The sequence below is a fragment of the Nelumbo lutea genome, chromosome 1 (genome assembly GCF_056320005.1).
Source record: "Nelumbo lutea isolate HS-2025 chromosome 1, American lotus-T2T, whole genome shotgun sequence".
Classification (NCBI taxonomy): Eukaryota; Viridiplantae; Streptophyta; class Magnoliopsida; order Proteales; family Nelumbonaceae; genus Nelumbo; species Nelumbo lutea.
Genome location: NC_142684.1, coordinates 116,252,653 through 116,366,893, shown reverse-complemented (window position 1 = coordinate 116,366,893; position 114,241 = coordinate 116,252,653). Strand labels below are relative to the sequence as shown.

Genomic DNA, 114,241 nt, shown 5'->3' with positions numbered 1-114,241 from the left:
ATAGATTCCAACTTAGTAATACATCTTGATTCCATTTTCCCTTTTCTATATCTCTCTTGAATTTGGGACATCATCTTTTTTGAATACAGAATATCGTTGTTTTCTCCAGTTTGAAAGTTAAAATCATATTATTCCCTGAAACAATTTCATGTCACCCACATTTCCAAAGTCAAACTCCTGCAATAATTCAAGTTACATAGAACAACAAAATAAAAGAAACATATTATTTCAGCAAAGAATAAACACTATTGGTACATACTGAATAACTATGTATAAGATGCTGAAACAAAGGCCCTAAATAGATAACCAGCTGAAAGGATAGATTAATTAGAATATCATGGACCCATTTACTAATTGGAATTTCAATATCAACCTTAATGTTTCATTGTTCAAATACTATTGTTCCACGTCGTCCCCAAAACAAGTCTTGTGATGTGGAATTGAGGAATACATGAATTTGTCAAACTGGAATGGATCCAACAATCCTGTAATATTTTTTCAGCAATCAAACACTAGGAAACAGATTTGGCAGGATAACTGGTCTCAATAACCAAACATAGGTGACAGGATTGAGAAAAAAAATTTCCCTTCTCATCGCATCCTTTCTCATCCCATCCCATCATTTCTCGGCAACCAAACAGACCATTAGGAAAACAAGAATGTACACTAAATTAAATGAAAGGGTAGGATGAATCAAAATAATGCACTCTATTTTATTTTTATTTTTAATATTTTAAACAAATAACCCTCAATTTAACTTGTATGGCTGACCTGCATCAAAAAACCAAGAACAAGGGCAAGCATCAACTTTATATTTGTGAGGCAGTTTTACACTTCTAATACATATGGTATTCAACTAAAATGAATGTAACCATATATGAATTATTGCAGGCATGGAGAGATTGGAATGAAGGAACACATTCAGATAAGATCCATCCATATTGGGTTTTTATTTGTTCAAGAAAACCCAAATAATAAACCCATTATGGCATCAATTGTGCTCATGCTTAATAGCTGGCTTGGGTTGAGAGGTTATGGGATTTAAAGAGGAGAACTAGATTTACTGGCAAGTGATGGGAGCAAAAATAGGAGTAAGTTAGCACTGATGAGAGTATAATTTATCATATTTTTTATCCCCAATTATTATGTCTTTTATACCAAATTATCATCTAATTGGACTCATATTTCTGTTCAGGGCATGAAAGAAGGCATCAGGAGTGAAGAAAGATAAATCGGATGATTTTTCACAGTTTCGACATCGTTCAGTGGTCTGGGCCTAACTCGCGTCTCCGAACTCTGAATGGGCTGATTCAAGATCCACTAGAAAGATAAGAGAAAAAGCCACAACTTTCGTATTTTGGGATTTTGTTGATTCGGCCTGCATCGAAGTCAAATCTGGGCCCAAAGTCGGGGCAATTTTGTAGGAAGGCCCAATCCGCAGCTGAAGCCCAACTCGCAGAAAAGCCTGGCTGAAGCCCAATTCGTAGAGGAGGTCTATTACGAATCCAAGAATAAGAAACTAAGAAGAGTCATTCCAAATCTAAATTCTTGATGTAATCTTAGAGAGATAAGAGGATTGAGTTCATTAGATAAAAAGATAAGATTAGAATTATGATAGGACTTTCTATTCTTGTAAAGATCAATTTCAAGAGGAAGTAGGAGACCACCCCCTCCCCTTTTAAGCTATATAAAGGAGGGGGCAGACCAGCTTTAGGCATCACATAATCACTCAATCTTGGGGATTGAATCAAGCACCTTGGTCCACAGCTGGTCTATATCCTCAGCAGTATTGATGGATTCATGATTTTCATGTAATCAAACATGTATTAATTAGCTAGGTTCCAGTTGGATCATTCATAAACTAAATTGTGACAAACTGGTTTTGGTTTGTGCTTTTCAGCTTTTCCTTTTTTTTTCTATTTTTGGGTAATTTCCTTTCTATCATACACTTATGGATGAGATGTATTATGGGCTTCTTTTTTCTTTTTTTGGGTAATTTCCTTTCTATCATACACTTATGGATGAAATGTATTATGGGCTTATTTTTTCTTTTTTTGGGTCCTAATTTAAGTAGTAATAAAGCTATTTCCCTACAGCAGTAATACACCATGTGGTCTAAAGAAACACTAAATTCAATGTTTTCTTAGAAAACGACCTGTTGCTGCTAGCGGTGCAATGACGTGGTATCAATGTGGTATCATCTTGGGCATTGAATAATGTAGACCAATGCTGAAAACGATTATACAACATCGGTACCCAACAAAACTAGTGCTATTTTCCCAGAAAACAACCTATGTGGTAGCATCAATGTCAAACAAAAAAAAAAAAAGGAGCCATTTTATGAGAAAAAGGTGCAATGAACCCTCATGCATACAACACCATTTTCTTAGAAAACATCTCTAAAGCAACAACATGATGCCAAACACCTACCAAGATGTTAATTTGTAGATAAGGGTGTCAATGGACTGGTTTTTCAGGGTCCAATCCAAAATCAATTTAGATGGATTAGACGGACCAACAAGGCATATTGGATTGGACCAATCCGGTCCAAAATATTTATTAGATTGGATTGGACTTGGTCCATCCATAATAAATTTATATTGGATTGGGTTGGATTAAGCCAATATCTGGTCCATTGATATAAGATAAGAATATAGGTGTTAATAGATTAGTTTTGGGTTGAAACCAATCTAAATCAAAACAAATTTGAACAGATTGCACGATTCAGACATTAAATTGGACAATCTAAAATATTCATTGGATTGGATATTGACTCCCCTATTTGTACATAGATCCAATAAGGTAATAATTAGTTCCTGATCTTGGGGCAAGTGGAATCTTATATATTTATCCAACCAATAAAAGAATAGAAAAACCTTTTATTAAGGTACCATTTGGCAAGGTGTTTACTATCTATAGTAGAGAACAACAGAGAAAATGATATAAATATGATCCAAATAGAGGGCATTTTCGTAAACATATCAGCTGGGAAGAGGCATGAAGTCATTTATTATTTTAAAATCTAGTGAAACAAAGTTATTAGGTTATCACCACAAGAATCCGGATCTCCTACATATGCCGTTCTACACAACTTCATGCACATCCAAACTTACCACGACATATCAGCATCACACATTATGAGTGTTGCACATGTGTGAACAATTTAACGGATGTTTCAAGATGCCCATTTCATTTATTTAATTATTTTAGAAATTTAGTCATAAAAAAGAAGTTTTGACCATCTAGCCTAGCCATGAGAAACGAATTTGGTGGAGGATAACATGGGTCATCTTCTTCATGTTTTCATCGACAAACCCTTTGTCCTCACCAACACCACCCTTTTTGTTTCCTATCGGACAAGTGACATAGAAATTCTTTCCAATGAGACATAACATGATTTCAATTTTGAATTCAACCACTCCATGTAATCTACTGAAACATGAAAGTTGAAATTGATCCCTTTTAAAAGATTTATTAAGTAGGTTTCTCTATTCTGCCATACTGCCACCACTGCTGCTTCTCCCTGCTTCTCCCACTATTCTCCATTAATTTCCACAACCCCACAACACATGTGTTGCTGTTTGATCCAAGGTGTTCCAAACTGATGACACAATCAGATGATCCTACCAACTGGATGAGGCCAAGGTGGAAGAACAAAACTGCATACTAAGATCTGCAACTAGGAGAAGAACTTTGCTCCATGAAGCTCGTCCAGAAGCTCGCCCACCATTGGAATTGGAAACCTATCCTTAATTGTAATTGTGTTGAGCGCTCGATAGCCCATGCAAAAATGCTAGGAGCCATCCTTTTTTACAAGGAGCATTGGAGCAGAAAAGGCATTATTGCTAAGACAGATAATGTTCGATCATAGCATCTCTTATATCTGTCTCTCAATCTCATCCTTCTAGAAATGGGGATAGCGGTAAGGTTTGACATTCACTAGAGCCGCCGTAGGATGAAGGGTTATTTGATGGTCAATGGGACGACAAGGCGGAAGGTCTATTGGTGCTATGAAGACAAAAGAGAAACACTAAAGGAGATTGACGAGATCAAGTGGGGTGAATGGGTCGAGTTGTAGAGAGGGAAATGAGGAATTGGGAGGCTGAGCTTCAATCAAAAGAGAGCTATAACAACCTGTGTTTGAATTGACCAATGGAGATTTGGGTTGGCTCATTGGATGAGTAGAGACCAAACAACTTAATGGGCTTTGCATGGAGAGTGAAAGCCATGGTTAGGTCATTGTGATATGTAGTATCAGGCCCCAGGGTTTTTAACCATTGAACTCCTAAGACCATATTTGCCCCAACCATGGGAAAGAAGGTCGACAGTGAAGGCAAAGTTCTATATGACCAAGGGCATTGTGGTGCATTGGCCGAAACATTTGAGCTGGTCACTATTACCCACTATCACGGGGAAGCTAGGAAATTGTTAGTCGGAGACGATTGTTGTTTGGTAGAGTTTGAATAAGGAGGCTTGGTGGTTGACATAAGGTTAAAGGACCAAACCTGGCTTCAATGGCGGAGGTGAGATGTGCCCAGGTGGTTGACGAAGGTTAAATTTGAATTTCAAACTAAGTGTCTCTATTACCATCAAAACTCTACCCATTTGTAGTAGTATAAATTATAAAAATGGCTAACCATAACTTCAATGGGAACTCAGTCATTGATTCGATGTTGATGATAAAGATTGATATAGTGGACCAGAAGGAGTCGTAAGCATGGGAGGTGTCAACAAGGTGATGCCACTTTCTATGGTCTTAATTTTCTTTCCCTTATATAAGCATAACTCCCACATTCTTATGTTGTTCCGATATAATAAACCATATGGTATAGACCTGATTCCACTACAAGTACAAGGTAACACTCCGCCACTTTCCCTATTCTTTTTTTTTTTGTTATTTATTTCTTCTATATTTTGGATACACATCTATAACCATTGGGAAAGTTCGTGCAATTTAACTCAACCCCTCCCCATTTAAATTATCATTAAATTATTTTGTCAATAGATTATGATTAAAAATTGAAAAAAATTAATTTTAATGAAGTGTTATATAATTTTTGTTAAGACAAAATAAATAGAATTAATTGTTAATTATTGATTAATTATATTTTTTTCTATTCATTAATAGTAATTGCATGTTAACTCAATCTAATTAACTTTAAATGTAGGAAAAATATAATTAAGGGGTGTTCTTTTTTTGGATTTTGAGAGGGGGAAAGTTGGTCAATGGGAAAGTTGCTTAGTTGGGAAATAAAAGAACATAGGTAAATACACTTAGGTAAGTGTTTGTAACTTACCGAAAAGTGAATGGGGCCTTAATGTTACTTAGCAAGAACATTAGCAATTAATAGAGGTTATTGATAAATTACCAGTAAGTTAATGTCAATAAATTAATTGTAAATTCTATAATTAATTTAATATTGATAAATATGGAATTTACAGAATTCTAGAAATTACCGATTAATATGGAATTTATTGATAATTAATTAATTCATTAATTGATAAGTTATTTATGAACAATAATTGTGGGTTGGATCAATTTAGTTACCTTTAAATTTAATGATAAATTAATTCTTCTTATTTAATAGGAATATCAGCAATTAACATTAATTTTACTAATTTGTGCATTTATTGTTATTATTTATGCATTTACCAATAAACAATGTATTTTAGAAACCAACCCAAAGGCTGAACCATTTTTGCCTCTGGGTTGATGGCCAATAGTTCAATAGTCGGGGTCAAACGGGTTACACCATGACACATCAGCAATATATATATATATATATATATAAATTATTATGAGGTTCATTTTCCCTCAATTTCCCTTAAAAAATGGTGACTAGTTTAGAATATTATAAGAACATTATAAGAATCATATAATGAAATGCTAATGAAGATGTTTACCTCTTTAGTAATAAGATTATACTCATTAATTGATACCTGACAGCAGAAGTTGACTAACCCATGTTTGAAAATGTATAAGGCAATCAAAATGAGCATTCATAGTCTCGGTGTCTTTGCGTGTAGGAAGTGGTGATGGAGGAAAGGAGGATATTCAAAAGAAAGCACCACTTGTGGATATGACTCTCAACATCATGCAAGTGGTAAAATATTTTTTTGTAAATGACGGGTTGTCTAAGTCCTTAAAATTAATGCTAGTTCCACAATAAAATTTTTGTAGTAATAGTGGTACTAGGTCGAATCCCACAGGGAGTTAAACAATAATCTCTCAGCCGAATGAATAATATAACTGAGTGAGAGAATTAAATAACTAAAATTTAAAAGAATAAGAAAGCAATAGCAAATTCAACTAACAAGATGTAATCAGTCTTACCGAATTCTGATTCAAGGGTTCAGGTTAGTCAATTGGTCATCGATCATAGGTAGACTTCGACAGTCTTGCAATTCAAGCATTTAACCTTAGATTTATTAGGATAGCCATAATAAACCTTGCATTTTCCTAATTCAGCTGACCAAACTCAACATTCGATCAACACTTATCACTAATCAACTGGGTACGATAACGTTCCATATCAATTAGTGATAGCATTAAGCTTTGTGAAAAGAGTTAAACCAAAATAACAATAATTGAGATAACTGCAATTATCGAATTCTGTTCCATCGATTCCCTTTAGGTTAAAACATGTCAATATATTGGTCAAAGACTGTCACGAACAATTGACCCAGAAAGATATTAACCTAATTGCTACTTGTACCATTATTCGTGACAATTACGGATCACCAAACTATGGATAGCAGTAGAAAAATCAACATTAATTAATTTGTCAAACTAATTAACATTAACATTCAATGAGAATATGCACAAGAACCAATGAATACTTGAATTAAAAAGCAAGAGCTTGAATTAAATACAGAACCTCACGATGACACAATCAAACCTCCCCCCTTGAACCAGAAAAGAAAAGCTTAGCTGCTCATGAATTTCGATTCCTCCATGCTCTGCTTCTCAATAGGCCGAACTGCTCTTCTTGGTAGTTTGAGTTGCTTGATGATTTCTTGGATGCTTGATTGATGCCTAGAGCTGGTCCACCCCCCTCTTTATATAGCTAAGGGAGAGGGCTCTCTCTAACTCCTTCTAGGAGATTAACTTCAAGTCTTGATCTGTTTTGAACTCATCCTATCATATCTCTTATCTAGTGATCTAATCCAATATTCTTACCTTTATAGGATTACATTCAAAGTTTAAATCTAATAAGACTCTCTTTTTGGAGGTTACATTCGAAATTGGAACTCTAGGCTCTTGAATTCGAGTTGGGCTGCCTTAATATCTTGGGCAGCTACAAGGCTCTTCTGCGAATTGGACTTCAACTGTGAAATGGGCTTTGCTGTGAACTTGCTCCGACTTAGGACCCGGTTTCATCTTCAATGCGGACCGAATCTGTCAAAACCCAAAACATAAAAATTTTGGGCCTTTCTTTAATCTTTCTGATGCCTCTTGAATTATCCAAATCAGACTCCAGAATTGAGAGTTATGCCCAGATTACTGAATGATGTCGAAACTGTGCAAAATCATCCGATTTGCCTTGTTTTCTTCCAATTGCCTTCTTGCTTGCCCTGAATCGAAATACCAGAGTAATGAGACCAATTAAGTGATAAATTAATGAAAAAGAGTGAATATTTGAGGATAAAAATAGGGTACTTTTTAGTCTCATAAGAAACAAAAATGCAAATCAATTAAAATAAAAAAGCAGGATATGATGTAAGAGTGTTGACAAAGCACAAAAGCATAGCACATTCAGATGAAACTAAAAAACCAATTTTTCATTGAGTAAAATAAAGTCAAACTTATTAAAAAGAAAAACATAATTCTAACGTTAGTTCAAGTCTTTTTTTTTTGAGTCAAGTTGAAATTCTACTTGTTGAAGTTTGAGTAGTCCAGAAGATCTCTCATTCCTTATAAAAAGGACCATTACTCAAATGTTGGTACTAACAATCCACGGTTAGCACATTCTAAGGTTCAAACCTACCTTTGGCATTTTCTCTACAAAGTGACCATTCTAAGATTCAAAATCACATCACACACTAATCAGCCTTAGATTTTACCATTACACCAAGCAATGACTGACAATTGCCCCCCAAGCCATTAGTTCCTTTCTACTTATCCTCATTACTACAAGTGGGAAAGGCATGCTTATTGCACATGGTATTCATATCAGATAGAAAAAGAAGAAACCCACTCTATGCATTTCTTTTCTTTTTTTCATATATCGAAGCCTTTCATGAAAGTGCGCATCTGTTTTCTTTTATATAGTAATAGATTTCAAAATCATAGTTAGAAGGATGAATCTGCTCTTACAAATTACAATATCCCATACATAAAGCATGATTATTCTGATGTTTTCTAGAAATTCCTTGGAATGCAAGCATTAAATAAATATATGTGGTGTAAATGGAATATCCATAATTTACCCTCTCAAACGAATTCTTCCCCTTCATTTGCAAAGGAAAGTTACTGTCTTGCCTTGCATGGTGAACCAATCCTTTAAATATGTACCAACAGATACAATCCTCATCTCACAAGAACAATACTCTCTTCCAGCCTTACAAATAATTAATACAACCTACAATTGCAGCTTTTTCAAAACTCAAGTAGGTTCTTCGTAACCATTAGAGCTATCAACTAGTCGGGTATAGCTAAGTATCCAACAGAACTAAACCAACAAAACCAGTTATGCCAGTTCTCATTCTGTGGCTTGGGTCTCGATTAATAATTAGCTCAGGAGCGCTTCTTTCTGTTTCAAACTGATTATATATAGTTAATAATATATGTCTAATGGGGTAAATTTATGTCCAAATGAGTAAATTCCTTCTGTTAAATTTCTGTCTAAAGGGGTAAATTTCATAGACACTATATAGATATTTTTAGTTAAAAACACTTGTTTTATAAACACTATATAGATATTTTTTTTTGTCTAAAGGGGTCTATTGACAATTCTTTCTGTTAATTGGAGAAACTTTGCTATGGGTTCTAGAGATAGTTTAAAGTTGGCACTTGGTGACGCAGCGTGGAAGCAATGGACATCGGAGCTGGCTATGCAAGCACTAGGCGTTCGCTAACTCCTAGCGAATAACACCGATTTCTCTAGGAGAGAGAAAAGGTGGTGAAAACTCAAAGAAGAGAACTTGAAGAAATTCTGGGAAAATAGCAGTATTTATAATACATTTGGAAATTATAAAAGAACTAGGAAATAACAACTAGGATAGATCCAAATATCTAATCTGATAGGATCGAACTCTTCTTGGTTTGATCTCCACCGTCCGATCTCCTTGGATGCATGAATCATGGATTATCTTGCTAATTTTGGAGTTTTGTTGGAATTCTGATCTTTATTTCTTGATAATCTTGGAAGAGTCTTGCTTATCTTGATAATCTTGGAAGAGTCTTGCTTTATCTTGACCTTATCCTAGGATCTGCCGCCCCTAGGGGTGAGATGGGCCTTGTGATGGGCCTCCATCATTCTCCCTCCTTGGAGAGAACTCGACCTCGAGTCGTGACTAGTGTTAGACAGTTTTGTATGCCCTTAGCTTCAATCAAAATGATGTACTTTATGAGTTTATTGTAAATGAATAAAAGTACATATTTGATTCATGTTCCCTTTGTATGTTTCTGTGTAATACCCTTAAATTGGACACTTAATGAGACTCGTGTTAGTTTAGAATGTTCATAGCTAGTGGGTTAGTTTGGGGAGACCTATCCTGATAAGGCTGACACTGTTGTGCCACCAAGTCGGTTGGGGTGGCCTGTCTCAGCTGCCAAGGTGAGACCCTAGGTGCATACAGTGTAGGATTAATTGAATCTTTGAATATGACCAGATTTCTAGTATTGCCCTGGACCTTAGAGATTGATGGGCAAAACTGGAAAGTTACACCCGACCCCTAGACTCGATTATGATACTGCACTAGGTGTCGGATTGGACTGTATTTGATGTACCAATCAGTGAGATCCTTAGTGGGGGTCAAAACTTGGGTATGTTGGGACAGTTTGAGAAATCATATGAGTGGGTGATCATAGTGATAGGATCAACCCCTTTGTCGGACAAAGGTAATGATCGGGGATGCACTCTCACTGATGGAAACCAAGACTACTGGCAGCTGATTTCAGTCGTTGAGATTTGTTTTGCAAAATATATTTTATATGAGATATAAAAGTATATATATTATGGTTTCTAAAAGGTTTGCAAAAGTGTTTTAATTCCCGGGATCCATTTAAGTAGAAAGTGCAACATTGTTCCTTGCAGCCGAGGGAGAGGTCCTCTCTTGTCGGGCAGTGTATGATCCTTAAGGGCTGAGAGGTTAAGTGTAAGACCATTGAGGATAATACCTGATGGGCTAATCTTGCATCTACCCACAGTCCCTGGGTGTTACAAGGTGGCTTGGCCCAGGGACCACTTAGGGTAAGTGTTGGGCCCATGGAGCCCATTTGATGGGTTTCAGGGGGTGCACTGTCTTTAACAGTGTATTCGACCAGGCCTTGTAACAAAGGCTGGGCTGAACCCATGTGGCTGATGTGTAGATCAATGCTTGGGTCCCACGCCATACAAGGAAGCCCAACTGGGCAGTAGTTAGGAAGGTTAAGTGAGCACATAAGCTTTATGGGCCTAAAGCCCATTTCGAACTGGGCTATTAATTTAGTTAATTAAAGGGGCGAATTCTGATATGGATTAGCAGTTAGGATAGGGTCTTGATCCTATCCACTCAGAGAGTCCAGATCTGAATGTGATTCAGATCTAGAAATCTCCTAATAAGATTAGGATAAAGCTAATCTAATCTGCAGATAAGATAGGGGTTAATCCTTATCACCTAAAGAGATGTTTTGATCCAAATAAGATTTGGATCAGCAACTCCTAATTGGATTAGGAGCTGATCCTTTGGGGTTAGAACAAATAAGGAATGGGGCGGCAGCTTAGAAGAGAGAGATACTTACATTCTCTTGAGTGCTAAAAAACACAGAAGAAAGAATTAAGCAACCCTGCAAACTTATTTCTTGTCGCCTCCTTATTCTTGCCGCCCTGTTTACCAGTTCGATCTCCAGTTGTGGGAGAAGTCAAGATTCGATCTTGACATCAATTCTTTGAGAAAGAATAGATAGGAAATTGTGCTCACGTGCCATCCTGCTGTTTCTTGCAAAGGACAGAATTCTTGGAGAAGAATACTACTGATTCTGCTCCATCATGCACTACGCCATCTTCAGTGGGAGTAGTCTTTGGATCCTTCCTTGGGCGTGAACACCTTCGTTGGGAGATATTACTTCTCCGTATCAAGTATAATCTTCTCCTACTACTTTTGGTTTAGATTTGGTTCAGTTTATGGTTTAAGATTGATCATTGAAAATATGATTTTCTAAATAGGGATTGTGATTCCTAGTTGAAAGGGAGAGAAAAATTTTTGAAATTCGCCCCTTTATTCTGCAAGATTTGGGCGTCCATACGATGGATCTCTCATCCCTTCAACTAGGATTGGCAAGTGTTATCTCTGGCAGGTACCGGTGAAGGTCAGCAACGTTGAAGGTCTTGGATATACCCATATGATCTGGTAGGTCCACTACATAGGCATTATCATTAAGCTTCTTTATGATCTTGTATGAACCATACTTCCGAGGCTTCAACTTGTTGTAAGTACCTAAGGGAATTCTTTCCTTCCGTAAAAAGACCATAACCTCATCACCTACATCAAACACTTGAGGTCGGCGGTGCTTATCTACGGCCATATTGTACCTGGCATTGGATTGCTCTAGCTTTTGCTTCACGGCCTCTTGGACGGAGTGGATTTGTTCTGCCATCTGTTCTGCTAAGATACTGGTGCCAGGTACTCTGGGTAGGTTCACCAAATCCAGTGCATGGTTAGGGACCTTCATGCATACGATGGAGAATGGGGATCTGCCTGTAGAAATGTGTACTGCATTGTTATAGGCGAACTCGGCCTGGGCTATGACAAAGTCCCACTGTTTTGGCCTCTCCCGACATATGCTGCGAATTAAGTTCCCTAAGGTCCGGTTTACCACTTTTGTCTGTCCATTTGTCTGCGGATGGCCTGTACTGCTAAAATTAAGTGATGAATCAAACAACCTCCACAGGGTCATCCAAAAGTGACTGAGGAACCGTGTGTCATGATCTGATGTGATGGTCTTGGGTACCCCATGCAAGCGGACAATCTCCCTGAAAAACAATTTGGCTGTAGCGGATGCATCTGCTATTTTCTTGCATGGGAGGAAGTGAGCCATTTTTGAGAATCTATCAACCACCATGAAGACGGAGTCTATGTTCCTCTGGGTCTTTGGCAAGCCTAACACAAAATCCATGGACAGGTCTTCCCATATAGTAGTAGGAACGGGTAAGGGCATGTAGAGACATGTGTTTTGGGCTTGTCCTTTAGCTGTCTGACAAACATTGCACCTGCTTACTATGGTAGAACGTCCCTTCTTAATTTCGGCCAGTAATATCGCCCTTTAACTGCTTCTACTGTCTTATCCCTTCCCAAGTGTCCTGTTAATCCACCCCCATGCAAATCCCTGGTGATCTTTTCGCGAAGGGAGGTGCAAGGGATACATAGTTGCTCCCCTTTCATAAGGAACCCATCATAAATAAAGAAGTCCTCTGCTGGCTGCTTATTCACACATTTCTCCCATACCTGTTGGAAGTCTTCATCCTGGGCATATATGTCTTTTAGGCACTCAAAACCCACAATCTCAACACTGAGGGTCTTGATGAGAGCTACATGCCTGCTAAGTGCATCAGCCACTTTATTTTGCTATCTTGTCTTATATACAATTTTATATCGGAACTTGTCTAGGAAGGCAGACCATCTAGCATGCAATTCACTTCTTAATTGCTTTTGCCCACTAAGATATTTTAGGGCCTGGTGGTCAGTGTAGAGAACAAATTCTTTTGCAATTAAATAGTGTTCCCATGTCTTCAGGGCTCTTATCACAGCATAAAACTCTTTATCATAAGTAGACCACTTTCTCCTGGCTTCACATAATTTTTCACTGAAGAAAGCAATGGGTCTCTTCTCTTGGGACAATACAGCCCCTATGCCAACTCCACTGGCATCACATTCAACTTCAAATAATTTATTAAAATCTGGCAAGGCAAGAATAGGAGCAATACATAATTTTTCTTTTATGAGAGCAAAACTTTGCTCTTATTCTTCTCCCCATTGAAATTTACCCTTTTTCAAACATTCAGTAATGGGAGCCATGATACTACTAAAATTCTTAATAAAGCGCCTATAGAAGGTTGCCAACCCATGAAAACGCCTGACATCTATGATAGTAGATGGGGTCGGCCACTCCCTAATGGCTTTTATTTTTTTTTCATCTACTTTTACACTATCCTTGCTTATAATAAATCATAGGAATAATAAATTATCATTCATAAAGATGCATTTCTTCAAATTAGCATATAATTTATTTTCCCTCAATGCTTTCAGGACCTCCCTAATATGTCCCACATGCTCAGTGATAGATTTGCTGTATATCAAAATATCATCAAAATAGACTACCACAAAAATTTACCAATGAAGGGGTGCAATACTTGGTTCATCAACCTCATGAATGTGCTGGGTGCATTGGTTAGTCCAAAGGGCATGACTAATCACTCGAACAAACCATCTCTAGTCTTAAAGGCTGTCTTCCATTCATCTCCGGGACGGATCCTGATCTGATGATGTCCACTCCTAAGATTAATCTTTGAGAAAACTACAGTTCCATTAAGCTGGTCCAGCATGTCGTCCAGCCTAGGAATAGGAAATTTGTACCCAATGGTGATCTTGTTAATGGCCCTGCTGCCAACACACATTCTCCAACTGCCATCCTTCTTAGGTGTTAATAAGGCAGGTATTGCGCAAGGACTCATGCTGATTTGAATGTGTCCCTTTCTCAATAATTCTTCTACCTTTTCCCGTAAGATTTCATTCTCTTTAAGACTCATCCTGTAATGTGAGAGGTTAGGTAGACTGGCACCTGGAACAAAATCAATATGGTGCTGTATATCCCTCAAGGGAGGGAGTTCATTTGGTAACTCCTATGGAACTACATCATTGAATTCATCCAGTAGTCCCTGCACTTCTGCTGGGATTTTATTTTCATCATTAACATCTTCTCCTTTTACTACTAACAAATGGATTTCATGAGTATCCTTACATTCTTTAACCAGCATGATGATGGCTGATGGTAAGGAAATTCTTCTCATGTGCCTTTGGAGCACTTGTAATATTTTTTTCAGCCATGGGTAACAAAGTATAACATTGTACCCTCTTTTTCAAGTTGGTAAGTATTCTTCTTACCCATGCGCCTTGCCTCTGTATCAAACTGCCAAGGCCTCCCTAACAAAATATGGCAAGCATCCATATCAACAATATCACAATATACTTCATCATGGTACTTACCAATTGAAAGAAGTACCTTGTAGTGTTCTTCCACCCGTACGTCGCCTCCTTTCTTGATCCACCCAATTGTGTATGGGTTGGGATGTTTTTTGGGAATCAGCTGTAATTGTTTGATGACACCCCTGCAAATAATGTTTTCTTGATTGCCACTATCAATAATTAAATTAAATAATTTTCCCTTGACAGTACATCTGGTACGAAATAATCTGTGCCTTTGAGAAGTATCTTTATTTTTCTGGGACAACATTAATTTTCTTACCACATAAGTATACTCCTCATGTTCATATGGACCCTCTTCATCCTCCCCATCAGGTCCACAGTATACCTCCTCCTCAATATCTTTCTCTTCCACAGTCACTGGATCTATGTCCAACCTCATTACATTTAAAACATTTAATAGGAGCAAGCCTTGCATAAGGGTTACTGGGTTTAGGAGGGTTGGAAGGATTACCTCGAGTATGTCCTCCTGTAGTAGCCTTACCGGCGTTACTTGTGCTTGCCGGGTGAGAGGGTTGTACTATTGGGATTGATTTGTTCCTGTCGGCAGTTGCCGGTCTGTTGTCTCTCCTGCTGTACCGGCGGTAATACACTACGCGCCTTATCTTAGAACATTAATTCTACTTTCAGAGCTAAGTTCCTTGCTTCCTGCACACTAAGAACCATTTGTACACCAATTTTGTCCCTGATGGACGTTCTTAACCCGCTTAGATAATGGGCTGCCTACTGGTTATCACTTTCAGACAACTGGTTTTTTGCTGCTAATCTTAAAAATTCTGATGTGTACTCATTAACACTACGTGAACCCTATGCACACCGCTAGTAAGATTCAAACATATATTATTCATAGTCCGAAGGTAAAAATCTACCCCTGATTAATTGTTTCATGTGCCTCCAGGTTCGAACAGGACCCCTTCCTTCTCTGATTCGGGTCTCTCTCATTCATTCCCACCAAACAGATGTGCCTCCCTTTAATCGGAAAGCTACCAGTTTAACCCTTCGTTCCTCTGGTATCTCCATGTAATCAAAGAATTAGTTGACTTCTGTGATCCAATCTAGAAGTCCTTCTATGCCAAGATCTCCACTAAAAGTAGGAATATCTACCTTGAGTTTAAATTCATCATTATTCCTACGGGGATTGAAATTACCTTGATTGTGCCAATTTCTACCATTTCTGTCGTTGACGGGAAGAACTGGAGCACCACCAAATTCAAAATCATCATCACTATTGTCTTCAAGAACTAGACGTCGGGACGCAGTAACGACGGGTGGTCTGTCGTGGTCGTCTCCTTCGATCTGCTGTGGATTTTCCCTGTTCTGTGGAATAACCTCCCGTAACAAGGTTCGCAGTTGCTCAGTCACCTCTGCCAACCACTGTTCGGTGTTACATGTGGCCGTGCGCTGTTCTTCAATCGCTCTCCAAATAGCTTGTAACCCCTGATCACCATCACGGGGTGGGTTGCGACTGCTACCGTCTTGGTTGGCCATCTGATTGGGTGAACTCCCTGCTCTGATACCACCTGACACAGTGTGGAAGCAATGGACACCGGAGCTGGCTATGCAAGCATCGGGCGTTCGCTAACTCCTAGCGAATAACATCGATTTCTCTAGAAGAGAGAAAAGGTGGCGAAAACTCAAAGAAGAGAACTTGAAGAAATTCTGAAAATGTGAAGTATGAATTGATGAATAATTCTGGGAAAATAACAATATTTATAATACATTTGGAAATTGTAAAAGAATTAGGAAATAACAACTAGGATAGATCCAAATATCTAATATGATAGGATCGAACTCTTCTTGGTTTGATCTCCACCGTTTGATCTCCCTGGATGCATGAATCGTGGATTATCTTGCTAATCTTGGAGTCTTGTTGGAATTCTAATCTTGATTTCTTGATAATCTTGGAAGAGTTTTGCTTTATCTTGATAATCTTGGAAGAGTCTTGCTTTATCTTGACCTTATCCTAGGAGCTGCCGCCCCTAGGGGTGAGGTGGGCCTTGTGATGGGCCTCCATCACTTGGAGATCAAAGGGAAGCTTTTTGATTTCCTTTAAAATTGATTTATGTTGGACAGTGTTTTGGAAACTCTAGTAGGAGCGGTTGCACTTTCTCTTGTTCTCTCATCCTGTTGGGTCTTGTGAAACCCTAGTGTTTTTTTTTTGGGGGGGGGGTGAAGAGTAGCTTCTTGCTTGGGTTAGCAATTCTAGTTTAGTAAAACCCTAATTTAATTTCTGTTTGCATTCGTTTACTTAATGGAGCAAATTGAAGGAGAAATCAAATATACCATAGATTTCGGGTTTGGACATGGAGGGCTTGTGGAGACTCTATTAGGGGCAGTGACCACTATAGAATTGGATGGAACTAATTAATTATTTTGTGTGGTCTTAGTCTATGAAAATACATGTGTGTAGTAGAGGGAAATCGGGTTACATCATTGGGAGCAACAAAAAACCTACAGTAGATGATACTACCTATGAGAGGTGGATGTAGGAGAATTACACATTAGTAGGCTGGTTGGTAAATTCCATGCAACTACATATTAGTCAGCACTACCTGTGGATGGATACTACAAATATCGTTATACCCAATTCAAATTGGAGTGGAAAATGTAATAAAAAAGAAATGAGAGGTTTCTTGAAGGGAGGTTGGAAGGGTGAGAATAAATATAATTTGGTTAAAAGGTATGCAAGCCTAAACATTTGTTGCAACAAATGTTTCATGTCATAAAAGAGTGAATGACAAACTACTCTATATGCAGGTACATACCTGTGTGCTGACAACGCTACAAGAAAGAGGCAAGGCCTTCAGAAGATAGCTCAAGTGTCTCAACCAGTGTAATGGAGGCAAGGAGGATATTCAAAAGAAAGCACCACTTCTGGATATAACATTATGGGAGTGGTAAAATATTGACTTTTAGACTGCATTCCACCTCAGAAATCTGATTTGAACTGCAAGCCTCCAACAATTCAAAATTATAAATAGCTCCACCTATAACACTCATACCAGTCCGTGAATTGGCATCAATTCCGAGCTGATACCTACCTTCAATTGTATGGTGGAGCTAGGATTTCTGAGGTGGAGTGCAGCCTAAAAACCCCAATATTTTTTTGTAACAAAAGGCAAATCAATTAAAATAAAAAGTAGGATATGATGTAAGAGTGTTGACAAAGCACAAAAGCATAGCACATTCAGCATTCCCTTAAACCAGATGCACCAATAACCGATCAAACCAGATTAAAAACCAATCTTTCACTGAGTAAAATAAAGTAAAACTCAATAAAAAGAAAAACATAATTCTAATGTTAGTTCAAGTCTTTTTTTTTTGTCAAGTTGAAATTCTACTTGTTGAAGTTTGAGTAGTGATAGAAGGATGTGAAATGGGAGAAATTTGGAACTTTTACTGTCAAATCTTTAATTACATTTCCAGATTAGAGTAGACTATTCCACTAAACATCATTTAGTGTAAAAATGTTCCTTCAAAGGTAGCCTTCTTTGTGTGGACCACTTACCATAACAGAATTCTAACTAGGGATAACTTGACCAGGAGGGACATGCCTCTAGAGTCCAATAATTGTGTGTTATGTGACAAGCATGTCGAATTAGTTAACCACTTGATGTTGCATAATCATTTTGCCCATGAGATATGGTCAATGATTTGGAAATTTTTCGACATGCAAACCTATAACACAGAATCGATGGTGGACTTCATAAAAAAGTGGAAAGATGATAAGAGGGGAAAGGTAGCATGGAACATTATTCTTGCAGTAGTTTTTTGGTGTGTATGGCAGGAGATAAACTCAAGGATTTTTAAAAACAAAAGCAGCTTGGTAGACTCGGTTTTTCAAAAAATCTTGGGGAAATTGTTTTCCTAGATGGCTATGAACAAACTATGTAGGGAAAGAAATTTTTGTTCGTTTTTCATATTTGATAATCTTTTTGTAAAGTAGGTTGTGGGGGTGTAGGAATGTATGGGCATCGACTGTGTATTCCCCTTTGTACAATAGCTTGTTATTCTTGTTTTGGTTTTATCAATGAAATTATACCTTACTTTCTCTAAAAAAAAGGAAGTATGGGATAGTGTCACGAAGACCTATTCCCAATAGCTGAATGTTGCCCATGTTAAGAGTCCCAATGATGTATCATACTCTGTACTCCCTGTTGTACTGTATTTTCCTTCTTGTTAATTTCTTGCAAGGGCTTTTATGTAAATATTTATTTTCTTCTTTAGTTCTATAAGGACTTCTGTGTAAATATCTAATATTTCATATATATAATTGCTGGCTCTTGGGGTGGAGTTGATGGATTCGGTTTTATACCCCAGAACAGTGTTCTCTTCTCTTGTACGAACTGGTTATATGACATGGTATCAAAGAAAAGTTTCATTCTTGGTTGTTAAGACTGTTATTTGAGTGTTCAAATTGGCCTATTGGATCTGTTAAAGGCATCTCTTTGGGACTATTTTGATCAGTACAAGGTGAACAACGTTTTCTGGGAAAAATGCCATTTAAGTCTTATCATAAGAAGCCCTAAATTCTCACACTTCATCATGCATCATTTAAACCATAAAACACCAGGACAAGAGACATAATTATAAACTCTTTTAAACTAACCACTGCTATGTACTTAGTGGAATTCCATTGCTCTTTGGAAAAGCCTGCTTTTTCTTTCAATCTAGATAGTGTTACTCACTACAGCTGGTACAAAGACCCAAACACTACTGTTAGTGGAAATTTTTTTAGTATAATTTCTCACATAACATAATTCACCCAATTAGACTAATAACTGAGTTTTTTTTTTTGTTATTTGGGTAAGCCCATTCAGGAAATGACGTAAATAGTCCCTTAATTACATCTCTGCTAGGGGCAGAGAAAACGTTTTGATTCTGATTCAAAAGTAAAAATGGATAGAGTAAACTAAGTATCATTTCTCTACAGAATTTTCCTTTGAAAATTCTAGTATATATTCTTTCTTTGTTTGAGAAAAACACCAGCAAATAAATAAACAAACTTTTTAAACATAACAAGTAAATCGATATCATAAATAATCATATTTCATCAATAAGGCTGCAAATGGCCTTTAAATTGTGATTATGTGCATTTATCATGGTATGAAAAACCATAATCAACCAAGTTTCATGGACAAGGTTGTAGATGGTTTTCCCCCTCACACATAGGTTAATAGCTTGTGAGGAACCATAATCAGCCAAGTTTAATAAACAAGGATGTAGATGGTTGTCTCCCTCACATATGATTATAATGAGACAAGGAGAAGAAAAAGGAAATAATAAGAACAAAGAAGGAAAGTGTGTGAAAGGAGTATAAGGAAAGACATAAGTCTAATAGATGAAGTTGTAGGAGTATCATAATGAAGAGGTGGAGGAGGAATACTGCAATCCCTACCTTCTTCTTTCTCCTCTTCTCCCTTTTCTTCCACACCACAATCTTCTCTTCTTTCTCCTTTGGTTTGTATCTTTTTGCTGTAAATTCTACCAATTAAATAGAATTAGCCATCAAAAAGGCATTAGCCTCTTCTCCTTGTAGGAGAGGGGTTTATATAAATCCTTCTTCCTAGGGTGACATGTGTCCCCCCCACCACTGAAAGTGGTTAGAGGAGGGAAAATAACTCTCTCCTCTAGGGTGACATGTGTCCCCCCCCCCCCCCCCCCACTTCAAGTGGTTGAAGGAGGGAAAATTGTCCTCTCATTAGAATAGGACATTGACATCCCCTTAAAAATAATTGGGACACGTCACAAGAAATTAATTAATACTGATTTATTCTTTTAGGGCCTGCTGTTCCATTAAATGGGCTCTACTGCAGGCCCATTAAATGCTTATTGCATTACAAACAAGCCCAATTAACTTGGGGCCTATTGTTCATCAAACTAGACTGCGTGCCCCTTTCTATACTAAAATGTTTCAGCCCATCAATAAGACTGACTGGGCTTATAAGAAAGCCCTTTTTTTTCATTATTATTATTATTTTAAGCTATGTCTGGGAGTATCTTAATAACCTACTCCTAGTCCAGCAAACTTAAGGACTTAACAATGCCCTCTTGAGCATTGTGAGCTAAAAAAAATAGCTTGAGGTTGTAGTGCTCAAGCCATTTTTAATTGATCGGGCCAGATTTTTTGAATGACTTAATTAGGACTTAAAGTGGAAAATAAAAGTCCCTTCAATGGGCTAGAAATTGTAAAAGAAAAGGGCCTACACATATATTGTTAGGCTTTCTTTTATTATTATTATTATTATTATTATTATTATTGGCCTGTATGACTTAAGTGTGGCCCATTATCTAATGGGCCCAAGAAGCTTTTACATAAAGTTTAAAGAGTATAACTAAATGGGCTTAAGAAAATTATGAATGTGGGCCCATACATAAAGTGTGGTCCCTTGTTTTAAATTGAAGTTGGCCCAAGTTATGTGTTAATGGGCCTACAAGCTTTTAATGTAAATGGGCCTTAGTAATATGTTAACAAGACTTAAAAGCTTTTAAATAATTAAGTGTGGACCATTATTTAAAGTGTGGTCCCATACTCCACACTTGTCTTTATGGGCTTAAAAGAAAGGCCCAACAAGTTAAAAGGCAGCTAGCTGTCCATTAGTTAGGTAAACAAAAGTCCTAGTATGATTAGGACTTCTATTTAGATAAATATAGGAGCTAAAGAGGCCTAGCACATTTCTAACGTCCATAGCTCATTACTCCAACCAAAAGAGAAAAAAAGAGAGATTCAGCCTTATTGAGTCAATCCCTTTCATGTATAGGCTCCAAAAAGAAAGGTTGAATATGATTTCCCCCCCCCCCCACCCCCCCTTTTTTCGACTACTATTAACAACAAGAGGCTGAATATGATTCTGCTTCTTTTTTTTTTTTTTTAACTACTGTTAACAACAAAATTGTGATTTTTATCACTGATGAAAGAGACTTAATTTATTTATCTAATGTTTAGACTTAATTTATTCAGTTCTTATATTCCCCTAATCCTGGAGTTGTATTTATTTATCTAATGTTTAGAGTTGTGATTTTTTATCACTGATGAAAGAGACTTAATTTGATCTTAACATTGTACTTTGGGGTTGTTTTACAAACATTCCCATTCTCCCTAAGAATGTTCAAGGTCGCCCTAAAATATTAGGGTAAAATTATTTTAGCTCAAGACATTTAGTGATCTCTAGGTGTAGATCACAAACAAAAGAAAAAATCAGATTAAAAGTTCTTTAAGATCAGGAAGACTTTAATGGTTTTGATGATCTCAATGAGAATTAAAAACCCACATAATTATCATGGTATAGATGATTAGGATTAGTGGTTCTGATGGTCTCCAGGTGTAGATCATCATATAGAACCAGCGACAATTAGCATCAAAGATTAATAAAAGAATATCAAGGTGAATGATTCTCAAAGATTAATTGAAATCCAGGTTCTGATGATCTTTAAGTGCAGATCATCATATAGAACTTATCAAGATTTAAAGCATTATTGTAACAAATGATAAAAATCACTTATAGGTTCTGAAGATCTCTAATTGTAGATCATTATATAGAACTGATAAAGATCAAAATCAGTCAAAGATTGAAAGTATTGATAATATAGACATAGAACCTATCAAGGATTAAATTAATCTCAAAGATTTAAAACATTTCTGAAATAAATGATTAAAACCAAGTACAGGTTCTGATGATCTCCAAGTGTAGATCATCACATAGAACCAATGAACATTAGCATCAAAACTAAAAATTATCAAGATGAATGAATTTCAAAGATTAATTGAGGTTCAGGTTTTGATGATCTCTAATGTAGATCATCATATAGAACCTATCAAGACTTTTAAGAGTTATTGTAACAAATGATTAAAATCACTTATAGGTTCTGATGATCTCTAATTGTAGATCATTATATAGAACCAATAAAGATCAAAATCAATCAAGGATTGAAAGTTTTGATAATATAGACATAGAACCTATCAAGGGTTAGAAAGATTTAAAACATTTTTGAAACAAATTATTAAAATAAAGTACAAGTTTTGATGAACTCCAAGCGTAGATCATCACATATAGCCCATCAAGAATCAAATTGTTATTAACAAAGATTTGAAGATGATCAAAATTAAAGGTTTTGATGATCTCCAAGTGAAGATCATCATTAAGACTCACAAAATCAAGGAATTTTATTTTCTTTAATTAAGAAAAAAAATCCATTGAAATAATGGTTAATGATTAAGAATATGGATGACTAAATGCATAGATTATTATGTTGAACTGATCAAAGGTTGTAGTGATCTCAAAGTGTAGATCATCATAGAGAACCTACAATGAATTAAAGAGAAAAAAAGGTATGTTTAATAAGGATGTGGCTGGACCTAAATATTAGGCTGCCTACGTACCCATTTGGGATCAAGCCAACATAGTTCGTGTGCCGCTCCAACAATTTAACCACATGAGAGTGGTTAGTGGAGCATTTTAGCAATTTTACCACGTACTGATACCATTGGTGGTTTGTCCAAGCAGTTTCGACACATGCGGACATGGTGGTTTGTCTAAGCAGTTTAACCACATGCAAACATGGTGGTTCATCCAAGTAGTTTAGTCACGTGTAGACATGGTGGTTTGTCCAATTTGTTTAGCAACATACAAACATGGTGGTTTGTCTAAGTAGTTTAGCCACATGCAGATATGGTGGTTTGTCCAAGCAATTTAGACATGTGCAGACATGGTGGTAGAAAATTAAGCATAAAAATGCTTAAGGAAGTTTCCATTCACACAAGGATATCTAATTCGGCCTTCAGAGTTGGATAACTCATATGCCCTCTTTTGGAAAACTTTAGTGATGATGTATGGACCCTCCCATTCGGGTTCATATTTTCCTGAGTTCCTCCTTGTGATTATGATAGTCCTTTTGACGGTTAGCACTAAATCTACCACCGCAAATGACCGATATCTCACCCTTTTATTAAAGGTGCTTGCAACTTGGGCTTGGTAAACTTCAAGTCTTTGTTGAGCTATGTGTCTCTTCTCACCAAGAGCCTCAAGTTCAGTAAGACTTATCTTTACATTTTCTTCCAGACGTATGAGTTGTGTTGCAATCCTTAAAGAGGGCAATTGAATTTCTAGAGGAAGAACAACTTCTGCCCCAAGTACCAAATTATAGGGTGTGAATCTAACGGCTGTCTACATTGTTGTTCGATATGCCCAAAGTGCTTTAGGGAGGCGTTCATGCCAATCTCTTTTATTCTTTGATACCATCTTAAGTATTTTGCAAAGAAATTTGTTGAAAGATTCTACTTGTCCATTTGATGAGGGGTTATAAGTTGCAGATTTAGCATGCTAGAATTTATATTTCTCAGTGAACTTTATCATGGCCTTCTACTTAAAATACGAGGCATTATCTAATATAATTTTGGAGGGAATTCTAGATCTGTATATGATATGGATTTGAATGAAGTTGGCAACATCTATTGCCCAATTTCTTTTAATGGAATTGCCTCTACCCACTTGGAAAAATAATTCGTTACAGCCAAAATATATGAATGTAACTTAGAAGATGATGGTTTAAAAGGATCAATCACATCTAATCATCAAGTTTCAAATGGCCATGATAGAATGGTAGGATGAAGAGGGTTGATGTATGAAATCTCCGTGTAATTGGCATACTTTACAGGAGGATGCAAATTTTATTGCATCTCGAACCATGGTAGGCCAATAATAACCCAACCTCTTTAATTGCCCTGCTAATTTTGGCCCAGCTTGATGGGCTCCGCATGTGCAAGAATGGACTTCATATAATGTGTTTTTTGCCTCTCATCGGATAAGCACCTTTATAGGATTCTTTCAAAGGATCTTCTATATAGGGTATCACCAAAATATGTAAAATGAGGGGCTCGCCATCGTATGTCAACCCTTTTCTTTGGGTCAGTAGGCAACCTTCCATGTTGTAAATATTCAATGTTAGGTTGCCTCCAATTTGTATATTCCTCAATTTGATAAACTATGACCATGCTCACATTTGCAATTTCCTGTAATGAGTTCCTTTGCCTTTGACAAGTGACACAATTCCTTAGGATGCAGATAACATCCAATATAATAGTGGGCTAGTAATAGCCTAACTCTTCCAAGTGTCCTACCATTTTAGGGACATCTTGATGTACATTATAATCTTCTGCATGTACTGAGAGCTTGCAATGTTTCAACTTCAAACAAGCACTTAAGGAGAATTCCGTTTATGGATTTTCTATATAGAGTGCCATTTATATAACTGAAGTGAACAGCTTGGCGTCGTAGATTAGCACTCTTTTTGGGATCTATTGGAAAACCCCATGAAAGAATGGTAGGATCCATCTAATGGACGCCAAGAAGGGTGCGGAATGGTGGGCGAATTTCAAAAAATTTTTCTATCTTCTTCGAATCTGGGAATCATATTCCCTAAATTTAGAATACATTATTCAAGGATTCTTCTTGAACCATAATTAAACCAAATCTGAACCAAAGGAAATAGGAAAGATTATACCTGATCCGGAGAAACAATATCTCCCAAAGTTGGTGTTCACGCCCAAAGAAGAAACCAAGATCCGCTCCTGCTGAAGATGACACAGCTGTGGATGGAACGGAACCAGCAGGGTGCGTCCTACACACTGGATTCTTCACAAGAACCCTCTGGAAAACTTGAACCTTGAATCCTTTTGTCTTTCTTGCAAGATTGTTGTCAAGAACTAATTTATTGACTTCCTATTGCTGCAAAGATCCAATCTTCCAACAGGGAGTGGCGGCGGCTGAAGGAGGAGAAGTCCAGGGACGAAGAGGGCAGAACTGTCTCTTCTCTTTGGAGTCTGGGAGTTATCCCAATCCAAATTAGTATTTGGATAGGGGTTAATCTTAATCCTATCTGCAAATTAAATTAGTTAACTCTTGATCTTATCAGGAGGTTACCAGATTCAAATCTAATTTGAATTTGGTCTCTTAGAGTGGATAAGGTTAAAGACCCAATCCTTTTACTAACATTAATCTCAGATTCGCCCCATGAACAGGTGATCATATCAGCCCAGTTCGAAATGGGCTTTTGGCCCATTAAGTGTTCAGTGTTTAACCAATTTCCAATCTGCTGCCCAGTTGGGCTTCTTTGTATGGCGTGGGACCCAAGCATTGATCTACACACCAGCCACATGGGTTCGGCCCAGCCGAATTCACTGAAAGACTCAGTGACCCCCTTGAGCCTATCACATGGACCCTATGGGCCCAACATTTACATTAAGTGGTCCCTAGGCCAAGCCATCTTATAAAAACCCAGGGACTGTGGGCAGGTGCAAGGTTAGCCCATCAGGTATTATCCTAAATGGTCTTACACTTAACCTCTCAGCCCTTAATGATCAAGCACTACCCGACAAGAGAAGACCTCTCTCTCAACTGCAAGGAACAACACCGCACTCTCTACTCACATGGATCCCGGGAATTAAAACCTTTTGCAAATCTTTTGAAACCGTACATATACATACATACACACACATATATATATATAAATTTTGCAAAACAAAATTCCAACTATTGAAATCAACTGCCGGCAATTTGGTTTCCATCAGAGAGAGTGCATTCTCGATCATTACCATTGTCCGACAAAGGGGCTGATTCTATCACTATGACCACTCACTCAGATGAATTCTCAGACTATCCCAACATTACCAGGTTTTGACCCCCACTAAGGATCTCACTGATTGACACATCAAAGACAGTCTGATCTGACACCTAGTGATGTGTCATAATCGAGTCTAGGGGTCAGGTGTAACTTTCCAGTTTTGCCCATCTGTCTCCAAGGTCTAGGGCAATACTGGAAATCTAGTTCAGTTCAAGGGTTCAAGCAATCCCATACTGCATGTGCCTTGGGTCTTACCCTGATGGCCGAAACAAGCCATCCCAACACTTGGTGGCACATTAGTATTAGCCTTGGTAGGATAAATCTCCCCAGACTTATCCAATGGCTGCGAACATTTAAAACTAACACAAATTTCTATAAGTGTCCAGTTTTAGAGTCTTACACAGAATTATACCAAACAACATGAATCAAACATGCACTTTAATTTATTTCCACTAAATAACAAAAGTACATCAAATCCGATTGAAGCTAAGGGCATACAAGACTGTCTAACAACTCCCACTTGCAATTAGGTCCAATCTAGTACAAGCCGGAGTCCCATACTTTCCACGTGTTTCTCAAACACCTTCTGTGTCAGTGGCTTAGTCAATGGGTCTACCACATTATCCGCTGATGCTACCTTCTGAATCAGGACGTCCCCTCTACCAACGATCTCCCGCAGTACATGGTACTTCCTCTCGATGTGCTTTGACTTCGAGTGGGCCCGAGGCTCTTTAGCCTGGGTGATTGCTCCATTGTTGTCACACAACAACGGGATGGGTGATGTGCTGGATGGAATCACTCCCAATTCGTGTATGAATTTCTTCATCCACACGGCTTCCTTGGCAGCTTCACTTGCGGCAATGTACTCAGCCTCGGTTGTGGAGTCTGCAGTGGACCCCTATTTGCTGCTTTTCCAGCAAACAACACACGATCCTATCGTGAAAACATACCCAGCTGTATACTTTCTATCATCTGGATCCGACTGGAAATCAGTATCGGTATAGCCCAAAACTTGTAGTGAACTACCATCGAATACCAGCAAAATGCTTTTGTCCTTCGAAGGTATTTAAGTATGTTCTTCATAGCAGTCCAATGCTCCAGCCCTGGGTTGGACTAGAATCTGCTTACCACACTCACCGCCTGAGCTATGTCTGGGCGAGTGCACAGCATTGCATACATGATGCTCCCTACGGCTGAGGCATAGGGAACGTCTCTCATGCCCTCAATCTCCTCAGAAGTCTTGGGAGACATCTTCTTGGAGAGAGTTACTCCATGTCTGAAAGGAACATTTCATTTCTTGGAGTTTTCCATGCTGTACCTTTTGACAATTTTGTTAATGTAAGCAGCCTGGGATAATCCAATTATCCGCTTCGATCTATCTCTATAGAGTCGAAGACCCAGTATATATGAAGCTTCTCCAAGATCTTTCATGGAGAACTACTGTGACAGCCATACCTTGACCGAAGTCAACATTCCTACATCATTCCCAATGAGTAGGATATCGTCCATGTATAATACCAAAAAGGTAATCTTATCCCCACTGGACTTCCTGTAAACACAGGGCTCATCCGGATTCTACTCAAAGTCAAACGTTTTGACGGTAGAATCAAAACGGATGTTCCAACTCCTAGAAGCCTGCTTAAGTCCATATATGGATCTATTGAGTTTACATACCATGTGTTCTTGACCAGTAGCAATGAAGCCTTGCGACTGCTGCATGTAGATATCTTCACTAAGATCTCCATTCAGGAACGCGGTTTTGACATCCATTTGCCAAATCTCGTAGTTATGGTATGCTGCTACAGCTAGTAGGATCCTAATGGATTTAAGCATGGCCACGGGCAAAAAGGTTTCCTCATAATTGATGCCTTCTTTCTGAGTATACCCTTTCGCCACCAAGCGAGATTTGTAGGTCTCAATCCTACCATTAAGGCCCTTCTTCCTCTTGTAGATCCATTTGCAACCAATTGCTTTTACCCCGGAGGGAGGATCTACTAGAGTCCAGACTCCATTGGTCTCCATCGAGTCCATCTCAGCTCTCATGGCCTCCACCCACTTCTGGGAATCTATGTCTAACATAGCTTCCGTGTAAGTCACGGGATCCTCTTCACTAGTCAAGGATTCCACCAGGTAGGTATCTTGGTCATAACCATATCGGACTGGTGGTTTGGATACCCGGGTGAACCTTCTAGGTTGGTCACTACCTGGAACTTGTGGGACATCTCCCACTGCTCCTGAGCTCTCCTCATCAAGAACTATTTCCTGACGGTGAGTGTCCATGATGTATTCGGATTCTAAGAATTGGGCGTTTCGACTGCAGAACACTTTTTGCTCACTTGGGTCATAGAATAGATAACCCACTGAATCCTTTGGGTAGCCTATAAATAGGCAACGACTGGTTTTGGATTCCAACTTGTCCACACTTGTTCTTTTAACGTGTGCAGGACAACCCCAAATCTTCAAGTGTCTTACACTTGGCTTCCTTCCGGTCCATAGTTCATATGGAGTTTTCGGAACTGATTTGGTTGGAACCCGATTCAGCACGTAGATAGCAGTCTCTAATGCATATCCCCAAAAGGATGTGGGTAATTCTGAGCGTATGAGAAGTGACCGGACCATGTCCAACAAGGTCCTATTCCTCCTCTCTAAAACACCATTGAGTTGAGGTGTAGCAGGAGGAGCTAGTTGTGACACTATCCCATTGTCCTTTAAGTAGTCCCTGAATTCGTCAGAGAGATACTCGCCACCTCGATCCGATCGAAGGGCCTTAACTTCTCTCCCTAACTATTTCTCGACCTCCTGTCCGAACTCTTTGAACTTTTCAAAAGATTCAGACTTGTGTCTCATTAGGTACACGTAACCATATCGTGAAAAATCATCTGTAAAGATTATGAAGTACACGTGTTGATTCCGTGTCCTAACACTCAGGAGACCACATACATCAGTATGTATTAGGTCAAGTGTGCCGTTAGATCTTTCAGGCTTATCGTCAAATGGCCGTTTAGTCATCTTACCTTGAAGGCAAGGCTCACAAGTGGGAAGATTTTCTACAGTTAGAAAATCCAAAGGACCATCCTTTACCAGTCTTGAGATTCGGTCAACACCGATATGGCCAAGTCGGTAATGCCAGAGGTATGTGGGATTAACTGTATCACGATTCCTTTTCTTGGGATTTTTGACCGACGTAGTTTCAGTTAGGTTAGTTTCTAGAGAAGGATGTAGAACATAGAGACCATTCTCCAGTTCCCCGCATGCGATGAATTTGTTATTCCGTTTAACAATAATCATATTACTAAAATAAACAGTATATCCATCAGCACAGTTTAGAAACAGAAACTAAATTTCTTCTCAAGTTCTGTACATAAAGACAATCTTTAAGTACAAGGACTTATTCTCTAAAAACAAATTCTATGGTTCCTATCGCCGCAGTTGCAACACTTGCAGTCGTTCCCAAGAATAGTGTCACTTCGCCATCACTCAATCTTCTGCTAATTTTGAACCCCTACAGTGAGTTACATGCATGAGTTGAAGCCCTAGAGTCAACACACCAGGACACAGAAGTAATTAACATATTAGTTTCTATGACACAAGTTTCGATGTTACTTTTCTTAGATCCAGCCCGGATCCAAGAGCTTCGAATTTGTTAATGTAACCCATCATCCGAAGACAATGGTCATGAACTTTCTGCCCCTTGGACATCTACGCGGTCATGAACAATTTCAGGACCTTCTGTCGAATAGAACGGTTTTGCTCTTCATACATTGTTCTTAGATTGTCCAATATGTCCTTGGCTAGTTCGATCTGATCGAACTGCCTCAGTATTGAGTTGTCTAATGAGGCAATGACAAAGCAACGGGATAGGGAGTTCTTATCCTTCCAATCTTGGTAGTCCCTCCTGCGGGCCTCAGAAGCCCTATCACCTGGACGTTCCGGGGCAGGATTTTTCACCACCTTATCTAGCTTTTCAGAAGTTAGGACCAGCATAAGATTTTTGTACCAGTCGGCATAGTTTGGGCCCTTAAGCTTGTTATCGTCTAGAAGCTTTGCAAATTGACCGTTTGCCATTTTCTGATAAAATAGCGAAGACGTTAGTCCACAACCTTAATTTGATTCATGTTACCTACATAGATATGGCTTTTAATCTATGTTCCATTCCCATTTATTCATTTCTGAGATTTTCCCTCCTTTCTCAGTGACGGAGACGACGGAATGCCTTTGAGATTTTATGGTGCGTTTCCTCATTACTGATGGACCCATCATTGTGCTAATGATGGAAGGTCTTTAGAGAGTCCATCAGATGGATCTCCCTATCACACGCACTCATATTTGCTGGAGGGAACAAAATTACGCCCTAGTTCTAATTTAGGTCAAACCAAAGTGGCTCCCACTGACTTTCATAAAGTCAGATTTCTAGTAAGCCTCAATCGGCTAGGGGTTCCATATGCACCCCTTTTCAGGGTTGTGGGGCCCACCAAGTAGAGAGGGGGTCATCCAATGACCTTAAGGGACACCATGGCAATGATGTGCATTCAGCCATGGTGTGCGCAAGAGCCACTAACGAGTCAACATGGGCCAAGTGCTTATGGCCCATGGTCGCAGCACATCAAACATCCAAACATCACATGTAAAGGAGGAATTGATCCAATCAATTAACTATTGTAAAGCCCATCGAATAGCCCATTTAAAACTTAAAGCATTAACAATTAATGTCTACTAGGTGTATGGGCTGAATTGCAGTTAGCAGTTCAGCCCATACAGCTTTTCTCACAGTAATGGGCTTTTGCAGTTTTAACCTTTTAAACTGGGCTTTACAGGTGGGCCGAATTAATCCCTGTAATTGAACATCAGATTTAGAATAACAAGTGTGAGAAAAATGGACTGAAAAACAGCCCCTTTCGAATCTCAGATTCGGTCCAAACAGTTTTGGTCCAATCTAGTTTGAAATGGTCCAAAACAGATTTTCAATTCAAGAATTAATTCATGAGAGATCTGAAATTAATAATTTTGATTTTAGACAATCACAAATCAAATATGGACTATTCGTACCACCTACAAAACAGAGGTTAATCACAAATGTTATAGTTTCATAAACTGTAAATCGCAGGTGGTGATTTCTCCATCTGCAAATCTCCAGCGCTGCCATCTTCTTCCTTTTTCTTTAATCAAGAAAATAAATAAAAAACAGAAATCCTATTTCTATTAATTAATTACATTCTTGATCAAATCCTATACATCCAGTCTAGAAAAATAAAATAAAAAAAATTATTTATAGACCAAATTGAATAAAATAAATAAAAAAGGGTGCGCAGACCATCTGCGCCAAAACTGCACTGAGATCTCTAGGTTTGAACAATCCATTAAATAAAAAATAAATAAAGAACAATTCTAAATAAATTTTTGGATTTAACAAAATTAATTTCAGATCAAACGCCCTTAACAATAAAACATTTCTTGAAAAAAAAAGGAAAGCAATCTGCGTAGATCTTGGCAGAACATCTTCTGTCCATCTACGCAGGGTCAGATCCGATTTTCTTTTGGTTCAAGATTCGAACCTGTGGTTCTGATACCACTGAAAGAATGGTAGGATCCATCTAATGGACACCAAGAAGGGTGCGGAATGGTGGGCGAATTTAAAAAAAAATTCCTACCTTCTTCCAATCTGGGAATCATATTCGCTAAATTTAGAATACATTATTCAAGGATTCTTCTTGAACCATAATTAAACCAGATTTGAACCAAAGGAAATAGGAAAGATTATACCTGATCCAGAGAAACAATATCTCCCAAAGTTGGTGTTCATGCCCAAAGAAGAAACCAAGATCCGCTCTTGCTGAAGATGACACAGTTGTGGATGGAACGGAACCAGCAGGGTGCGTCCTACACACTGGATTCTTCACAAGAACCCTCTGGAAACCTTGAACACCGAATCCTTTTGTCTTTCTTGCAAGACTATTGTCAAGAACTAATTTCTTGACTTCCTGTTGTTGCAAAGATCCAATCTTCCAACAGGGAGTGGCGGCGGCTGAAGGAGGAGAAGTCCAGGGACGAAGAGGGCAGAGTTGTCTCTTCTCTCTGGAGTCTGTGAGAGATCTAATCTCAATTCGCAGGTTGTGATTCTTGCTTATTCAAACCCCTAGTTCAAAATTTGAGATTTCTTCTAAGGTTTCCTCCTCTTTCTTCTTGATTAAGAAAACTCCCAATATTTTGGGAGTTATCCCAATCCAAATCAGTATTTTGATAGGGGTTAATCTTAATCCTATCTGCAGATTAAGTTAGTTAACTCCTGATCTTATCAGAAGGTTACCAGATTCAAATCTAATTTGAATTTGGTCTCTTAGAGTGAATAAGGTTAAAGACCCAATCCTTTTACTAACATTAATCTCAGATCCGCCCCATGAACAGGTGATCATATCAGCCCAGTTCGAAATGGGCTTTTGGCCCATTAAATGTTCAGTGTTTAACCAGTTTCCAATCTGCTGCCCAGTTGGGCTTCTTTGTATGGCGTGGGACCCAAGCATTGATCTACACACTAGCCACATGTGTTCGGTCCAACCTTTATTACAAGGCCTAGCTGAATTCACTGAAAGACTTAGTGACCCCCTTGAGCCCATCACATGGACCCTATGGGCCCAACACTTACATTAAGTGGTCCCTGGGCCAAGCCATCTTATAAAAACCCAGGGACTGTGGGCAGGTGCAAGATTATCCCATCAGGTATTATCCTAAATGGTCTTACACTTAACCTCTCTACCCTTAATGATCAAGCACTGCCCGACAAGAGAAGACCTCTCTCTCGGCTGCAAGGAACAGCGCCACACTCTCTACTCACATGGATCCCGGGAATTAAAACCTTTTGAAACCGTATACACATATATTCCCTGGGCCAAGCCATCTTATAAAAACCCAGGGACTGTGGGCAGGTGCAAGATTATCCCATCAGGTATTATCCTAAATGGTCTTACACTTAACCTCTCTGCCCTTAATGATCAAGCACTGCCCGACAAGAGAAGACCTCTCTCTCAGCTACAAGGAACAACGCCACACTCTCTACTCACATGGATCCCGGGAATTAAAACCTTTTGAAACCGTATACACACACATATATATATATATATATATATATATATATATATATATATATTAATTTTGCAAAACAAAATTCCAACAATTGAAATCAACTGCCGGCAGTTTGGTTTCCATCAGTGAGAGTGCATTCCCGATCATTACCATTGTCCGACAAAGGGGTTGATCTTGTCACTGTGACCACTCACTCAGATGAATTCCCAGACTGCCCCAACATGTCCAAGTTTTGACCCCCACTAAGGATCTCACTGATTGACACATCAAAGATAGCCCAATCCGACACCTAGTGATGTGTCATAATCGAGTATAGGGGTCAGGTGTAACTTTCCAGTTTTGCCCATCTGTCTCCAAGGTCTAGGGCAATATTAGAAATCTGGTCCGGTTCACGGGTTCAAGCAATCCTATACTGCATGTGCCTTGGGTCTTACCCTGATGGCCGAAACAAGCCATCCCAACACTTGGTGGCACATCAGTATCAGCCTTGGCAGGATAAATCTCCCAGACTTATCCAATGGCTGTGAACATTTAAAACTAACACAAGTTTCTATAAGTGTCCAGTTTTAGGGTCTTACACAGAATTATACCAAACAACATGAATCAAACATGCACTTTAATTTATTTCCGCTAAATAACAAAAGTACATCAAATCCGATTGAAGCTAAGGGCATACAAGACTGTCTAGCACCCCATACTGCAAATAATTGATTATGGGTGCCTTCTAGAATGTAGTTTCTCCTTCTAAGTTCTAACTGTATTGTGACGAAATTCACAAATTCCACTTCTTTATCTCTTTCATTTATAGATGGAAGGATATGTATTTCACCAATAGTGATTTGCAATTCTTTTTGTTTTGGCAAAATTAGTGATGCAACCAACTTGGCCAATGCATCTACTTTGTCATTCTTTGATCTTGGTATATAACCAATGGAGATGTTGGTGAATTGAATCACAAGTTCTTTGGCTTTTTTGAAATAAGGGATTAAATTCAAGTGCTTAACCCCACACAACTCATTTAACTGGTTAACAACCAATTAAGAATCTCCACACACTTGTATGTGTTCAATGTTCATCTCCCATTCAATTTCCAACCCAACAATAATTGCCTCATACTCAACAATATTATTTGAGCATAATGATGTAACGGAGAATTAATAAAGAATCAACTCCCCTAAAGGTGTGACAAATATAGTTCCTACCCCTGCCCCTTATTTTGAGGAAGCTCCATCAAAGTAAAGTTGCCAAGGTTTTGCCACCTCAACATACAAAACCTTTTCATCTAGGAGATCTTTTGATAACTCCATGTCATCAGGCACGGGATGAGCTACTAGAAAGACAACTATTGCTTGCCCTTTGATTGCTTTTGAAGGAGTATATTTGATATCAAATTCTGAAAGGACGAGAGACCATTTCACTAGTCTTCCTATTAAGACTAGTCGAAAAAGTAGATATTTTAAGGGACAATCCTTTGAAATTAATGAAATCGGGTGTGCAAGCAAATAATGTCTTAATTTTTGAACAAAAAACACTAATGCTAAGCATACCTTTTCAATTGGGTGAGTAATTGAGTTTTGCTCCTACTAAGGTTCTGCTCATATAGTATAGGGCATTTTCCTTCCCCTCATCATTAGGAAAGCATTTTTGCATGTTTCAACCCATTCAAAGGGTGTATTTTTCCTCATTAGCCTTGAAAATGGCTGACATTTCCTAGATAAATTGGCGATGAACCTCCTTATATATGCTAATCTTCCTTGTAAACTCCATAATTCTCGTAGATTTCAAGAAGGCATTTCTATGATTGCCTTAATTCTTGTAGGATTAATTTCAATTCCTCGATGTCACACAATGAATCTGAGGAATTTTCCTGAAGTTACCCCAAATGCACATTTTAAGGGGTTCATTTTAAGTTGTTGTTTCCAGAGTCTATCAAAAACACTTCTTAGATCATCTAGATGATGTTCTCTTTTTCTAGTCTTTACCACTAGATAGATCATCAACATAACATTCCACAATGTTGTGAAACATATCATTGAATATGACTGTCATGGCTTGCTGGTATGTAGCTCCATCGTTTTTCAAGCCAAAGGGCATAACTGTGTAGCAAAATATCCCTTTTAGAGTTCAAAAAATAGTTAGTTCTTCATCTTCTGGAGCCATCTTAATTTGGTTATAACCTAAAATGCCATCCATGAAGGACAACACTTCAAATCTTGTAGTAGCATCCACTAGAAATTTTGTAATAAGTAGTGGAAGTTCATCTTTTGGACATGCATCATTAAGATCTCTAAAATCCACGCAAATGCGGACTTGTCCATTTTTCCTTTTAACAGGCACGATATTAGCAAGTCATGTACGGTATTTAACTTCTCTGATAAAACCATCTCTAATTAACTTATCAACCACTAATTCAACCTGCACAATAAGCTCCGGTCTAAAGTGGCATTAAGCTTGTTTTATAGGACGCTACAGTTATCCTTAGAAATAGTTAATCTATGAACAACTACCTTTAGATCTAGTCCTGGCATGTCTTGATATCCCCAAGCAAAGATATCCTTCTATTCTTTAAGTAAAGATTCATATGATGCCAACTCTTTTTTGGTGAGTAAAGCACTGAAAAAAATGGGCTTGGGGTCTTCAATAGTTCTAATGTTGATTTCTTGAAGTTGATCTATAGTTGTTTGGCCTCCATCTTCAAGATTTCGTGGCACCGGTTGAGCTTTCTTGATTTCTTCATGACTTTCACATTCAGGAAAGACTTCAATAGATTGAGTTTCCTCTTCCTTTGAAGATTCCATCTTGTCCTCCTAGATCTGTAGATTGAGGTTCTTTGGTGGAAATGTAGTTGACTTCCACTTTGAATTCTTCACCCTCCTCCAACTTCTTAATGGTATTGTTAGGTTGCAACTTCTTTTCTGCAATATTCCTGCTATTTTTGCCAATCCCTTGGGATGGTAATACGAGTTTGTTGAAGACAGAAACTCATTTCTTTTCATGTTCAACATCTTTTAAGTCTCCAAGTCATTTGAACACAGAGACTTGAGGCTTTATTTCCTCTTGGATAAAAATAGCATTTTCCCGATATGTGAGTATTGAAACCTCTGAAGTTGATGCAACATCACTCCAAATAGGATTCTTGTTGTCGCTATTCATATCTATAAATGATAAGGGCTTGAACTTGCAAAGGACAATCCTCTTATTTTTCCCATTCTTATTTTGAAGGGAAGTCGATACTATTAATTGAGTTTGTGGGATTGATTGATCACTCTTCCTCAATGGACATGTGTAGCTTGTCATTAATATTGTCATAGAATCCTGTAGTGATGTGAGGGCTTTCTGCTCCTGGCTTCTTTGACTCTTAGGAGTGTACCTAAAAACAATTTTAGGTTTAGAGTCAAGCGGCAATTTTGGCTCTTTAGATGTGATCCTGGCAATCTTGATTTTTAGGGTCTTTGATGGACCCTTATGCATTGGAAGTTTATGCTCCCTATTCAACTCCTTTCTTTGGAGAAGTCAACGATTGATCAATAGTCTTGTAAAATTTGGCATCTACATAATGCACTTCTTCCCCTTGGAATGAGTTTGGGTAAGAAATAACCTTATTTATTTTTCCATCTTTGTTGAATTTAAAACTTTGATGGAGTGTTGATGGGTTTACTCCATTTGTAAGTAACCAAGGGCGTCCTAGGACATTGTAGGAGGTGTCTGCATCAACAACATGAAATAGGGCATCTGAATATAATTCCCCAGTTTCTACTTTTAAGGTAATAGTGCCAATTGCCTTTTGTCCTTCTTGATTAAATCCTTGAATAGTTAGATATGAAGGGAATATTTGGCAAGGTGCCATACCCATAACCAATGGTGTCTTCAAGGGCAAAAGATTTAATGCAGATCCACAATCGAGGAGTATTCGATTAATTGGTGTATTACACACTATGCCTGACACATATAAGGGATGGCTATGATATACTCCGTTCCAAGCTGCAAATCATCATCATTAAAGGAAATACATGCCATACATGAGGCACACATTTTAGGGAAAATTGGTTGTGCTTCCACCTGATTCACTTCATCTTTAAGCTGTTTAGGATCTAATAATGCTTGAACTAAGGCCCTTCTTAAATCTGGAAAAAACTGCAATGCATCATAAACACTTAACTGAGTCAGAATTCACTTCAAATGAACAAGAACATCATACTTGGCACGCAATCTAGCTTCTCGTATAGGACAAACTCGAATTGGTATTTCTAATTATGAGTTATTTGTCTTATTTTCTATAACAAACTCCCTATCCTATTTTTCTTCAATCTCTACTTGTGTAGTAGAGTTATCAGCCTTTTCAATTGCCTTCTTACTTGAAGAAAGTTCTTGTGTAGAAGGAAGACGATATCGGCTATATTGTAAGGTGATTTGGTCCACCTCATTTTGCGTTGTAGGTACATCTTATTCTTGACAAGATGCTGTCTGACATGACATTGTTGAGACTATCTTCACTTCATCCAGGCCTTCATCAAGTATTTCTTTTAGAATATATTCCTTTAGAGTAACAGGTAACCTTGGGGGTTGTTCGTATTCATCCTAAAAAATCATTTGAGGCTTCTTTTTGGACCTTCTTTTTTTATTCTTCTTGGGGACCTTACATCTCCTGAAAGTGATACCTGGAGAGGTAGACTTTTCTATTCTTAAGGGTTTAACCACCCCTTTTGTTTTTTGTTAATAATTGTCTGCCAACTTTCTTCATTCTCTGAATTATAGGAGTCATCAAAATATAACATACTTGGTTGCGCCATTAATTCCTATAAAGAAGGGATAATTGGAGCCTTTTATTCTACAAGAGATATATTGTTAGTAGTTACAATAGTCTCTTTTGCAGGAGGTTCAACTAATTCAATTTCCCCTTTGTCTACCATTGATTGGATAATGTCCTTATAGACAAAACAATCTTTTATTGGATGATTGACCATCCTATGATAAGGACAATAGTTTGGGTCCTTTGTCTTATTGACATCACTTGGTCGCTTTGAATCTGGCAATTTAATATCATTTGCTACCATAAGGTCATCAAAAATCCCTTGTACATCTTCATTTTCAAAGGAATACTTCTTTTCTCTTCTTTTTTGTTGAGTCATAGGCTTAGGAACATCCTTTCCTTTAGCCTTATATTTTTTAACATTAACAAAGGTGGCCATGGCCTCTCCTTTTTTGCCTTCCTTTTTTGTTTCTAAAGGAGGATTGTGCTTGCGTGCCACAATCTTTTGCCTAGAAATTTGTCTTTCCACATTGCTAACTTTAGAAACCAATGCATCAAATGATTATGGTTCTGTTGTGCCTACTGGTAGACAGTGATGCCCTTAGCTCCAATCAGCATGATGTACATTATGACATTTATTGTAAATAAATAAAGTACATATTTGATTCATGTTCTTGTGGTGCATTTTTATGTAATACTCTTAAACTAGACACATACGAGACTCGTGTTAGTTTAGAATCTTCATAGCCGTTGGATAGATCTGGGGAGATTTATCCTGCCAAGGTTAACGCTGATGTGCCGCCAAGTTGGTTGGGGTGTCTTGTCTCAACTGTCACGATGAGATCTGAGGTACATGCAGTGTGAGTTTTTTTGAAACCCTGAACCAGACCAAAATTTCAATATTACCCTAGACCTTGAAGACAGATGGGCAAAACTGGAATGTTACACCTGACCCCTAAACTCGATTATGATACTACACTGAGTGTCGGATTGGACTATCTTTGATGTGCTAATCAGTGAGATCCTTAGAGGGGGTCAAAACCTAGGTATGTTGGGACAGTCCAAGAATTCATCTGTGTGGGTGATCATAGTGATAGTATCAACCCCTTTGTCGGACAAAGTGAATGATCGGGAAAATGCACTCTCTTTGATGGAAACCTAAACTGCCGGTAGTGGATTTCAAATGTGTTTGAAACTTGGTTTTGCAAAATATATTTATATAGAGATATACATGTATATATTATGGTTTCAAAATGTTTGCAAAAGGTTTTAATTCCCGGATCTATGTGAGTAGAGAGTGTAGCACTATACCTTGCAGCCGAGGGAGAGGTCCTCTCTTGTCGGACAGTGTTTGATCATTAAGGGATGAGAGGTTAAGTGTAAGACCATTGACGGTTATACCTGATTGGCTAATCTTGCATATGCCCACAATCCTTGGGCCTTCATAAGATGGATGGACCCAATGACCATTTAGTGTAAATGTTGGGCCCATTAAGAGCCCATAGTGATGGACTCAGGGGTTCACTTTATTCAACAGTGAATTCGGTCAGGCCTTGTAATAGAGGTTAGGCTGAACCCATGTGGCTGATGTGTAGATCAATGTTAGGGTCCCATGCCATACAAAGAGAGCCAAGTTAGCCAACATTAAAAAGGAAGTGAGCCTGAAAGCTTAATGGGCCTAAAAGCCCATTTCGAACTGGATTAATTGGATTAATTAAATAGGGGTAGATCTGAGTTTGGATCAGCAGATAAGGATAAGAGGATAACTCTTATCGACTTAAAGAGTCCAGTTACAAATAAAGATTTGGATAAGGAAACTCCTAATTTGATTAGAAATAAGCTGATTTTGAACTACAAATAAGATAAGGGATTATCCTTATCATTTAAAAAATTCAGATCCAAATAAAGATTTGGATCAGGAAACTCCTAATCAGATTAGGAGGTTGTCTCTTTAAGGTTGTAAATAGAGAGCAGGGCGGAACTGAAAAAGACACAAAACACAACACAGAGAGAAGACAACTTAGTTAGACTGATTTTGCCTTTAGTTCTTTTTCTTCTTGCTCTTGCCACCCTACCCTGTTCGATCTCCAGTTCTTGGATCTGATCAAGATTTGATCTTGATATTGTTTATTGGTAGAAGAAACAATTTTGAAGCTGTGCTCACTACCCCATTTGATTCTTGCTGAAGAACCACAAGTTCTTGGTGAAGAACTACCTGTTGATCCTGCCTCATCCTAAGCTGTATCATTTTCAGTGGAAGGAGGATTTGGTACACTCTTTGGGGTGAACACCTACGTTGGGAGGAGCTTTTTGCGTGGATCCCATATCAGGTATATCCCTCCTTAATTTTGGTTTTAGATTTGGTCTAGTTTGGTTACAAGAACGAACCTTGAAAATGTAGTTTTCTAAATTGGGAATAGGAATCCCAGATGGGAGTAAAGAAATTTTTGAAATTTCGCCCAACCTTCCTACAGGGTTTGACCATCCATTTGATGGATCTCTCATCCCTTCACCTACAAAGGTAACAATCTCTGGCAAGAGATTCTTAAAACACAGTTGTACTACTGAAGTTTCCATTAATTTCTCAACACATTGAAAATGTTTCTCTAATGTGTAATGAATTCATTTACCCTTTCATTTGGCCTTTGTTTCATTTCAGCTAAGTCTGTAATAGATAATTTCCTCTTGGAGCTCACAAACTATGCTAAGAAAGCACGTTGCATATCTCATCCCATGTGATAATTGATCCTAGTGCTAATTGCGTGTACGAGGTAAAAGATGCTCCTTTGAAAGACTATAGAAATTGCCTTATTAATAAGGTATTAGGAATTGCTAATTCACCATAGGCAGAATAAAAATGGGCCAAATGTTCATGGGGAGACCCATTTATTCCATCAAATTTCTCAAAGTTGGGCTTTTGATATCCTAAAGAAAATAGGATTGTATGATAGTGGACAAGATATTGTTTCCTGTATTCGAGGACTGGTGGAGTCAATGATGCCTGAAACTCCTTAATTCCTTCTGTAATCAATGCCTTATAAATCCAATTGAGAAGTAGGGATAGGAATAAAAAATGACTGCTGTGAAGTTTCCCTAGTGGAATTGCTAGCTTGAGATTCCAATTGTGCAACTAGGGATGCAAATTCAACATCCTTTTCAGCCAACCTTCGTTGCATATCTTGGATTTATTCTTCTAGGTTTGAGGTGCTTGTTACAAGAACTGGCATAGAAATTGGTTCTTGGTCACCTGCAATGATTACACTTTCTTGAAACTGAGAAGACACTTCTTCCATTGACTCTATGTCTTGAATAATGATTCAGGTTCTTCATACATCAGGTTGATTTTTTGAACTATAGACATCTCATCAATTGATTCAGACTGATTGTTTGAACTTACACTTGAGGTATCCTCCCAAATTTGTAATAATTGAGCCTTCGCTCTTGTGATGGGTCCTCTATAGTGTTTAAGTTCTTTGGTGAGCATGGTGTATGCCCCTTGCTTGAAAAAGATCTCCGCTTGCTTAGCATACATATATCCTGATATGAATGCCCATTTCTATGCTTCCATATCTGATTTTGATTTTTGTGATTGTTTTGCTGCAAAACCAGCAAGTGACATAGAGACTTCAGCTTGAGATTTCTTAGTCTTCAAAGATCATTTAGACCTGCGAATAATATTAGAAGATTCTCTTGATGCCTCTTTTGTAAGGGAAGAAATTTGATTGAAAACAACTTTCTTTATATGAAGGGTAGAGTCGTTTCCACTTGATGACCCGAGTTTAATAACTTGAGGTTTCAACTGCAACGAAGTAGAAGCATTTTCATTATTTTCCTTTGAAACCTCGGTAGAGGTTGGAAATAAAGTTTTCTTCAGAGATGGTCACCATCATGACCGGTGCTTCAGTAGGAATTGGGAAATTCATTGGAATGGTTCCAATCATGATTTGAGTTGGGGCAATCACTCCAGCCCTTGGTTTGGTAGCCTTCATTGGAGACACCAACTTTGATTTTGTGATCTTCAAGGTTGATGAGGCAACATTCTTGGTTACCTTTGCCTTTGGAGGCTTAAAACCTGCCCTTTTGGCAGAGTTGAGCATAACCTGTACACATAGGTTATTTCTTGCAGAAGAGGTCATGGTGACCTTTCTCTTTCTTTCCTTTTTAATCTTCTTCTCGATTTTAGGAACCGAGGACATGGTGTTAGCAGAAAGGGGATTAACATCCACATTGAATGTTGCATTGTAGGAAGGCTTCTTTAAGCCACCCATTTTCTCCTTTTCTGTAGTCGTTAGTTCAAGGTAGTGAATAATTACTTTTGGTGCCATGATTTCTTCCTATATAGGCACAACACAAATATAAGGATACTGTATGAACCATCACCATTTTTTTTTAGTTTTAGCCTATTCTTTCATTTCAACTTCTATCACTAGAGATGAAAAGGAGAATGGGTCCCACTGGACATGCCAATTAGACTAATAACTAGTTTTTTTTTTGTTATTTGGGTAAGCCCTTTTAGGAAATCACGTAGATAGTCCCTTAATTAGGTCTCTGTTAGGGGTAGAGAAAACCTTTTGATTCTGATTCAGAAGTACAAATGAATAGACTAAACTAAGTATCATTTTTCTACAGAATTTTCCTTTGAAAATTCTAGTATATATTCCCTCTTTGTTTGAGAAAAACACCAGCAAATACAAAAACAAACTTTTTATACATAACAAGTAAATAGGTATCATAAATAATCATATTTCATCAATAAGACTGAAAATGACCTTTAAATTGTGATTATGTGCATTATAATGGTGTGAGAAACCATAATCAACCAAGTTTCATGAACAAGGTTGTAGATGGTTGTTTCCCTCACATATGATTAAAATGAGACAAAGAGAAGAAAAAAGGAAATTATAACAATAAAGAAGGAATGTGTGTGAAAGGAATATAAGGAAAGACATAAGTCTAATAGAGGAAGTTGTAGGAGTATGATAATGAAGAGGTGGAGGAGGAATATTGCAATCCCTACCTTCTTCATTCTCCTCTTCTCCCTTTTCTTCCACACTACAATCTTCTCTTCTTTCTCCTTTGGTTTGTCTCTTATTGCTATAAATTCTATCAATTGAATAAAATTAGCCAACAAAATGACATTAGCCCCTTCTCCTTGTAAGAGAGGTGGTTAAGTAACTCTCCACTCCTCTCTTCTTAGTGTGCCAAGTGTCACCCCACTTAAAATGGGTTAAGTGAAGAGATGAGAGATCCATCATATGGAAGGCCGAACTCTGCAGGTACAAGAGGGATATACCTGATATGGAGTAACAGTAGCTCCCAATGAAGGTGTTCACGCCCAAGGAAAACTCCAAAACTGATTCCACTGAATATGACACAGTGTAGGGTGGAGTAGAATTAGTAGCATTTTTCCCAAAAACCGAATCCTTCAGCAAGAATTCAATGGAGGCTATGTGAGAACAACTTCAGATCAGTCTTTCTCCAAAGACTGATATCAAGAACCTTTCTTGATCCCTCAAATAGTGGAGATCGAACTGGCAATGGCGGTAGCAAGAGGAGGGTGCAAGAGCAGAAGATGGCGCAGTCTTACTGTAGTTGTCTTTTCTCTTTCGGTGATCTGAGATCTGTTGTGTTGATGTTGTTTGGAGGTTCGCCCTCCTCCTCCTTTTATAGGATTAAAGAGAGCTCCTAATCTCATTAGGAGTTTCCTAATCCAAATCCTTATTTGGATCTAGACTCTCTTTAAGAGATAAGGATAAGCCCTTATCTGCAGGTTACCTATTTCCTAATCCAAGACCAGCCATTGCCTATTTGTAGGCTACCCAAAAGGCTCTGTAGGTTACCTATTCTATGACCCAAGTGAGCAGAAAGTGTTCTCCAGTCGAAATGCACAATTCTTGGAAACCGACTATATCCTGGACACCCATCGTCAGAAAGTTGTTCTTGATGAGGAGTGCTCAGGAGTAGTGGGAGATGTCCCACAAGTTCCAGGTAGTGACCAACCTAGAAGATCCACTCGGGTATCCAGGCCACCGGTTCATTATGGTTATGACCGGGATAGTTACCTGGTGAAAACCTTGACTAGTGAAGAGGATCCCGTGACTTACGCGGAAGTTATGTTGGACATAGATTTCCAGAAGTGGGTGGAGGCCATGAGAGCAGAGATGGACTCAATGGAGACTAATGGAGTCTGGACTCTGGTAGATCCGCCCTCCGGGGTAAAAGCAATTAGTTGCAAATGGATTTACAAGAGGAAGAAGGGCCCTGATGGTAGGGTTGAGACCTTCAAAGCTCGTCTTGTGGCAAAAGGGTACACTCAGAAAGAGGGCATTGATTATGAGAAAACCTTTTCGCCTGTGGCCATGCTTAAATCCATTAGGATCCTGGTAGCTGTAGCAGCATACCATTATGAAATTTGGAAGATGGATGTCAAAACTGCATTCCTGAATGGAGATCTTACTGAAGATATCTATATGCAGCAGCCGCAAGGCTTCATTGCTACAGGTCAGGAAAACATGGTATGTAAACTTAATAGATCCATTTATGGACTTAAGCAAGCTTCTAGAAGTTGGAACATCCGTTTTGACTCTGCTGTCAAATTGTTTGACTTCAGGCAGAATCCAGATGAACCATGTGTATAAATCTGATTGTTGTTTAGAATTGTTCTTTATGATTTTATTGATTTATGGGTTGTTCGTACAAAAGGAGATCGAAATCTTGATTTGCGTAGGGAACCTGCGATTTTGCAGTTTCTGGATTATTTTATTACATTTGGTATGTAAAATAATTTTTTTATTTTTAGACTGAATGTATAGGTATTCGATCTGATGTAATTTTTAATAGAAATTAGGTTTTCTATTTATTTTATTTTGGATCGAAGATGGCGGCACAAGGAAGGAGATTTCGTAGATGGGAGAAATGCAATCTGCGATTTGTAGTTTATGAAACTGCAAACTGTGATCTAACCTCTATTATGCAGGATGGATTGTGCGAACAACCCTATTTGACTGATTCTTGATTTTCTTTTATCAGTATTTAATTTCAGATTATTTTCTTGAATTAAAGATTTAATTAAAGATCAAACCCTAGACCCATTCGAACCAAGATTGTTTCAAATTGGACCGAATCTAGGGCTCGATCTAGGTTGAATGTTAGCCCTAATTTTTCCCAAAATGGGCCTGAGGATTGATAATTAATTAAATGCTTAATTCGGCCCAACCTGTAAAGGCCCAATTTTAAATTGTTAAAACTGCAAAAACCCATTTCGCAGATCAAGCTATATGGGTTGAACTAATCAACCCTGATTCAGCCCATACACCTAGATTATATTAATGTTTAATATTATGGATTAAAAATGGGCTTCAAGGCCCAATTTTGACTCTGTTGTCAAATCGTTTGACTTCAAGCAGAATCTGGATGAGCCCTGTGTTTACAAGAAATCCAGTGGGGATAAGGTTACCTTCTTGGTTTTGTATGTAGATGACATTCTACTCATTGGGAATGATGTAGGAATGTTAACTACAGTGAAAGTATGGCTTTCACAGAATTCCTCCATGAAAAATCTTGGAGAAACCTCCTATATACTGGGTCTTCGACTCTCTAGATATAGATCGAAACGGATAATAGGACTATCCCAATCTACTTACATTGACAAAATAGTCAAAAGATACAGCATGGAGAACTCCAAGAAAGGAAATGTTCCTTTCAGGCATGGAGTTACTCTCTCCAAGAAGATGTCTCCCAAGACCTCTGAGGAGATTGAGGGCATGAAGGACGTTCCCTATGCCTCTGCCGTAGGGAGCATCATGTATGCCATGCTGTGTACTCAGCCTGACATTGCTTAGGCAATGAGTGTGGTAAGCAGATTCCAAGTGAACCCAGGGCAGGAGCACTGGACTTCTGTGAAAAACATACTTAAGTACCTACAAAGGACAAAAGAGTTTTGTCTGGTATTCGATGGTAGTTCACTATAGATCCAAGGGTATACTGATGCCGATTTCCAGTCGGATTCAGATGATAGAAAGTCTACATCTGAATATGTTTTCATGATAGGATTGTGTGTTGTTTGTTGGAAAAGCAGAAAATAGGGGTCCACTACAGATTCCACAACCGAAGCCGAGTACATTGCCGCAAGTGAGGCGGCCAAAGAAGCTGTGTGGATGAAGAAGTTCGTTCACGAATTGGGAGCAGTTCCATCCAACACATCACCCATCACGTTGTTGCGTGACAAAAATGGAGCCATTGCTCAAGCTAAAGAGCCATGAGCCCACTGGAAGTCAAAGCACATCGAGAGGAAGTACCATGTACTACGGGAGATTGTTGGTAGAGGGGACATCCTGATTCAAAAGGTAGCGTCAGCGGAAAATGTAACAGACCCATTGACGAAGCCACTATAACAGAAAGTGTTTGAGAAACACATGGAAAGCATGGGACTCCGGCTTGTACCAGATTGGACCTAAATGCAAGTGGGAGCTGTTAGACAGTTTTTGTATGCCCTTAGCTTCAATCAGAATGATGTACATTATGAGTTTGTTGTAAATGAATAAAGTACATATTTGATTCATATTCCTTTGGTATATTTCTGTGTAATACCCTTAAACTGGACACTTAATGAGACTCGTGTTAGTTTAGAATGTTCACAGATAGTGGGTCGGTCTGGGGAGACCTATCATGATAAGGCTGACACTGATGTGCCACCAAGTCAGTTGGGGTGGCGTGTCTCAACCACCAGGGTGAGACCCAAGGCACATGCAGTGTAGGATTAATTGAATCTTTGAACCGGACCAGATTTCCAGTATTGCCATGGACCTTGGAGATTAATGGGCAAAACTGGAAAGTTACACCCGACCCCTAGACTCAATTATGATACTGCATTAGGTGTCGGATTGGGTTGTCTTTGATATACCAATCAGTGAGATCAATAGCGGGGGTCAAAACCTGGGTATGTTGGGGCAGTCTGAGAATTCATCTGAGTGGGTGATTATAGTGACAGGATCAACCCCTTTGTCGGACGAAGGTAATGATCGGGGATGCACTCTCACTGATGGAAACCAAGACCACCGGCAACTGATTTCAATCATTGAGATTTGTTTTGCAAAATATATTTTATATGAGATATCAAAGTATATATATATTACGGTTTCCAAAATGTTTGCAAGAATGTTTTAATTCCCGGGATCCATATAAGCAGAGAGTGCAACTCTGTTCCTTGCAGCCGAGGGAGAGGTCCTCTATTGTCAGGTAGTGTTTGATCATTATGGGCTGAGAGGTTAAGTGTATGACCATTGAGGATAATACCTGATGGGCTAATCTTGCATTTGCCCATAGTCCCTGGGTGTTACAAGGTGGCTTGGCCCAGGGACCACTTAGGGTAGTGTTGGGCCCATAGAGCCCATGTCATAGGTTTCAAGGGGTGCACTATCCATAACAGTGTATTCGGCCAGGCCTTGTAACAAAGGCTGGGCTGAACCCATGTGGCTGATGTGTAGATCAATGCTTGGGTCCCACGCCATACAAGGAAGCCCAACTGGGCAGCAGTTAGGAAGGCTAAGTGAGCACATAACCTTAATGGGCCTAAAACCCATTCAAACTGGGCTAATTTAAGTGGTTAAATACGGGGCAAATTCTGGAATGGATTAGCAGATAGGATAGGGTCTTAGCCTTATCCACTCAGAGAGTCCAGATCTGAATGTGATTCAGATCTGGAAAGCTCTTAATGAGATTAGGAGAAGGTTGATCTAATCTGCAGATAAGATTAGGAGAAGGTTGTAAGATATTCCTACAATTCCTAATGGGATTAGGAGCTGATCTTTTAAGGTTACAAAAGAAGGAAGGGGCGGCAGCCTTTAGACAACGCAAGAACATCAGATTACTGCAAGTGTTTAGAGCTGAAATCATAGAAGAGAGAATTCAGCATACTTGCGAAAATTCTCTCTTGCCGCCTCCTTCCTTCTGCCGCCTCACCTACTAGTTCGACCTCCTTTTCAGTGGGAGAAATCAAGATTCGATCTTGATATCAGTTCCTTGTGAAGGGACTGATAGGAAGCTATGCTCACGTGCCATCCTGCTACTTTTGCAAAGGATTAGGTTCTTGGAGAAAACACTGTTGATTCTGCTCCATCCTACACTATGCCATCTTCAGTGGGAGCAGTGTTTGAATCCTTCATTGGGTGTGAACACCTTCGTTGGGAGATATTATTTCTCTGTATCAGGTATAATCCTCTCCTACTGCTTTTGTTCAGATCTAGTTCAGTTCATGGTTCAAGATTGATCATTGAAAATATGATTTTCTAAATAGGGAATGCGATTCCCAGTTGAAGGGAGAGAATTTTTTTTAAATTCGCCCACCTTATTCCATAAGATTTGGGCATCCATACGATGGATCTCTCATCCCTTCATGTATGGGCATCGACTGTGTAATCCCCATTGTACAACAACTTGTTATTCTTGTTTTGGTTTTATCAATCAAATTATACCTTACTTTCTCTCTAAAAAAAAAGCAAGTGTGGGATAGTGTCACGAAGACCTATTCCCAATAGCTGAATGTTACCCATGTTAAGAGTCCCAATGATGTATCATACTCTGTACTCCCTGTTGTATTGTATTTTCCTTCTTGTTTATTTCCTGTGGGGGCTTTTTTGTAAATATTTATTTTCTTCTTTAGTCTTATAAGGACATCTGTGTAAATATCTAATATTTCATATATATAATTGCTGGCTCTTGGGGTGGAGTTGATGGTTTTGGTTTTATACTCCAGAACAGTGTTCTCTTTTCTTGTACGAACTGGTTGTATGACATGGTATCAAAGCAAAGTTTCATTCTTGGTTGTTAAGATTGTTATTTGAGTGTTCAAATCGGCCTATTAGAGCTGCTAAAGGCATCTCTTTGGGACTGTTTTGATCAGTACAAGGTGAAAAGCGTTTTCTAGGAAAAATGCCATTCAAGTCTTATCATAAGAAGCCTTGAATTCGAACACTTCATCATGCATCATTTAAACCATAAAACACCAGGACAAGAGACTGAATTATAAACTCTTTTAAACTAACCACTGCTATGTACTTAGTGGAATCCCATTGCTCTTTGGAAAAGCCTGCTTTTTCTTTCAGTCTAGATAGTGTTACTCACTGCAGCCGGTACAAAGACCCAAACACTGCTGTTAGTGGAAATTTTTTTAGTATAATTTATCACATAACATAATTCACCCAATTAGACTAATAACTGTGTTTGTTTTTTTTTTGTTATTTGGGTAAGCCCATTCAAGAAATGACGTAAATAGTCCCTTAATTACATCTCTGCTAGGGGCAGAGAAAACCTTTTGATTCTAATTCAGAAGTAAAAATGAATAGACTAAACTAAGTATAATTTCTCTATAGAATTTTCCTTTGAAAATTCTAGTATATATTCCTTCTTTGTTTGAGAAAAATACCAGCAAATAAATAAACAAACTTTTTAAACATAACAAGTAAATATGTATCATAAATAATCATATTTCATCAATAAGGCTGCAAATGGCCTTTAAATTGTGATTATGTGCATTTATCATGGTGTGAGAAACCATAATCAACCAAGTTTCATGAACATGGTTGTAGATGGTTTTCCCCCTCACACATAGGTTAATAGCTTGTGAGGAACCATAATCAGCCAAGTTTAATGAACAAGGGTGTAGATGATTGTCTCCCTCACATATGATTATAATGAGACAAGGAGAAAAAAAGGGAAATAATAAGAACAAAGAAGGAAAGTGTGTGAAAGGAGTACAAGGAAAGACATAAGTCTAATAGAGGAAGTTGTAGGAGTATCATAATGAAGAGGTGGAGGAGGAATATTGCAATCCCTACCTTCTTCTTTCTCCTCTTCTCTCTATTCTTCCACACCACAATCTTCTCTTCTTTCTCCTTTGGTTTGTCTCTTGTTGCTGTAAATTCTATCAATTAAATAGAAATAGCCAGCAAAAAGGCAGTAGCCTCTTCTCCTTGTAGGAGAGGGTTTTATATAAATCCTTCTTCCTAAGGTGACACATGTCCCCCCCACCACTTAAAGTGGTTACAGGAGGGAAAGTAACTCTCTCCCCTAGGGTGACATCTGTCGTCCCCCCCCCCCCCCCCCCACTTCAAGTGGTTAAAGGAGGGAAAATTGTCCTCTCGTTAGAATAGGACATTGGCATCCCCTTATAAATAATTGGGACACATCACAAGAAATTAATTAATATAGATTTATTCTTTTAGGACCTGCTGTTCCATTAAATGGGCTCTACAGCAGGCCCACTAAATGCTTATTGCATTACAAACAAACCCAATTAACTTGGGGCCTATTGCTCACCAAACTAGACTGCGTGCCCCTTTTTATACTAAAATGTTTCAGCCCATCAATAAGACTGACTGGGCTTATAAGGAATCCCTTTTTCTTCATTATTATTATTATTTTAAGCTATGTATTGGAGTATCTTAATAACCTACTCCCATTCCAGAAAATTTAAGGACTTAACAATGCCCCCTTAAGCACTGTGAGTTAAAAAAATAGCTTGAGGTTGTAGTGTTCAAGTCATTTTTAATTGATCAGGCCAGATTTTTGTGAATTAGACTTAATTAGGACTTAAAGTGGAAAATAAAAGCCCCTTCAATGGGCTAGAAATTGTAAAAGAAAAGGGCCTACACATATATTGTTAGGCTTTCTTTTATTATTATTATTATTGGCCCGTATGACTTAAGTGTGGCCTATTTTCTAATGGGCCCAAGAAGCTTTTACATAAAGCTTAAAGAGTATAATTAAATGGGCTTAAGAAAATTATGAATGTGGGCCCATACATAAAGTATGGTCCCTTGTTTTAAATTGAAGTTGGCCCAAGTTATGTGTTATGGGCCTACAAGCTTTTAAGGTAAATGGGCCTTAGTAATATGTTAGCGGGACTTAAAAGCTTTTAAATAATTAAGTGTTGACCATTATTTAAAGTGTGATCCCATACTCCACACTTGTCTTTATGGGCTTAAAAGAAAGGCCCAACAAGTTAAAAGGCAACCAACTGTCCATTAGTTAGGTAAACAAAAGTCCTACTATGATTAGGACTTCTATTTAGATAAATATAGGAGGTAAAGAGGCCTAGCAGATTTCTAACTTCCCTAGCTCATTACTCCAACCAAAAGAGAAAAAAAAAAAAAGAGACTCAGCCTTGTTGAGTCAATCCCTTTCATGTGTAGGCTCCAAAAAGAAAGGCCGAATATGATTTTGCCCTCCCTTTTTTTTTACCGCTATTAACAACATGAGGCTGAATATGATTCTACTTCTTTTTTTTTTTAACTACTGTCAACAACAAAATTGTGATTTTTATCACTGATGAAAGAGACTTAATTTATTTATCTAATGTTTAGACTTAATTTATTCAGTTCTTATATTCCCCTAATCCTGGAGTTGTATTTATTTATCTAATGTTTAGAATCGTGATTTTTTATCACTAATGAAATAGAATTAATTTGATATTTAACAATGTACTTTGGGGTTGTTTTATAAACATTCCCATTCTCCTTGAGAATGTTCAAGGTCGCCCTAAAATATTAGGGTAAAATTATTTTAGCTCAAGACATTTAGTGATCTCTAGGTGTAGATCACAAATAAAAGTGAAAATTAGATTAGAAATTCTTTAAGATCAGAAAGACTTTAATGGTTTTGATGATCTCATTGAGAATTAAAAACCCATATAATTATCATGGTATAGATGATTAGGATTAGTGGTTCTGATGGTCTCCAGGTGTAGATAATCATATAGAACCGGTGACAATTAGCATCAAAGATTAATAAAAAAAATATCAAGGTGAATGATTCTCAAAGATTAATTGAAATCTAGGTTTTGATAATCTCTAAGTGTAGATCATCATATAGAACCTATCAAGATTTAAAGCATTCTTGTAACAAATGATAAAAATCACTTATAGGTTCTGGTGATCTCTAATTGTAGATCATATAGAACTATAAAGATCAAAATCAATCAAAGATTGAAAGTATTGATAATATAGACATAGAACCTATCAAGGATTAAATTAATCTCAAAGATTTTAAAACATTTCTGAAATAAATGATTAAAACCAAGTACAGGTTCTGATGATCTCTAAGCGTAGATCATCACATAGAACCAATGAACATTAGCATCAAAGCTAAAAATTATCAAGATGAATGAATTTCAAAGATTAATTGAGGTTCAGGTTTTGATGATCTGTAAGTGCAGATCATCATATAGAACCTATCAAGACTTTAAGAATTATTGTAACAAATGATTAAAATCACTTATAGGTTCCGATGATCTCTAATTGTAGATCATTATATAGAACCAATAAAGATCAAAATCAATCAAAGATTGAAAATTTTGATAATATAGACATAGAACCTATCAAGGGTTAGAAAGATTTAAAACATTTTTTAAACAAATTATTAAAATCAAGTACAAGTTTTGATGAACTCCAAGTGTAGATCGTCACATATAACCCATCGAGAATCAAATTGTGATTAACAAATATTTGAAGATGATCAAAATTAAAGGTTTTGATGATCTCCAAGTGAAGATCATCATTAAGACTCACAAAATCAAGGAATTTTATTTTCTTTAATTAAGAAAAAAATCCATTGAAATAATGGTTAATGATTAAGAATATGGATGATTAAATGCATAGATTATTATATAGAACTGATCAAAGGTTGTAGTGATCTCAAAGTGTATATTATCATATAGAACCTACAATGAATTAAAGAGAAAAAAAGGTATGTTTAATAAGGATGTGGCCGGACCTAAATATTAGGCTGCCTACATACCCATTTGGGATCAAGCCAACGTAGTTCGTGTTCCACTCCAACAATTTAACCACATGAGAGAGATTAGTGGAGCATTTTAGCAGTTTTACCATGTACTGATACCATTGGTGGTTTGCCCAAGCAGTTTAGCCACATTCGGACATGGTGGTTTGTCTAAGCAGTTTAACCACATGCAAACATGGTGGTTCATCCAAGTAGTTTAGCCACGTGCAAACATGGTGGTTTGTCCAATCTGTTTCGCCACATGCAGACATGGTGGTTTGTCCAAGTAGTTTATCCATGTGCAAGCATGGTGGTTTGTCCAAGCAATTTAGCCATGTGCAGACATGGTGGTAGAAAATTAAGCATAAAAATGCTTAAGGACGTTTCCATTCATCCAAGAATATCTAATTCGGCCTTCAGAGTTGGATAACTCATATGCCCTCTTTTGGAAAACTTTAGTGATGGTGTATGGACCCTCCCATTCGGGTTCATATTTTCCTAAATTCTTCCTTGTGATTATGATAGTCCTTTTGATGGTTAGCACTAAATCTACCACTGCAAATGACCGATATCTCACCCTTTTATTAAAGGCACTTGCAACTTGGGCTTGGTAAACTTCAAGTCTTTGTTGAGATATGAGTCTCTTCTCACCAAGAGCCTCAAGTTCAGTAAGCCTTATCTTTACATTTTCTTCCAGATGTATGAGTTGTGTTGCAATCCTTAAAAAGGGAAATTGAATTTCTAGAGGAAGAACAACTTCTGCCCCAAGTACCAAACTATAGGGTGTGCATCTAATGGCTGTCTACATTGTTGTTCAATATGCCCAAAGTGCTTTAGGGAGGCGTTCATGCCAATCTCATTTATTCTTTGATACCATCTTCTTAAGTATTTTGCAAGGAACTTTGTTGAAAGATTCTGCTTGTCCATTTTATGAGGGGTTATAAGTTGCAAATTTAGCATGCTAGAATTGCCCCAACTTCTTTTAATGGAATTGCCTATGCCCACTTGGAAAAATAATCCATGGTAGCCAAAATATATGAATGTAACTTAGAAGATGGTGGTTTAAAATGACCAATAACATATAATCCCCAAGTTTCAAATGACCATGATAGAGTGGTAGGATGAAGAGGGTTGATGTATGAAATCTCCGTGTAATTGGCATACTTTATAGGAGGATGCAAATTTTATTGCATCTCGAACCATGGTAGGCCAATAATAACCCAACCTCTTTAATTGCCCCGCCAATTTGGGCCCAGCTTGATGGGCTCCACGTGTGCAAGAATGGACTTCATTTAATGTGCTTTTTGCCTTTTCATCGGATAAGCACCTTTATAGGATTCCTTCAAAGGATCTTCTATACAGGGTATCACCAAAATATGTAAAACGAGGGGCTCGCCATCGTATGTCAACCCTTTTCTTTGGGTTAGTAGGCAACCTTCCATGTTGTAAATATTCAATGATAGGTTGCCTCCAATTTATATCTTCCTCAATTTGATAAACTATGACCATGCTCACATTTGCAATTTCTTGTAATGAGTTCCTTTGCCTTTGACAAGTGACACAATTCCTTAGGATGCATATAACATCCAATATAATAGTGGGCTAGTAATAGCCTAACTCTTCCAAGTGTCCTACCATTTTAGGGACATCTTGATGTACATTGTAATTTTCTATATGTACTGAGAGCTTGCAAAGTTTCAACTTCAGACAAGCACTTAAGGAGAATTCCATTTATGGATTTTCTATATTGAGTGCCATTTATATACCTGAAGTGAACAACTTGGCGTCATACATTAGCACTCCTTTTGGGGTCTATTGGAACAATCCTATACTGCAAATAATTGATTATGGGTGCCTTCTAGTTTGTAGTTTCTCCTTCTAAGTTCTAATTGTATTGTGACGAAATTCACAAATTCCACTTCTTTCTCACTTTCATTTATAGATGGAAGGATACATATTTCACCAATAGTGATTTGCAATTCTTTTTGTTTTGGCAAAATTAGTGATGCAACCAACTTGGCCAATGCATCTACTTTGTCATTCTTTGATCATGGTATATAACCAATGGAGAGGTTGGTGAATTGAGTCACAAGTTCTTTGGCTTTTCTGAAATAAGGGATTAAATTCAAGTGCTTAATCCCATACAACTCATTTAACTAGTTAACAACCAGTTAGGAATCTCCATACACTTATAAGTGTTCAATGTTCATCTCCCGTGCAATTTCCAACCCAACAATAATTGCCTCATACTCAGCAATATTATTTGAGCATAATGATGTTATGGAGAATTAACAAAGAACCAACTCCCCTAAAGGTGTGACAAATATAGTTCCTACCCCTACCCCTTGTTTTGAGGAAGCTCCATCAAAGTAAAGTTGCCAAGGTTTTGCCACCTCAACATACAAAACCTTCTTGTCTGGGAGATCTTTTGATAACTCCAAATCATCAGGCACGGGATGAGCTGCTAGAAAGCCAACTATTACTTGCCCTTTGATTGCTTTTGAAGGAGTATATTTGATATCAAATTTTGAAAGGATGAGAGACCATTTCACTAGTCTTCCTATTAAGATCGGTCGAAAAAGTAGATATTTTAAGGGACAATCCTTTGAAATTAATGAAATTGGGTGTACAAGCAAATAATGTCTTAATTTTTGAACAGAAAACACTAATGCTAAGCACACCTTTTCAATTGGGGGAGTAATTGAGTTCTGCTCCTAATAAGGTTCCGCTCATATAGTATAGGGCATTTTCCTTCCCCTCATCATTAGGAAAGCATTTTTGCATGTTTCAACCCATTCAAAGGGTGTATTTTTCCTCATTAGCCTTGAAAATGGCTGACATCTCCCAGATAAATTGGAGATGAACCTCCTTATATATGCTAATCTTCCTTGTAAACCCCACAATTCTCGTAGATTTCAAGGAGGAGGCATTTCTATGATTGCCTTAATTCTTGCAGGATTAATTTCAATTCCTCGATGTCACACAATGAATCTGAGAAATTTTCCTAAAGTTACCCCAAATGCACATTTTAAGGGGTTCACTTTAAGTTGTTTCTAGAGTCTATTGAAAACACTTCTTAGATCACCTAGATGATGTTCTCTTTTTATAGTCTTTACCACTAGATAGATCATCAACATAACATTCCACAATGTTGTGAAACATATCATTGAATATGACTGTCATGGTTTACTGGTATATAGCTTCATCATTTTTCAAGCCAAAGGGCATAACTGTGTAGCAAAATATCCCTTTTAGAGTTCAAAAAGTAGTTAGCTCTTCATCTTCTGGAGCCATCTTAATTTGGTTATAATCTAAAATGTCGTCCATGAAAATTCTGTAATAGGTAGTGGAAATTCATCTTTTGGACATGCATCATTAAGATCTCTAAAATCTACGCAAATGTGGACTTGTCCATTTTTCCTTTTAACAGGCACGATATTAGCAAGTCATGTACGGTATTTAAATTCTCTGATAAAACCATCTCTAATTAACTTATCAACCTCTAATTCAACTTACACAATAAGCTCCGGTCTAAAGTGGCATTAAGCTTGTTTTATAGGATGCCACACTTATCATTCGAAATAGTTAATCTATGTACAAACTACCCTTAGATCTAGTCCTGGCATGTCTTGATGTCCCCAAGCAAAGCCATCCTTGTATTCTTTAAGTAAAGATTCATATGATGCCAACTCTTTCTTAGTGAGTAGAGAACTGAAAAAATGGGCCTGAGGTCTTCTATAATTCCAAGGTTGATTTCTTGAAGTTGATCTATAGTTGCTTGGCCTCCATCTTCAAGATTCTGTGGCACCGGTTGAGCTTCCTTGATTTTTTCAAGACTTTTACATTCAGGAAGAACTTTAATAGATTGAGTTTCCTCTTCCTTTGAAGATTCCATCTTGTCCTCCTGGATCTGTAGATTGAGGTTCTTTGGTGAAGATGTAGTTTACTTCCACTTTGAATTCTTCACCCTCCTCCAACTTCTTAATGGTAATGTTAGGTTGCAACTTCTTTTTTGCAATTTTCGTGCTATTTTTTCCAATCCCTTGGGATAGTAATACGAGTCTGTTGAAGATAGAAACTCGTTTCTTTTCATGTTCAACATCTTTTAAGTCTCCAAGTCGTTTCAACACAGAGACTCGAGGCTTTATTTCCTCTTGGATAAAAATAGCCTTTTCATGATATGTGAGTATTGAAACCTCTGAAGTTGATGCAACACCACTCCAAATAGGATTATTGTTGTCGCTATTCATATCTATAGATGATAAGGGCTTGAACTTGCGAAGGGCAATCCTCTTATTTTTCCCTTTCCTATTTTGAAGGGAACTCAATACTATTAATTGAGTTTGTGGGATTGATTGATCACTCCTCCTCAATGGACATGTGTAGCTTGTCATTAATGTTGTCATAGAAACCTGCAATGATGTGAGGGCTTTCTGCCCCTGGCTTCTTTGACTCTTAGGAGTGTACCTAAAAACAATTTTAGGTTTAGAGTCAATTGGCAATTTTGGCTCTTCAGATTTTGATAGCTATGAAAATATAACCCTAGCAAGTGCACTAGTTATAAAGTAGTATAAAATATCGTTCCCACGGGGATTTAACAAAATAAGTATTAGAACCACAGTCTTCCCTAATTATCTGGACAATTGAAATTCAGATTTGAGCGAGAACTACTGAAATTAAAAACTAGAAAAAGAAAATAGAAACAAAGGTGATAACTAATCGAATCTGCAATGGATGGGATCGCTAGGGCTTTAGGTCCACCTAACCAATGTAATGAATATTGATGGGTCTGATTATCCAAGACTAATTGCCATTCCCATAAGCTGAGATTTTCCCAAATTTATTTAATATTCTCTCTCGAGATATACTAAACCTATGCCCATTAGGTAACGTTTCAATCTCTCGAGTAGAGCTCTCAAGATAAAAGTGCATTAAGTCCAAGAAAACCATTAAATTCAGATGAATCATGTATATATATCTCTATATACCATTCAATTCACACTATGAATTATTCTATCAATTATGTGAATTCCTCTCTCAATTCATTCACATAACTCACATCAATTAAGAGGTGGCCAAACTCTTAATTGCATTAAGCACAATAATTCATAGACTATATGGAAATCACAATCTTGGATAAATCAAGAAGATAAAAATATATTCATTAACATAGTTAGGCTTTTCATAGCCTTAGCAAGGAACAAATCAGTTCATAATAGAAGAATTAAAGCAAACAAAGGGAAAGAAAGAACTCTTGAATTCGCCCATAGTGCTGAGATCTCCTCCTCTTGCCGCCACCTTCTTGAGATTTCTTGAATTTTTGAACCTTTCTTGAGCCCTTCTTGACTGATTGCTCCTTGCTTCTTGATTCAAATCCGAAATTAATTGATCCACTAGCTGGTCCGCCCCCTCCTTTATATAGATTGAAGGGGAGGGGGTGGTCTCCTACTTCCTCTTGAAGTTAATCTTACAAGAATGGAAAGTTCTATCCTAATTCTAATCTTATCTCTTTATCTAATGAACTCAATCCCTTTATCTCTCTAAGATTACATAAAAAATTTAGATCTGGAAGGATTCTTCTTACTTTCTTGTTATTGGATTCGTAATAGACCTCCTCTACGAATTGGGCTTCAGCCAGGCTTTTCTGCGAGTTGGGTTTCAGCTGCGGATTGGGCCTTCCTATGAAATTTCCCCAACTTTGGGCCCGGATTTGACTTTGATGCAGGCCGAATCAGCGAAAGTCCAAAATACAAAAGTTGTGGCTTTTTCTCCTACCTTTCCAGTGGTTCTTGAATCAGCCCATTCGGAGTTCGGAAACGCGAGTTAGGCCCAGATCATTGAATGATGTCGAAACTGTGAAAAATCATCCGATTTTTCTTTCTTTGCTCTTGATACCTTCTTTCATGCCCTGAACAAAAATATGAGTCCAATTAGGTGCTAACTCAGTATAAAAGACAGAGTAGGATAAAAATATGATAAATTCTCCTCTCATCAGATGTGATATTAGCAATCTTGATTTTTAGGGTCTTTGATGGATCCTTATGCATTGGAAGTTTATGCTCCCTATTCACTATACCTCTTGTAATTCCTTTCTTTGGAGAAGTCAATGATAGTATCAATAATCTTGTAAAATTTGGCATCTACATAATGCACATCTTTCCCTTGAAATGGGTTTGGGTCAGAAATAAACTTATTTATTTCTCCATCTTTGTTGAATTTAAAACTTTGATGGAGTGTTGATGGGATTACTCCAGATGTAAGTAACCAAGGGTGTCCTAGGACATTGTAGGAGGTGTCTACATCAATAACATGAAGTAGGGCATCTGAATATAATTCCCCAGTTTCCACTTTTAAGGCAATAGTGCCAATTGCCTTTTGTCCTTCTTGATTAAATCCTTGAATAGTTAGATATGAAGGGAATATTTGGCGAGGTGCCATACCCATAACCAATGGTGTCTTCAAGGGCAAAAGATTTAATGTATATCCACAATCGAGGAGTATTCGATTAATTGGCGTATTACACACTATGCCTGACACATATAAGGGATGGCTATGATATACTCTGTTCAAAGCTGCAAATCATCATCATCAAAGGAAATGCATGCCATACATGAGGCACACATTTTAGGGAAAATTGGTTGTGCTTCCACCTAATTCACTTCATCTTTAAGCTGTTTAGGATCTAATAATGCTTGAACTATGGCCCTTCTTAAATCTGGAAAAAGCTACAATGCATCATAAACACTTAACTGAGTTGGAATTCACTTCAAGTGAGCAAGAAACATACTTGACACGCAATCTAGCTTCTCGTATAGGATGAACTCGAATTGGTATTTCTAATTATGAGTTATTTGTCCTATTTTCTGTAACATACTCAATATCCTCCTTTTCTTCAATCTCTACTTGTGTAGTAGAGTTATCAGCCTTTTCAATTGCCTTCTTACTTGAAGAAAATTATTGTGTAGAAGGAAGACGACATCGGCTATATTGTAAGGTGATTTGGTCCACCTCATTTTGCGTTGTAGGTACATCTTGTTCTTGACAAGATCCTATCTGACATGACATTGTTGAGGCCATATTCACATCATCTAGGCCTTCATCAAGTATTTCTTTTGGAATATATTCCTTTAGAGTAACAAGTAACCTTGGGGGTTGTTCGTATTCATCCTAAAAAATTATTTGAGGCTTCTTTTTGGACCTTCTTTCTTATTCTTCTTGGGGACCTTACGTCTCCTAAAAGTGATACCTAGAGAGGTAGACTTTTCTATTCTTAAGGGTTTAACCACCCCTTTTGTTTTTTGTTAACAATTGTCTACCAACTTTCTTCATTCTCTGAATTATAGGAGTCATCAAAACATAACATACTTCGTTGCACCATTAATTCCTATAAAGAAGAGATAATTGGAGCATTTTCTTCTACAAGAGATATATTGTTAGTAGTTACAGTAGTTTCTTTTGCAGGAGGTTCAACTAATTCAATTTCCCCTTTGTCTACCATTGATTGGATAATGTCCTTATAGACAAAACAATCTTTTATGGGATGACTAACCATCCAATGATAAGGACATTAGTTTGGGTCCTTTGTCTTGTTGACATCACTTGGTCGCTTTGAATCTAGCAATTTAATAGCATTTTCTGCTATAAGTTCATCAAAAATCCCTTGTACATCTTCATTTTCAAAGGAACACTTCTTTTCTCTTATTTCTTGTTGAGTCATAGGCTTAGGAGCATCCTTTCCTTTAGCCTTATCTTTTTTAACATTAACAAAGGTGGCCACAGTCTCTCCTTTTTTGCCTTCCTTTTTTGTTTCTGAAGGAGGATTGGGCTTGCGTGCCACAATCTTTAGCCTAAAAAATTGTCTTTCCACATAGTTGACTTTAAAAACCAATGCATCAAATGATTGTGGTTCTGTTGTGCCTACTGTTAGACAGTGTATGCCCTTAGCTCCAATTAGCATGATGTACATTATGACATTTATTATAAATAAATAAAGTACATATTTGATTCATGCTATTGTGGTGTGTTTCTGTGTAATACCCTTAAACTGGACACATATGAGACTCGTGTTAGTTTAGAATCTTCACTGCTATTGGATAGATTTGGGGAGATTTATCTTGCCAAGGCTGACACTGATGTGCTGCCAAATTGGTTGGGGTGTCTTGTCTTAGCCACCAGGGTGAGACCTGAGGTACATGCAGTGTGGGTTTTCTTGAAACCCTGAACCGGACCAAAATTCCAATATTACACTGGACCTTGGAGATAGATGGGCAAAACTGGAATGTTACACCTGACCCCTAAACTCGATTATGATACTGCACTAGGTGTTGGATTGGACTATCTTTGATGTGTGAATTAGTGAGATCCTTAGAGGGGGTTAAAACCTAGGTATGTTGGGACAGTCCGAGAATTCATCTGAGTGGGTGATCATAGTGACAGAATCAACCCCTTTGTCGAACAAAGTGAATGATCGGGAAAATACACTCTCTCTTATTGAAACCTAAACTGTCGGCAGTGGATTTCAAATGTGTTTGAAATTTGGTTTTGCAAAATATATTTATATAGAAATATACATGTATATATTATGGTTTCAAAATGTTTGCAAAAGGTTTTAATTACCGGGATCCATGTGAGTAGAGAGTGCAGCACTGTATCTTGCAGCCGAGGGAGAGGTTTTCTCTTGTCGGGCAGTGTTTGATCATTAAGGGCTGAGAGGTTAAGTGTGAGACCATTGAGGGTTATACCTAATGGGCTAATCTTGCATCTGCCCACAATCCTTGGGCCTTAATAAGATGGATGGACCCAAGGAACATTTAGTGTAAATGTTGGGCCCATTAAGAGCCCATAGTGATGGACTCGGGGGTTCATTGTATTCAACAGTAAATTCGGTCAGGCCTTATAACAGAGGCTAGGCTGAACCCATGTAGTTGATGTGTAGATCAATGTTAGGGTCTCACACCATATAAAGAGAGCCAAGTTAGCCAGCATTAAAAAGGAAGTGAGCCTCAAAGCTTAATGGGCCTAAAAGCCCATTAAGTCTGCCAACCTCTTCTCTCTTCTGCCTTCTTCTCTTCCTCTTCTTTCTCTTACTCAACAACCTTGTATCCCCAAACTACACAGAACTACTCTTGACTTTCCTTCGATAGACATCCATTGTATCCTCCCACTATTCCTCAATCACTACAAGTATGACCTTGTCTTTGGTAATAAAACCAAATTATGGGAAGGCCCTTGATTGAGGACTCTCCATTGAAAGATCACTTCCAACCTATCTTCATTGTTCCTTCTCTTAAAAATAAAACTATTTCTGAGTTTTTATCCCTTAGTCTCCTTTGGCTTTATATGAAATTTTAGGCTAGTGAAGTAAACCTTTACAACTCTGAAATTGCTCTTTTTTCTAGCCTTTTGCATGTGTTAGATGGCGTTACTCTAGATCCTCTTGAATGGGAACAAATTCAAACGCTCTCGGATTTGTTCTAAAATCTACCTTCCAATTAATCCAAGGGATGAAGAGCTAAAACAAACTTAGAGACTGTTTTCTACTCACGATTAGATATGGAGTAAACATAAGGAAATACACCTTTTAACAAGTATTCCCCAAGCTAGAGGTCTTCCAAGAATTTCACCTTGTTTTCGATATCCCACAAAGCCGCCAAAACTTTATGCCACCGGGTTGTGGTAAGTATGAATGAGCGAATAAATAAAGGTTAGAATGATGGACTATCACACAGAATAACTTTTCACTTTCCTTCGATAGACATCCATTGTATCCTCCCACTATTCCTCGACACTACAAGTATGACCTTGTCTTTGGTAATAAAATCAAGTCATGGGAAGCCACTTGGTAGAGGAGTCTCCATTATAAGATCACTTCCAACCAATCTTCATTGTTCATTTTCATAAATGCAAAATTATTTTGAAGCTTTTTATCCCCTTGTCTCCATCAACTTTAGATGGAACTTTGGGATAGCTTCTAGCCTTTTGCATGTGTTAGATGGGGTTACTCTAGATCCTCTTAAATAGAACAAATTTAGACGCTCTCGGATTTCTTCTAAAACCTAACTTCTAATCAAATACAAGGGATTTAGAGCTAGAACAACCTTATAGATTGTTTTCTAGTTATGATAAGTTATGGAGTAAAGACGAGGAAATACACCTTTCAACAAGGATTCCCTAAACTAAAGATCTTCATATAATTTGACCTTAGTTCCATACGAAAGACCATACATGATGCAATAAGGAGAAAGGGCAAGAGTTGTATGAATTGCTCTCCAAGGAGAAGTAAATGTATCTACGCACATAATTCCAGCAACCCAATTCTCTGAGAGCCCATGAGTGCTCACCACAAATTTATGCCTATGATTTTCGAGATCCCCCAAAGCCGCCAAAATATTATGCCACCGGGTTGTGGTTAGTATGCATGAGCTAACAAATAAAGGTTGGAATGATGGACTATGACACAGAATTACTGTTGACTTTCCTTCGATAGACATCCATTGTATCCTCCCACTATTCCTCAATCACTACAAGTATGACCTTGTCTTTGGAAATAAAATCAAATCATGAGAAGGCCCTTGGTTGAGGACTATCCATTGAAAGATCACTTCCACCCCATCTTCATCGTTCCTTCTCTTAAATATAAAAATATTTCTGAGCTTTTTATCTCCTTGTTTCCTTTGGCTTTAGATGGAACTTTGGGCTAGTGAAGAAAACCTTTTCAACTCTGAAATTGCTCTTGTTTCTATCCTTTTGCATGTGTTAGATGGTGTTACTCTAGATCCTCTTAAATGGGAACAAATTCAAGCACTCTCGGATTTCTTCTAAAATCCAATTTCTAATCAAATCCAAGGGATAAAGAGTTAGAATAATGTTATAAATTGTTTTTTAGTTAAGATTCGATATGGAGAAAAGACGAGGAAATACACCTTTCAAGAAGGATTCCCCAAACTAGAGATCTTCCAAGAACTTGACATTGTTTCCTTACGAGAGACCATACATGATGCGATAAGGAAATAGGGGAAGAGTACTATGAATAGCAGCACTCTAAGGAGAAGTTAATGTATCTATGCACATAACTCTAGCATCCCAACCATTCTCTGAGAGCTCACGAGTGCTCACCACAAATTTATGCCTATGATTTTTGATATCCCACAAACCCGCCAAAACATTATGCCACTAGGTTGTGGTAAGTATGCATGAGCTAACAAATAAAGGTTGGAATGATGGACTATGACACGACACTACTCTTAACCTTCCTTCGATAGAACTCCATTGTAACCTACCACTATTCTTCAATCTCTACAAGTATGACCTTGTCTTTAGTAATTAAATCAAATCATGGGAAGGCCCTTGGTAGAGGAGTCTCCATTGAACGATCACTTCCACCCATTCTTCATCGTTCCTTTTCTTAAAAATAAAACAACTTTTGAGATTTTTATCCCCTTGACTTCTTTGGCTCTAGATGGAACTTTGGGCTAGTGAATAAAACATTTTCAACTCTAAAATTGCTCTTCTTTCTAGCTTTTTGCATGTGTTAGATGGGGTTACTCTTGATCCTCTTAAGTTAGAACAAATTCGACCACTCTCGGATTTATTCTAAAATCCACCTTCCATTCAAATCCAAGGGATGAAGAGCTAGAACAAACTTAGAGATTGTTTTCTACTTAAGATTAGATATAGAGTAAAGATAAGGAAATACACCTTTCAACAAGTATTCCCCAAGCTAGAGGTCTTCCAAGAAATTGACCTTGTTTCCATACGAGAGACCATACATGATGCGATAAGGAAATAGGGCAAGAGTACTATGAATTGCCTTCCAAGGAGAAGTAAATGTATCTATGCACATAACTCCAGCGTCCCAAGCATTTTTTGAGAGACCATGAGTGCTCACCACAACTTTACGCCAATGATTTTCGATATCACACAAAGCCGCAAAAACTTTATGCCACCGGGTTGTGGTAAGTATGCATGAACTAACAAATAAAGATTGGAATGATGGACTATCACACGTAACTACTCTTGACTTTCCTTCGATAGACATCCATTGTATCCTCCCACTATTCCTCGTTCACAACAAGTATGACCTTGTCTTTGGTAACAAAATCAAATCATGGGAAGGCCCTTGGTTGAGGAGTGTCCATTGAAAGATCACTTCCACCCAAACTTCATCGTTCATTCTCTTAAATGCAAAACTATTTCTAAGCTTTTTATCCCCTTGTCTCAATTTACTTTGGATGGAACTTTGGGTTAGTGAAGGAAACCTTTTCAACTCTAAAATTGTTCTTGTTTTTAGCCATTCGGATGTGCTAGATGGGGTTACTCTAGATTCTGTTAAATAGAACAAATTTAAATGCTCTCGGATTTCTTCTAAAATCTAACTTCCAATCAAATAGAAGGGTGAAGAGCTAGAACAACCATAGAGATTGTTTTCTACTTAAGATTTGATGTGGAGTAAAGACGAGGAAATACACCTTTCAACATGGATTCCCCAAACTAAAGATCTTCCAAGAATTTGACCTTGTTTCCATGCAAGAAAATATACATGATGCGATAAGGAAATAGGGGAAGAGTACTATGAATTGCCCTCCTAGGAGAAGTAAATGTATCTATGCACATAACTCCAGCATCCCAACCATTCTCTGAGAGCCCATGAGTGCCCATCCCAAATTTACGCCTATGATTTTCGATACCCCATAAAACCACCAAAACACTATGCCAACGGGTTATGGTAAGTATGCATGAGCTAACAAATAATAGTTGGAATGGTGGACTATGACACAGAACCACTCTTGACTTTCCTTCGATAGACATCCAACGTATCCTTCCACTATTCCTTATCACTACAAGTATGACCTTGACATTGGTAATAAAATCAAATCATGGGAAGGCCCTTGGTTGAGGACTCTCCATTGAAAGATCACTTCCACCCTATCTTCATCCTTCATTCTCTTAAAAATAAAACTATTTTTGAGCATTTTATCCCCTTGTCTCCTTTGGCTTTAGATGGAACTTTGGGCTAGTGAAGAAAATGTTTTCAACTCTAAAATTGCTCTTGTTTCTAGCCATTTGCATGTGTTAGATGGTGTTACTCTAGATCCTCTTAAATGGGAACAAATTCAAATGCTCTCAGATTTCTTCTAAAATCCAACTTCCAATCAAAACCAAGGGATGATGAGTTAGAACAAACTTAGGAGATTGTTTTCTAATTAGGATTCAATATGGAGTAGACATGAGGAAATACAACTTTCAACAAGGATTCCCCAAACAAGAGATCGTCCAAGATATTGACCTTGTTTCCATATGAGAGACCATACATGTTGCGATAAGGAAATAGGGGAAGAGTACTATGAATAGCCCTCCAAGGAGAAGTTAATGTATCTATACACATAACTCCAGCATTCCAACCATTCTCTGAGAGCCCATGAGTGCTCACCACAACTTTATGCCTATGATTTTCGATATCCCATAGAGCCGCCAAAACTTTACGCCACCGGGTTGTGGTAAGTATGCATGAGCTAAGAAATAAAGGTTGGAATGATGGACAATTACACAGAACTACTCTTGACTTTCCTTCGATAGACATCTAGTGTATCCTCCCACTTCAAGTATCACCTTGTCTTTGGTAATAAAATCAAATCATGGGAAGGCCCTTGTTTGAGGACTCTCCATTGAAAGATCACTTCGACCCTATCTCCATTGTTCATTCTCTTAAAAACAAAACTATTTCTGAGCTTTTTATCCCCATAGCTAGTAGGATCCTAATGGATTTAAGCAAGACCACAGGCGAGAAGGTTTCCTCATAACCGATGCCCCCTTTTTGAGTGTACTATTTCGCCACCAGACGAGCTTTGAAGGTCTTAATTCTACCATTGGGGCCCTTCTTCCTCTTGTAAATCCATTTGCAACTGATTGCTTTTACCCCAGAGGGCAGATCTACTAGAATCCAGACTTCATTGGTCTCCATTGAGTCCATCTCAACTCTCATGGCCTCTACCCACTTCTGAGAATCTATGTCCAACATAGCTTCCGCATAAGTCATGGGATCCTCCTAACTAGTCAAGGTTTCCACCAAATAACTATCCTGGTCATAACCATAACGAATGGTGGCTTGGATGCTCGAGTGGATCTTCTAGGTTGGCCACTACCTAGAACTTGTAGGACATCTCCCACTACTCCTGAGCTCTCCTCATCAAGAACTACTTCCTGACATGGTTGTACAGGATGTAATTTGTTCCCAAGAATTGTGCATTTTCGGCTGTAAAACACCTTATGCTCACTTGGGTCATAGAATAAGTAACCCACAGAGCCTTTTGGGTAGCCTACAAATAGGCAATAACTGGTCTTGGATTCCAACTTGTCTGCACTCGTTCTTTTAACGTGTGTTGAAGAACCCCAAATCTTCAAGTGTCTGACACTTGGTTTTTTTCCGGTCCAAAGTTCATAAGGAGTATTCAGAACCGATTTGGTTGGAACCCGATTCAACACGTAAATCGTAGTCTCTAATGCGTAACCCCAAAAAAATGTGGGTAACTCTAAGTTTATGAGAAGTGACCGCACCATATCTAATAAGGTCCTATTCCTCCTTTCTGAAACACCGTTAAGTTGTGGTGTAGCAGGAGGAGCCAATTGTGATATAACGCCATTGTCCTTTAAGTAGTCTCTGAATTCGTCAAAGAGATACTAGCCACATCGATCTGATCGAATGACTTTAATTTCTCTCCCTAACTGTTTCTCGACCTCTTGTCTAAACTCTTTGAACTTTTCAAAGGATTCAGACTTGTGTCTCATTAGGTACACGTAACCATATCGTGAAAAGTCATCTGTAAAGGTAATGAAATACACATGTTGATTTCGTGTCCTAACACTTAGGGGACCACATATATCAGTATGTATAAGGTCAAGTGTGCTTGTACATCTTTTAGGTTTACCGTTAAATGGCCGTTTCATCATCTTACCTTGTAGGCAAGGCTCACAAGTGGGAAGATCATCTACAGTTAAAAAATCTAAATGACCATCCTTTACTAACCTTGTGATTCAGTCAACACCGATGTGGCCAAGTCGGTAATGCCACAGGCACGTGGCATTAACTATATCACGGACTCTTTTCTTGGGGATTTCAGCCGAAGTAGTTTCGATTATGTTAGTTTCTAGAGAATGATGTAGAACATAGAGACCGTTCTCCAGTTCCCTGTATGCGATAAATCTATTATTTCTTTTAATAGTAATTGTATTACTAAAGAAGACAATCTTTAGTACATTAAGACAATCAAATTTCTCCTTAAATTTTGTACATAAAGACAATTTTTCAGTACAATAACTCCTCTAAAAATTAATTCCACGATTCATATGGTCGCAGCTGCAATAGTTGCAGTAGTCCCCAAGTATAGCGTAACTTCTCCTTCACTCAGCCTTTTACTTACCTTGACCCCTGTAGTGAGTTACATGCATGAGTTGGAGCCTCAGAGTAAATACACTAGGATGCAGAAACTACCAATAGATTGGTTTCTACAACACAAGATTCGAAATTACCTTTCTTGGATTCCAGGTAGGCAGGACAGTTCCTTTTCTAGTGGCCGGTCTTCTTGCAGAAGTGATAGGCATCTGATGCCTTGTTCTTCCTCTGCTTCTTGGGTTTGGCAGTCTTCTTCTGGGGCTTTCTCTTTGCCTTCATTTTCTTGCCCAATTTTCCAGTTTCAACAAGCATGGCAATGGTCTCATCATTTTTAATCAATTCTTTGGCCTTTTGCAACATATTGTTGAGTTCCTACAACCCGACGTTCAGCTTGTTCATGTTGTAATTCATGATGAATGGATTAAAGGATGGAGGCAAGGAGTTAAGAATAGCATCGATCTGTGTTAGCAGATCTAGCCCGGATTCATGAGCCTCCAGTTCGTTGATATATCCCATCATCCGAAGACAATGGTCGTGAACTTGTTGGCCCTTGGACATCTGCGCGGTCATGAACTGTTTCAAGACCTTTTGCCGAGTAGAACGATTCTGCTCTTCATACATTGTCTTGAGACTGTCCAATACGTCCTTAGCAAATTCGATTTGATTGAACTGCCTCTGAATTGGGTTGTCCAAAGAGGCAATGACATAGCAGCGGGCAAGGGAGTTTTTCTCCTCCCATTCTTGGTATTCTCTTCTCCGGGCCTCAGAAGCCCTATCTCCCAGACGATTTGGGGCAGGATTCTTGGCTACCTTATCCAATTTCTCAGAGGTTAAGACCAACATAAGGTTTCTATACCAGTCGGCATAGATTGGGCCCTTTAGCTTGTTGTCATCAAGCAGCTTTGCAAATTGTTCGTTTGCCATTTTCTGATAAAAGAGCAAACATCAGTCCACAACCTAATTTGATTCATGTTCATTACATAGATATGGATTTTAATCTATGCTCCATTCTCATTTATTCATCTCTGAGATTTTCTTCTCTTTTCAGTGACGGAGACTGCGAGTTGTCTCTGGAAATGTGGGAAATCACATAGGGTGCATGGAGCCAACTGTTTCAGCTGCATAACCCCACCACCTTTCTGTGAAGGATCATATCCACTCATCATATGAGTTTTCCCTTTGGCCTCTATCAGACAAGGTTCAGAGCCATTTTCAGGTAAACCTTTCTGTCTAGTGAGTGCTTACCCATCATATTCATGAACGCCAAGGTACCGTGAGAGAGTTCCCATTTTTTGGTGAAGCCCCTCCCACATCGATCTATGACGCCCCTATCATCTTATGAAACACTCAGACAAGCCCAACAGCAAACGGATAGCCCATTTTCTAGTGTGTTTCCTCATTACTAAAGGACCCATCCTCACACTAATGATGGAAGGCCTTTAGAGAGTTCATCATATGAATCTCCCTATCACATGCACTCATATTAGCTGGAGGGAACAGTGAATTATGCCCTAATTTGATCTAGGTCAAACCAAAGTGGCTCCCACTGACTTTCATAAAGCCAGATTTCGGTGGGCCCAAATCGGCTAGGGTCTCATACGTAACATCTCCATGAGGTGTGGGGCCCACCACTGAGGGATGTCATCCAATGACCAAAAGGGACACCATGGCAATGATGTGCATTCAGCCATGGTGTGCGCAAGAGCCACTGTCGATTGAGCATGGGCCAGACACTTATGGCCCATGTACGTAGCACATCACACATCCATACATCACATGAAAGGATAAATTGATCCAATCAATGAATTATCTATAAAGCCCATTTAAAGCCCATCTTGAATCCATAATATTAACCATTAATATTATCTAGGTATATGGGCTGAATTAGGGTTTATGGGTTCGGCCCATATAGCTTTATCCATAGAGTGAGCTTTTAGCAGTTTTAACAATTTAAAACTGGGCCTTTATAGGTTGGGCCGAATTAAGAATTTAATTAATTATCAATCCTCAGGCCCATTAGTGGGAAAAATTAGGGCTGACATTCAACCATGATCAAACCCTAGATTCGATCCAAACTATTTGAACCAATCTTGGTTCGAATGGGTCTAGGGTTTGATCTTTAATTAAATTTTTAATTCAAGAAAATAATCTGAAATTAAATACTGATAAAAGAAAAATAATAATCAGTCAACCAGGGCTGTTCGCACAAACCATCCTGCAAAATAGAGGTTAGATCATAGTTTGCAGTTTCATAAACTATAAATCGCAGATTGCAATTCTCCCATCTGCTAAATCTCCTTCTCTATGAAATATGCTTCTTCGCGCCGCCATCTTCGATCCAAAATAAAATAAATAGAAATCCTAATTTCTATTAATAATTACATCAGATCGAATACCTATACATTTAATCTAAAAAATAAAAAAAAAATTATTTTATAGACCAAATGTAATAAAATAATCCATAAAGTGCAAAATCGCAAGTTCCTTGCGCAAATCAAGAATTCGATCTCCTCTTGTACGAACAGCCCATAAATCAAGAAAATCATAAAGAATAATTCTAAACAATTATCAGATTTATATAAAATTAAATTCAGATTATTTGCCCATAAATTTTTGGGACAATTTCCCAAAACCCTTTATCTGCGCAAATCGGGTAGAACACCTTCTGCCCATTTGCGTAGGTTCAGATATGAAACAAATTGGTTCAAAAATTGAATCATGGCTCTGATACCACTGAAGGGATTGGAGATCCATCGTATGGATGCTCAAATCTTGCGGAATAAGGTGGGTGAATTTCAAAAATTTTTCTCTCCCTTTCAACTAGAAATCGCATTCCCTATTTAGAAAATCATATTTTCAATAATCAATCTTGAACCATAAATTGAACAAGATCTTAACAAAAGCAGTATGAGAGAATTATACCTGATACGGAGAAGTAATATCTCCCAATGAAGGTGTTCACGCCCAAGAAAGGATCCAAAGACTGCTCCCACTAAAAATGGCATAGTGTAGGATGGAGCAAAATCAGTAGAGTTTTTCTCTAAGAGCCTAGTCCTTTGCAAGAAATAGCAGGATGGCACGTGAGCACAGCTTCCTGTCAGTCCTTTCACAAAGAACTGATATCAAGATCAAATCTTGACTTCTCCCACTAAACTGGAGATCAAACTGGCAAGCTAGGCGGCAGGAAAAAGGAGACGGCAAGAAAGAATTTTGTAGGGTTGCTTAATTCTTTCTTCTATGATTTTAGCACTGAAGAGGATGTGAATGTCTCTACTAAAGGTTGTCACCCCTTCCTTCTTTTGTAACCCTAAAGGATCAGCTCATAATCTAATTAGGAGTTGCTGATCCAAATCTTATTTGGATCAGACATCCCTTTAGGTGATAAGGATAAACTATTATCTTATCTACAGATTAGATCAGCCTTCTCCTCATCTTATTAGAAGGTTTCTAGATCTGAATCACATTCAGATCTAGACTCTCTGAGTGGATAGGGTTAAGACCCTGTTAAGACCCTATCATATCTGCCAATCCATCCTAGAATTTGCCCCATATTTAACTAATTAAATAGCCCAGTTTGAAGTGGGCTTTAAGCCCATTAAGGTTCAGTGCTCACTTAGCCTTCCTATCTACTGCCCAGTTGGGCTTCTTTGTATGGCATGGGACCCAAGCATTGATCTACACATCAGCTACATGGATTCAACCCAGCCTTTGTTACGAGGCCTGGCCGAATACATTGTTATGGACAGTGCACCCCTGAAACCCATCAAATGGGCTCTATAGATGCAAGATTAGCCCATCAGGTATTATCCTCAATGGTCTTACACTCAACCTCTTAGCCCATAATGATCAAACACTGCCCGACAAGAGAGGACATCTCCCTTGGCTGTAAGGAACAGTGTCGTACTCTCTACTCATATGGATTCCGGGAATTAAAACCTTTTGCAAACATTTTAGAAACCATAATGTATATATATATATACTTTTATATCTCATATAAAATATAATTTGCAAAACAAATCTCAACGATTGAAATCGGTTGCCGACAGTCTTGGTTTCTATCAGTGAGAGTGCATCCCCGATCATTACCTTTGTTCGACAAAGGGGTTGATCCTGTCACAATGATCACCCACTCAGATGAACTTTCAGACTGTCCCAACATACCCAGGTTTTGACCCCCGCTAAGGATCTCACTGATTGATACATCAAAGACAGCCCAATCCGACGCCTAATGTAGTATCACAATCGAGTCTAGGGGTCGGGTGTAACTTCCCAGTTTTGCCCATTAATCTCCAAGGTCCAGGGCAATACTGAAAATCTGGTCCGGTTCAAAGATTTAATTGATCCTACACTGCATGTGCCTGAGGTCTCACCCTGGCGACTGAGACAGACCACCCCAACCGACTTGGTGGCACATCGGTGTCAGTCTTATTCGGATAGGTCTCCCAAACCGACCCACTGGTTGTGAACATTCTAAACTAACACGAGTCTCATTAAGTGTCCAGTTTAAGGGTATTACACAGAAACACACCACATGAACATGAATCCAATATGTGTTTTATTCATTTACAATAAAATCATAACGTACATCATTCTGATTGGAGCTAAGGGCATACAACTGTCTAACACTAACAACAATCTATAGATGGTATAAAGTATAATTATATATAGGAATAAGCTAGAAGCTCAATAACTTAAAAGGAAAAAATTATTTTTCCTCCTATTTTATATGTAAAGAACCAAAAATATATAAAACCTTTGGTGAATCACCGTAACTTCATTTTTTTCCCTTAAAAATACATTTTTAGAAAGCATCCAATGCATCACATGAGTTGCCACTAGTAAAGAAGAATGAAATAAAAGACGTAAGCAAAAGCAAGTATAACTTAACCTTTTCAATATAGAAGCATATTTTTCATTTTCACAAATTGGCTTGAAAATGTTTCAGAGAAGTAGTCTTAAGAAGGATAATGCTTGATATCAGCACCTGTCTCCTTCTAACATTATCAACACCATAGGCCACATTGAAAATTTTGTTAGCCTTGAAACAATAGTCACAGAAGACCCTATCTTGAATGGCATCATGGACCAGTTCATCACCTCTATAAATATTAGAAGCATGCAGCCTCCAGAATACAGCCACTTAAAACTTCTCTCTATAACACTATCTTTGCTATTTTCAAGAAATTCTGCTTACCAGTTTCTTTATAGTGTAAGCAACTTAAATATTATTATAGCAAAGTTCTATTTGTGGAGTCAGGTTGTTTCATGTTATATCTTCAAAAAACATTTGATGAAAACAAATATACATGTATTTTATGAGAAAATGTGAAGGAATTTGTACAGAAACTTCAATGAGAAATTCAAATTGTTAATTACATTTATTTTCCAATAAGATTTTATGAAAAATAGGAATTGCGATTTTTTCTAGGCTTTTGCATGTGTTAGATGGGGTTACTCTAGATCCTCTTTGATTGGATGGTTGTTTGTGGGACACCAGTCCTATGGGAGGAAATAAAGGCCCACTAGGTCTCTTTTTATTTTTTGCAAAACGTCATGAGGGTTGATACTTCCATTAAAAACTACCCAACAAAAGCCACTACATTTGAGGGTGCACACTAGAACTCTCAACATGTCACAAGAATGGACATGGGGAGGGGAATGACCCTAACAAATATTTTAAAATAGGAACCACCATAAAACCTACTTGAAGAGTTAGGAACCCAAATTTGTTTATCCCCAACAAATCTATCAAGAATCACCCCATCCAACAAATTCAAAAGACTAGAAATAGGAAAAAATTCAAACGCTCCCGGATTTCTCCTAGTATCCAACTTCCAATCAAGTCCAATGGAATAAGAGGTAGAACAAACTTTGAGATTGTTTTCTTATTAAGATTTGAGATGGTATAACGACAAGGAAACAAGCCTTTCAACAAGGATTCCCCAAACTAAAGATCTTTCAAGAATTTGATCTTATTTCCAAGCGAGAGACCATACATGATGTGATAAAGAAATAGGGGAAGAGTACTATGAATTGCCCTCCAAGGAGAAGTAAATGTATCTATGCACATAACTCCAGCCTCCCAACCATTCTCTGAGAGACCATGAGTGCTCAGCACAACTTTATGCCTATGATTTTCAATACCCCACTAAGCCGCCAAAACTTTATGGCACCGGGTTGTGGCAAGTATGCATGAGCTATCAAATGAAGGTTGGGATGATGGAATATCACACAGAACTACTCTTGACTCTCCTCATGGTATCCCCCCATTATTCCTCAATCACTACAAGTATGACTTTATCTTTAGTAATAAAATCAAATCATGGGAAGGCCCTTGGTTGAGGAGTCTTCATTGAAAGATCACGTCCACTCTATATACATCGTTTCCTCTCTTAAATGCAAAACTATTTATGAGCTTGTTATCCCCTTGCCTCCTTCAGTTTTAGTTGAAACTTTGGGCTAAAGAAGAAAAACTTATTAACTCTAAAATTTCTCTTCTTTCTAGCCTTTTGCATGTGATAGATGGGGTTACTCTTGATCGTCTTAGATAGAAGGGTCGTTGTGGGACACTAGTCCTACGGGAGAAGAAAAAGGCCAACTAGGTCTCTTTTTTTTTTTTTTTGCAAAATATTACGAGAGTCGATACTTGCATTAAAATCTACCCAACAAAAGCCACAACATTTGAGGGATAAGTGGACAACAAAACTCTCAACATGTCACAAGAATGGACATGGAGAGGGGAAGAATGACCCTAAAAAACATTTTAAAATAAGAACCACCATAAAACCAAATTGAAGAGTAGGAAACCAAATTTTGTATCCCAAACTAATCTATCAAGAACCACCCCATCCAACAAATTCAAAAGACTAGAAATAGGAACAAATTCAAATGCTCTTAGATTTCTCCTAAAATCCAAATTGCAATCACTTCCAAGGGATGAAGAGGTAGAACAAACTTATAGATTGTTTTCTTCTAAAGATTAGAGATGGCGTAAAGACAAGGAAACACACTTGTCAACAAGAATTCCCCAAACAAAAGATCTTTCAAGAATTTAGGAATTCAGAATTTGTGGAATCGGTTGGGCTGGCTCCGCAAAGGCTGAAGTGACGGCTGCTCTCATCAGAATCAGGATATTAAAGAATTTGGGAATTCAGAATTTGATCATTGCAGGTGATTCAGCAAATATGATAAAATGGTTAAGAGACAAAAAAGGGGGCCCTTGGAGACTGTATCACTATCTGACTGAAGCTTGCGATTCTTTGGATGGTTTGAATGTTAACTTAGTTTGGATTCCTAGGGAACACAATCATACTACAAATCGCCTAGCTAAATTTGGTGTATATTTGGAGCATCTGTATAGCGATAAGCTTCCTCCTTTATAACTTGTACTGCAGATGGCCTAGCTAAATTTGGTGTGTATTTGGAGCATCTGTATAGCGATAAGCTTACTCCTTTGTAACTTATAGGGGTTCCCCCCTACCTTGTATATCTCCTCTTGTCCCCCCCCCTTTCTCTCAACAAATTCTAGTTAAATTTTCTCAAAAAAATATCTTTCAAGAATTTTACCTTGTTTCAAGCTGAAAGACCATACATGATGCAATAAAGAAATAGGGTAAGAGTACTATGAATTGCCCTCCAAGGAGAGGCACATGTATCTCTGCACAAAAATCCAGCATCCCAACCATTCTCTGAAAGTCCATTAATGCTCACCACAACATTACGCCCATAATTTTTGATATCCCACACAAAGCTACCAAAACTTTATGCCATCGGGTTGTGGTACATATGAATGAGCTAACAAATAAAGGTTGGGATGTTGGACTATCACGTAGAACTACTCTTGACTCTTCTACAATGCACATCCATGGTATACCCCCACTGTTCCTCAATCACTACAAGTATGACCATGCCTTTGGTAATAAAATCAAATCTTGGGAAGGTCCTTGGTTGAGGAGTCTCTATTGAAAGATCACTTCCACTCTATCTTCATTGTTTCTTCTCTTAAATGCAAAACTATTTCTAAGCTTTTTATCCCCTTGTGTCCTTTGGCTTTAGCTGAAACTTTGGGCTAATGAAGATAACCTTTCCAACTCTGAAATTACTCTTGTTTCTAGCCTTTTGCATGTGTTAGATGGGGTTACTCTAGATCCTCTTAGATTACTTGATCGTTTGTGGGACACCAGTCTTACGGGCGGGGGTAAAGGCCAACTAGGTCTCTTTTTTTTTTTTTTTGCAAAACGTCATGAGGGTTGATACTTCCATTAAAAACTACCCAACAAAAGCCACTACATTTGAAGGATAGGTGCACACCAGAACTCTCAACATGTCACAAGAATGGACATGGAGGGGGGGGGGGAACGACCCTAAGAAACATTTTAAAATAGGAACCACCATAAAACCTACTTGAAGAGTTAGGAACCCAAATTTTTTATCCCTAACTAATCTATCAAGAACCACCCCATCTAGCAAATTCAAAATATTAGAAATAGAAACAAATTCAAACGCTCTCAAATTTCTTCTAAAATCCAACTTCCAATCAAATCCAAGGGATGAAGATGTAGAACAAACATAGAGATTGTTTTCTAATTAAGATTAGATACGGAGTAAAGACAAGGAAATACACCTTTCAACAAGGACTCCCCAAGCTAGAGATCATCCAAGAATTTGACCTTGCTTCCATACGAGAGACCATATATGATGCGATAAAGAAATAGGGAGGAGTACTAAGAATTGCCCTCCAAGGAGAAGTAAATGTATCTATGCACATAACTCCAGCATCCAACCATTCTTTGAGAGTCCATGAGTGCTCACCACAACTTCATGCCCATGATTTTCGATATCCCACAAAGCCGCCAAAACCTTATGCCACCGGGTTGTGGTAAGTATGCAAGAGCTAACAAATAAAGGTTGGAATGATGGACTATCACACAGAACTACTATTGACTTTCCTTCAATAGATATCTATTGTATCCTCCCACTATTCCTCAATCACTACAAGTATAACCTTGTCTTTGGTGATAAAATCAAATCATGGGAAGGCCCTTAGTTGAAGAGTCTCCATTGAAAGATCACTTCCACTCTATATTCATCGTTCATTCTCTTAAATGCAAAACTATTTTTGAGCTTTTTATCCTCTTGTCTCTTTCAACTAAAGCTTTAGCTGAAACTTTGGGCTAATGAAGAAAACCTTTCCAACTCTGAAATTGCTCTTGTTTCTAGGCTTTTGCATGTGTTAGATGGGGTTACTCTAGATCCTCTTAGATTGGATGGTTGTTTGTGGGACACCAGTCCTATGGGAGGAGATAAAGGCCCACTAGGTCTCTTTTTATTTTTTGCAAAACGTCATGAGGGTTGATACTTCCATTAAAAACTACCCAACAAAAGCCACTACATTTGAGTGATAGGTGCACACCAGAACTCTCAACATGACACAAGAATGGACATGGGGAGGGGAATGACCCTAACAAACATTTTAAAATAGGAACCACCAAAAAACCTACTTGAAGAGTTAGGAACCCAAATTTGTTTATCCCCAACAAATCTATCAAGAACCACCCCATCCAACAAATTCAAAAGACTAGAAATAGGAACAAATTCAAACGCTCCCAGATTTCTCCTAATATCCAACTTCCAATCAAGTCCAAGGGATGAAGAGGTGGAACAAACTTAGAGATTGTTTTCTTCTTAAGATTAGAGATGGTGTAAAGACAAAGAAATACACCTTTCAACAAGGATTCCCCAAGCTAGAGATCTTTCAAGAATTTGGCCTTCTCTCCAAATGAGAGACCATACATGATGCGATAAAGAAATAGGGGAAGAGTACTATGAATTGCCCCCCAAGGGGAAATAAAATGTATCTTTGCACAGAACTCCAACATCCCAATCACAACTTTATGCCCTTGATTTTTGATATCCCACGAAGCCGCCAAAACTTTATGCCATCGGGTTGTGGTAAGTATGCATGAGCTGGCAAATAAAGGTTGGGATGATGGACTATCACACAGAACTAATCTTGACTCTCCTTCAACACATCCATGGTATCCTCCCAATGTTCCTCAATCACTACATGTATGACCTTGTCTTTGGTAATAAAATCAAATCTTGGACAAGCCCTTGGTTGGGGAGTCTCCATTGAAAGATCACTTCCACTCTATCTTCATCGCTTCCTCTCTTAAATGCAAAACTATTTCTGAGCTTGTTATCCCCTTGTCTCCTTCGACTTTAGCTAAAACTTTGGGCTAGAGAAGAAAATCTTATCAACTCTGAAATTGCTCTTGTTTCTAGCCTTTTGTATGTCTTAGATGGGGTTACTCTTGATCCTCATAGATTGGATGGTTGTTTGTGGGACACTAGTCCTACAGGTTGGTATAAGGGCCTACTAGGTCTTCAATTTGTTGCAAAATGTCACGGGTGTTGATGCTTCCGTTGAAAACGCCCCTACAAAAAGTACTAACTTTCAGGGGAATAGGGGGACACCAAAACTCTCAATATGTCACAACTGACAAGGATAGACTTAGAGTGGGGAGTGACCCTAACCAACATATTAAAAGAGTGAACTACAAGAAAACCTATCTGATTAGTTAGGAACCCATATTCGTTTATCCCCAACTGAGCTATCAAGAACCACCCCCATCCAACAAATACAAAAACCTAGAAATGGGAATAAATTCAAACTCTCGCATTTCTCCTAAAATCCAACTTTCAACCAAAAGTTGTTCTCTTTTTAAGATTGCTGATGGCATGGAGAAAAGGAAATGCACATTTCAACAAGGATTCCCCAAGCTAGAGATCTTCCAAGAATTTAACCTTGTTGCCAATCGAGATATCATTGATGATGCGATTAAGAAATAGTGAAAGAGTGCTATGAATTGCTTTCAACGGAGAAGTAAGGGTAGCTCTACACAGAATTCTAGCATCCCAACCATTCTCTGAGAGCCCATGAATACTCACAACAACTTTATGTAAAAGATTTTCGATATCCCACAAAACCACCCATTCTTTATGCCATCGGGTTGTGGTAAGTATGCATAGGCTCACAAATAAAAGTTGGGACGATGGTCTATCACATAGAACTACTGTTGACTCTACTTTGAGACACATTCATGGTATCCTCCCATTCTTCCTTAATCACAACAAGTATGACCTTGTCTTTGGTAATAAAATCAAATTTTGGGAAGACCATTGGATTGAGGAGTCTCCATTGAAAGATAGTTTCCACTATATGTTCATCATTCCTCTCTTAAAGGGAAACCTATTTTTAAGCTTGTTATTCACTTGTCTCCTCCTTCGGGTTTTGGCTGATCCTTTGGGCAAAGAAGAATGTAGAGTTTGTCGATAGACTATTAGTGTGTCTGTGGTCCCAGCCCCATACTTTGTGTGTGTGGTCTCAACCCAAAAATTTATTTTACGGTTTATTTCTTTATGTTACAGTTATAGTAGTTGGGCCAATTTGGCCTTTTTTTCTATTTTCTTTTGTTTTAAGTAGGGGTATTAGAGAAACTCTACTTCTTGTAAAGTCACAGATATAAATAAGATTTAATGAGGCGGCCAGAACAATCGAACCACACCCTTTCTCTTCTTTCTTCTATTCTCTCTTCTCTCTTCTCTTCGAACCTAGGTTGACTTCTCTTCTTCCTCTCTCTAAATTACATCAGAAAACACATTCTTTTTTCTAATTCTTTTATTCAAGTAAGAAAATAATAGGAACTTTGAAATTTCTCTTGTTTCTATCATTTTGCATGTATTGGATGGGGTTTCTCTTGATCCTGGATTGGAAGGTTGCTTTTCTCCTAGTCCCTCCCAGATGTGCTTTGTTGTAAAGAAAGTTTGATGTGTTCACATCCTCCTAAAAATTAGTGTCTTATGTTGGGAAGTCTTCCGTGAGAGCATTAATACTAGTGATTTAATACAAAGGAAGAAACCCAACTGGTATTAATCTCTTGATTCACGTCTAATGTGCAAAAAGAATGGGGAGACAGCTTACCACTTCCTAATCTCTTACCCATTTGTCTATTGTATTTCAGAATATTTCCTTGCTCTATTTAGATGCAAGTGGTCTCTCCCTGCTAGTTTGGACAAGTAGTTTGATGGTCCACGCTCAAGTAGTCAAAAGAGGAAGATTAACATGGACAATTGCACCAGTTACTATGATTTCGACTATATGGGAAGAAAGGAGTGCATGGATTTTTAAGGAAAAAGAAAGAAATGAAGAGGATTTAATGGAAAACATTATAGCCGGGGTGGCACATAATGAATGACATTTTTAGAAATTAGGCAGCAATTGCAGCCTCATCAACAAAAAAAGCAAAATGCAAGGAGGGAGTGGAAATCACTGGCAAAGGGATGGATGGATGGAACAAGGTTTTTACCGTAGGGGGAGTGATAAGATATGAGAATGGACTCATTCGTGGAATGTTTTCAGGTCCAATAGGTGAAGGAGTTCAAGTAGTTACCGGAGTATGAAACGCAAAGGAGATGGAAGTTGAATAAATGGTTATTAAAGGGGCACCCAATGTTGCAATCAGATGGTTAACAAAAGGAAGTAAAGCAGCTTTGTGGAGTTATAGAAATGATATCAAACACTTTAAGCCTTTAAATGGTTTTCAAAGGACATGTAGTTGGAAATTCAAAGGGTCCCAAGAGTTTGATAAAAGTTTGGCCTTAGGCCAAATGTAATTTGCATAGGGGACAGAAACCAGTGTCATACTCTCATTTTCTTTTAAGCTGTATGACAACCTCTTCTCATGTTTCAGTAGTTCACTAATAAATTATGTTTATTTATCAAAAAAAAGGTTGTATTTGTTAGTTGCTACTGATCAAAAGAGAAAAAAATAATAATATTTTTTAATTTTAAGCAACAAAAGAAGATTAGAACTGTAAAAGCATTGAGCAAATATCATCTACGTTACATACATCCCTACAGAAGCTACTTATGCAATGCCAGGAATTCACAAAATTCGTACTAATATGGTACAACTGATGCCAATTTATGTAAACAGGCGTATTTAAAAAGCATAACATTATTTTAATATTCAAAATGAACAAAACATAGCCCAACTCTTTTTAGGGTAGAAACATTGTCGAATGTACTCTACAGCCATGCAACCAAAGGTTGGGGCCCAAGCAAGTAGGACATTTGAATTAATACCTAATGCTGATACATACCTGGGCAAATATGATCACAATAGCAGTCATTCAAACATCTACTAATCAAGAAATATGCCATGCATCGAAAATATGGTCATATCCATAGTGAGTGGTTTGCAACCATGAGACATTACAACCTGCACAGTTGAAAACAGAACATTTAATTTTACTGGAATGCATAATTATCAAAAAAAAATTACTGCAATTCATGGATTATGCACACACAAAGATTTGCATAATCCAAAATAGTAGATCACCACCTTCTTGACTGATGTATAAAACCTATCCACCAGCTCTGGAACTCCAACCATGCCATCCGGAGGTAGCTTGTTTGGGGAGGAGGGGGGCAATAATCACCTTAGGATCATAAAAATGCAGCAAGGTCTTTGTGTTCTAATATGTACTGCTAGTTCCAATGAATTTGAGAAAGATGTAATGAAGCTAACCTCAAGTGAAAAGCAGCCACTCCAACCTGTAATGAAGTTGGTGTTGTAAGAACCATATAATCATTGAAAAACACAAAAGTGATGTCTGTGCGACAATGCTTTCTTTTTCAAAAAGAAAAATTATTAAAGAAAAAAGATTACAGAAGGTGATAAGACATCACCCATAGCAAGAAGCAACCACAGGAAACCCAAACAGGCCTAAGAAAACTACCCTCTCAAGCAGAATAAAACCCAAACAGACTCCTAAAAAGAAAACAGGCCTAAGAAAACAATCTGTGAATTCCTCATCCCAGACCTTTTTCCCTTTCAAATGCTCTTTGATCTTTAATTTCTCTTCCTCTTTTTTTTCTTTCAAACTCTTCAAAGGCCCTCCTGGCAAATTCCTCACTGCCCCAAAAAAATAAACCCAAGCTTTTCCCAACTGTGACCTCTCTTATCAACTAATGCTTTGATAATCATCTTATTTGTAGCTTTATCAGCACTTTCATTCTCCTGTAGCAGCTACATTGCACCAGGTTCTGAATTGGCATCAGAAACCTTATTGACATGTTGTTCCTTCAACAAAAGGGGGGACAGTGGTTGATCTTGCACTATTTCCCCCCTATCATCAGTACCAGATATCCCATTAACCTTCACTCTTTTCCTTCTGTCACATGGACTATATTGTGAGTTCTCAAATTACGCAATTTCTTGTTAATTCTCCTACCGTTGTGATCTTCCTTCTCTTTCATTCTGCTCCTTCGACCCAAATTTACACCTAGCCTTCCAATCTCAACTTCCTGATAAAATAAGCCATCTTTGTCCTGATTTTCAGCCTGTCCACCTAAACAATCTTCAATGGCTAAATCTTCCTTTCCTCCAACCTTACCTCCATCATTGCTTTCAGCATCTGACTCAGCATCTATATTAGTAATCTCTTTCCTAGTTATTGCCTCCCCTCTTTCCAAGTTCTCCAATTCAACGGGAGATGTCTCTTCTGCACATGAAGAAACTGGACATTCCAAGTCATACCTATCCTCTGGAGACGTCAAACTCAAGATCTCAAGCTCATAGGGAACATGATTCTCATCGGAGCCCCTCCTAACCTCAGAATAGCATCTAGCATTACCAGACGTTGACGAGAGAGAACGGTCGATGAGAGTCTCTCCTGGACCAGAGACAAAACTTTTCTTACCGCCTTTGCCAAACCTGGCAATCACCCAAACCCACCTCTCCTATCTTTTTCTAATCCCAGAAGAGCTAATTCTTCTCATCCTTCTCTTTCTTTTCAGGTTATATTTTTTGGGCCTTAGATGTTACCTCCTGTTTTCTTTTCTGTTTCTGGACTGAACTTCCTCCCTATGAATTTGCAAATCATTCTTTGCATCCTTAACACCAGTCGAACATTCCAGGCCTGTTTTCTTAATTGAAAGACTCAAAGACTGATTTATCTCACCAAACTTGTCGTCACCCTCTGACCACCCTTGTGGAGACACTTCTCCAACCTCCATCTCCGAATCACCTGGGACCTTGCCTTGAGGTGAAAAAGGGGATTTAAATCCCCTCTGCCATTGTGATCCCATCTAAGACCTTTCTTTTCGAGAGACATGCCTATAATCTTGTCCACAAGGCAGCTCTGGTTCACCCTCAAAAGAAGGACCTGGTTCGAATCCACTCTGGTTTTTAAAAAGCCTTGTGGACCCAGAGGGTTAGCTGGTGTGGCTCTGCCCTTAATGATCTCTGCATAAGACTTTTTGCCTACACTTTGGTCTCCACTTTCCAAAAAGTTTGGGCTACCATCATTCTTATCCAGAGACTTACTGACTGACCCGGGTGGTGTCTCTTCATCTTCGTTCGCCATCTGTACATTATTCAAGACCTTCTGGCCCGAACTCTTCTTTCCACATGTAACCCAACCTTCAAGGATGTCGACATCTTCTTCCTTAGAACCTTTCATCCAAGGAGTTGTTTCACCTTCCAGCAGAACCCAAACCTTAAGCCAGCAACCATTAATGAGCATCTCTACGCATCTAGGAACTTCTTCGAGCTTCAGACCATCGACCCTAACTCTTGCTGCATGAAGATCTTGGAGATTAAAGGCTGTCAACAAACCACCTAGGAGTTTAGGACTTGAATCAATTTTACCAGAGTTTCCTCATTCCAGTAATTGAAGGGAAGCCCTACCAGCTGGAGCTCTTTCTGAGATGTTATTATGGTTACAAGACAGAAACCAGTTCTCTACCCTTACTCTTCCGACTGGAGTTTTCACTGACTCAGCATCTGGGATCACTACTTCTTCACCAGCTCCATAATACACAGCCTTTGAGACATCAATAGGTCTAACTATAGCAGTACCTTTTAAATTAAATCTCTTCGCAACTGCCCCTGCAACATTCTCCCAATCTTGGACTCTATTGTCTACAGTCAAAATCAAGTTCTTCTCCCACTCTCCATCTGCTACTTCTAAGAGCAGTCCTCGGCTCCTAGAGTCACTGCAAACTATGGCTTGAGGTCCTTTGATACTTTGTCCTTCATCCTTCGAATTATCTTTCGAGTTATCTCTGTAACTCTGCTTGTCACTGATTTCTGAACCAACACGAAGATTTGGACTTTGTTTTCTATCTACACTTAGTAGATACTCCTGTAGAGCCTCTGAGAACCCAAAGAAACTAGTGTGCAGGGACTTCCACAACAGGTTATCAGTATAACATGGAGTCTAACCTTAATAATAATTATGGGTGGGAGTACTATATTCACCATGTACATTCTTATAATAAACAATAGATAATGTCAAATTCTAGTTTAGAAATAAATGCAACCTGTCATGGTAAGCTAGTTCTCGCAATATTATAACGTAATAAATCAATATGCTTCATCATCTTATAAACTAAATGACAGTGCATACTAAGTGGAAAATAATAGTTTTAATAAGTACTCCCACACACCAATTGTTCTTTTTTATCAATCCTAGAAAAGAGAAATCTAGGAAATCACAGTGAAATTTCACCAACTTTTAAAGCATTTGATTTCAGAAGATATATTGCAATTAAGTTATAATGAAAAAGGAACTTACAGTAATTTTAAAATTAAAAAAAAAAAATCTTAGCATATCATGAAAACAATAGTCACATTTATCTTTTTAATTTTCTGGGTGGGCAAGCAGATTAGGGGTTAGTAGGTCAGTAGATAAAAACAAATATCAAACCCAGTTTTCGGATATTAAGAATTAAAATTTTTACCAGACAAGCCAGATAACATGTAACCTTGAAAATAAAAAAATAAAAGATAAAAGTCCCACCATAAGACAAATTGCAGTGTAAAATTTAAAAACCCGGTAATGTTATACATTTAAAATTTTTACTTGTGGGTAAGGTGCATTGGGCAGTGGACCCCACTGCCAACCGATTGAAAGAATTTTCCTTGAAACTTCTTGCAAATAAATTATTTGATACGGATGCAGTTGATATCAAATGTGAGATAGCGCACCCTACCTCGTATGAATTGAGAAAAGAATGTAGTAAGCCATTTCATGGGAACTAGATCCCAAGAACTTTCAGCTTGATTTGGCAAAGATCTGTTTTATTTCACTAAATAATTATTATAAGCACAGGTTCAAAACAAGCTTGAATTCAAAGATTACATAAGACTCATTTTTAAAACATTTGTTTAACATCAGAAATTCAAAGATTACATAAGACTCATTTTTAAAATATTTGAATAGGCTACTTCTCGTTTTCTATACAGGTTCGGCTTTCTGGCTTCTACTGCTAAGAAATATAACAGATGCATTTAGATTCAAGATTTTGCTCTTTATTTTTGTAAAAGGTAAGGTACTTTATTCAATCAAAGAAACATTACAATAGAGCCCAGGACCACCTCAGGTTACAATCTCATCCAAGACTTTCCAGTGGAATTTCCACATGGAACTATAGCAAATTCGTTGTTTCAATTTAAATTAGAGGTAAATTCTCTTAGTTCATATATATCTGGATCATTACTTTAATCTTCTCAATCAAATCTGGAACCGTTGATCTTAGTCATGTTAAGTCTGAGCTGAGCTAGTAGCACTGAGAACAAGAATAAAGCAAATAAGGATTTTCATTTCCAAATTCCAAATTAAGTTACCTTTCAGCCAATGCTTGTGGATAGGATCATAGGTTGATACTCGAGAAGCTACAGAAGATCTGAATACCGAACAACGTTAAGGAGGAAAATAAGAAAATACTTGTAGTTTCAAAAATCTTCAACCTCGATAAGATCACAATAGAATATTTGAGTGAGAAAGAGAGAGAGAGAGACAACATCTTGGATCAAATACGATACCTCCTTTGCACTGTTCTCGATCAGACCGATCACAATGCTCGACTTCTCTCCACCTTCCTCTTCCATTCTACTTTTCTAGCCGATTAGTCATTGCATCGGGTATTTATCGTGGGATGTAGGAACTTGATCTAATAGGACGAATATCCACGGCCATGATAAAGGATACATAACCATTAGATCGGATTTACGTTCTTGCCTTTATGTACAGATCTAAAACCTTTAGTGTATACCGACGATGGCGGGAAACGGAAAAAGATACTCTTCAATTCATCGTCAGACTTTCTTTAAAATTTGAAATCCACAAAACCCTAACCGAAGCGAATGCTTGCAGCCATCTGCCAACGTTATCTATGGATAGTGGCGGGAAACGGAAAAGGAGACTCCTCAACTCATCGTTCAGACTTTCTCTGAAATTTGAAATCCACGATTGCAGGCTTGCAACTTACATTATCTACCGATGATGGCGGAAAACGGAAAAAAGAGACTCCTCAAGTCATCGTTCAGACTTTCTCCGAAATCCGAAATCCACAAAACCCTAATCTTTGAAAGCCTGCATGCATCTGCAATGTCGTAACCCGCTTCCTCCTCTAATCTCCTGCTCTTGCTTGTATTCCCACAAGGCAAGCGTTACCCGTCTCCACGATGACGGACGCTGATATCTATTGAATTCCGCGATGACAGACGAGCCGCATGGAGAGATGCAGAAAAGATTGGGAGTTGGGAGAAACGAGGAACATATGAGGAAGAAACGATGGAAGGCGTCAATAATTTTTGTAGAGTGCAATGGATTTTATGCTTCTTTTTCTTTCAATTTCTAAAATCTAATTTCTTGATCTCTTCCATTCAGATGTCAACGGTAATATGATCATGGAACTGACCGGCGTATCTTAGCAAGTTCCAATTTTCAACTGTCGCACTTCCATTTGTGGGAATAATATCTTTCTCCTGAATTCGGATTCTTTTTGATATTATTAACGACTTTTTTTTTTTTACTTTTTCTCTGAGTTCATGGGCAGGGCCGGACTTTCACATGGTATAAACATAAATATTAGGGAAAAATACAGAAACACGATGCAGAATTCTGATTCCAGCTCCCCCCTACAAGTAGCCCTCTCCCCCTATAAACCACATCCTACCCGTGAATTTGGCGTCAATTCACGGTCAGGATGCATTTCCCTTGTACTTTGGGCCTAGTAAATTCTGATATGGGCTGATTGGTACTTTTCCCATAGGCCCGAGCAGGAGTTTGGCCCGACCATCGGGCCTTTATTTTAGGCTTGAGTTGACCCTCATAAAAGCCTGAGGCCCGACACCGAACCCAAAGCTTAAACTAATCAGAAGGGTCGGCGAATTGGAGGAATTGGGGAGATAGAGAGAGACCTGATGGAGTTTTCTATCACCGATTGTGGCTTGTCCGACTTCCATTGTAGATGTCGTCGGCCGATGTTAGGGAATGGGGACACCGCCTCTAGTCTGTGACCGTGTTAATGTATATTTAATAATCAGAGAATGGAAAATGGGGCACCGCCTTCCAAGAGAGATGATATCGCATGCTGCCTACTGCTTCACTGTTTGTGGAAGGAGATGAAAGACATGTTTTTTAAAACCGGCCCGAAGATCAAATTGGTCAGGGGTCCGGTTATTGGGTTGGCTCGAACAATCAGCCCGTTTTGACAAAAAGTTAAAAAAATTAAAAAAATTAAAGAAATGAAAAATGGTCAAAACCATTTGAACGACTCAAATGGTTAACCGCCCAAGTCTACGTTTTGTGGACCAAAATCAACTGTTTTATGAAAAATCCGGTTTTGGGGAAAATTGTCAATTTTTCCGGTCTGACCATTCGGTCCGGTCCGATTTTGAAAACTATGATGAAAGATGATACCACTCAGGTGCTCACTGCTGCTAGCGTTGGCTATGATTTGGAAGAGTTGAAGGAGAGTATATTGAATGAAATGGCCTAAGTCGGGCCGTCGGGATGCCCAGCCCATGAACAGGATTATTTCTAACCCTCTACCAACTTGATCTAACACCGCACATCTCACCATGAGACTAGGACCTACCATGTATGAGAGATGTGCAATGTGTAGGGGTGTCAATTGACCGGTTTTGGTTTGGATCCAATCCGATCCAAACCTTGTCAAATAGGATTTGGACGGTCCATTATAATTATTAGATTGAGCCAATCCAAAATAAATTGGTCCATATTCTTATTGGTTTGAATTGGACCAAAACCAAATTTCCAATAATTTGATCATGATGCCAAACCTTTGTCCAATTTGAAATCAGTCAAAACTGAAGATAGAATAAAATCGCTCTTATGAAAGTACTTTTATGAAAGCACTTTTACGAAAATACTTTTATAAAAATAATTTTATGAAAAGTATTTTTACGAAAGCACTTTTATAAAAATACTTTTACGAAAGCATTTTTAAAAAGTACTTTTATGAAAGAATTTTTACAGAAGTAGTTTTATAAAAGCGCTTTTACAAAAGCAGTTTTATGGAAATACTTTTACGAAAGTACTTTTACAAAAGCACTTCTACAAAAGTACTTTTACAAAAATCTATGGAAGTACTTTTCAAAAGTGCTTTTCAATAAGTCCTTTTGTAAAAGCACTTTTATGAAAATACTTTTACAAAAGCACTTTACAAAAGTGCTTTTATATAATTATCCAATCCATTTACATTTTAGTGGATTGGATTGGATTTGGACTGGATTGGGTCCAGTCCATTTGTAAGTGGGCTCACATTGGACTGGATCGGGTTGGACCAAATCCATTCAATTGACACCTCTAGCGATTTGAGATCATGTTGGTAGAGGGTTGGAACGTGTTGTTGGCAAGTGATCTGGACTCCTAATTTGTTGCCTTTATTGTTGAGTTTGGATCACTTGCCAACAAAACATGTTCCAACCCCCTACCAACATAACCTCATATCGCACATCTCATACATGGCGAGTCCCACTTTTATGGTGGGTCACAGTCTCATAGTGAGATGTGCGGTGTTACATCAAGTTGGTAGAGTGTTGGGACATGTTTTGTTGGTAGAAGATCTCAACTCTTTATTATTAGGGTTAAATACTTAAACTACCCTTACACTTAGTTTGGAAGGAGTACAAATACAAATATGTAGAGTGCAAAACCTTATATTTTGTATGTATTTACACTATACATATTTGTATTTGTACTTCTTTCAAACTGAGCCTTATGGTTTAACAAATGGACACAAATAAGGATGTCAATGGACCGGTTTTGGATTCGTCCAAAATCAAATTGGACGGATTGGATGGACCCACAAGACATATTGGATTGGACCAATCCAGTCTAAAATATTTATTAGATTGGATTGGACTTGGCCCTTCCATAATAAATTTATGTTGGATTGGATTGGATTAAGCCAATATCTGCACAATTGAAATACGATAAGTATATAGGTGTTAATGGACTGGGTTTGGGATGAAACCAATCTAAATCAAAACGAATTTGAACAGATTGGACGGTCCAAACATTGAATTGGGCCAAACCAAAATGGTAAAAAATATTCATGCAATTGGATTGGACCTGGTCCATTTATCATGGACCTACATTGGATTGGATCGGATTGGACCAAATGCAGTTCAATTAACAGAAAAAGGCAAAAGGACTCTATTGCCCTTTCATTAAGCGGATATGTGAAACCACTATGAGGGAAAAATGTCTTTCTTGACTCGTATATTTAGGCAAAAAGATACAAGCACATTTCACCCTCTTTGGTTATTACCTTTCACCATTGAAGAGTAAAAGAAACTGGATAAAGGGAATTGCTGCAATTCCTAGCAAGATGTCCAGTAACTACTACAAATCCTGGAGAGAGAGAGAGAGAGAGAAGGGGGGAGAGAGAGAACTTGGATCTACAAATCCACTTTCTCTATCTCTTTCATTCACTATACAAAACCCTCTCTCACTATCATTCCTTTTCTTTTCTTTTTTTTTTTTTTTTTTTTGATAAAAACTGAGAGGGGCTACACAAGACGGGGGGTAGCACATCCCACAAATCAGACTTACAAATACTAGCTAAATTCTATGGATGATCACTAAGATTGACACTTACTATACCCTATTAGGCAGAAAAGGCTTGATTGGCGAGCCAATCTACCGCTTGATTAGCTTCCCGATACACGTGATTGTAGACCAAATCTTCATTTGCTCAATTCTTCAAATTCAAACACTCTTCAATAATGTTTCATAGATTTCAGGGGGGTCGATGAGCCGCTTCAGACAAGAAATCATGATCAAAGAGTCGCCTTCAATGATGATGGAATGGTTTGGGGAATTCATTGTCAAGTTGTGGGCGGGGCCTCCCATGCGGCCCAAGCTTCCACCATGTTGATAGTCGATGAACCTAAGTGGTAAGCCTTGTAATCTACTACCTCACCCATGAAATTCCTAACTATGGTTGTAACTGAGCACATCCCATTGCCACATAACATACTTGCACAACTTATGGGAATCAACTCCATTAGGCTTCATATTGGTTTCATAATATTCCATAAAGGACGATAATGCTCTTTCAATTACCACTTGAATAGGGGTTAACACATTATTAAAAGATTTTTGGTTTCTATTCTTCTAGACATATAATAATAAGAACCCTTTTCTCTTTCATTGTTTCCTCCATTTGAATTTTTCTTACAAATTTTTAGCCACTATTCCTCTAAGGAAAAGTTAGAGCCTGTAGGACGCTCCAAAATGGGATTTCTTGCATCCCATATTTGATTAGCAACTATACAATTCTTAAAAATATGATCAACATCTTCATTATCTCCATAGAAATTACATTTTCCTTCCACACTTAAACCTCTATTTTGCAGGAGCATTTTTGTTGGGAGTCTTTTATTAAAAAGGAGATAAAGAAAAATTTTCAATTTTGGGGGACAATTTACCTTCCAAACAGTCGAGTTCCACTTTGAGTTCAAATCTTCATGAAGAGACAAGCTACATTTTAATTTATATGTAGACTTAATTTAGAACTTCCCATTACAGCTAAGTCGCCAAACTAATTTATCTTCTCTTGGATTTGAGGGGATAAAGATTGATTTTATTTTCCCCCAAATATTCAAAGGAACCAAGCTACAAATTCTATTTTCTATCCACACACCCCTATTCTGATCAATAACCTCACTAAGAAGGAGATTTATCATTTTCAATCCTATCATGTGGAATAATTTGGTCCAATGAGGGATCGCCTACCCACATATCTTTCCAAAATTTGATTGATTTGCCATTGTTTATTTTCCAACCTAACCCTTTTTAAGGAGATCTCTCCCTTTTAGGATACCTTTCCAAGCCCATGATATACCTTTCTTTTCCTTAACATTCCAAAAGTCCTCTTTCTGAAGATACTTTGCTTTAATAATTTTAACCCAAAGGTTATCACTGTTTACTAATATTTCCCAACCCAACTTTGCTAAGTTAGTTTCATTAACCTATTAATGGTTTTTTAGCCCCAAACCACCCCAACATTTTGGGGTACACACCTTGTTCCAACCAATCAAATGAACCATTTTTTTCACTAGAATTTGTCCACAAGAAGTTCCTTTGACTTTTATCAATTTCATATACGATATTTTGGGAAAGCTTGAAAGAACTCAGGATGACTTGCGGCATCGTATTCGTTGTAGCATTCAAAAGGGTCATTCTATCTACCAAGGATAAAGTGTTTTTTTTCTAACTTTCTAAATAAAGTGTTTTTTTCCAACTTGCTAGTTTGTTATTTACCCTTTCCTTGAGATTGGAGAATGTGTTATTTTAAACTCTACCATTTATTATGGGGGCTCCCAAATAAATATCAGACTTTGCTTGGATTGGGATCCTCAAAATTTTTGCTAAGATTTTTTAGAATCTAATTGGCATATTTTTCAAAAATTGGAGTGTAGATTTTGAAAAGTTTGGGCACTAGCCAGAAGCCATAGAAAATTTAGTGAGAATGTCTTTTATTTTCAAACATCTTATAATTGAGGTCTCGGTGAATATTAAGCAGCCATCTGCAAACTGTAATATATTATGATAGTGGGCCCTATTGGCACGGACACGCGGCTTAGCACAACCCATATATAATATATTATTATATACATATATCAAAAATATATAAAAATAATTTTTTTATATTCAAATTTATTATACTATTTAATTCCAATTGTATTGTATTTTTTTAATTAACTAGTGGAATGGCCCGTATGATGCACTGGGTATTTGATATTGATGGTGATATTTGACTATGCTTTTATATATTGGGTATAGATTTGTAATTTATGTTATTTTCTTCATTTTTTGTGATTTTTTATTTTTTTTATAAATTTTCTATATATTTCTTTGTTTTTTATAATTTATATTATTTTCTTCATTTTATGTGTTTTTTCATAATTATTTTGCAAAAACATATATCTATATATATATATATATAATAGAAAGTTGAGGGTAAAGTTGGAAAGTAAAATTAGAGTGTTTTGACCAAACCAATTGCACCATTCTCATTTTTTACTATGATATATAAGTTTTTATGATTTTCTACATTTTTTCTAAATTTTCAATGTATTTCTTTGTTTTTTGTAATTTATATTGTTTTCTTCATTTTATGTTTTTCATAATTATTTTGTAGTGACATTATATATAATGGAAAAAATAGAAAGTTGAGGGTAAATTTGGAAAGTAAAATCTGGGTGTTTTGACCAAACCATATGCAACATTCTCATTTTTTAGTATATAAGATATACATGTTATAGAAATTTTTATGATTTTCTATATTTTTTTGTGTAATTCACATTCTCATTCTTTTAGTATGGTATAGAAATATTTATGATTTTCTATTTTTATGTAAATGCTTTTGTGTATTTCTTTGGTTTTTTTTTTGTAATTTATATTGTTTTCTTTATTTGAAGGAGAAAGGTGCATAGGATAAAGAGACACCATTTCTATTTCCTCATTCCTATTGTGAAGTAGGGGGAATGGATAAGATATACACTATACAGAGAGGGGTTTAAAGGAGAGAATTGGGCTTTTAAAATTTATTTCTTCACTTCATGTGTGAATGATAATATTTGGCCTTTTGCCCCATGTCGTTCTATTCGTCAATGGTGGGGTGGTTATTTGCATATCTAACGGCTAGCGTTTGGACAAAAACCCTACAATATTACGTTGGTAGGGTGTTAGATTATTGGACTGGCTTGATGATCGTCGAAAAAAAAACACCCTAAAACAAATCAATATAATGAACCTGAAAGCATTTCCCGATCCAATACAACTTATTATGTTAACGAAGACAACCGAAATAGAGGGGAAATGGGAAAAAATACCTAAAAAATAGGGAGAAAACCAAAAAAGACTTCATTTAATCATCTAATTGATTGTTCGATGATGAAAATAGAGAGGTCAAAAAAATCCATTCCTCCCTTCAATTTGAATTCATGGATTTTGAGCAAACCATCCGATACTTGACACAAGTTGGCTCTAATCAATGAAAATGTTCGTTAGGTAGGACTGACGGGAGTAGGCCTATCAATGATACCCGAAAATCCAAGGCCCAATTCTACATCCAATCTGATTATCTTGGATTCAGATTACGTATTTATGTAATCGAATCAAATTCGGATGTTACAATCTACATCCAATTAATAATCAAATCGGATTTGGATTTGTCTCAATATGATTTGATTAAAATTTGAATATGATTATATTATAATATTTATTAATTTTAATATATAAATTCTATATAATTATATTAAAATTTATAAAAATATATTTTAAATATTATATTATATATGAATTTATATATAATAAATTTAGTATGTTATATTTATATTAATTGATTATATATAAAAGTTGAGAAATAAATAAATTTTTAATTTTACTGGCACTTTAGAGAATTTAAAGTGGAAGCGGATTAAATATGAATCCAATATGAGTTTGTTAGGATTCAAATTTGAATTCGAGTCTCTAAATCCAATCGAATTTTAGATCAAATTTGAATGTAGTTTCTTAATATTCGGATCGGATGCGGATTTTGCTACATCCAATTAGAATCCGATCCGATTGTAGCCCTATTGGGGAGAAGATCAAATAAGGCCTAATGGGAGAGAGAAGAGTAGGTTCCATAGCAGTTTTATTATTATTTTATTTGTTAAAAGTGTGAACCGTTAACTAAAAAAAATTGGAAAAATAAAAAAATATTATTATTATTTTATTTGTTTTATCCAAGTACAAGTGTTAGTCGCTAATTAAATAAAATTAGAAAACTAAAAAGGGTAAAAATGGAAAGTGAAAATTAGGTTTTTTCACGAAACATTGTCACCATCCTCATTTTTATAAATGGTAAAGATAACATTTTCATTTTTTGGTATGGTATAGAAATTTTTATGATTTTCTATATTTTTGTAATTTTTTGCGTATTTCTTTGTTTCTTCTACAATTTATATTGTTTTATTCATTTTGAGGAAAAAAGGTGCGTAGGATAAGAGATATGCCATTTCTACTTCCTCCTTCCTACTGTAAAGTAGGGAGAGTGGATAAGATATACACTATGCAGAGAAGGGTTTAAAGGAGAGAATTGGGGTTTTAGGATTTATGTCTTCGCTTCATGTGTGAATGATGACATTTGGCCTTTTGCCTCCTGCCGTTCTGCTCATCAATAGTGGGGTTGTTATTTGCATATCTAATGCTTAGCATTAGGATATAGGTTAATCTTGATTCATTTATATTCAGATTCAAATCGAACATCCATTCAATTTATATAGAAGAATCCGGATCTCCTGCCAACAAAATGCACTCCAAACCCCTATGGCCCTACCAAGTACAATGCTTATGATATTATGTTGGTAGGGTGTCAGATTACCGGATTGGTCTGTTGATCATCAAGAAAAAACACCTAAAATGAATCAATATACTAAATGTTTGGCATCGATGCTACAGTTGCAGCACTGGTGTGTGGCTTGGAGCACCGTTTTTTCAGAAAACGGTGCCTTTTTTTTTGTTTGGAATCATTACTGCCAGGTAGGACGTTTCCTAGAGCAACACCAATTTTTTTTGTTTAGTACCAATTCTCTAGGAAACGTTTTCTGCACTTCTACCCATTATCCACTGCCACATCATTGCCCTGTTGGCAGCAACAAGTTACAGCTCTAGGAAACGCCAAATTTGGCGTTGCTCCAAGCCATGCCTTCCCGATTTCCAAGGCGTGGCTTGGAGCACCGTTTTCTATGGAAAAATGGTTCCAAACATATGGTTGTTTCCTAGAGCACTGTTTTTCCTACATGGCATTGATGTTGTGCCATTTTCTAGAGCAACAACAACGGTTCCAAATAGATGCATAATGGACCTAAGAGCATTTCCTGATCCAATACAACTTATTGCGTTAAGAGAGACAATTGAAAATATAGGGAGAAAACAAAAAAAAAGGTTCATTTAATCATTTGATTGTTCCTTGATGAAAAGATAGAGGTTGAAAAAAATCTATTCTTTCCTTCAATTCAAATTTGTGGTTTGGGTAAACCATCCAATACTTGATACGTTTGGCTCTAATCAATGAAGAGGTTCATTAATTAAGTAGGTGCTTTGGGAGAAGATAGATAAGGCGAGGAATAGGTTCCACAGTAGTCTTATTGTTATTTTATTTATTTTATCCAATTACAAGTGTTACTATTAATTAAATAAAATTGAAAAATAAAAAACATAACAAAGGGTAAAAATGGAAAGTGAAAATCAAGCTTTAAAATAAAAAAACATGATAAAGGGTAAAAATGGAAAATGAAAGTTAGGCTTTTTGACAAAACATTGTCACCATCCTCATTTTTATAAATGATGAGATACAGAGATTATCCAATTACAAGTGTTAACTGTTAATTAAATAAAATTGGAAAAATAAAAAACATAACAAAGGGTAAAAATGGAAAGTAAAAAATCAGGCTTTTTGACGGAACATTGTCACCATCCTTATTTTTATAAATGGTATGGATACATATTATATACATATATACATTATATAAGAGGCGGTAGGATTGGAAATATGAAATCAAAGAAGGGGTAAAATTGGAAATATAAAATCAACATTTTAAGAGGGGATAGGATTGAAAATATATTGGAAATATGAAATCAGGGAGGGATAGAATTGGAAATGTAAAATCAGGGTGTTGAACGATGGACGCTCATCCATTTCTGTTTTTATAAATGGGTAACATTATACTATTTCATATATAAACAATTGTATACATCAAAATTCATATAGAATAAAATTTAAATTTTTTCAATTTTTTTGTCTATTTTGTTTATTTATTTTAAAATTTTCATTATTTTTTCAACTTTATTAAATGTGCCTCTCATAGCCTAACCCACGCCCTGACCCAACCTAGCATGGGCCAGACCTATGAAGGGTTCCATGTCAGGCAAGCATGACCAACCCAAGCCTGCATGTTGGCACAACACAACCCACTATAGCATGGGTAGCATGCAAAATCGTGTCGTGCTAGCACAACACAACCTACTTTACACCTCTATCATTGACTTAAACTCCTACTCTAGATTTTAAATTAATAAATATTAATTTTTATGAAAAAATTAATAAACAATTATAGTCCTTTGAATAAAAAATAGGTGAAAGACAAAAAAAAAAAAATGAAATGATAAAAAGGTAGGGTCAGGTTTTGCCTACCCAAGGTTTAAAATATCACAACATATCGACCGATATAGCCTGTTTTGATATGAAACCAATACACGGAACATGTAAAAATCATGTGTTTCGTTTCTTTCGTATGTATCGACCGATACGAGCCCGTATCGAGCTGTTTTAGATCTGTATCGGTTGATACAAACCGAATCATTTCGGTTCCCCTTGTTCAATTAATTTATATTTAATACCAAATCTCTCTCATTAATGTCGTTTATTTAACTCCAACTTCTTCATTAATTAGTTAATTACTCATATATTTAAGGCAAGTTTAAATTTAAATTTGAAATTTAGCGCCTAATTGCATATCTCTCATTAATTCTATTAATCAATTACTCTCTCTCTCTCTCTCATTAATTTAGTTTTGTTAGTGTAAAATCTACAAATATTAAAAATAGCAAGATTTGAACCCTAGCCACCAAATTTTAATACACATAATTTTGCCACTAAACCATGCCAATTTGTTTGTTGTAATTATATGCATTTTTAGTTTTAAGTAAATTTTTTCTTTTCTTAGTGGTGCATATTAATAAATGCTGAAATTAATTATTAAAATTTATATATTATAATATTAATAAGTATTAAGATAATTATATTGGTTATTTGAAAATTTATGTATATACATTCATATTTTAGTTTTTTTTTTGTTTTTTCGCATTTTAGTTATTCCATCATTTTTCAACGGCTACTAATTATATCTCGATATGTCACATTTTATATAAAAAATAAATTATGGTTTTTTTACATTTAAATGACTTATTTACAATCATATAAAACTTGTAAGCATTGTTAATAATATATTTCCTATGATTTATTTGAATTTCTAAACATATTTTATGCATATCTTGATTTTTCATTTGTATCCATGTGTATCCAAAACGTATCCCGATATGTCTCTTAAAATTGTCTTTCCGATACACCTTGCATTTCTGATACTTTGAACCTTGTGCCTATCCCATCTCTTGCCTTGAAATTAAATGCTCTACCCCAAACCCTAGTAGGGCTAGAAGTCCTAATCCGATCCCCCTCCCCTCAAGGAATGGGGATCCCTGAATTTGCCTTGCTCTTTCCTGATCATTCCTACTTAAATACTTATAAGTTTTTTTTTTAAACCTACCTAGACCTATTTAATATTATATATTATAATATAGTATACTTGTAATACAATATAATATAATATATAATATTAATAATATAACATAACATATATTAACAATTTTATATGTATTTTGATAATTTAACACATTCCGTCAATCTGACTTTACGGTCAACGTGTATTTACAATGCAAAGTGAATTTTCAAAAGAGTCTTTGTGGCAAATGAAAGTTCAAGGGAGTATTTGGACCGTATCAGACCCAATAACCTGAGGTAGTATCAATGGATTTTCAATCAAAGTCTATGTCACCTCTCATTTTACATGTGTCTGGAACTTGATTGGTCCTATTTCTCGACTAATCGTACAGCTCATGTACTTTATTTCATATTAGAAATATTATGATCAGGAAATAATAACTCTGCCAAGTATATACCGATTTTTAGTCTATTTTTATTTGGTTCGTGAAAGATTTAACCATCAAAAGATAATATATTGAAAATATATAAGAAGCCCATTTTGGGTTGATTTCGGGAAGTTTCATTTGAAGCTTTTTGCGTCTTTCACGTTTTAATCTTGCACGGAAAGACATGGGCAGATGCATGGAAAGACATGAATCTGCCAAACTGTCTTTGAGCTGCCCAGATCTTATGCCAAAAGCTCAATCCATCTTTTGACCGTCAGAGTTACAAGATCTTCTAAAAAAGACATGCCAAATGAGCCCAAAATTACCTCATTTTACGGCTAAAGCTTTTAGGTTAAATGGTTCTTTAGACCATATTTGACGATATGGTTTAGTGTGAGGGAGCATATTAGATGGCCTGTGCTTGCCCACGTTCCAAGCCTAATAGACCTTTTGGTGGAGGATGGTCATTATCTATATATATTAAAATTGGTCTGTCCACATGACACATAATCCACACACTTCTAATAGATTAACGGGGTTAGCAGTAACGAGAGGGTCATTATCTATATGTTAAAATTGGTCTGTCCATGTCAATATTCCTCTCCTTGCTTCAAACCAGAGAATTTTTTTTTTCTATATTTTATCGTCATTGGAGTGAGCAAACTGCATCTAGAACGACAAACCATTTCCCAAACCTGCTCATCTTCCAAGGTTTTCTCTGATTAACCATCTAAGCAAAATGGAGATTGTTCATCTTTTTCGATCCGTTTTCACTCCCTAATGCTCTATTTTTTTGTCACGGCAATGTATATCGAATCATGGTTTGGTTCTAAATTTGGGAAGCGTGCCTTCAGTTCTATGATAATTCAAAATACATCTAACCTCTAGGAGATTTCTTCTTTATCTTAACGTTTGAAACAAATATTTTTTTATCCACTTCTCTGTTCATCTTTTTTGTTCCGTTTTCACTTCTCAACAGACAACGATTAATTTGTTTTTTGTCATAGTATTTGTGTAGCAACAAGTGTATTGGTTCTAAATTTTGGAAAGCACGCTAGGAGTTCTCTCATCCATCGAAATACGTCTACGGAGGTCTTAACATTAGAAAAGAGGTATATTTTCATCCTCTCTACTGTTTTTTTTTTTTTTTTTTTTTTCTTTTTTACTGTGAATGCTAGCAGTAATTCTTTGATGGTTAATTATTGGGTATAGAAGGTGATGAAATGGTTATATCGGATTGGGTTAAGTTGCAACCCGAACAGCTTTTTTTTTTCTTTTTTTTTTTTGAACGGTCTATCAAAGTAGTTATAAATTTATAATACTGAATTTTTCGTATTACATTGCTATCAGGTCGGGTTAACGAATATTTTGTGCTGACGATGATTTGCAACCGGGATTCATGATTTGGGTCACCCCTGCAGTACGAGGGTCGATTTCAATAATCTTGATTCAGTTCCTGAGACGGTTGCATAATTATTGGCGGATTAAGAAGATGATACTAGAGGCTCAGATCCAAACCAAATTCGACCCTCACCCATTTAACACCCAATTCCCAAAACGTTAATCACTATACAAAGTGCTAAATAATGGGATTATTTATTTATCTCTCTCTATATATATTAAAATAAGGCATGAGATGCACTTTCCAAGAACCTAAATAATCTTTTCTCCTAAAATTTTTCTTAAACTATATCTCTTACTATCCCCCACTTTCTTCAAAATTATCTCAAATTCCTATTTATTATCTCTCCCACTTTTTATCTATATCTATCTAAAAAAATTTGTAATAAAAAAATTAAGAATTATTTAAATATTCTAACAAAATTATATAATAACTTTAAAATATTTATTAAAACACAAAATTATGTACTAACAATTTAAATTATGTTTTCTGGATTATCAATTTAAATATTTTTTAAATATTCAATAATATGTAATAGCTTTAAATAAATAAAATTTAAATTACAAAAAATTGTAAATATTTTATAGATTATTTAAATATTTATCATAACAAGATTTTAAATAGTAAAAATAACGGAATTATGTAATAAATTAAAAAATTTCTTCAAAGTAGAAAAATAATTATAACATAATACTGAAAATAATAATAATTTAATATATTACAAAATTAATAATGAAATTATGTACTAATAGTATAAATTATGATTTTATGTATAATTAAATTCAATAAATAATTAATATTTTAAAATTTAAATAATTTACATACTATTTAAGTATTTAAAGAACTAAATATTTTAAATAACAAAAATATTTAACATAACTAGATTTTAAATAATTAAAATAAAGAAATTATGTAATAAAATAAAAAAATTCTGAAAATTATAAAAATAATTATAACATAATATTGAAATTAATAATAAATTAATATTTTTACAAAATATTATAAATAACTAATTTCAATTATATTAAGTAATAATTTGAGAAAATAACTTTCCAAAAATTAATATTTATTAATAATAATTTTAAACTCTTAATCTGTATTTATTATACAATTATATATACTAAAATTAATATTTATTGTATTTCAGTAATTATTTATTATTTCTTGTGATAAATGTGTTTTCAATGGTTATGTATAGATCTATTTTGTTTTGTTACTTAATAGAAAATTTCAATAATTATTGGAGATTAAACTACTATTATTGAATTTTTTAAATTTAATTTATTGTACTTATTATATTTATTGTAATTTTCTTATAACTTATTGATTAATTAATATTTATTATAAATTAAACTATCATTTGAGATTATACTATTTATTGACTAAATTAATATATTTTTAGTATTTATTGCATTATTATAATTGTTATAATTACTATGTTTTTCATTATCAATGTATTTTCAATAATTGTGTATTTTCGCTATAAATTTTTAATAATTATTGGAAATTAAACTATTGTTATTTATCGGAGATAAGACTATTAATTTAGGTAAAATTATGAGTGTTCATGAGTTGGTTCGGTCCGGCCGTAGGCTATTTGGCCAACCAAATTAACACGGTTAGGTTGGGGAGTTGGTCAGTTGGAACCGATTACCCTTTTGTGAAAATTGACCCACTCAAGTTGTACCGGTTTGGGTCGGTTTTCACAAAAGGTCAGTCAGTTCAAAAGATTTAAACTTAAAAATTTAATTTAATTTTAAAAATTATAGTGTAATTATTAAAAAATAAATTTAAAAATTATATTTATGAAATGAAACATTTTAGACTAAGAAATGTGGGAAATTTCTCACTTTTTCATATTAAAAATTATATTTAAAGTATAAAATATTAATATATATCCATGGTTAGGTTGTTCGATTTTGGTCAGTTTACAAATGGCCAAAGTGAAACTGATCCAACTTGGTCGAATTGCAGAATAATTTTTATGATTTGAGACCTTTATTGTGCATAATGAACTCATTAAAAATGATAACAATTAATGAAAATTTAAAATGTAGAACATGTTTTATTAATAGTATTTTATTGCAAAATTACTCATATGCAAAAATTACTGAATAATAATGAAAAAATATCAACAATTAATTAAAGATTCTAAAAGTTCTAAAAAACCTAAACATAATTAAAATACTAAAAATAATTAAGAAATATTGAAAATTAATGATATTTTATATTAATAAGGGTATTTACTGAAAATAATAAAATTATAATTAACAATATTTTATTATTAAGAATACCAAAAATTATTAAAAAATACCAAAGCCATAAATTATTGAAAAATATTGAAAATGCAAATTAATTTTGTAGTGACTAATATGCAAAAATACTTAGTTATTTAATTTATTTTTAGTGAAAGCAAATGCAAATTAATTTTGTAGTTACTAATATGCAAAAATAAATGCTGAAAATACTAAAAAGTTTTGAAAAATACTCATATGCAAAAATTACTGAATAATAATGAAAAAACACCAAAAATTAATTAAAAATCCAAAAATTATGAAAAACCTAAAGCTTAATTAAAATACTAAAAATAATTAAAAAATAAATTGTTATTTTATTACAAAAAATACTGAATAATAATGTATTTTAATTTTTAATAGTAATATAATTAACAATAATTGTTTTTAAAACTGTAATTAACAGTAATTATAATTTAAGCTATAAATAGTAAAAAATTACATTTAATTACCAAAAAGTTATATTTAATTACCAGAAAATTAAATTTAATTAGTTTTAGCCAAGAAATTAGCAATATTTTTGAAAATTTGATAATTTCCAAAAATTAATGTATTTTAAATAAATACAATAATTTAATAATTACATATTTTAATATCTAACAATATGTTAGTAATTAATAAAAAGTAACAAATTGTTTATAACATAAGCAACTATTACATCTATAAATTTGTAGGATTAAGCAAATATTTTCTTTTGAGTTATGTATAGTTGAGATATGCACCATGCTTACACATTATGAGGGATAATCATATTCGAAGTCTAGTTGGCTATCAAACTTTTAATAATATTATTAGATATTGAGTTGCTACCTTTATTATGCATAGTGAACCCATTAAAAATGATAAAAATTAATGAAATTTTAAAATGCAGAACCCAATACTAGGGACGAGCTAGAGAAATTCGAGAATTCTCCATCCTTGATGAGGAGTGGGGTGCATTGCCCTTGAACTTGCCCGACATTGAGGAGTGGTTGCCTTGCCCTAAACCCGCCTGACATTGGGGACGACCGAACGAGGCAGGGATGGGGTAGAGTGTCTTAACTATGGGGCAAGGACAATGATGGGGTGTCCTACCTTGAACCCACCCCGTTGTCATTCCTATATAACTCTTAATTATTAGTGAAATTAATAAAAATGTTAGCCTTGTAATTATTTTTGTTTATTTAAAGTTAATCAAAATTTATATAAAATAATAACAATTATTAAAATTACTATAAATTATTAATAAAACTAAATTTATTAAAAAATATTTGTTTATATTAAATTAATAAAAATTATTTTTTGTAAATCAACATTGAATGAAAATACAATTATTGAAATGTTAGATATAAACAATAACTTTGAATACTTTTAGTTAATTAACAACAAATTTTGATTATTAATTTAATATTAACTAATAATAAATAAAATTATGAAATCTTTTAGATTTTCCCATGCATAGCATAGGTCCCCGTTAGTATGTTTTATTTTAAGGCAAAAAAGTATATTATTTTGGAGAGTGTTTTAATCCTAAAAAACTCTTCCCACTAATAAACCCACTTTCTTTCCCCACACTCTCTCTGATCCCTCCCTCTCTGTTAGCACCTGATTTTTGCTCCGTCGGTTGTATGAGCCTCCAATTCACCCCAAACACCCCATCAAAACCATCTCAACCCTCCAATTTTTTGACCCAGAACCACCCATCATTGAACCAGGACCCCAACCTAAGCCACTGGACCGGTTTGACCCATTTTATTAAAATTACAAAAATACCCCCAAATTCCCAATTATTATGAAACTTCCCCAGTGCCCTAGTGTTTAACAAGACTCTTCTTCATTCGAGAGGGGATTCCCTTCTTCCCCATCCGAACCCAGACAGAGCGGCAGTGGCGGCACCCCGATCTCCGACCTTCCTCTCCCACTCTCTTTTTCTACTTTTTCTTCTTCTTCTTCTTCTTCCCTCCCTTTCTCCTCCGTTCTCCGCTTCGTCACCTACTTGCAGCGGCGGTAGATCTGCCCGTCCCCTCTCTAATATCTCTCAATATTCTCTCTCTCTCTCTCTTCCTCTTCTTCTTTTTCTTCTCCTTCTTCGTCTTTCGTCTCCGCTGCTCTGTCACCACCGAACCATAAATGACGAGAGCGACGGCGGCGTACCAGTGGTAGTCTCCTCCATTCCTGTCCATTCTCTCCTTTTTCCCTCACATTCTCTCTCTTTTCTTCATCCCGACCTTCCCCTATCTTATACCAAACTGTAACAGAACAACCTCTGCTCGTCTTCTTCTCTCTTGACGCAACGGTGGGCGGTGGTTATTAGCAGCGACGACGGTTCTTTCCTTCCCTATGTCTCATCGTCGGTCGAGCAGAAATTGAGGGATGATGAATAAGAAACTCCTCGTTACATGTCTCAGTCTGGTTAACCGTGGAGCAACACCATAATCTTTTGAGGAAAGTTTTAACTAGTGTCGGCTATCCCTGTTGATAGAATCGGTTATTTACGTCTTCCCACTGTACTTTGCCAAACATCATCGGAATCATCGCCTCCAATCACTGTTTTCGTCTCAAGATCTGGCGATCATTTCTTCTTGTCATCAATTCCATTTGCTACAATCGATCTAAGTCTTAGGCCAAAATCCAATCAGGTAATTCTGTCATTGTTCCCCCATTGTGTGACTTTCTTCTTCTATTTTCTGGGTTTTATTGTATTGTATCTTGCTATCTTTTGGATAAGAGGAGAGGGAAGGCTGATGGAGCAGGTGATGAAGCTCCACTGAATGACTCCTGAGAGGAATGCTTGTCATCAAAGTTCTTTCTGGGAGAGGAAAAGGTTGGTGAATTATTTGGAGCGAGGGGGATCCCTGAGAACCATCATGGTACCCCTTTAATGTTGCCTGGAATGCTTGGCATGTTAAGGCGTTAAGAGAATCCATAGAGGAGTACGAGTGCTCAAAAACTTTCTATGGTGGTTTGGGTCGGTGGTTCTATCGTACACCTCCAATGTGGAAGCTTTGAAATGGTGTGAGAGAGGTTTATCGAGTCAGTGAATGTGTCCATTCTGTTAGACGAAGGGTTTTAATTAGCGAAGGCATCACCTTGACTCTCCTTCACCTGTCAAAGTTTATCGATCCTTATCTTTATGGGTGCTTGGGCCTTCTCCTGGTCCTCTTGGACGCGAAACGGGTAGGATCAATTCCTAGAGTTCTCTAACGTGTGCACATCCTGATTCCTTTAAGCCCATCGGTTGTTATAAGGCTGTGGAGGTCCAACACAGGTGAGGGAGAGGTGTGGCATCGGCCTCTAGTAATTAATTTAAAAATAATTATTGTTAATTATATTATTATTAAAAATTAAAATGCATTATTTTTTCATTATTATTCAGTTTTTTTTGCAATAAAATAAAATTAATTTAAAATTTTTAATTATTTTTAGTATTTTAATTAAGTTTTAGGTTTTCAGATTTTTTGGATCTTTAATTAATTTTTGGTGTTTTTTCATTATTATTTAGTAATTTTTGCATATAAGTATTTTTCAATAATTTTCAGTATTTTTTAGCATTTATTTTTGCATATTAGCCACTACAAAATTAATTTGCATTTGTTTTTAGTAAAACTAAATTAAATAACTAAATAAATACCATAATTAATAAAAATACAACTAATTTTAAAAAATTTCTATCTTGGGCATTTTTTAATAATTGTTGGTATTTTTTAATAATCAAATATTACTAATTGTACTTTTTAATTATTTTTAGTAAATGCCCTTATTAATATAAAATATTGTTAGTTTTCAATATATTTTAGTTATTTTTAGTATTTTAGTTATGTTTAGGTTTTTCAAAATTTTCTGGTTTTTTAATTTATTGTTGATATTTTTTCATTATTATTCAGTATTTTTTGAATGAGTAATTTTGCAATAAAATATTGTTAATAAAACATGTTCTACATTTTAAAATTTCATTAATTTTTATCATTTTTAATGAGTTCATTATGCATAATAAAGGTCTCAACTCATAAAAATTATTAATTAATTAAAAATGTATTAATACAAACTTATCTAATAATATAATTAAAACTATCAATTAATATTTTTATATTTAAATTTCTTATTCTGAATTAATTGTTGGTATTAATAATATTATTAAAAGTTTAAAACTATCAATTGATATTTTTATATTTAAATTTATTATTTTCATTAGCATTTATTAAGTTTGATTTTTTAAGTGGAATTAAAACACATTTTTAATATTTACTAAGTTTTGTTAATATTTATTTTTAGTGGATTTTTAAATTAATAACATTTTGATTGTTTGACCTCAACCTATTTATATTATTTGACTTATATCATTACTATTCTCTCTCTCTCTTTTAAATGTAATAATAACATGCACTAAAATAAGAGGCCTTGGAAAGCACAAAGGCCTCTATCTCTTAAATGTCTTTTTTAAGAGGCCTTGGAAAACCCAAAGGTCTCTTTCTAATAGTGTGCAACTTTATTAATCTTATCAAGATAAGCAATGATTATTGTTTTATATTTTTTAAAATAGATAAATAGCTTATCTCAAAGGAGAGACATGTTGACATGGACATATCGATTTTAAAGGATGGGCCAAGGGAAACAAGGTAAATCTGCTTCTGAGCCGAGGGTTGATCGATGAGTCCGAGGCCTAATGAGGCTGAGGGTTGGTAGGTCGGACCTGTAAAGGAAGAGAGAACATCAAAGGCCCCGAGTGTTAACCCGAGGTGCAGACTCTGATGGCCAAGTTAGTACGAGTGAGACCAAAGGTGGACGAGGTCTGAGGTTGGCACGCTCAGACGAGGCCACAAAGGAAGCAAGGTTGTTCTTAACTGTGAAAAGTCTAGATGCTCACCTTGGGGGGTCATCAAGGTTTGAGGTTGGCACGCTCAGACGCCTTATTTATACCCGAGATCGCTTGGAGGTAGGTGGATGCGGACGACCATGATGTGATCTGATTTCAAGGGCGTGACCGTCGCGTATGGCCGCGCTATCGGCCCCTGGATGTTCAACTGCCTAGTGTAGGTCTTTTAGGCTGAGGTCGAGGAGCCACCCGAGGCCATGCCCCCAATGATGATGATGTCAATGACGCCTGCTAACTGTTGTTGTTGCTGCTGCTGCGGTGATGAGGTGTTGGCCTCGCCACCCACGTACTGTTTCAAGTGACCATGGTGGATCAGGGACTCAATCTCATTCTTTAGTTCGTAGCAGTCCTCGGTGTCGTGGCCGATGCCGCGGTGGTACTTCAAATACTTCTTCGGGTTACCCCTCTTGGGGTTCCTCTTCATCTTCTCAGGCCACTTCACATACTCCTTCCCTACTTGCATCAGAATTTGTGTTCGGGTGGAGTTGAGTGGCGTATACTTGTTATAAGCTAGGGTCGAGGCCGATGACTTCTTGTTGTCTTTGCTACTGTTGTTGTTGTTGCTATTATGACCGTCTCCATTTCTTCTCTTCTTCTCTGGGCCTCCGCGGTGGTGGTCGGCTTCTCCCTCCTGATGGTAACTGACTCAGGCTTCATCGGTGGCGATGTACTTCTGGGCTTTCTTTAGAAATTCCGCCTTGGACTTGGGCGAGGTCTTGGAAACAGAACACTTGAGGGTCGAGCCCAACAGGAGGTTGTTAATGGTTGCATGCATGGAGACCATGGAGTCGATGTCCCGGACCTCGAGCTCCTCCTTTGTTAGACAGTGTATGCCCTTAGCTCCAATTAGAATGATGTACCTTATGACATTTAATGTAAATGAATAAAGTACATATTTAATTCATGTTATTATGGTGTGTTTCTGTGTAATACCCTTAAATTGGACACATATGAGACTTGTGTTAGTTTAGAATCTTCACAGCCGTTGGATAGATCTGGGGAGATTTATCCTGCCAAGGCTGACACTGATGTTCTGCCAAGTTGGTTGGGTTGGCTTATCTCAACTGCCAGGGTGAGACCTGGGTACATGTAGTGAGGGTTTTCTTGAAACCCTGAACCAGACCAGAATGTCAGTATCGCCCTGGACCTTGGAGATAAATGGGCAAAACTGAAATGTTACACCTGACCTCTAGACTCGATTATGATACTGCACTAGGTGTTGGATTGGACTGTCTTTGATATGCCAATCAGTGAGATCCTTAGAGGGGGTCAAAACCTGGGTATGTTGGGACAATCTGAGAATTCATTTGAGTGGGTGATCATAGTGATAGAATCAAACCTTTGTCGGACAAAGTGAATGATCGGGGATGCACTCTCTCTGATGGAAACCAAAGCTGTCGGTAGCTGATTTCAACTGTTGAAATATTGTTTCGCAAAATATATTTATATAGAGATACACACACACACATACGCACACACACACACACACACATATATATATATATTATGGTTTCAAAATGTTTGCAAAATGTTTTAATTCCCGGGATCCATGTGAGTTGAGAGTGCAGCACTATTCCTTGTAACCGAGGGAGAGGTCCTCTCTTGTCGGGCAGTGTTTGATCATTTTGGGCTGAGAGGTTAAGTGTAAGACCATTGAGGGTAATACCTGATGGGCTAATCTTGCATCTGCCCATAGTCCTTGGGTTTTTATAAGGTGGCTTGACCCAATGACCATTTAGTGTAAATGTTGGGCTCATTAAGAGCTCATGGTGATGGACTCAGGGGTTCACTATCTCTTACAGTAAATTCGGCTAGGCCTTGTAACAAAGACTGGGCTGAACCTATGTGACTAATGTGTAGATCAATGTTTGGGTCCCACACCATACAAGGATACTCAACTGGGTAGTAGTTTGGAGGATAAGTGAGCACATGGACTTAATGGGCCTAAAGCCTAATTCGAACTAGTTTAATATGATTAATTAAAGATGGACGGTTCTGGGATTTAGATCAGCAGATAGGATAAGAGATTGTCCCTATCCACTCAGAAAGTCTAGATCCAAATAGAGATTTGGATCAGGAAACTCCTAATCAGGTTAGGAGGGTTGATCTTTATCTGCAGATAAGATAAGAGATTATTCTTATCTCTTAAAGAGAGTTAAGATTCAAATACAAGATTTGTATTAGGAAACTCCTAATGGGATTAGGAGAACCTCTTTTTAAGGCTATAAATAGAGGAGAAGGGCAAACCTCAGATCATCCTTCAAGATTACTGATTCAAGAGAGAAGACAACTATAGTTGGACTGACGCCATCTTTTACTCTTGCCTTCTCCTATTGTTGCTGCCATTGCCAATTCGATCTCCACCTGTAGGAGCAATCAAGAAAGGTTCTTGATATCAGTTTTTGAAAGAAAAACTGATCTGACGTCGTGCTCACTCGCCCTCCATCAGATTCTTGGTTAAGAATCAGGTTCTTATTGAAGAACCACCCTGCTGATTTTGCTCCACCCTACGCTGTGTCATCTTTAGTGGGAGCAGTCTTTGGTGATCTCCTTGGGCGTGAACACCTCCATTGGGAGCTACTACTACTCTGTATCAGGTATATCCCTCTCCTATCTTTTGGTTTCAGATCTAGTCCAGTTTAGATTCAATATTGATCATTGAAAATGTAGTTTTCTAAAATAGGGAATGTGATTCCCACATGGGAGAGAGAGAAATTTTTGAAATTTCGCCCAACCTACCTGTAGGGTTTGGCCATCCGTATGATGGATCTCTCATCCCTTCAGTGGTATCAGAGCCAGGTTCAAATCTTGAACTGAAATTGGCCAGATTTGAAATTGCGCAAATGGGCAGAAGGCATTCAACCCGATTTGCGCAGATTATTGATTTTCTGGGAAATCGGTTCCCAGATTAAGGGCGATTGATATGAAATTAAATCTTTTTAAATCTGATATATATTTAGAATTGCTCTTTATATTTATCTTGATTTATGGGCTATTCTACGGTGGAGATCGTAATCTTGGTTGGCGCAAGAAATCTGCGTTTTGCAGTTCTTTTACATTCTTGTCTGTAATTTTTTTTTTTAATTTTTAGACTAAATGTATAGGAATTCAATTCGATGTAATATTAATAGAAATTAGGGTTTTCTATTTTATTCCATTCAAATTCGAAGTTGATTGCGTAGAAGGAAGGAGTTTCATAGATTAGGGTTCGACTATCTGTGATTTGCAGTTTGAGAAACTACAAACTGCGAACTAACATCTGTTTTGTAGGGTTGCATATCTACAAACAACCCCTGTACTGATTTTTGAATGTCTTTTATCAGTAATTTAATTTCAGATCATAATCTTGAATTAAATCTTGAATTAAAAATCAAACCCTAAACCCATTCGAACCAGATTGGACCAAATTGGTTGGACTGAATCTGTGGTTTGATGGAGGCTATTCTCAACCCTAATTTTTCATTCTTGGGTCCAGGGGTTGATGGTTAATTACAAGATGTAATTCGGCCCACACCTGTAAAACCTAGTTTTAATGTGTTAAATCTGCTTTAGCCCATTAACTGCATAAAAGCTATATGGGCCGAACTGCTCTTTGCAATTCAGCCCATATACCTAGATAATATTAATCAGTAATATTATGGATTATTATGAGATTTAATAATGAGTTTTACAGATATTAATTGATTGGATCAATTTTGTTTCTGCATGTGATGCATGGATGTGTGATGTGCAACGTTCATGGGTCATAAGTGCTTGGCCCATATTGATCTGTTGGAATGTTTCATAAGATGATAGGGGTGTCATAGACCGATGTGGGAGGGGCCTATCCTAAAATGGAAGGCTCTCTCACGGTACTTTGGCATTCATGAATATAATGGGTAAGCACTCACAGGATAGAAAGGTTTAACCTAAAATGACAATGAACCTTGTTTGATAGAGGCCAAAGGGAAAGCTCATAAGATGAGTGGATATGATCCTTCACAGAAAGGTGGTGGGTTTATGCAGCTGAAACAGTTGGCTCCATGCACCCTATGTGATTTTCCATATTTTTAGAGACATAATTCGCAATCTTCATCACTAAGATAGGAGGAAAATCTCAAAGATGAACAAATGGAAATGGAACATAGATTAAAAACCATATCTATGTAGATAACATGAATCAAATAAGGTTGTGGACTAATATTTGCTTTTTATCCGAAATGGCAAATAGACAATTCGCTAAATTGTTGGACGATAACAAACTTAAGGGCCCAAACTACGTTGACTGGTACCATAACCTTATGCTGGTCTTGACATTAGAAAAATTGGACAAAACCCTACTCCGGAACGTCCGGGAGATAGGGCTTCTGAGGCCCGTAGGAGGGACTACCAAGAATGGGAAGAGAAAAATTCCCTTGCCCACTGCTACATCATTGCATCCTTAGACAATCCAATATAGTGACAGTTCGATCAGATCGAATTGTCCAAGGATATCCTAGACAGTCTGAGGACGATGTATGAGGAGTAGAATCGTTCTACTCGTCAAAAGGTCTTGAAACAGTTCATGACCGCGTAGATGTCCAAGAACTAACAGGTTCATGACCATTGTCTTAAGATGATGGGATACATTAATGAACTTGAGGCTTTAGGATCCGGGTTTGACCATGTCACTAAGGTAGACGCCATCCTAAATTTTTTGCCACCTTCCTTCAATCAGTTCATTATGAACTACAACATGAACAAGCTAAATGTTAGCATCCAGGAACTCAACAATATGTTGCAGAGGGCCGGGGAATTGATCAAGAAGGATGCGCCCATTGCCATGCTTGTTGAAACTGGCAAATCGGGCAAGAAGAAGAGGAAGACTAAGAAAAAGCCTTAGAAGAAAGCTACTAAGTCCAAGAGATAGAGGAAGGACAAAGCATCGGATGTTTGTCACTTCTACAAGTATGTTGACCATTGGAAGAGGAACTGTCCTCAGTACCTAGAATCCAAGAAACAAGGTAATTTCGAATCCTTTGTCATAGAAACCAATTTGTTGGTAACTTCTGCTCCTGGTGTATTGACTCTGAGGCTTCGACTCATGTGTGTAACTCACTGTAGGGGTTCATGATAAGTAGAAGACTGAGTAATGGAGAAGTGACTCTTTACTTGGGGACTTCTGCAAGTGTTGCAACTACAACTATAAGAACTATAGAGTTAATTTTCAGGGAAGGAATTATTGTACTAAAAGATTGTCTTTATGTACAGAATTTGAGAAGAAATTTGATTTCTGTTTCAAAACTGTGTGCGGATGGATATTATGTTCTCTTTAGTAATACGATTACTATTAAAAGAAATAACAAATTCCTTGCATACAAAGAACTTGAGAATGGTCTCTATGTTCTCTATCCTTCTTTGGAAACTAACATAACCGAAACTACGTCGGATGATATCCACAAGAAAAGAACATGTGATACACTTAATCCCACATGCCTATGGCATTACTGACTTGGCCATATTAACATAGATCGTATCACAAGGTTGATAAATGATAGTCCTTTGGATTTTCTAACTATAGAAGATCTTCCAACCTGTGAACCTTGCCTTTAGGGTAAGATGATGAAACGACCATTTAACGGTAAGCCTGAAAGATGTACATGTACGCTTGACCTTATACATACTGATGTATGTTGTCTCATGAGTGTTAGGACATGTAACCAACACATTTATTTTATAACATTCACCAATGATTACTCTTGGTATGGTTACGTGTACCTAATGAGACACAAGTCTGAATCCTTTGAAAAGTTCAGAGAGTTCAGACAAGAGGTCGAGAAGCAGTTAGGGAGAGAAATTAAGACCCTTCGATCGGATCGAGGTGGCGAGTATCTCTCTAACGAATTCAGGGATTACTTAAAGGACAGTGGGATAGTATCACAACTAGCTCCTCCTACTACACCATAGCTAAACGGTGTGTCAGAGAGGAGGAACCAGACTTTATTGGATATGGTCTGATCACTTCTCGTACACTCAAAGTTACCCACATCCTTTTGGGGTTACGCATTAGAGACTGTTATATATGTGCTGAACTGGGTTCCAATCAAATAAGTTCTGAAGACTCCCAATGAGCTTTGGACTGGTAAGAAACCAAGTGTGAGACACTTGAATATTTGGGGTTGTCTGGCACATGTTAAAAGAACGAGTGCGGACAAATTGGAATCCAAGACCAGCCGTTGCCTATTCATAGGCTACCCCAAAGGCTCTGTGGGTTACCTATTCTATGACCCAAGAGAATAGAAGGTGTTCTGTAGTCGAAATGAATCCACACCTTCAATGGGTCTGCTCTGCACGACGCATTCCACCACGTGTGCCCGCGCCGTTCGCCTGAGCTATAAGCACTTACATCAAGAACCTTCCTTGTTTGCTACTGTGAGATAAGTATCCATCACCAACCCAGGTAAAACCTACTATGAGCTTCACAGTTGTATTGACAGTCACCAACTTTCGCACTGTAACTCCTGGTTTGCCGTGGTTGTAGACACAACAGGAGGGCAAAAGGGTGAAGAGTAAGGGGTGTCTTTGTCCAAATAGTTTGAAGGTAATCTGTAATCAAAGGACAAAGGGTATTTTCGACCACAAAAGTATAGTTTTAGATTTTTGAATAATTAATAGTGTCAGAGGATAGCACATGCTAGTGGATATTAATGGGGAGTTAAGGTAAGTTTGTATCGGGTGCAAATAGATCATATCATGATTCATCCGATCCTATTTGGTCAAATTCAGATCAACCTTGTTTCGATCTTTGGATCGGATTGATCAGATAATTGGATCCAATATATATTATATAATTATAAATATAAATATATATAATACATACATATGTTATTTATTTATAATTATATTTTTTATAAATTTGTTATATTATTTATTTTTTTATAAAAGCATGTATGTATATGATGAAAATAATTAAAAAACACTTGTATTTTTTTTTTGTTTTTACTTTATTTAAATTAGTATATTTTATTTTTCTTTTATTAATTTATTAATTTTTGAAGAAAACAAGTTGGATCGGATCAGATTCGAAGATCTGACTTACTGATAGGATTCGAATTCAAATCGAATCATATTAGATTTGATCGGATATTCGGATTCGGATCAGATCAGGTTTGAAGTGAACAATGTTGGATTGGATTTGAAAATATACCTTGATTTGAATCCAATCCGATCTATTTGCATCCCTAAATACACACGAGATCACATCTGTGTCCCATGGAGAGTGGTCCACAAATGCCCCACATGCTCATCTCAGCGTGCATTGAGAACATTTCTGAAAGTTGTTAGTGGGAGATGTTCCAAATACATGCTTGGAATATAGTGTGGGGCGTTTGTGCGGCGCCCTCTGTGTGGCCCAGATGTAAATTCAAAGCATTCACGTTACAAAATCACCAAATCACCTCTAAGATTGAAAAAAGGTCCTAACCATTCCTATAAGTTGATCTAACACCAATTCATCTTCTCCCTTGTACAATGCCTCTCCCCCTTCCCCTATTTTGCTTTGTCTTATGGCTCTCCTCATTCATTCTTTTCTCAAATACCCTCTCCAGCTCCCTATTAGGGGTGTCAACGGTATTCAAAA

The 114,241-nt window shown here is 37.0% G+C and overlaps 1 protein-coding gene across 5 annotated transcripts; it reads right to left on the bottom strand.

Moving 5' to 3' along the window:
- Nucleotides 1-6,753: 6,753 nt before the first annotated feature.
- LOC148876975 (uncharacterized) lies at nt 6,754-86,672 on the bottom strand. 5 transcript variants are annotated; one of them, XR_016105078.1, is made up of 6 exons: nt 85,907-86,391; nt 85,709-85,767; nt 81,605-81,630; nt 81,419-81,484; nt 81,177-81,295; nt 6,754-7,575 (listed from the first exon to the last, which is right to left on the bottom strand). XR_016105078.1 is itself a non-coding variant. In XM_088964857.1 (6 exons), the coding sequence occupies exons 5-6, from the start codon at nt 15,889-15,891 to the stop codon at nt 7,502-7,504; spliced, it is 414 nt and encodes a 137-aa protein (XP_088820983.1). In that variant the 5' UTR covers nt 15,892-16,062; nt 81,177-81,295; nt 81,419-81,630; nt 85,709-85,767; nt 85,907-86,672; the 3' UTR covers nt 6,754-7,501. The 5 variants fall into 5 exon arrangements, 2 of the variants coding, with proteins under 2 accessions (XP_088820983.1, XP_088820984.1); XR_016105080.1 differs by having other exon boundaries at nt 81,419-81,515; nt 86,073-86,207; XR_016105079.1 differs by having other exon boundaries at nt 81,419-81,515; nt 85,907-86,043.
- Nucleotides 86,673-114,241: the final 27,569 nt, after the last annotated feature.

What these genes read in the sequence shown, in the direction of transcription:
- LOC148876975 (XM_088964857.1), bottom strand. Translation starts at nt 15,891, where the DNA reads ATGGCCAACCAAGACGGTAGCAGTCGCAACCCACCCCGTGATGGTGAT. An exon ending in TAGAAATTGGCACAATCAAG is followed by an intron (nt 7,576 to 15,551) that starts GTAATTTCAATC and finishes ATTTCGATTCAG; the next exon opens with GGCAAGCAAGAAGGCAATTG.